At 44.8% G+C, this 121,896-nt stretch overlaps 1 protein-coding gene across 1 annotated transcript; it reads right to left on the bottom strand.

Moving 5' to 3' along the window:
* Positions 1-3,146: 3,146 nt before the first annotated feature.
* On the bottom strand, positions 3,147-79,442 carry ELK3 (ETS transcription factor ELK3). Its single transcript, XM_059082503.2, has 5 exons — positions 79,061-79,442; positions 42,413-42,621; positions 21,907-22,686; positions 11,443-11,565; positions 3,147-5,817 (listed from the first exon to the last, which is right to left on the bottom strand). Exons 2-5 carry the CDS (start codon positions 42,617-42,619, stop codon positions 5,719-5,721), a joined length of 1,209 nt encoding a protein of 402 aa, XP_058938486.1. The 5' UTR covers positions 42,620-42,621; positions 79,061-79,442; the 3' UTR covers positions 3,147-5,718.
* Between the last annotated feature and the right edge of the window lie 42,454 nt (positions 79,443-121,896).

Below are 121,896 nucleotides of genomic sequence, written 5' to 3'. Positions count from 1 at the left end.
CCAGGTAGGTCTGGTTCACTCTCCTATGGGGTCACTGCTTCTTCCCCTGGGTCCCAGTGCACACACTACTTTCTGTGTGCCCTCCAGGAGTGGAGTCTCTGTTTCCCCCAGTCCTGTTGAAGTCCTGCAATCAAATTCTACTAGCCTTCAAAGTCTGATTCTCTGGGAATTCCTCCTCCAGTTGCCAGACCCCCAGGTTGGGAAGCCTGACGTGGGGCTCAGAAACTTCACTCCAGTGGGTGAACTTCTGTGGTGTTCTCCAGTTTGTGAGTTACCCACCCAGCAGTTATGGGACTTGATTTTATTGCACTTGCACCCCTCTACCATCTCACTGCAGCTGCTGATTTGTCTTTGGGTATGGGGTATCTTTTTTGGTGAGTTCCAGTGTCTTCCTGTCTATGATTGTTCAGCAGTTGTGATTCTGACACTCTCACAAGAGGGAGTGAGTGCATGTCCTTCTACTCTGCCATCTTGAACCAATCTCTGGGATCATTTTCTCTTAATGGGTCTCCTTAAGATGATGAAGTCTCACTATGTCAATGGCAATTAATTTATAATTGTGCTGGCCATTCATTTAATAATCTTTAATTTTATAGGATAGCACTTTTAAGTATTGTCAGATTTTTCATTTCATTCGTTATATTTGTTGCGAATTTGACATAGTTATCCATTTGTTTGATTCTTGCATATAAAAGGTGAAGAACTGTATCCAGCAGTTACATAAAATTGTTCTTCCTAGGAAAAGCTAGGGATGTTTCTTCATTTTACTAAGGAATTTGATTTTTTTTGATACTTGAGCACCATTCAGATTCTGAAAACTTTGCAGTGAAGAGAATTGAAACTCAGAAATTTTGAACCTTGAACACGTGATTCATCTTAAACTGACAAGGTTCTTAAAGGTAAGAGAGGATGCCTTTTTGTTTTCCTTCCAAGTGATGTTGTTAACACACTGAATATGTTACTCTCTATATAGAAGTGGCTGCATTCTATTTAGTGCTTTATCAGCTTACATTTGAAAGACTACTTGTTAACATGTTATAACGATCTTTTTGACCTTAGACAGTTCATGTGGTCGTTTTGTGTGTGTGTGTTTTTGTTTTTAGTATTTTTTTAAATTGTGGTAAAATACATATAACATAAAATTTGCTGGTTTTATACTTTGTAAGTATACAGTTCAGTGGCATTAATTATTACATTCACAGTGTTGTAAAGCAATTACCACAATCAAGCTCCAAAATTTTTCATCACTCCAAACAGAAACTTTGTACGCACTAAGATTTAACCCCCACCCTCCCACGTTTTCCCCTTTCCTCAGCTCTTGGGTAACCTCTCATATATCATGGATTGGCCAAAAAGTTCAGTTGGGTTTTTCTGTAAGATGTTATACGGAAAAACCTGAATGAAGTTTTTGGCCAATCCAATACTTTTTGTCTCTATGAATTTGCTTATTCTAGATATTTCATGTAAGTGGAATCATACCACACTTGTTGTTTTGTGTGTGGCTTATTTCACCTGCATAATGTTTTCAAGGTTCATCCATGTTGTAGCATGTGTCAGAACTTCATTTGTTTTCATGCCTGAATAACATTGTTGTATGATTATACATTTGCTTATCCATTCATCTGTTGATAGACACTGGTTTTTTCCATTTTTGGCTGTTGTAAACAATGTCACTATGAACTGGTATACAAGCATCTGTTTGAGCCCTTGTTTTCAGTTCTTTGGGTTTTATATACCTAGGAGTGGAATTGTTGGGTCAGTTAGTAATTTTATGTTTAACTTTTTGAGGAACCGCCGAACTGTTTTCTGCAGTGACCATACCATTTTACATTCTCAGTAGTAATGTATGAGGTCCAATTTCTTCCATTATATTCATTCTAATAGCTGTGAAGTGGTGTCTCATTGTGGTTTTGATTTGCATTTTCCTAATGACTGGGTGTTAAGCAGCTTTTTCATGTGTTTACTGGCCATTTGTATATCTGCTTTAGAGAAATGTCTATTCAAGTCCTTTGCCCTTTTTAAAATTTGGTTGGATGTCTTTTTGTTGTTGAGTTGTAGGAGTTCTTTATATATTCTAGATTGGACCCTTATGAGGTAGGTATATGAGTTGTAATTATTTTCTCCTGTGGGTTGTGTTCACTTTCTTGATGGTGTCCTATTGATATACAGAAGTTTTTAATTTTAATGAAGTCCGGTTTATTTTTTCTTTTGTTGCCTCTGGTGTTAGTGGCATATTTAAGTTGCTATTGCCAAATCCAAGAACATGAATATTTTCCTGTTTTCTTTTAAGAGTTTTATAGTTTTAGTGCTTACATTTAGGGCCTTGATCCATTTTGAATTAATTTTTGTCTGTGGTGTAAAGTGAGTGTCCAACCTTATTCTTTTGCATATGAGTATGTAGTTTTCCTAGCCCTACTTGTTGAAAGAACTGTCTTTTTCCCACTGGATGGTCTTGGCATCCATGTTGAAAATCAGTTGACCACAGGTATGAGGGTTTATTTCAGGGCTCTCAATTCTGTTCTCTCAGTCTACATCTCTGTCCTTCTGCCACTACAATGTTTTAATTAATTGTAGCTTTATAAGTTTTAAAATCAAGAAGTGTAAGTCCTCCTTCTTTGTTTTTCTTTTTCAAGATTGTTTTGTATATTCAAGGTTCCTTGAAATTCCATGTAAATTTTAGGATGGGATTTTCTATTTCTGGGGAAAATAAGTTTCTTTGGGATTGTGATAGGAATTGCATTGAATTGGTAGATCACTCTCGGTAGTATTGTGATCTTAACAATATTAAGTGCTCTAATCCATGAATGTGGGATGGCTTTAATTTCTTGATATTATTTGTAGCAAAAAGAATAAATGGTAATTTAGTTTTTCCCATTCTCCTTACCTCCCTATCTCAGTACAGAATGACAGATAGAACTTCAGATTTATGAGATCACAGGACCACTTTTCAAATCCATTCCCTTCCACCCACCTCAACCTCAATAAGTATATTTGTTTCCTTAAATATCTGTTTAAATAAGATTTATATATACATAGTGTGTTTTGATGTGCAATATTTAAGCTAAATAATTCATTTTCCAACTTACACCCCATAGAATGGTGGAATTTGGATCATCCCAAGTAAATGGAAGTAAACCAACCCACTTGCCTCTTCACACCTTTTATCACAAAGTATTTATTGAACAAAAATAACAGTAAAAATGATACGTATATGAAAGTTGAATGAAGATTTGCAGTCTTAGAAAAGATGTGTACAAAGAGACCAACATATAGGTTATAGTTCTATAAAACTTTACCATAGCGTTTTAACACTGATCAAGCAAACATATAAAAAGGGGAAAACAAAGTTATATCTTATGTTTTTTTTGAAACCTATTTTCTGACTAAAATAACTGTTTAAAAAAACAAACAAACCAACCCAACACACAGAATGAGTCAGAGCTATAAGTGTTATACTTCAATACCTCCAGTTCTCTATTTGTGTTACAATGAGTTTTTTGATCCATCAAAAATTATTGTATTTTTCTGTTTCTAATAAGTGGAGCTAGTATGTTAATCATAGTATTTGGAGGAAGGGAGTACAAGAATCAGATTTACATTCAACATTTACATTTAAAATTATATTTTTGGTTGAGGTTTTTGCACATTGACTTAGTTTCTCTGTAAGAATCTTGAATTTGAGGTGTGCTCTTATCTGACAGAACAGGGGTTTTTTTAATGCTCTTTTTTTGGTTTTTTTCTACCTAACATACAGTTTTGGACCAGTAGTTAATTATAGCTAGGCATGGGGAACTAGAACTGGACTGAGCACCAATCATTGTGCTACCTTTAATGAACTATGTAGCCTTAGGCAACTCCCACTTCTCCTGTGCAGTTGTCCTTACCTGGAAATGGTGGTTGGATGCATTCTCAAAGGCATCTTCTAACATTTTATGTTTGGTGAATACCAGTCCCCTGGACCAGCTCTTTTATTTTAAATGTACAGAATTATCCTTAGCCTATAAGGGAGTGACAGTAGTGTTCTATTTGGAGATTTTGGAACCAGGCCCATTATTTTATATTCAAAGATGCATATTGGAGGGTTTGGATTTTTTTCCCCAGATAAGGGCATACATCCCCAAACACAGAGATGCTCAATTCCAATTGAAAATCTCAAGCTTTGTAAGTGTCAAAATAAAATTTTAGATTTCCTGAAAATTCAAGAAATATTTGTTTTGGCAACCTTTATTTTTTACCCTTTCTCATAATCCCTGCCATTTAATGCCTCATTTGTTATCAGTGACCTCATTTGGATCAATGAATTATTTAGCCACATTTCAAATTGGTTTCTATTATAGTTAAGGATGATAATTAACTTAATCTTGAATTGAAAGCACTGGGCACTTTCCAGTTCTTTTATCTTACATTAGAACTTTACTACTTCATATACATACAGAATGGCACTGTAGACGGGTGCCTGCTGATTTTTTGAAGGAACAGAAAATATGTTTCTATTATCACTGCTCTAAACTACACTGCACAAAAGAATTTACTGCTGAGTATTCCAAATTGTTATGTAATCAGCTCAGTTCCACAATGATGAGGTTCCTGAAGAATTTTATATTTCTTTTATCAGTTTTCCTTCATTCTCACCATAAACAGTAATACATAAAGCAGTGTATCCTACACCTCTCAATTTCCACAAGCAAGGCTATACCTATACGGTGTTACAAAATTGTTTGTTATTTGTATTCATCACCAGTCTGTGAACCTCTTCCAAAGCATAGGATTTTTAAATGTTAATTTTAGTTCCTGGGGTTTAGAGAAACCCTAACATAATGATACAGTAAATGCATCAGAGAGGTATGATTCTCTATGGAAAACTGGGAGAACCAGGTTAATTTTTTTAAACAAGAATGTGCTAAACTAGGAAATATTCCAGGGGCATGGATAGAGTGAACTTTACATAGCTTTTCCATCTCAGGTTTTTGTTTGGAAGGAGTCTAAAAGATTGTAAACAGGAAGCTAGCCTTTCAACGTTCATTTCTCAAAAAATGCACTTTAGAATATTTTCTTTTATGAAAGTTTGTCTAAGTATGGCTTAGTTTTTTCTTATAAAAACATTACTTGGACATTATATTCACTGAATTTCAGTTCAAAAGAGGTTCTAAGGCAATTCTCATACAGTTGAAAGCAAAAAAGAAAAATATGAATCTGCTTTCATATTGCCAACTTGTGAAAAATAATGAAATTCTACTAGAGAGCTGTTTGATACTAATTTTTGTCTTTCAAACAATTTCTCTTAATACTAAAAAATATATAAATCATTTACATTAAACTAAATGCAAAGGAAGGCACAGCTGGTTATAGTGTATATAAGCACAGTTCAGCATATGCAGAATTAAAGAGGAAAAAAGCTTCACATCCTTATTAGTTACATTGAAAACCATTAAGAAAAGTTCTTCACTGTCAACAGTGTTCAACACTTAAGAACTAAGAAGATATAAAAACAAAAACATTAAAATTCACTTAATGCAAAACAGATTTTCATATATACTTGAATATAAAAAAGTTTTTTAAATGCTAACATAAATCTAGACCATCCATCCATGTTATGAAAAGTGCAAACCAAATTAACAGACGGGTTTCACAACGTCCTTCTCACGACACAGGTAAACTAGCCCATGGGGACAAATTTGTTTCATCAGTTAATGAGTCTTTAATTGTGGCCAGATGTCATCAGGATTTCTGAGAGTTCGAAGAAAGCAGTACTGGAGAAGCAGCTCTGTCCAGACTGGGGATTGGCACTGGCATGTGGCCATTAAGCAGTGTAGGGAACTGTAGTGGACAAAAGATTTTTTAAAATAGTTATTGCAAATCCATCGGGAAGACCTGAGTTCTTTACATTCCTAGACAGACCATAATGGATCAGTTCTGTCATCACCCCTGTGATTGATAGAGGTCAGTTGCCAATAATTTTACAGAATGTGATTGGAAGATGACAATGAAATCAAGGTTACATACAGCAAACAAGAGGCTAAGGCTTAGAAAATGTCCCTAATTATTTTATGTGCCTAGGCTACTAGAAAAAAATATGTACTTTATATGTTGCTAAAGTATATTCTAATACTATTTCTAAAAGATTCCAATCTACTCAGAATGATCATTTGCTTTAAATATTAAGAAAAATTAATTTTGAAAACCAGGAAATTGACTCCTTGCATGTAAACCAGTAACTTCTCATACTGTATTTTGAAATTGGCTATCAGTTTTCCAGAGTACTACAATGATGCTTCTCGGTAACTGTTAAAAACGAGGAAGGTTCTTATCCTTAAAGATATTCTTATTTTCTAAATCTTTTAAGTATTCTTTCTAATTAAAATGATAAACAATATCAAACTGAGTAGAGAGATCACCCGTAAGTGCCGAAACTTAAAGACTAAAAAGTTAATTTCTGTCTTGTTGGTAACTAGGATGATAAATAGGACAAAGGTATATGATTTGATACCTTTCAGGTCTAAAATACAGCAGCCATACTCCCATTTAATTTTAATGAAATAATTAAAGACCTCCTTTGAAAACTGTTGGAAACTAGGTTTTCATTGTCCAGGATGATATGTGTCACAATGCTCCTCTCCTGGGCTTTCTAGTTTAATTCGTATTTAGTCTAGATAAGCTAAATGTTAAACTTCACTTCATCAGTATCAAACTACAGATCCAGGCATGTGTTAGAAGTACAATATTTGTAGAAGTAAATATATTTTTGCAATTTTCAGACTATTTCAGTAACTGTTATGTGTCCAGTCCCTTACAGTTTATCAGTGGTTGTCATTTCATCTGATATGTAGAGCCTGTAAAAGTTCGGTTATTCCCATTTTATGGATGAGAAAACAGATTTCAGTTGAGTTCTGATTGGCTAAAGGTCGCAGCTTATAAGCAGTAAAGCCAAGTTTAAACTGATTGAAAGATACTGTGCTTTCTGTACCAAACTGCCCAACTTATTTTTGTCAGGGGTTGGGGGATGGTGCTCTTTAATTACTATTTCAGTTTCTTTAATGGTTATATTCAAGGTTTTTGTTTCTTTCCTGACACTTGGAATTTTAATGTTACATAGAATTTTATCCATTTCAGCTGGGTTATCAAATCTATTTGCATTTAGCTTATACTCTTTTTATTTAAGGCGTGCTCCTAACCACTATTCCCATCGATTAAGAGTGAACATTAGAAGAAGAGCAGATTTTGAATGTTCATTCTTTGAGTTTATTTTACATCTTCTCTGTTTTTGTCCATCTTATTGGTGTTTTTAAAAGAATCAGCTTTTGGTTTTGTTACTGATTTCTGTACTGTGCTCTTTATTTCTATATACTCAGTTGTCACAGTTTCTCTTGGTTAGCCTGGCTTTTCTGACATATTTCTTATTCCTTTTTATTGCCCCCCCCCCCCCGCCCAAATCATGCACACACAGTCCCTTTTCTTAAATTACAGCATTCCCCAACTTTTGTCCTCAGCCTTCCTTTCTCCTATACTGGACTCAACAAACATTTCCTGGTGTCAGTTAGATATCCCCACCAATGCCTCTTCCCCACTCACTCTTAAGTCAATAAGAGTGGTGGTAGGAGCTCGACCCTAAGCATGAATCAGGGCTCTGCCACTTAGTAAACATGTGATCTCGGGTAAGCTGAGCAACATCTCTGGGCCTTAGTTATCTTTTCTTTTTCTCGTGAAATTGGTTATCTTTTCAAATAGAACTATTGGGACTATTAAATAAGAAGCCGTGAAAAAGTGTGCTTAGAGCAATGTCTGGTAGTAACTACTGTTATCAGTAGCATTCCCAGTCTTTTAATCACTTAGTAATCCTTGCCTCTTCCTAATTTTCACTACCTACTTACTCCTTACACTCAACTAAGTCATCCTCTCAATTTTACCTCTGGAATGTCTTCTAAATATATTCCTGTTTTCACTGTTCTTGTCTAAAAGATGATTCTTCCCTCAGAATTTGGAATAGTATAAATTTCCTCATGTTTTCCTGCCCCCGACGCTTTCTGCTTTCTCTTCTGTCCTCTCTCCACACTGTGATATCAGCGCTGTCTTTCTAAAATAGAGATGTTATGCTATTTCCAGCTTTAAAAGCCTTCCGGTTATCACTTAACAACTCCTTGGAATACTATTCAAATCCCCTAGCTCCTTTTCCAACCAGTCTCCTATCACCCAGTTCTTTCCAGAACAGACTATGTACTTTCATATCCAAATGATGCAGATCTATTCATTTAGAATATACTTTGCCAAAATCCTGTCCCTTCTTCCTAGCTCAGGTGACACTTCTGCCTTGGAGCCTCTGTCCAGTCCCCAGCTGGAAAGAGCTACTCCTATTGGGTTCCTGTAGCACTGTGTTTTACACATCTATTATTCACGTATTGTATATCCCCCACAGTCCCTGCCTCAGGGCACTGCAAATATTTGCTGGGTTAGATTTGTTGAATTAAAAATTACAGAAAACATTCTCAATTGAAAATCACCTTGTTTCAAGATACAGCTGTACCGACTAGGTGTATTCCAAATCTGATCAAAATCTGTTTCAAAAGTGGAACAGACATCCTAAAGACAAGCTTAAAATGCTAAACGGTCCAATTGTAACCCATCTCTATTTATAAATCAAGGTTGTATATTTAGATTTAGCACAATGTCTTTGGCATCTCTCTCTTCACTAAAACGTGTCTAGATTCCAAAGCATACCTCTTCTAGAAAGGGTAACATAGTATCTTCACTCTCCTTCCCTTAAAATTTTCAGTATCTGCTCTCACTTACTATAGTGATATCAAGGAACCTTCTGTGCCAAAACCCCTCAGCTCTGTCTACTGTTACCCTAAAGGATTCTGATCTTTTCTAATCATCATAGCAGGAAATCTGCCAGCATCATTTAAAACTTACTATAGGCCAAGTCTAATTTGTTTCCTCCTGTAACACATTCACATAGCAAGCCTCTATCACATATGCTATTTTTAAAGAAACTTATTTTCATTAGTTTAAAAAGGGGTACTGTTGATAGTAGTCTGAATTTTGAAACCCATCATTTGAAATGTCTAATTATTAAAAATCAAATTCTTCTTCTTACCATGTTGTTTACCATTTTCAAAACGGCTAATTTCAGCTTTCACCAGCTCAATGCTATTATCATAGGAAGAGTAATAATACTTTAAAAGGTACATAATTGTTTTTCCTTAGTCTCATGGATCCCAATCCCCAAAAGAGGGCCCGAGGCCATGCGACCTGTCAGCCATCCAAACCTGGTTGCACTTTCCTTTTCAGGAATTGTGTTTTGCATGGTTCCAGGAGAGAGGACAGGTCCAGTTTGTGAAATCAAAATTCTGAGCAGGTAGCCTTTAAATGCAGCATTTCTTCTGCAGAATTCTAAATGTCAACTAGGAACCACTGGTCTGCAGTGGTTCTCAAAGTGTGGTTCCTGGAGCAGCAGCATCACTAGGAACCTGAAAGAATGTTTTTATCAGGCATCCCATCCTAGACCTGAATCAGAAACTCTGGGCGTGGGGCTCAGCAACCTGCATTCTAACACACCCTCCTGCTGATTCTGCTGCACGTTAACTTTGAGAACCACTGGTCTACAGCAGTGACTTAAGGGGAGGGATATGCCTACTAATGTGTAGAATCACTATGGACATGAACCACTGCTCCTGTTGGGAGTAACGGGCTAGAAAAGGTTTAGTGTCTAAGGCAAGAGATCTCAAAGAACTCGCAACCAATAGTTCTCCATGGCTTCCTTTGGAGGTCACCAAGCCCTGCACCAATCAGGTGGCAGAATTCCCAGTAAGGAGGGAAGTAAGAGTCGGTTCATTATTCACAAGTATCTAGGGAAGCCTAGAGAGGCCCTGTGTTAGGTTCTAGGATTAGAGTAGTATTACAGTCCCTACCGCCATGGAGCTGACTGTACGTATGCACCATACAACTAACTCCTTTCCGCTCTACTCGGGAAGGGAACTCTCTGCTGCTCCCATCTGGAGACTTCCAGGAAAAGATTACTAATCTAAAACTGGCCTAATACTGTACTTGCTCACTGGTTTTTGCTCACTATTTCTAGTTTTCGTTTCCTTGCCTGAGTTAAAATGGCTAAGAATCACCACATGGGCTGTGCATGACCATATCCTCAATTTCTTGTGCTGAGAAGGGCCAGGAAGAGAAACCTGATTACTCCAGGGATATAGTCACATCATGACACCCTACCTCAACCCTATTAGGAAACCAGAGAAGCAAGATAGTAATCAAAACCTCTTGAGCTCCACCCTTCTCCCAATGAGACTTTAAATATCCAGCATGTACAGCCCATGGCACAGAGGTAGATATTAAACTTGACGAGCAAAATGAACAACTCAGAAAAGCACTGGAGGCCTGATCTTTTTAACACTTAACTTTCTTAGACATCTCTTAATGAATTCTGAGGCATCCATTCCTTAGTCAGCCAGTGATACTTACTGAACATCGTTCTGTGTACCAAGAAATAGGCTAGATGCCAGGCGCACACCACAGCAAACAAGATGGCCTCTTGAGGGCCCACAGTTTAGTGGGGAGACTGCCAGATGAATACAAAGTGGCAAGCACTAGATGCAACGAGAGCAAAAGAACTACAACTAACTTGGGGTAAGCCATGTTGGGGGGCGGGGGCAGATGTGGGATGCAGGGTGAATGAGACAGACCAGGCTAGAATCAGGTCAAGAGGGGGTTTGTACTTTTATCCAGTTTTGCTTCATTCCTGTCCCTAGGATCCCTTCTATGCTACACTCACATATTCAAACAGTAACATCTTGGTCAGTGAGTAATCTTTGGGTCTCCAAGAGGAAATACTGATTTCCACATGATAGCAAGTGATGCTACTGCAGGATTCCAGTGTGGGAATGATTAATGAATGTGCTTACCTAGTACAGGGAGTTTTACAGGATAAAACAGCAGAGGCTTAATTCATTTTTAACCAAATGACCTGGAAGCTTTTTTTTTTTTTTTTGGAACAAGAACTTGATTCTGATTCATAGAATTATGCAGGTAACTTTTCTATTACAGTTTGGAGAAGCTGTTCACTATATTTCAATTTAGTTTGTGATGTCACTACATTGACTAATAGATTAGTATTTTAAAGTCTTTTATGAGATTTTATAAAATACAATTAAAAAATTTTTTTTCCTTAATAAGTTTCCAGTTTTCATAGTCAGTGAAATATCCAAAACACTTCAAGAACTGACTGTTCTATTTATGGGTGTCTGATATGAGAACTCCACCTCAGTGAAAATACGTGCCTCTGAAGACAGCCTTCGGCAGCCATGTGAACATGACTTCCTTTTGGAAGCTTAAACAGTGAGTTCTGCCCTACATTTAGTGAAAATATTACCTTGCAGGATTTACTGGGGAAACACATCCCTTAGAAATTCCACATTTAAAAGTTCGTTTCCAAATGCTCACCTGGAACAGCGTGTTTGGCCCTTGCAGCCGGGCAGGACTCAGTGGAGCAACTGGACTAAGGCTGCTCCAGAAGTGTATGCTGGAGAGCAGTGGGCTCGGGGTCAGAAGCAGTCCATTTGGTGTCTGGGAAAGAAGCACATACACAGTTTGTGATACAGGTATCACAGGACACCAGCTGTGGTCAGTAGTCTGGCCAGGGGCATTAGCCACAAACCAAGAAACAAGCTTCACCATTTTAGGAAAATCTGACAACTCTGTTATTTCTGCAGGGCTGTGCAGCTTAATTTCCTTCAATGCTAACTGTATGAGCAATTTTATAAAGGAAGAAAGTAGGGAAACATTACCTTCCTTAAGCATTCTAGTAGAAAACTCAGGTTCCTAGCAACTTCTGTCCAGGTGCTCTTCAATTTGCTCCTCCTCACGCATTAAACAAGATTTGTTGTACAAGTAAATGAGATCCCATGAAAGGGCTTTATTTTTTCTTATCTATATTTTCTTATTTTTCTCCAGTGGACATCCATTCCTTTGGCTACACACACACACATTTTTTAAAGGGCCTCCCAAGCTTCACTTTCCATTCCTTTGGCTACACACACACACACACATTTTTTAGAGGGCCTCCCAATCTTCACTTTCCCTATCAACAGCCCTTTAATATTTCAGGATCTGCTGCTAAAATACCCTGTAGCAGCTTCATCAAAAGCTCTGAACTGGGTTTTCCAGATTTCACTCTGGATATGGGGTTCATCAGAATTCATCTCCCTGGCAATGGTTTGGAGGGGGGGAAAAAAAATCCTTTCTTGTCAGATTGGGTATAAAGCCAGAACTCTGGGTTTCCTGGGCGAGTGCCAAGGATTGCATTTGCTTGCATACACGCAGCAGGAGTCCTGGCCTGCAAGCCAGCCAGAGTGCAGAAGAAACAACACTTACCGCCCCAGCTGGCAAGTCTGCATGGCTTTTATTCTCAGCGGAGCCAAACGCCCTGGCCAGGGTGGCTTTGTACCTTTGCTGACTAGGAGGAGCCCCTCGGTGGTTTTGTGATGTCAGTAAGGTGCTCTGTGTAAGAAGAACGACAGCAAGGGCGCCAGCATTTCAGATTGCATCATGCTAGATGCTAAAGTGTTCTTTTTTCCCCTAGAATTGGCCTTAGCAGCTTTGTTAATTATCCAGAACATTTAGCTTAAACCTATGTTGAAAGGTCTGCTCTGTTCAGTGGAAAGGAGACAAACATCCAAAGGTTCTCAAACAAGCTGCTGAAAAGACTCAAATTATTTGAGTCTCTGGTTCTACAGCATTTCCTACATATTGAATGACCTATGAGGTTACTAGGATAAATACTTGTTTTGGATGAGTTTCCCATTTGTTCTAATTCAAGGCAATTTCACAAACTTGCCAGGCCATCTGGCCTAACGGTTCAGGCTTAGCGGTCCCGCATGGGCTCTGCCAGGGTTCCAATCTCAGAACCACTACTTACTAGGTAGGTAACCTTTCTATGCCTCAGTTTCCTCATCTGCGACACAGGGAGAAAAATGCCTACGTTTTTCACATTACAGGATTGTTAGGAAGAATAAATGATCTATGTAAAGCTCTTAATATGTGCCTAGAGCAAATGCTCAGTAAGTGTTCAGGACTGTTATCATTAGTAATTAATTTAAAGTGTACTTGACGAACTGTATTTCACCTATTCATGGGAGAAATCCTCAACTGTATGTGGAAAAGTACTTAATGTTCTGAAACAGACAAACCAACCTAGTCAGCTAGTGCTTTAAGTTTCCTCAGTCATGTTAGGGTCAAGTCCACAGCTCAGGTGATCTGAGAACTAGTATTTGCATGTTACTCTGAAGCCAGGTCCCAGCCACAATATGGCACGTTAACATTTACTAACCAGCGTGTTCAGGGCCTCCTAGTTTACCTACCAATGAAAGTCTCACAGCTCTAAAGAGACAGTGAATCTGCTAAACTACAAAACATAGCTAGCTACCTTTCTCTCATCCGTGGCCATAAATATATATCCATTTATTTTTAATCCTCTGAGCAACATATGAGGCGTAGAATGTATTTTCATAGTCTAAAATTCATACCCATGTCTGAATTTGAGATGTTTTGCATATTTGTTTCTAAGGGATACAGGATATACTCAGAATACAGTAGCCTTCTGTTTCTCATGTTAAATACATTCGAAATGTCTTCTATAATACATGCAAATAAATACTATAAAATGACTTCATTGACTCCTCTCCCTCCCATCCCTGTTCTGCCTGAAGATCCTGTGGCCGTAGAGAAAAAAACTGGTTGGTTGCTCTTTTAGGGAAAATTCCTATAAAGCCTGGCCTGGGTTATCTCTGGTATCATGTGAGCTTTCACAGCCCCTCTCCACAAGCACCTTGAGTCATGGAGGGTAAGCTGAGCCCGAGGTAGAGGCTAACGAAAGAAGCCACCAGCAAAACGCACGCTTCCTCTTCCTTCACTGAAGAATGTCTTAGCAAATGAGCTCTTCTGAATGGCAGACAGGGACTTACTGATTCTGGCACCTGCCAAGGAAGGGGATGCCCTAGGGCCCAAAGGCAATGGGTGTTCATTTTCAAGGGTCTTGAAAGATCCTCCTCTCAGTACCTCGTTTTCATCCTCCCCAGTCAGTTCTTCTTAAACTTCATACGGAGTCTTCTAGAAAGCCCTCATATTTGAGCTAAACCTGGTGAGTGAACATTGTCCAGACACACCCCTCCTGAGTGCCCTCCTCCTGGATCATGCCCTCTGACCATCAAAATGCCCTCCACCTCCTCAAAGGAGATTGCTGATTTCCCCTCAACCAGACGGCACAAACTCACCACCTTCTTTCCAAATCCAGTGTTTATGATGCATCCATTTCTATCAACAGGAGCACCATTTATTCTACCCACTCGACAAACACTGACTGAGTACATAGTATGTATCAGGCGCCAGAGAAACAATGGTAAAACAAGACACTATCCCTGTACTCAGAGCCCGGTCTACAACCCCGCATCCAGTCACTGAGATGCAAAATGCCTTCCCCTCACCCCCTGCCACACCCTCTGAGCATGGCCTGTGGACCCCTCCTGGAACTGACTCTCCTATTTACCCCCTCATTTCCAGTCTTGCTGCATCCAAGCCCCTATCAACTTAGGTGGCACTCAGCAACTGCCACCTAAAGCAGCCCAGCTGCCTCTGGTCTCTCCCTTCCAATCTGTTCTGAGCACTGCCACTGAATCAATCCCCTTAAGACACTGTGTTTAGTTTCAGGGAAAAAAAGAGTACAACCTCCCTGGCCACAATTCTAGGTTCCCCCATAGCCTAGTTTCATGTGAAAGCCCCCCCCCACCGCACGCCCCCCTCCCCAGCTTTGGTTGAAGTGTCCTGAGCGCCACATAATTCCAACCTACTTGTTCTTCAGCACTCATTCCAGAACTGTCCTGACCACTCAGCCCATGCTCCCCTGGGCTAGAGCCGTTCCACAAGTGATCGCATCTGCTTCTGCAGTTACTAACCAACCATCCCTTGACCATCCCCAAACTCTCTCCTTAGCTCCAACTGCAGCTGGGTGTTACCTCCTGAATGTCCTTCAGGCTCCTCAAACTCAACACAGCCAAACCAGACCTGTAACCTTTCCCCATGAGTTTCTTTCCTTCCGTGAAACTCATACTCAACTTCTGGCTCTCCCCTAGCACCTCCACACCCATCACCAAGTCCTGTTGGTGGCAGTCCCTGTGTCCCTCAGAGCCATCGCCTTTTGCCTCATGCCACTGTCACAGCCTTAGGTCCTCATTGTCTTTCACCTGGAATTTTTTTTTTTTTTTTTTTTTTTAGGCGGTACGCAGGCCTCTCACTGCTGTGGCCTCTCCCGTTGCGGAGCGCAGGCTCAGCGGCCATGGCTCACGGGCCCAGCCACTCTGCGGCATGTGGGATCCTCCCGGACTGGGGCACGAACCCGCGTCCCCTGCATCGGCAGGCGGACTCTCAACCACTGTGCCACCAGGGAAGCCCTCACCTGGAATTTTACAGTCATATCCTAACTGCTTCCAGCCTCCCCCCCCACCCCCAATCAACGTCATCAGGATGGTTTCTAAAACACAATTCTCACTATGTCACTCAGGCACCATCTTCCACCACTTCCTTTACCTTTGGAATGTATCCTCCCCTCTTACTGAACTACTTGTTCTGCCCTAATGCACAAGGCTATTGCACATCTTTATGCTTTGGCTCAAGGTGTTCCTCTGCCTACAATGCCCTCTTCACCCCATGTGCCAGATAAATTGCTGCTGATCCTTTAACACCCTGCCCAAGTGTGATCACCCCTTCCACGAACACCTTTTCAGCACCCTTCCCCATCCCCAAGAAAGTTAATACCTTCCTCTTTAGTATTCCTTTTATACCTAAGAATTCCACTTGTACTGTGTCCGGGATACTATATTAACCAACTTAAGGTAAGTTACGAGTTCCCTCCCAACTAATAGGGACTATCTAATTCACGTTTGCACCCCCAGCTCCAAGCAAAGCCCGTGACACATGATAGGTGCTCAATCTGGGTTTGTTGAATTGAACTACATGTTCTTTCCCCATTCTGTTCCTAAGGTACTTCTCTGCACTGTGTATTTGGCTCTTGCCGTGTGCATGTCTTGTCATGGCTAGGTCCAAAGGTCATAAAAATAGGCACTTGTACTTTTGGTGTCCTTCCTGTGATTTGCAAATAATGCTAAATAATTACTTGTTGATAGATTCTAAGAGGAATTTTTGTTTCCCTTGACTTAACACCTTCAGCAGCTATTAATTTCCCATCGAAACAAGTCTAAATTCCTCAGTGAGTTCCCAGGGCCCTCTATAATTTCACACCACCCCACATTATATATTGCCCTTGTTCTTTACCTACTGGACAGCAAGCTTGTAAGCTCATGAGAACAGGAACTGTGTCTGTCTTGCTCACCTCTATATCTCCAGATGCCTAGCCGATGGTTGGGCAGGTTGTAGCAACAAACATCTCTAATCTTAATCTCCCATGGATGCCAACAGAATCCATGACAGTGCCATTCTGTGGTTAAAAAAATCCTCAAAAGGTTGACTGTGAACCTCTGGAAACTCCTAGAGTTGTCTGAATTCAAATAAAAGCATGGTTTTAAGAACTTCCAAAAAGAAGTCGAGTCACACAGAAGTTTGTATAGCACTGAATGTGCTGATCTGAAGGAAGAGGACAAAGAGGAGAATTCCCTATTGGTCCAGGGTAGCTATGGTAAGAGTTAGGGGGGAAAATAGAATAAGGGTAGAACTGGGGAGAAGTCGGCAGATCCACAAAGGATCTACAGGAAAGACGGGTCCCAGGGTGGAAAGAGGGAGGGCGCAATCACACTTTATTCATCTTAGGCAATCCAGAGCTGGGAGAAGCAAGAACCTTCAGCTGGAGTGTCAAGTCACCCAAAAGTCTACCCAATGACATCCTCCACTGAACAGGCCTCCTAAAAGGACATCCTTCTTCTGTAGGGCCAGTATGGAGAAAGCTGCAGGCTGAGCTAGGGCAGTGTTATGGAGTGGGATGAAGGGAAAAAAAAAAAAAAAACTTCCTTTTGTGATCATGGCAAAAGAGACAATAAGATTGGAAACCACTCCAGAGCTGAGCCGGGATGCAGTCTACCCAATGGCTCCTCACCACACGCATCCATTTTACTCCCAATTCTCACCTTATGATCTGGGCTCAAGTGTGTCACATCCATCAGTAAATGCAGGAAGGGGGTTTTAGCATTTCAGTCCTCAGCAAGCTGTCTCTACTCAGTTAGTGTTAACCCAAAGCCGCTACTAATAAAACAGCCCGGGGCGTGCTTCCCTGGTGGCACAGTGGTTGAGAGTCCTCCTGCCAATGCAGGGGACATGGGTTCGTGCCCCGGTCCGGGAAGATCCCACATGCCGCAGAGCGGCTGGGCCCGTGAGCCATGGCCGCTGAGCCTGCGCGTCCGGAGCCTGTGCTCCGCAACGGGAGAGGCCACAACAGTGAGAGGCCCACGTACCACAAAAAAAAAACTAAACAGCCTGGGGAATGCATGCTCAGACTCTCATGTGAGTTCACGCCCTGGTGCCCGCACATATCTGAGTTCAACATCTTAGACATCATGTGTGAGATGAACAGAGGTCTTCGCATAAATGGAGGGATGTGCAATTAGCCAACCTCCGATTCTGAACTAACTTTACATTGGTAAGACAGGAGGAGGGAGAGACTAAACAGAAGAAGCAAATGGAAGGAAAAGGGACAGGTGACACCCAGATGCAGAAGATACAGAGAATCAGAAGTTCCAGCTGGCACCATTTGGGCTTCCATGGTGCCTGGCTAGAAACCAGGAGGGTTTCACATCCTGGCTCCTCCCCCCACCCCCATCTCAATTTCTGTAGCTCATGCCATCAGAGATAACATTCTTGTTTTTCTAGCAACAGTCCAATATGACCTCGGTGGCTGAGCTCCAGCTACCTCACTCCTTGGTACCAGCTGGCTTTTTATTCTCATTTTTTCAGTTCCTCACGTCCACACTGGGGGTGCCTCGTGGTGATCATCATGTCTGTCTACATTTGTAATCGTTTCTCAAAGACTCATGAGAGTAATCTCAACTGCATTTTGTACGGGTACCAGATGTGCCACAAGTATTCTTTTTTTTTTTTTTTTTTTTTTTTTTTTTTTTTTGCGGTACGCGGGCCTCTCACCGCTGCAGCCTCTCCCGTTGCGGAGCCCAGGCTCCGGACGCGCAGGCCCAGCGGCCGTGGCTCACGGGCCCAGCCGCTCCGCGGCACGTGGGATCTTCCCGGACCGGGGCACGAACCCGTGTCCCCCGCATCGGCAGGCGGACTCTCAACCACTGCGCCATCAGGGAAGGCCGCCACAAGTATCCTTGGTGGGAGTGGCGGTTATGATGTTGGGCGAGTGGCAGAATGCCGATGCCTTTTCATGCCCATCGTGCTGTAGCTTGAAATTTCGAATCTGAATTTGGGCCTACACGAGGTACGTGGTTGAATATAGTCCTTGGAGGGCATTGTAACCACATGACCCTAAGCAGGCCGAGACATGCTTAATCCTACCCTTCTTCCTGCCATGCTTCTAGCTGAAACTAACTAGGAATTATTCTTGGAATAAATAAATCAAGGGCTTCCCTGGTGGCGCAGTGGTTGAGAATCCGCCTGCCGATGCAGGGGAACCGGGAAGATCCCACATGCCGCGGAGCGGCTTGGGCCCGTGAGCCGTGGCCGCTGAGCCTGCGCGTCCGGAGCCTGTGCTCTGCAACGGGAACGGCCACAACAGTGAGAGGCCTGCACACCGCAAAAAAAAAAAAAAAAATCAATAAAATAGAAATCATTCTTGGAATAAATACAAGTTCTTGGGAACTTCATTTTCAGGGTATCAAATTATTACAGCACACTTTTATCTCTTTTAAAGCTAGCCACGAAGAAAGTTGCTGGGCGGTCCCCACAGGTAACCAAATGTTTCTGCGTACACACTGCACACCCCACAGAAAGTGGAGTTTCTGCGACAGAAAGTGCTAAGGGGGGAGAGAAGCCAGTGAGCCGCGGGAGTGAGGCGCCATTGCTGCCTGTGAGAGAAACGCCCCACGCTCCCTTGGGTGGAGAGGAACCCCCCAGAGTTGACCTGGGGGCAAACAGGAGTCTTTCGCTCCCGTCCCTGGGGGCGCTTTCAGGGAGATGGGCTCACCCCTCGGTTTGAGGCCCAGTGGACTTCAGGAGAACTGCAGAGGGAGCTGATGCTGTGTCTGGCTGTGCACTGGAGGGAGAACCAGGGGCTGGTGGGTTCGTTTCTGGGGCACCTGAAACAGCTCCCGTTCTCTGAGAATCCAAATCCTACACTGACGCGAGGCCTCCCCGGAATCCTAAAAGACTCAAGGCTTGTCAAGTCGAGATAAAACCACTTGACTCTCCTGTCTGCTCTCAGAGAACCCAACTGGGGGAACACCCAACCCCTGAGTCCTGCCCTTCCTCTGCGCTCTCTGGTTTCTCCCTCCTGGCCTCTCCCCTCCCTCCCCGTCAGCCACAGGCACTCCAGGTGCAGAGCTGAGCTCGCTAGAAGGTGAGGGGATCTCAAGTCCTGAGACTCCACCATCTCCCAAGGGCAGCCGTTGACTCCTTTAGCTCTGAATGGCTTCAGACACTACCTAGCCCCCAACGCCACCCCCTCACACCTGATCCAAAGCCCCTCCCTTGGCCCAGGCCGCCAATTCCCCTCTCCTGTCCTAGTCCAGACCCTGCCCTGTGCCTCTCTCCCCTCGGGAAGCGCCCTCCCATGTCTTGGACTTCGTGGTGCCCTCGCTCACAGGTCGAGGCCGCGCCCTCACAGCCTGGGAGGACCAGCCCGCGCATCTCCCTAAGGTACAGGTCCTCTCTTAAACATCTGGCTTTCCCATGCTTCTCCCTCCCTGCTGGTAGACCATTCTCATAGATGCCATCTCCCAGTCCTGAGCTCTGCATCCATTCCTCCACATCCACCCTCTGTCCCTAACTCGTGTCACCGTCCGCCCTCCCCTCGGCCCAGCCATACATCCTCAGTCCCGCTGCCGGAGCCTCCCTAAATTCACTATGTCCAGGCCCAGAACCACAGGGCTAGCCCGAGCCACTGTCCTCCGACGCAACTACAGGGCTGGCACATGTCCAGAGACGGTGATACACAGAGAAAGCAGAGACCGAAATCAGAGTTGGCCTGGGCCTGGCTCTAGGCCTCTCTACACCTCACAGCTGGAAACACAGAGGAGGCCGGGGAGGAGATCCTCAGATTGCCCCCCGGCCCGCTTCTCTCGTTACTTCTCTGAGCGACATCGGAAGCCGCTATGCCTGAGCCATTTACTCAGTGGTCCTTGGTCACTGGACAGTTTTGCTTGGTCAGGAAATGCCCCACTTAAGAGCACACACGCTCATTCTGCCTGTAACGGAGCCCTCAGCCCTCCCCTCCGCGGCAGCCTGCCGTCACCACCAGCTCACAAGCTGAGCCAACACGATATCCCTGGGCCACAATCATCCGGGAGAAGCCGTGGAGAGGAAAATGCCCAACAGCTGCTTTCAGCTTCCTGCAGACTCCACGGACGTCTCATGATCAGTGACAAGTGGGCATTTTCCCAGTGCACATGCCGAGAGCATTTCACTTAAAGAGCATGGCTTCTGGAGCGGACTAAGTGGGTTTAAGTTCACCTCTGTGGCCTATCGGCTGTGTGACCTTGGATGAGTTACTTTACCTCCGTGCCTCATTTACCTCTGTTGGAAAAATGGGACAATAATAGTATCTCCTTCACGGGCCTGTGATGACAAATAACTGAGACGGTGGGTGCATGGATGGTGTTTAGAACAAACAGTACCTGGCACACATGAGCAGCTCAATTATGCTGCCACTAATGATGGTGACAGCAAGGACACCTAAAGCGATGGGTACAGAGGCAAGGGACAGAGAGCTCCTACCCACCTCAAGCATGACCCCACCCTGGTGCCACAAAGTCACATGATACTAAAACCTGCCGGCTGCAGCCAGCTCTCTCCCCACGACCATTATCCCCTTTAATCCTCACAACAATCCATTGCACAGATGTGGAAACTGGCTCAGAGAGCAAGTACCCGCAGTCACGTTTCTACCCTGCGGCGCAGCCAGGGACTGAATCCAGGTCTGTGACCCCAAAGCCAAGGCACTTAACCTCTGCCACTGAAATGCGTCCAGTTTTTCAGAGGAAGCAGAAGTAGGTTTACCAGTACCTGCTCTGCCTTTGCCCTGCAGCTGCCAGCTGGACAAGAGTGAGCATCTGAATGCCGTATTTAGAGGAAAAGGACGCCTTCACGTTGGAGTTAATAGCACCGAAGACTTTTCTTGCTCCACGAGTTTGCTTTCCTCTCCCCTATGCTGTGGACCTGGGCTTTCTCAGACTGGCACTGTTTTTTACTGAAGCATCTCTTTCTCACCATTTGATGTGGCCCCTGCATTTCTTATTAGAGACTACAGGACAACCCAGCTCCCCACTGACGATTGCAATGGCCGTATTCGTTAGCATCTATTTTCTTATTAACAGAAAACAAATGGCTACTTATCAAGCCCCCCCCCAAGAGAGGATTCTCCCATAGAATTTTCATAAAGCCCAAGCACCTTCTGAAACGTCACCGGCCTGCTCAGCTTTCCCTAGGAAATCACTGTTTGGATCTGCTTTGACAGCCAGTGTGTATATTCCATGTTACGATCACTTTAGGCCCCTAAAAGCTAGAAACCAATCAAGCATCCCACTGTAGCCAATATCCTAAGCCTTTGCTCTTGTGTGTATGCTCCCACCTGGGCATGCAAAAGTAATTTCCCTGCACAATGACACAGTGACTCTGCCACAGGGACCCTCGGATTATCCTTTGAAGGGCACAAGGCAGTTGCTTCGGTTGCTCTTTCCTCCCTTCCGCTAAGCCACTGAGTCTGGGGGTGGCCAGGACGACGGGGACGGCTCTTACCTGGGCGGTGAAGAAGGCTGGGGTGAGGGATCCCGAGGGAAGGGCCGGGCTGTTGAGGGCGATGGAGCCGATATCGGTGCCGGAGAGCACCAGCGGGGGCGCGGAGATTTCCAAGCCTTTGGGTTTTTTGGCCTTTGGGGGAAGAGATGGAGACCTGGTCTTGGAGCCCGATGACAGGTTCAAGGGCTCTAGGGAATCCGAGTCATGGCAGGCGGCCTCCAGGAAGAGGCTTCTGTGTTCGGAGGGGAGGGGCGAGTTCGGGGACAGGGACGGGGACCGAGAGGAGGAGGGTGAGGCAGACGAGATGCTGGCGGCATTTGGCAACATTAACGAGGAGATCTTGGCCGAGACGGACGAGGCCAGGAAGGCCTCCGACGTGGAGGGCAGGGACACCACGGGCCTGCTCATGTGCTTGTCGGTTTTGTTGGTCACAAACCTGATGACAGTCCTGACTTCTTCCACGGGAGGGCTGTCCTCCGGCTGCTCCTCCAGTTTCTCCGTCTTGATGGCCTTGAGGGACTCGGGTGGATTCTGCAGGGAGTTGATGGTGAAGGACGAGTACAGGCCCGAGTGGATGTACTCATTGCGGCTGGCGCTCTTGAGGGCGGACAGGCCGTGTCTGTGGGCCTCACGGCTCTCGGGGGGCGCCTTGCACTCGCTGTCCTGCAGCAAAAGGCTCTCCCGGCTGATCTCCACTGCGTGAGGGTCCATTTTCAGTATCTCCGGGAAAGAGACGAATTTATACACAAACTTCTGCCCGATCACCTTCTTGATGATGTTCTGTGAACACAAAAGCAGACGTGGAAAAGATGAGTGCATCAGAGAAATTGGTAAGAGGCTCATTCTTGTGGGGGACCTTGCTGGCAGAAGCACTGAAACGGTCCTGATGGTACATCTCAGCTACGGTGTAATGGAAAGAGGACTAGAGCTGAGGGCAGAAGAATTCGATTTGCATTCCAGTTCTGCTAATTACAAATGGCGTGATCTTCGGCAAATTGGTGGTCATTTTTAGTTTCCTCATCTGTGAAGTGAGGATTATTATACCTAAGAACATAGTAACAGCTGCCAATTATTAAGCACTGACTATGTCGCTGGTATTGTTTATGCATTAGCTCATAGAATCTGTACAGCGATCCTAAAAGAAAGGGATGATTCAACTCCCATTTTAGACCTTAGGAAAATAAGCTTAGAGCATTTAAATAACCCACAGAGCCACATGGTAGGTAAGCGGTAGAGGCAGCATTTCCTTTACCATAATATAGTATTGTCTTACCTACCGCTGGGACTTGTGAGAATTCAGTGAAATAATAATGGGAAAGCGTTCTGTAAGCTGGAAAGCATTATAGAAATGTAAGTTATTATCACCAAAACACCGGTGTTTTCTTAAATCATGCAGCCATTTTTTTTTTTTCCTTTTTAATTCTCTGCCAAGAAAGCCGCTGGAGGAAAAAACGAAGTGTCTACTTGGATGTTCACGACATTCATACAGTATTTTAAGTTGCTGGTGTCTACTTCTGGCTCTTCAGTTTATGGCTCCCATCCTCAAACATGAGGATGTAAATGAAAACCAATAATGACTGTGAAAGTTTCCACCCCCCTTTGGGAGAACGGACTTCATTTTAAACGCTGTACTGTTCTTGAGATTTATTAAATCCGAACATTAGCGAAGTCTATATCAAATGTTTGCCGGGTCCGAGGTACTCAAGGCAGACAAAGATTGTCTCCCTCAAGCACAGAGAGGTAGCAGCCCCATCCTGTGGGAAGAGGACTTCCTTACAAACTGTTCCTCTTCAAACCTGGGTATGAATGAGGGTAAAAAAAAAAAAAAAAAAATCCTTTGGGGGAGAAGAGCTTGAAAAGTAGCTCCTGTTGAGCATCTACTCTGTCCTGGGTGTTATGCACAAGTGATCCCATTTGACCTCGCATGAACCCACTTGTAGGCTGGAAGGTATCATCCTTATGACATAAGCTCAGAGATGGGAAGTGATGTGCCCAAGAGCCACAAGATCTACTAATTCTAAAGCCTGAGGTTTTTCCCATTTCCACACAAAGTTGGAGGGAAAGAATCAAAGAGCCCCCTTAGTAGAGATGACATTTTAAAATTAGTTCATCTCAAATTTTAAAAAATTGAGATACAACTGACATATACCATTAGTTTCAGGTGCATAGCATAATGATTGACATCTGTGTATACTGCAAAATGACCACCACAATAAGTCTGGTTCACATCCATCAACACACACAAATTTTTTTTTCCCTTGTGATGAGAACTTTTAAGATCTACCCTCTTAGCAACTTTCAGATATCTGAGAGGAAATTTAATTAAATTTTGATGTTCATCTGTGATCCTTTTGGTATATAAATATTTTATGCTTTTGCCTTCCCTCTTGTTACAGTACGGCCTGCTAACTTGCCTTTGTCCTCCTTAAATGCATCCTCAAATCCCAGAAGTGAATTTATCTAGCAGTCAGGAGGGATGGGCATAATTACCAAGCCACTGAGATTTTCAAGGAAGAATTCTTCAGGGCAGGCATCTAAGGGAGGGACACACAAGGTCCCCGGGCGGCACCAGAAAACCCAGTAACGCAAATCCTGGTGACACTTTGCTCAGCACCAGCACACAGGAGGTTCAAACCTGAGTACGTGAGATTCAAAGCTGAACAGTTCCAGTGCATGGCATCCTGGCCTGCAATTTAACCCACCACATCCCATTTACTCCACCTGACTTCATTTTCACACTCCGATACTAGCAAAACTGAAAACCACTTAGAGAAACTTCAGAGAGATCTAGTAAACTTAAGAGTTCCACCTGGGCCTCACTGGCACCATCCCTGCACGTGACACACCAGGCCTGGGTAGACGACGCGCCTGGGAGAAATCAGCTCCCAAAAGGAAAGGGTTAAATAAGGGATGTTATTGGTGCCACCTGACCCATAAAAAGAAAGCATGCTTGCCTGGTGTGTTCCTCTGCTAAAATTCTAAGGTATTTTTGTTTCACGCATAATATTCTTCTCCCTGGAGAAAAACTTCCTTTTATTCTCAGCCAGTCTGAACCCTCATCTAAACTGAGTGAATCATTAAAGCCTAAATAATTACACAGAAGAAAAGAGAAACTGTATGGGCTGAATCCTTCTGCCAGGTCTTGGAAATTTTTTTTTTTTTTTTTTAACAGAACCAACCTTTAATTTTATTATGGGTATTCAGGACATAATGTCTGAGCAGGGATTATGTTCACAAGCAAACCGAGAAGTCGTTTGGGGCTGTGATAAAAATGATGAAAGTGGTTGGAAATTGAAAGGCAATCTCAAATAGAGAGCTGCGCCTCAATGTGTTTAAAGGAACATAAGGAACCACCCACACGACTATCAACTGAGAAATAAACAAAACAGGGGACAGTCATACGATAGACTATCATCCAACCATAGAAGGGAATGAAGCACTAGCACAGCTACAACATGGACACACCTTGAATGTGTTCTGCCAAGTGAAAGAAACCAGACACAAAAGGCCACATATTGCATGATGGACTCTATTTATATAAAATATCCAGAAGACACAAATCTACAGAGACAGAAAGTAGACGAGTCATCTCCTAGGGGATGAGTAGGTGGGATGGGGGAATTGAGGGGTGACAGAAGAAAGGCAAAGACATTTGGGGGGTGGTAGTGAAAATGCTCTAAAATTGATTGTGACGATGGATGTACAACTCTATAAAAACACTCAGAGCCATTGACTTGTATGTCTTAAATGGGTGAAATTAGCTGGTATGTGAATTATACTTCAGTAAAGCTGTTATTTAGACAGAGAACGTGAGGAATCCTTTTTCCCCCAGCTTTACTGAGATGTAACTGACGTATAACATTGTGTAAGTTTAAGGTGTACAGTGTGATGATCTGATGCGCGTACAGATCACAAAACATTTACCACGATAAGGTTACCACATCCTTCACCCACGTAATTACTATTTTGTTGTTGTTGTGAGATTTAAGGTCTACTCTCTGCAACTTTCCTGTATATATTACAGTATTAGTAACTCTAGTCACCACGCTGTACATTAGAGCCCCCAAATTTACTCATCTCACTGCTAGCAATTGGTACCCTATGACCAACATCTCCCTGGTTCCCCCACCTCAGCCCCTGGTAACCATCAATCTACTCTGTGAGTTTCTACGAGTTCAGCTTTTGTGGATTCCACATGAGTGAGATCATACAGTATTTGTCTTTCTCTGACTGACTTATTTCACTTAGCATAATGCCCTCAAGGTCCATCCAGAACATAAGGAATTTTAAGAATTTTGGCAAGCTTAAAGGGAAGATGGTGGGAACTTTTGATGGCTGGATGGCAACTGACATAACACGCTAACCCCCACTCTGAACAGAAAACAGAAGACACTGCACAGGGCCCTGAACTCCGCTGAAGCAGTAAGGGCCCTTCAGTAACTGCTGCCTTCGTGAGGAGAGCTGCTTGGACACCGAGAGAGTTTTTTTAGGGAAAGGCTACACGGTGAAAGGGATGGAGACAACGGAAGGAGCTAAAGGAGAAAGGAGAAACAAACAGCTTTTGGAAAGAACCAGGGCGGGTCTTGCTTCTCTAGAAACCAACAGTAAAGATGGATTAGATGTGGCTACCTGGACAATCTGAAACCTCTGGGAAGGGCTGGGAGAAGAGGGGAGGGTGGGGTGCAGGAAGGAGGTCAGAGTGTGCAGGCCAGCTGTTTGGGAGCCCACCTCCACACTGGGCATATCTGCTCACATGAGGGGAGCCAGTGAGGAAAGCCCCCCACCAGGATGCCCAAGGCCAGAGACCTAGGTGGGTAGGGGGACTCAGAGGAGGTGGGTGCCTGGCAGCTGAACTGACAGCCCCTTCGTACCCGACTTCCAGGGCAGACCCCAGGAGTGTATTGGGGGCATGTGTGTTTGAAGATCTCTCTGTAGCCTCCAAAGGGAGGTTTCCTTGCAAGAGTTTCCTTGCAAGCCCCTATGAGGGGCTTGCTGAGAAAACGCAGAGTACAGGGGAATAACATCAGGTAGTATTTGCTGACTATTATCTATCACGCTGTGTACTAAGAACTTGACCACCTTCAAGTCATTTAATCCTCTGAAAGATTGGTACTGTTGTTACCCCCATTTTAGAGATGGGCAAACTGAGGCTCAGAGAGTATAAATCACCCCCAATCGCGAGTGTGTACTTGGGCAGTCTGACTCCAGAGCACTTGGCCACAACGGAAGGTGACACAAGACTCGGGCTGACACAGCCCAGGACACGAGAGCACTTGGGGATGGGCTCTTATTATGAAAAGTGACAAGGATATTTAGAAGCAGCCTGGTTTTTCCACCCCTTCCTCCCAGACTCACACGTATTTGTTGTTTACGGTTGCCTGGTAACCTGACAAACGCTGTCTGTGTCCAGTTGGGCTGAGTGACTCTCAAGCAAGGTTTCAGGGCAACAGTTGCACACATCTTCCCTCCACATGTGGAGGACCAGCCTCTGTTCGTAATTTCCCATCAAATGTGTATTCACAACCAGGGTGGACTTCTGACCCAGCATTCCGTGTGAGGTCACAGGCAGCAAGGACGGGACAAACTTCAGCGAGGGGGAAAGCAACATCCACCCAACGCACCCCAAGCGGCAGTTCCAGCAGAAGTGGAAGCTCGGGTCCCCAAACCACTCCCCCCTCCATTACCACTGCCCAGTGGGTGTTTTAAGACTGCTAGAGCCTACAGGGCAAGCAGTCCATCTGGGGCAGCACTGTGGCCGCCTTGTGCAAAGGAACCCTTCCTGACGCACCAGCTACCTCTGGTCCCATGAGAGTCTCCCTAGGTTATTTCACCCTAACAAGACAGACAGTGCCGAGAGAGTGGGTCCTGTTTCCACTTCCCTCAGTGTCGCCTGCTGCCCTGACGGGCTCCAGGCTTACTTACAAAAATAGGTGTTGTCCATGGGTGTGTTCAAATATGTATACATTTCACCCAACTCTGCCTTCTCCTCCCACTGAAGAAGGAGGAGCTTATGTAAATAATCCCATACGGTGGAGAACTCAGACATACGTCTATTAAGTATTATGGTTTTAAAAAAATTACATACAGTGCAGGGTAATGAAGAGATGCTTGTGGAATTGAATTTACCGTCTTAATTTTGATGTTATGAAGGATACTATTAAGTTCGCTACATGTTTATTGAATGAATGACTCTCATTGTGCAGAGAACCGACTGAGGCAGGAAGCCAGAGGCTTCACCCCATGACAGACAATTTTCCACGGCTAATCCCCAGGCTAAAGCCCCATGTGACGCATCCAATACGTATACTTTCACATATGCTTTTTTGCTGGCATTTTTAAGTGGAAAACTCCCACACAGACACTGGGGGCTAATGCAAACCTCCACAACCTCACACCTTCTGTGAGAGCTGAATAAACTATAATTCCACGTATCCCGGCAAATATCTGTTGCCTCTGTCGGCTCTGGCCTGGCACCCCAATTTTGATGTAAGGTCATGCTTGGGGCTGTCCTGTGCTCGGACTTCTTTCCCCAGCTCTCATTCCTTCCCAGTGCTGCCTTTCCCTCGGGGGCTGCTCCTGACCCCAGGAGGAGCCGGACCAGCTGTGGGTTCCTCATCAGTAGGGCTGCGGCTCCCTTCGTCCTCCACCATTTCAGGGCTCCCAGAAACTGCAGGACCCCTGCCCCCACCACCCCCAATTTCACAACTTTCCTATCTTGTTCTCAAAACTGAGAGATGTCTGCGGCTCACGACAGACAGCCCATCCTTTTCTGAACCCAACGCTGGCAGCAGGGCTGGGTACAGAGGACAGAGTGGTGGATCTTTCCATAAATTCCCACTTGACCTGGCCACCAGGGCTGCCACTGGGATGATAAGGAGAGGTTCCAGAGTCACGGCCTGAGGTCAAATGCCACCCCTGTCTCTTATCAGTCGTCTCCTCATCTATAAAATGAGGGGACCGACCTCCCACCCACCTTGAGGGACTGACTGTGTAATCCACATAACGCTTAGCAGAATGCCTGAGACAGCCACATGTGATTAGCCCACAGTATATATCAGCTCTTTGATATGCATTATTATTTTTATACTCCCATTGAAGCAAAACCAAAACAAAACGTAAAAACCACCCTCTATCAGCTGTAATGACAACTGAAGAGTCCAAATTAAACCTCTTAGAAGGCTGTACTTATTCCCACGGGTCTGGGTGACCAGTTGGGTCGTCCAGCAGACAGAAACACACCTGGTTTACATATCTCGACCAAGGAGGGGAAACGTGATGTTCTATTTAGTTAAGACAAGAAGTAGACGCGAGGCTTCAGTCCGTCAGGCCTCGTGTGGGCAGCACTTGACATCCACTGTGAAGAAAACCTCACACACGCCAATTGATTCAGGACGGCGGTGGGGGGGGGGGGGGCGGGGAAGAGAGGCCCTCCTGCAGAGAGCAGCAGACGCGAGCAGCTGGGGAATCCAAGCGTCCTGCTCAGAATGCCCCAGCAGCTTCGGCCGAGATGCCGCATGTCCAGCCTGACAACTGGTGCAAACACTAACCAGACACCCCAGCCAATCTCACTGTTCTCTGATGCCTCTCAGAGCAGGAAACGCACTGCCCAGGCTGGAGGGAGCAGCCCAGATCCATGGCGTCTGCTGTGGCTGCAGCCCTCGGGGAGGGTGATGCAGGCAGCTGGCCCTGAGCACCTGTCACTGAGATCCTGGGGCGGGAAAGTGGGAAGGACTTACTTGGGGGACTTTCGTCTGGTCGGGGTAGATAGCCTACATGAAAGGAACCCGTGGCCAGAAAGGGCAAAAGAAAGAAGCAAGCATTTGCAAGGGCCTGTCACGTGGTGTATGTACATGCACTGCCTCGTAAGATGGACACTGTGATCCCCCTTTTTTTAAAAAAAAAAAAAAATTTTATTTTATTTTTAGGCTGCGTTGGGTCTTTGTTGCCGTGTACGGGCGGGGGCTACTCTTTGTTGCAGTGTGTGGGCTTCTCATTGTGGTGGCTTCTCTTTGTTGCGGAGCATAGGCTCTAGGCACGCAGGCTTAGTAGTTGTGGCTCGTGGGCTCTAGAGCACAGGCTCAGTAGTTGTGGCGCACGGGCTTAGTTGCTCTGCAGCACATGGTATCTTCCTGGACCAAGGCTCGAACCCGTGTCCCCTGCATTGGCAGGCGGATTCTTAACCACTGCTCCACCAGGGAAGTGTCCCTGTGATCCACCCCCCCTTTTTTTTTTTTTGGTTCACGGGCCTCTCACTGTTGTGGCCTCTCCCACTGTGGAGCCCAGGCTCCAGACGCGCAGGCTCAGCGGCCATGGCTCACGGGCCCAGCCGCTCCGCGGCATGTGGGATCCTCCCAGACCGGGGCACGAACCCGTGTCCCCTGCATCGGCACGCGGACTCCCAACCACTGCACCACCAGGGAAGCCCTGTGATCCCATTTTTAAGATGAAAAAGTCAAGGCTCTTGGTTGCAAGTGAGGTTATACCCAATTTCTCACCCCACAGGGGTGGGTTCAATACTGGGTGAGCCTTACGACAGAATTCCACAGAGGTCTTTTAGAGGACGATACATCGTTAACATTTCCCCATGTCTTTAAATTAAAATTAGGGGAAAAAGCAGCATGCCTGGGATGCTTCCATTATTTTAATGAAATCATTTTTACATGTATCAAATGAAAGGAGAAAAATTAATCTTGAAAGGTGTGTAATAAAATTTGACAGAGGTAGGATTACCATTGATTTGCAAATCTGTTTTTGCTTATCTGCATTTTCACATTAAAAAAAATTATGTTTCATATGTTTTGCTTGTCAAATTAAGAGAAGGAAGCAGGGTGCTTAGGCACCCAAGATCACGTAGCTTGTAGCTGGAGGAGCTGAAGTTTGAACCCAATTCTATCCAGAGCCAAGACCAAAGCCTTCTCTGTTCCACCACCACACCCTCTCCCAGAAAGCAGCTGAGTTGGCTGAGAGGCTGTTGCTTAAGCCAGGCTGCCAGGACCACGGGCTCTGCATTCCAGAGGAATCTTGGGGTAACTGCAGTGAGCCTGGGAAATCCAGCTGCACGCTCAGGAAGCTAGGGCACTTCTAGCTCCTCCTGAGGAAGGCCGGCCTTCCTGAGGCTGTTCTTTAACCCCACTAGAGCTGCCCCTGCCCATCTTCAGGGCAGAGGAGGTGCCTGCTTTGATGGGACACCCTACTTGACGCACCGGGGACCCAGGGGTCCCACCAGAGCAGGATAGACATCAGAAGCCCACCTCTAAGTGGGTGACACCCAAGGGTGACAGGAAAATAACAGGACGCTGATGTCCACATACAGAAGGGCTCGGAGGGAGCGTGGAGAGCAATGGGCAACTCCTCCCAGTATATCCACAGGCCTGAGCAGGGCTGCTCACACAAAGCGACAGGCCCAGGGCCTTGATGGGCCAGAGGTGAAGTGCGGCCAGCACTGGGCTGAACGGACCCAGGTTTGAATCTCAGCTTCATTATTTACTATGACCTTGAAAAGGTACTGAACTTCTGCAGGCTTCGGTCTACTCACCTCAATTCAACGAGTTGGAAACACATTTAATATAAAATGTTGATATTCTCAAAGCAACATTTTTACAAGAATTTAGGAAAATGAATTTTAAACAATCTTCAAAACATGATAAAGGATGGTGGTATCTTTGAAAAACATACAAACCAAGTTATGAAGGGACAGGAGATGTATTAGATAGTTGCTTTCCCAAAATTAGATATTTAGTTTATTCCTAAAAGGGAAATAAAAATATCTCATAGGGCAGTTTTTTCTAAAAGGCCAGTGTATGTCAGTGCCTCACTCAGAGAAGTCCTCAAAACATGAGCTCTCACCCAGTGGAATTTCACCTAGCAAGCAATGATCTAATTGAATAGCATCCTCATTATATCACACTGTCTTCTCATTTTATTCTGCCTTCAAGGAATCAAAATTCCTTATATGGGCACTTTGGTTTACAGTTACAGAAGGCTGGCTTACGCAGCATCTCATGGGAGCCTCACAACACTTTGAAACCCATTTCACAGATAAGGGATCCGGGGCTCCAAGCTGGGTTCACAACCTAGTAAGTAGCAAAGCTGACCCTCCACGCCCCCGGCTTCTCAGCCAACACCCTGTCTTCAGCTCCTTGTTTTGGGTTCCCATCCAGACCATGATCTGACTCATTCTTTCCTGACACAGAACCCAACTGTCCTCTCTCCAAAGTCAGAACAAGGACTCACTGTAGGAGTCATGCTCAAAGTTCCTCCTCCATAACACACAAACATTCTTGCAACAAACACTGAAGATGCGTTTGTATGGAAAGCTCCTTGCTGGGCTCCGAGGAACATCAAGGGAAGAGAATCTGGCCTCTGTCCTCATCCTCTAAGTGTCTGATGGCTGCTTGAATGGCAGTGGCAGACCCTGCCTCTTCTCGTCCCTGCCACCTGAACCCGAGGGGACGCAGAGGTTGGCTGGCTGTACTGGGCTCTGCTAGGAATCTGCTGGGGGCAGGCTCACCTCCCAACGGCGGCCCTAGAGCAGCTACGAAAGGGCTCCTGCGACCCACCCATGAGCCTGAGCTCCCTCCCCCGGGGACAGTCCTTTCTCCTCGGTCCTGAGTTGAATGGCACTCCCCCCCCACCCCAAATCCACACCCACCCTCAAATGAGACCTTATCTGGAAATAGGGTCTTTGCACATGTAGTCAGCTAAGGATGTCAGGATGGAATCATCCTGGAGTTGGGGTGGGCACTAAATTAAATGACTGATGTCCCTACAAGAAAAGGAAAAATCCAGAGAGACACACAGGAAGAAGGCCATGGGAAGACTGGGGCAGAGATTGGCAGGTGCAGCTATAGGTCAAGGAACCAAGGATTTCCGGGAGCCACCAGAAGCTGGAAAAGGCAACGAAGGATGTTCCCCTAAAGCCTTCAGAGGGAGCACGGCCCTGCTGAAACCTCGATTTCAGACTTCTGGCCTTCAGATCTTGTGGAGAATCAACGTCTATTGTTTTGAGCCACCAACGTGTGTGCTAATTTGTTACAACAGCCCTAGGAAACTCCCTCCTCTTTCTTAACGTCTCTGTCCATCGGGGCAGGGAGGCCTGGCCTTTCCTTTCCGAGAGCTCGGCTCGCCTTCACGCCGTCACATTGCTGAGGGCACCGGGTCCAGCGCAGCCTGGGCCGTCCTGGGTCTAAAGCTGAAGCTTGGAGTGTGCACACATTCGCACACACGCGCGATCACACCCAACCCCACTTCCAGCTTCTAAGAATAACGCGCTGCCAATAAAGGGCTCCAACTCTGTCTCGGAATTGGCCGACTCCCGGGGGAGGCTTCCTTGTGGTTTGGGTTGAGATCTCTATTCTCTGGCACTGTAAAGCTGCAGGGCCAACCATCCTTCCAAATTCTCTCCTGGCCTGGAGTGAAGGGCTCCTCTCCCTGCCGCCCAGGGGGTGCCCACCCCACCCGAGAGGCCCAGACTGCACGATGTTACGGGTATTTTCCCAGCCCCTCTGGGCCCGCGGCTGCTTCTCACCGGATGGGGAGTCTTGTCTCGCCCTGGCTCCCTTTCAACACTCAAGGGTATTTTTATTAAAGGCCTCTGGAATGTTAATAAAATAAAATGTAAAACTGCTCCCCTACTTCCCCTGCGGGTGGGGCAGTTGCAGGGGAAGCAGTCGGGATGGGGCCAGATGGCGAAGGGACTTTGGAGCCTTTCCTGGAGGCTGCAGGGAGCCGGGCAGGTGCACAGGCAGAGGGGTGCCGTGCTCCAATCTGGCTCTCTTTAGAAAGTGTCATCTGGATGCAAAGGAAGTGCCGGGTGTTCTGGGGCATCCAGAACTACCACCTCACAATTTCAGCAGTTTTTCCCATCATCATTTCCAACAACAAACATTGGAAGCTGGACCCCTCTGCCTGCCTGCCCTGGGGCAGTAATCAGCAATATTAGGAATATGGGATTCAAGCCTGAGTTCCTGGCTCTGCAACTGTGCGACCCTCCAGCTTCGTAGTCCTGAGCGTGGGCCTTGGGGTCAAGACTCCGAGGCAGGAAGCTCTGCTGCTCACCGGCCGCTTCATCTTGAACCTGTTAGTTAACCTCTCTGAGACTCAGTATCCCCACCTCTAAAATGGGCCCACTGCCAACAGAGATGACAGGCATGTCACGTGTTAGGGAACGAGTCTCTAAATGTAAAAATATCTACCACAGGGCCTGGCTCAAGACAGATGCTCCATACATGTGAGCTTCCCCTCCTTCTGTCACAAATTTGGGGTAGGAACTGAGATCAACTGTTGCTGGAGCCCAGGCAGGAGATGGGGAGGAGGCCGCTCAGAGGAGCAGCTGGGCCTGGTGGGTGGATGGTGGGTGGCGGGCAGTATGCTGTGAACGTTAAGGATTTTGTCAGTTTGTCTACACGGCCACTAAATTTTCCTGTAGCTAGAAGCCCAGAAGCGGGAAGGCTCATGTGGCAAACTGGTGTGGGCTTGGGTAACGGCCTGACGTAAGGGGATTCAGCCGGGCTGCCAAGCACAGCAGCCTCATCAACACAGCGCTGAAGTTATTCCCAAGACTCTGGGTGTTTCTTAGCAACGGCCCTATTTGGGGGAACACTGAGTGCCACAAGGAAGCTGGCTTGGAAGCTTGTGCAAGACAGGCGACACCCCCAATCAACACGCAGGGTCCCCCCTGCAGCCTGGCTCCCTCATGCCAGCTGCTCTCTCCCGGGGCAATGTGGCCAGGCTGGAAGCCCTCCACGAGGCCAGCAGCTACCCTACAGGTCTACCCCACAGGTCTCCAGGCTGCATCCAGGACCAAAAGCTTGCAGAGAGGCCCTGGTTAACCCCTCGGGCCCCAGGCAAAGCCCAGTTGCCATCTGTTGTACTTCAAACCATCCAAGCGGCTGACAGGACACAAAAGAAAAAAAGACACCCAACAAAACACGCCAGGCCCTCAACACTCAGACCCAGGGCTGAGCACAGAGGGTGCCTTTGAGAAACAAAAGACCCCCGAATGGAGTCCAGGATAGATGGGTCTCCTGTGGCATTTTGCAACCAACCAAGGTGTTCTAGAAAGTTCCAGGATATAAATGCTCGCTGGACTTCTGTTCTTTCTCCACTCTGACAGACAATACATCATATTATCTTCACAAAATTTATTTGGGGGAATTAAAGAATTCTGCCAGGGCCAGGCTTCTTGGTGCAGGCAGTTGAGCTCAGATATGTATTAACACAAACATTTTCCTGTCGTGACTGCACACCCAATTTAAAATGAATTATCCAATTAAGTTAAGAAGGTGATGCGTTTCGCTTCCAGGAATATGTTGCCAATGACTCTGTCTTGACTATTCTCCCCTAAAACCCTTCCAATTAAGTAAAGACCGCTCGGCACATCGTGAGGATAAGCCGGGAGGTTGCTGTGGAGACAGGAGGATTTTTCATCGGATCACCATTTCAATCTCCTGATGAGAAGGGAGCTGGCAAAGTTTTCAGCCTCCCCCTGGGATGAATGTTCACCGCCAACAATAATAAGGACAAAAGCTCTGTTGGACAGAAAAGGATGAAGGATTGTGTAAGCTTCCAGGTCTCCTTCGGCAGCAACACAGAGAGTCACGGCTTGGGCTCCCTTGAGCAGAAGTCAGTTGGCCGGTGTTCGCAAGAGGTAGACGCCACCATTTCCCTTCTCTCCCCCCTCCCTCTCGGGCAGTTCTAAAGTGGGGCGTGCAGGCCTGGTGCTGAAGGTGTGACAGCACCAGCTCAGCCCGCAGAGAGCAATCGATTTGTGCTAACCAGCCAAAAAGATCAGGGCTGTGGGGTCGGACTGTGGCACCAACAATGTCACGAAGAGATAGAGGAGACAAAGGTCTGTATTTCTAAAATGCAAACCTGACCACGGCACTCTCTCGCTGCCAGCCCTGTAATGGCTTCCATTGCCCTCGACATCAAGTTCCAACTCTTTAGCACGATACTCTCCACCCTCCGCTCACTCTTCCAACCTCATCCCTCCCTCATTCCCGAAATAAACACTCAAACTCTTTCACACCTCCTGGCCTTTGCACATGCTGTTCCCTTTCTCAGTAAATCCGTTCCCAACTTTTGTCAGCCTGGTAAATGCATTCTTATTCCTCAAGACCCGGGTCAGATGTCTTGACCTCTGGTAATTTTGTCTCTGCCTTTACTTCTCTCCCCGTCTCTCCTGGAAGATAGATGCTGGAATCACGGCCAAGCCAGCGCTTTACAAGATGTCGCTATTATAATCGGTTTGCACGTTTGTCTCCCCAGCCAGCTGCTAAGCCACTCACAGGGAGGTGGTATGCTTTCAAAGGAATGACTGAACCACAGAAGAATAGGCAGAGGTGAGAGAAAGGGGCCATGTCACCTGGAGACGGATGTACAGGAGTATCTCAGAGATACTGCAGGTTCGGTTCCAGATCACTGCAATAAAGCGACTATCCAATTAAGCAACTATTGCAGTAAAGTGAGACACAAAGTTTTTGGTTCCACAGTACATATAAACGTTATGTTTACACTGTACTGTAGTCTATTAAGTGTGCAAGAGCATTATATCTAAAAAAGGAGTATATACATTAATTAAAAAATACTTTATTGATAAAAAATGCTAACCACCATCTGAGCCTTCAGCAAGTCCATCTTTTTGAAATAGTAACATCAAAGATCACTGATCACAGATCACTGTAACAAACATAATACTAATGAAAAAGTCTGAAATACTGTGAGAATGACAACTTGCTCCACACACGGTTGCCACAAACTTTCAATTTGTAAAAAATGCAGTATCTGCAAAGCGCAATAAAACAAGGTATGCCTGCATAATTAAAAACCACCCGGAAGTTGTTCAAGAAGAGAATAAATGCTGTGAATCCCAGCCGTCCCCCACGCTGGTCACACTTGGGCCGATGGGTGTGGGCAGGCGTCAGGGCCAGTGATGGCTGTGTGCTGGGTACAGAGCCCTCTCTTCCCCACCCCAAGACAAGAGATTTAAAAACCAAGTCTACCTGAGGTTATTAAGAGTTGTTAAACTTTTTAATAAATAAAATCTCTGTAAGAGATCCTTATTATTACATCAGGCTGTAAAAGTACCTTCTGGAAGACTCAGTTTAAAACTAAGAAGAGGGGCTTCCCTGGTGGTGCAGTGGTTGAGAATCCGCCTGCCGATGCAGGGGACGCGGGTTCGTACCCCGGTCCGGGAGGATCCCACGTGCCGCGGAGCGGCTGGGCCCATGAGCCATGGCCGCTGAGCCTGCGCGTCTGGAGCCTGTGCTCCGCAACAGGAGAGGCCACAACGGTGAGAGGCCCAAGTACCAAAAAAAAAAAAAAAACAAAAAAACTAAGAAGAGGAAAAAAGCCCTACCCCATGTGAGCTGCCAGAACTACCATGAACCAATCCATCTCTGAAGGCTTACAGCAAGACTGAGGGAAACAAGCTGGCAGAGGGTGGCAGTGAAATACCCAGGCACGAAATAAATGTTCCCTTTAGGTCTCTGTCAGCTCTGGTTTCTGCCCTTCGTGGGCTCAGACACAGGCATCCTCCCATTACCTGCATGTTTCCAAGCTGAATAGGGGCCTCCAGTCCATGTCTGAGGAATAAAATATGCTGCGTCCTGGTCTGGGCATCACTCCTTTCTTGGAGTTCAAGTTGGGTCTGCCCAGCCGCCTCTTCAAAGCTCTGAGAGGGGCAGCAGGTCCTTGGCAGTGCCTGATTGCAAAACCCTACCTCCCCAGCCTTCCCTCACGCATGAGAAATGGGCAATCCACAGAGACGCAGGTGGGCTAAGGAGCCTCAGCGACCAACACCAGACTTTAGCCCTTGCTAATCCAGGGTTGGAGCCAACGGGGTCGGTCGGCTTTTCTCCCGGTCTATGTCATGTATTAAATTCATTTGCTGGGCAAGGAACCACTGAATTTCTAGACTCTGAAACCCTCTAAGGCAGGACTCATCTTCTTGACTCTTGCTTCCACCCCAGGGGACCCAGCACGGAGCCTGGCCCACGGTGGGTACACTGTGACGTGCTTGTCACAGAGTCTAATTTCACACCTGCAGTGGAATCTAGCTGCTGTCCGTGTCACGGGAAGCAGTTTTCCTTTAGGATTCGTTGAAACCAAAGCTCTCCCTTGGTGTGCAATTTTGAAAATCGAAATGTAAGTCCAGGAGTGTCAGAAATATATATACGTTTTATGGGTTGAAGTGTGTTCCCCAAAAACGCAGGGTGAAACCCTAGTCCCAGTACCTGTGAACGTGACCTTGGATATGTAAGTGAGTTAAGATGAGGTCATGAGCATGGACTGCAATTCAATAGACCTAGCGTCCTTTTAAGAGGGAAATTTGGACACAAAGACACACAGGGACCACCATGGGATATGGCAGAGGCAGAGATCAGAGCTACAAGCCACCGAACACCAAGGATTGCTGACAACCACCAGAAGCTGGGAAGAGGCAAGGAAGGATTCTACCCAGAGTCTCAGAAAGAATGTGGCCCTGCGGACACCCTGATTTCAACTTCTAGCCTCCAGAACTGTGAGAGAAGAAACTTCTGTCGTTATAAGCCTTCCACTTTGTGGTACTTTGTTACAGCAGCCCTAGATAATTAATACAGTACAATAACCCAGAGGCAGTAAGTTTTTGTTGTTTAACACCTATTTAGCGTCAGCTTTCACGATAGAAGTGAAGGGAATTTGGGTGGCGGCCACTTCATTATGCTATCCGTTTGCACATTCATTTGCTTCCAGTATTTACTGCGCCCCTAACGTGTGCCAGACCCTGTGCACAGTACCAGAGTGACGAAAGTGGCTAAGCCAGGAGCCCATGGTGAAGGCGGCTTTGTAAGGATGACGGCCGTACCGTCAGGCAGTTAAGTCTTGCAAACGCGTATATCAGAATCGACCGGCATTTACTGCGTGTCCTTACCAGGTGCCGAGTGCCTCATGCCCATGGTCACACGTACTCCTCACACAATCCCACGGAGGAAGGTGCTATTCGGTGCCCACTCCCCCATCGGGGATCTGAGACTCAGGGAAGGAGGCACAGCAGGACTTTACCCTGGACGCTACTGACCGCAAAGGGAGCACGGGGGAATCAAACAGGGAGGTGTTTGACTCAGAGGGGTAGGAAGTGTCATTTAAATATGAAAGCATCTTTGAAAGTTGAATTTTCTTTTTCTTTTTTTTTTTTTTTTTTGCGGTACGCTGGCCTCTCACTGTCGTGGCCTCTCCCGCTGCGGAGCACAGGCTCCGGACGCGCAGGCTCAGCGGCCATGGCTCATGGGCCCGGCCACTCCGCAACATGTGGGATCTTCCCGGACCGGGGCACGAACCCGTGTCCCCTGCATCGGCAGGCAGACTCTCAACCACTGCGCCACCAGGGAAGCCCCTCGCTGCCCATTTCTAAATATTCTGGAATGAGCTAAAAATATGACATATAACATACAAAAATAATGATATCCTCATGCCTACCTACTCTGGCAGGAAATGTCCCTATTAGGACAGACCAAGGGATGTGCAATTTCAGCCAACAGTGAAGAGATGATAGCAGGCCGAAAAGAGGAAACACAACAGGGACAAAGACGCAGCTGTCAAGGTAGGGAGTCACTGAATTTATGCCACGTGCAGAGCAGGCTCTGGCTAAGTGTCAAAGGGAGGGGGAGGGGCGGAAGGGGGAAAGAGGGGTGGGGGACAGGAGAGAAGGGGACTGAAGATGACACTGAAAGGCAGACAGGGCCACAGGAGGGCTGGGTGACCGTGAGAAGCACGTGCAGTGCAGGATGGGGCACAGCAAGGGGTGCCCGTGTGGCCAGGGGCTCCACATTCACAAAGACCTTCCTCGAATCTGTGTCTCCAGTGAGAGACCAAACCATTTAAGTCTGCCATTTTTGTGAATCAAAAATGATCAGATATTGGCAATTCCCCACTATTCAACTTACACATACAGTCCCTGAGCAACGCTGGCAAAACTGAGAAAAGTAAGTGTCCATCACAAAATGTCACATACAATTTTTTAACCTTCCTTCACCATTTCTCCTCCTCCCTCTTTCTCCCCACTTTGTCCTCTCCCCTCGCTCTTGCCCGACTCCTCTCTTCTCCTTCATCCTCCTCCCCCTCTCCTCCCTCCTCTTCTTTTCGCGTACAACTGTATTCGGTGTCTAATGACCCCTCTTACTCGTCACTTGACAAGGTTTCATGAGAAAGATTCAAACGGCTGTGTGCACGGGCATGCGTACGGTGTACACGTTTCCAAGGAAAGACGAAGGGTGTCTTCTCCTGGTGGCCAAGCCTGCACGACACCTTGGACAAGAGCCACTCCTGCCCTCACTGTCAGGGCCAGCTGGCTGCACAAAGGTCACGTGGCCGGACCTTAGCTCAGCCCCAGCAGGAGAGGAAAGGGACACCTGGGGTGAGCAGGCCACACTGGCCACTTGGACCTGGGGCTTCACCGTAAATACAAATTTCTAAGGTTGCAATACCCTTTGTGCTGCCTGACTGCCTACCTGGAACTCAGGTATTCAGAGGCAAAGGAAATGAACGGCCCAGAAGGCAGGGCGCAGGCCTTCTGGCCAGGAATGTGGGCATCCTGGCTCTACCACTTCCTGGCTGCAGGAGCTCGCGCAAGGTTTCCATCAAACACCCCTACGCTCTTATCTGTAAAAGGAGGAGATGCCAGCAGGACTGTCTCAGGGGCTGTGATAGTTTAAAGGAGACCAGGGTAGGAAGTGCTCGGCACACAGTCCCTCAGACACAGAAAGTACCAAAACACGGTGGGTGACTGAAGGCTCTGAAACTGCTTTCCCTCGAGATTTTCAAGATCTGCCCAAGAGAGATCAGATATAGTCTGAACAGCACAGCTTTGCCTGCCTTTCTGGGGAGTCCTCTTCAGCCCATGATCCGTCTTTGTGCTGAAGATACACAATCCTCAGCCCCAATGCCTGAGCCACGTGAAACCGAGTCACAGACACCAAATTCCTTTTCTGTGACACCTGGATTCAAAACGATAAAATTCCTTTTTTGGGGGGGTCAGTCTCAAAGCCATGCTCTTAGGCACCCTGCCAGCCAGCAAGATGACTAAGGGCCCCAATTCCCATTGTGAAACTTAGAACCTGGGGGAAAAAATGCAAAGCAATAAACCATCTGCAAGGCTTTCAGACAGTGCAATGTGTGAGAAGTGCTTTTACATCTTGGTAAGACGCTGCATTAAGCCAGCATTAATTAATTGCTACATTAAAGAGAAGCACCTTTAACATTGCAATGACAATCATATGCAGTTGCGATCATACAAAGCAACACTTTATAATTAATGATGCCCCCACTTCCTGCACCGTGCAGTCCTCTGTCTTGAATTCCAAAGAGGTTGGCAGGAGGAAGGCACCAAACAGAGATGAGGAACTAATATTTAAATCTGTTTTTAATTCACCTTTCAACAAGAAGAGTAAAACCGGAACAAAAGCTTATACTTGGGCTTCCCTGGTGGCGCAGTGGTTGAGAGTCCGCCTGCCGATGCAGGAGACACGGGTTCGTGCCCTGGTCCGGGAAGATCCCACATGCCGCGGAGCAACTAAGCCCGTGAGCCATGGCCGCTGAGCCTGTGCGTCCGGAGCCTGTGCTCCGCGACGGGAGAGGCCACAACAGTGAGAGGCCCGCATACCGCAAAAAAAAAAAAAAAGCTTATACTTATTAGGACTCCAAATCTTTATGCCTATGAGGCTAAATATTCAGCAACGACAGATCCACACAGAAATGGTCAACAATTACAGGCCTGAAATGATTACCCCCAAAGAGCAATCATTTTGCCCTACCAGGCACATCAACTGCTTTTCCAGAAACGCATTACTATTCACCCCAACAGTCCTGGCTTTGGAAACTATGCTGTGTTATCATTAACAAAGCACTGTGACTTATCTCTGTGACTTAAAAATGAGAATGGTTTTTCTTGTAATCAGGGAAGTTTCCCACGAAGTCGCGAACCCCAGGTACCAAGCAAGCATTGTTCTAAGTGCTTAACGTGTGTTGGCTTGTTTAGTTCTTCCGGCCAATCCCGAACCCACACTATTATGAGGCCCATTTAATACATGAGGATAGCAGGTGCCCAAACGTTAAATAAACTGCCCCAGGTGCCATCCCCCCGACTCCTGCAAAGCCTGTTTGAGTGAATCATAAACTGGACAGACTTTCTAGATTGTCACATTCATTCTGTCACTCAAGCAACTACCCACGAGGGAGGCCCCAGAACCTTCCCGCATCTAATTTCTGTTGTTATTAGCAAAATCCTGCAGCAACACAGAAGAAAGCGCAGAGGGAACAAAATTTGACCCACGGTAACACCTTACGGGCTTCCAGAAAAAAAAAAAAAATCCCTATGGCATAGTTTTTATTATAAACCAACAGCAACAAAATCCACCTAAATTGCCTCTATTTGCCAACAGCGTTATGGTTCCCTACTTTCCACTTCCATGGATGGATTGTGAAGGTGGCTCCCGCCCCGTGACAGCCTCCCGTAAGGGCAAGGGCTTACCTTGTCATAATAGTATCGCAGGGCTCTGCTCAGCTTGTCGTAGTTCATGTTTGTTTTGTTTTTCCGGAGTCCCCACAGCTTGGCCACTTCTTCTGCTTTGAGGAGCTTGAATTCACCATCGTTGGAGGTCCAGCAGATCAGGTGCTCATGTTTCTGATCCAGCAGCAACTGCAACAGGAACTGCCACAGCGTGATTGCACTCTCCATACCTGAGGAGGGAGGGGCCGCGTCAGTGCACGTGCCAGGTCCGGGGGGATAGGGGGCTCAGGGTGGGCACCTCAGCACCTCCCCCTGCCCCCAGTGAACCTAATCAAAAGTTGCTTTCGAGTTTCCCTGGTGGCGCAGTGGTTGAGAGTCCGCCTGCCGATGCAGGGGACACGGGTTCGTGCCCCGGTCCGGGAGGATCCCACATGCCGCGGAGCGGCTGGGCCCGTGAGCCATGGCCGCTGAGCCTGCGCGTCCGGAGCCTGTGCTCCGCGACGGGAGAGGCCACAACAGTGAGAGGACCGCGCACCGCAAAAAAAAAAAAAAAAAAAAAAAAAAAAAAAGTTGCTTTTTCATTTCCATCCCAACAGGCCACTCTGAATCAGGTGCCTTCTGGCTGCATTTTTGCAAAGAGCCACAATTCAGAAATACAGGGAAGCCCTGTGACCTTCGTATTCGCCACACACATCCCGGCAGGTAACGGGGCTGCGTTGAGAATAATGTGAAAAAATGATTAATGAACTGCCCACTCCTAGAATCAGTCCTCATACAAACTCTCCCCCATGTTAATCATTGTTAATGCCCACGATGATTAACATGTTCCCGCCCATCCTATCAACTCCTTTGCTGCTCAGCCTCTAGGCCATTATTTGTGTGAAACGTTGGATCCCGTGCTAAGTGCATTTACGTGGGGCCTGGGGTATGTCCATCAGTGTGACCACACGGGGAGCTTCGTGAGGAAGGGACTTTGTTGGATTACTCTTTGTATTCCCAGCACTCTGATAACCCAGCCCAATGCCCGAGTGTAGCCTGTGCCTGACTGATACATGTTTATAGACCTGAGGAATGGGTCACCGCCACCTGAAGAGTCGTTCTCCTTCCCAGGCACTTGTCATGTGGCAGATAAAAACCCCATTTGTCACAAGCACAGACATGGGAAAAGCTTTTTTTTTCTCCACTGTGAGAGGAAAGCCTATAAAATCTTATCTTTTCCCCTTGACTCTGGTGTGGACTTTGTAGGTGCTGTTCCTTCTGCCTAAAATGCTGTTCCCTAGCTTTGGAGCCTAGTGAACTCCTACTCATCCATCACGACCCAGTTTATACGGGACCTTCTTGAGGAAATTTTTCCCCACTCTCCCAGGCAGCTACCAACTTCAGACATCTGAGGACTTTCAGGGCAATGGGTACTGATTCTAAAAATAACAACAACAGTAATAACAACCGTTTGTCTTATCAACATTCGTACCTAAGGAAAGAAGAGGCAGTTAGGCTGGCCTCAAAAGCTTCACCGCAGATTGACTGTCATGACTGGACACGTGAAGTACCCTGGGTTTTGATATGTGAAAAATGGGGGTAAGATTCTAGTGCTGGGCTGAGGAAGCCAAGAATGACCAGAGGGTGGAAAAATTGCCTTCTGGCACAGATGGAAGCTTCAAAGGCCAGTTGTGAGGTGGGGACAAAGCCAGAGAGAACTTGGGATCATCCCCTATTATGCAAGGAGGAAACTCTGAAGCCCCAGGAGGTAGCCAGGGTGACCGGAACAAGGGAGCAGGGACCCGGAAGCCAGAATAACAGCCTTAGGGAGCGTTATTTGTACCAGTATTTTCGTCAACTCCACACCTCTCCTGCATTTCTCTTAAAGGCAGCTTTCAGACTGACAAATCATTTTTCTTCCTTTCCACACGGGGATGGATGTGAAAGTACCTAGCCCTCCAATAAGTATTCATTTCCTTATTTCCTTTCACATGTTTCGCCAAAAGAATACATTTTATTGTTTCCCTGAGCAACGTGGGTTTCTCAGTTAAAGAGAAGCAGATTAGGAATGTTCTTCAAACACCCACAGGGTACTTTATTTATGGCTCTTTAAAGGAGATATTCTCTACAGAAATCAACCTTCACCACAATGGCCACTCAGTCTGTAAGACAGTAAGTCATTTCATTGCTAGATCAAAACCGCCTTTGCATCTCATGAGTCTCGTATGCGCAACAGCGGTGTTGCATCCGCAGCAGCCTGCCAGCTCCAACTCCTAATATGAGCTTCCGATTGTTTGGGGACGAGCCACAACTTTCTTCTCATCATTGGCACTAAGAATTGTTAACAGCTGTCTCAAACTCTTTGGTGTGTTCTCGGCCAAACACTTCAGACAGTAAGCTTTCAAATATCTTAAAAATTTTAAAGGGCAGGAGGCTGCCAGTGGGTTTAGAGGTCTGGACAGCAAGGATTTCTGGGTCTGTGGCTCAGATGCCAGGTAGGATAGTGGTCAGCCACCTGCACCTCCCCCACTTTTAACTGACACGAGCTATCCTGTTCCAGATGAGACAGGAAGACAACGTAAACATCTCCATCTGTTTTACACTTAGTGCTTCTACCAACTAGGACTCCTCAGAGCTTCTTGTGCTTCCTGGAATCCCTTTCCTTGGCCTTCCAAGCCCGTGTAGCAGAGCCATGTGCCTCGGGCATAAATGATGAGGACCTGTATGGTAGACTGGATAAAATATTCTCCATCCTTCACCCTTTCTCCCTTTCAAGTGACCATGAAGCAGTGCCCCAGAGCGGGTGGAGTACTTTCTTCCCATCCCACTGAAATTTGGGCTTGGCCACGTGATTTGATTTGGCCAATAGAATGATGAGTAGAAATGACAATGTGCCAATTCTCAGCTGAGGTCTAAGAGGCTTCCCATGTTTGTACTTTTCCTCTCGTGCTCCTGTCACTGCCGTGAAGCTGCTGCCCCAAAATGAAAGGCACGTGGAGCCAACCTGAGCTCAACCCAAAGCCTGGAGCCAAGTCCCACAACCCACAGTCTGACGCAGCATCCCTGAGGCTAACCAATGAGGAAAATAAATACTGCTGTTTGCCAGTGACTCCCGGAGCTGTTTGTTATGCGGCACCATTGTAGCAAGAGTTGACAATTACAGTGCCCGACGTCTTGGTCTAAAATAATTCTCTCTTTGTTGGGGTGCAATATCTTTACACTGTAAACTTACATTCATAATCATGAGGTGTGTCTGGACACGAGAAAGAATGCTATGTAGGAGGATTGCCCGATCACATCTTTACTCAGAGGGTTACGAGTGGGCCACAAAAATGACCATGGGTGCTATGGCCATGGCCTACGGCAAAGGCAGAAGAAGGAAAGAGGGAAAGAAAAGGGAGACATAAAAGAGTAAAAAGTGAAAAGGCAGAGGAGCAAATGGTGGGGATACGGACGCCCTCACTAGGGCCCTCCCAGATTTCTGGAATAAATGAGCTGGGCTGAGGGGAGGCACGAGCTGAGAACTAGGAACCACAGAGCTGCCCCGACAAACTCAGAGCTTTGGTGAGGCCGCGTGGGCTGAGGAACAACCCCTTCACCCCCTTACTCTCCCACACCAAGGTGTCAGAGCCAGGCTACGGCTGCGCGTCGGAGGACCCCTCAGAGGGTAGATGTGAATAACAGGGCTGCACTGGAGGTGACTAAGGCATCAAGCCACCTCTGCCTAAAGCACGTCAAGCCCGGTGCTGAGGGCCTCATTCTCCTTTTCCAGCTCTTTGGCCACTCCTCCACCCTGATGGGTCCACCAGTTTCAATGGGTGTGTGGTCACACAGATCTTTACTGTTAGAAATCCAGCCACACATTACTCAGAGATGAGTCTAGAAAATATTTCCCTGTGAGCGTACGGCATCTACAAACATCTGTCATCCCCTTCTACACTCGGCAGAAGTCATTCTAGGAGACAGTGGGCCCCCAGGGTGGCTCTGGATGCCCCCATCCTCTCTGGCCGTAGTCAGTGGTGTGACGGAAATGGGCGAGTGTACGTGGGGGAGTGGGGACACGGGGAGGGAGGGAAACAGGAGGGCAGAGGGGGGATGGGTCACCAGCTGACGTCACCGTTGTGGTTCCTGCCATCAAGGGTACTCACTGTTTCTTTGATTTTAGTTCCCACCTTAACTTATTTTAACCATGATTAGGTTTCATCATGTACACAGCTGTCTTCACATACAATCATGCTTCACGTTCTGTGACACACCTCTGCCAACTACAAACTTTGCCCCCTCCTGGAAGTTGGCAAAGAAAAAGAGTCTAACATCGTGACTGGGGAATACAGTCTCCCCCGTAAAACCACCAACACATATTAGCAAATTCATCCAAATGAAGATTTCTCTCACCAGAAAGAAAAATTAAGTGTTTTTTTAAAAAAAATTAATTCCTTGATGCCTAGAATCCTTAATAAAGTCCTATATCTTAACATGTGGGTACAATCAAGTCCAATTTATCTGGCTGCCACTATAAGGAATGTGTAATTCAGACAACATCCTGTGGCTCTTATTAAATAAAAAGTTCAAGAATGTGTTGATACTTGAGATTTACATTTGATATATTATTATACAAACCGGGGTCTGCTTTAAGTTAAAATGTTTCATCAGCCTAGCCTCACTGAGCCGATTTCCCACAAATCTCCACTTAAAATACACAGAATACATAAAAGAAATGCTATTAATCAAAAAAAATTTCCCAAATCAAATTTTTGGCTACCTAGAAGATGCATTTTTTTTTTCCCCAGACCTTACTTTGAACAGATGAAATTTTATCAGGTATTGTAATGCCATTCTTTTTCTTTTTCTTTTTTTTTAGAGTTGATAAAATTTAATTTTCAATATGAACACAGGATCCTTTGAAATCTTAAAATCTCATGAAATGATAGCTGTAAAACCATCAACTGATGCTTTTTAAATTATTTTTAATTTCATGGAAAGCACATGATTCTATTCTTTTTCTCATTTTTAATTTTTTTAATTGATCCTTTAAATTCTATAGTGCTTATAATGCCATTCTTAATGCAAAATCAAACTCTGCACTTTTACATTTAGGAGGATCCACTTGTAAAGCATCACTGCTCTTACAGGAAGAGGTGTCCTTCTGCATTACTTTCTGCTCCCGCTGACTGCACCCTCAATCCAGCCGCCTGCCGTGGATGGTCTCTCTGTCACCACTTCTGTTGGAACTAACCCAAGACCGCAGTCACAGAAGCCGGCAAGACCTAATCCAGACCTCTCCAGAGAACAAAGCTACCTGCTATTTGCCCCAACTGTTACTTTTCCTTTGTAATTTATCGCCTAGATCTTGCCGCTGTGGAGCACAGATCATTTTAAGCAGTTTGTCAAATCTGAATAACACGCACACCTCCTTTTAACGGAGCAAGAGGTATGTGTATTATGTTCCCATGTTGACAAATCATTTTCACTAAATTTTTTTATTATAGTCTCCCTTCAATAAAGAAGAAAAATGGATATAAGCACCTCAAGGTTTATAGTTCTTATACAGCCAGATGAAATTCACAAATAGATTGCTCCCACCCTATTCAAATTAACAATTAATTTTGTACGTGACACATAATGTTTTGTTGAAAGGCAACCAACAAAAAGGTTATGGCAATGTAAGTTATTTTGAGTAAGATGTGTTTATATGACTATACCCTACAAAGAGGAAAGAGACCCAATTCTCTCTCCACTTTTTTCCATTTTTTTTAAAGTGTGCATTTTATGCCAAGACACCCTCTGGGTATTTGGGACACATCAGAGAACAAAGGAGATGAAGATCCCTGTCCTCATGGAGCTTATACTCCAAAGGGAGAAGACAGGCCATAAACAACAAACATATGATTATCAAAATACATAGTATGCTGGAAGAATAGTGTTATGGGGAAATGCAACCAGAGCAGGATAAGTGGGTGGGGAACCTGGGGTGTATAAGCAGAAGGTCATGGAAGGCCTCACTGAGAAACTAAGAGTTGAGAAATAACTTTGTTAAAAAATAATTTTCAAAACGGGTGAAATCATGGCTCTCCTACAGATATAAAATGAAGACATGTTAAAGATTTTATTTCACTCATTAGTCAAGCAGGAACTTGGCAGATGTTCTAACGAGTTCAAAAAAGAATCTGAATAATAAAGGCATTTATAAATTAGGTATATTGAAATGAATGCACAAATAGGGGTGAGAGAGGAATCAACTGAACATTATAAGATAGAATAGAATTTGCATATCTATAGACAATAATTATTTTGCTATCAGTTATCTATAATTAACAGGATTGTAAAATAGCTTCCATAAAACCAGAATCACATCATCCAAAGGGGTTTCTCTCTAGAGACTAGATAATGCAGTTTTTCATGGAAGCACAATTATTTTCTACAGCTTGCAGCAGGCGAGAGAGAGGGTGAACCACTTCTGTCTACTTGGAAGGTTACGTAATGGGTAAAGCAGATTCAGAGCCAGACTCTCTGGGTTCAAATGCAAGTACCAGTCCTGTCTGCCTGTGGGACTTTGGGTAAGTTACTTAACCCTTCTGTGCCTCAATATCCCCATAAAGAAAATGGGGATGATGATAATAAAAGTATTTCCTTTACACGGTGGTTGCAAGGATTACATGAGTTACTAAGAATGCACTTGAGGGCTTCCCTGGTGGCGCAGTGGTTGAGAGTCCGCCTGCCGATGCAGGGAGACACGGGTTCGTGACCTGGTCCGGGAAGATCCCACATGCCGTGGAGCAGCTAGGCCCGTGAGCCATGGCTGCTGAGCCTGCGCATCCAGAGCCTGTGCTCTGCAACGGGAGAGGCCACAACAGTGAGAGGCCCACATACCGGAAAAAAAAAAAAAGAATGCACTTGAACTGCACCTGGTGCATAATAAGTGTTATTCAAATGTTTACTATTATTTTTTAAGCAACAGGGAAACCTCTGCATAGAACACGTTGTGAGGACATTTGGCCTTCACCTAGCTCAAAGGCATCATTTAGCTACTGTATCCACCTTGGTTCTTTGTTCATTAGGCAATGACTCCGATACAGGCACTGAAATCCAGGGAGAATCTTCAGCTATTTGGTGACTATTGTTTATAAGGTGACCTGGAATACGTTTATGTGAGTTTTTTTTTTAAGACTATCATCAAAAAATGAAAGAACATTAACAGATACACACTACTATATATTAAATAGATAAATAACAAAGACCTACTATATAGCACAGGGAACTATATTCAATATCTTGTAATATGTAAATTGATACAGCCACTATGGAGAACAGTATGGAGATTCCTTAAAAAACTAAAAACAGAACTACCATACGACCCATTAATCCCACTACTGCATATACACCCTGAGAAAACCATAATTCAAAAAGACACATGCACCCCAATGTTCATTGCAGAACTATTTACAATAGCCAGGTCATGGAAGCAACCTAAATGCCCATTGACAGATGAATGGATAAAGAAGATGTGGTATAGGGCTTCCCTGGTGGCGCAGTGGTTGAGAGTCCGCCTGCCGATGCAGGGGACATGGGTTCGTGCCCCGGTCTGGGAAGATCCCACATGCCATGGAGTGGCTAGGCCTGTGAGCCATGGCCACTGAGCCTGTGTGTCCGAAGCCTGTGCTCTGCAATGGGAGAGGCCACAACAGCGAGAGGCCCACGTACCACACACACCAAAAAAGAAGATGTGGTACATATATACAATGGAATATTACTCAGCCATAAAAAGGAATGAAATTGGGTCATTTGTAGAGCTGGGGATAAATCTAGAGACTGTCATACAGAGTGAAGTTAATGAGAAAGAGAAAAACAAATATCGTATATTAATGCATATATGTGGAAACTAGAAAAATGGTAGAGATGAACCGGTTTGCAGGGCAGAAACTGAGACACAGATGTAGAGAACAAATGTATGGAAACCAAGGGGGAAAGCAGCGGTGGGGTGGTGGTGTGATGAACTGGGTGATTGGGACTGACCATGTATATACACTGATGTGTATAAAATTGATGACTAATAAGAACCTGCTGTATAAAAAAAATAAAAATAAAATTAAAAAATTAAAAAAAAACAAAAAACAAAAAAATGAAAGAACATTAACAGATACACACTACTATATATAAAGCAGATACATAACAAAGACCTACTGTATGGCACAGGGAACTATATTCAATATCCTGTAATATGTAAATTGATACCTCCACTATGAAGAACAGTATGGAAGTTCCTTAAAAAACTAAAGATAGAGCTACCATACAACCCAGCAATCCCACTACTGGGCATATACCCTGAGAAAAGCATAATTCAAAAAGAGTCATCTACCACAATGTTCATTGCAGTTCTATTTACAATAGCCAGGACATGGAAGCAACCTAAGTGTCCATCGACAGATGAATGGATAAAGAAGATGTGGCACATATATACAATGGAATATTACTCAGCCATAAAAAGAAAGGAAATTATTTGTAGTGAGGTGGATGGACCTAGAGTCTGTTATACAGAGTGAAGTAAGTCAGAAAAAGAAAAACAAATACTGTATGCTAACGCATATATATGGAATCTGAAAAAAAGGTTTCTGAAGAACCTAGGGGCAGGACAGGAATAAAGACGCAGACGTAGAGAATGGACTTGAGGACATGGGGCGGGGGTAAGCTGGGAGGAAGTGAGAGAGTGGCGTGGACTTAAATACACTACCAAATGTAAAACAGACAGCTAGTGGGAAGCAGCTGCATTGCACAGGGAGATCAGCTCAGTGCTTTGTGACCACCTAGAGGGGTGGGATAGGGAGGGTGGGAGGGAGACGCAAGAGGGAGGGGATATGGGGATATATGTATAACTGATTCACTTTGTTTTACAGCAGAAACTAACATACCATTGTAAAGCAATTATACTTATATCTTTAATATAAGATATATTAAAAAATATATCTTATAATAACCTACAATGGGAAAGAATCTGAAAAAGAATATATATGTATATATATATATATATATAACTGAATCACTTTGCTGTACACCTGAAACTAACACAACATTATTAATCAACTATACTTCAATTTTTTTTTAATGAAAGAACAGATTTAAAAAAAATTCTGGCAGAAAACTCAGATCCCTGAGTACATATTTGCTGCCTTCAGCTTAAGAAACACTGGTTTAAAATGCTTAGCCTAAGGCCTCCAAGTTGTTGTGACTCCAGCCAAGATGGCCCTTGAGGGCTCACACTTCCCTTGGAGCTAGTTCTGTCCCCATCTATCTTGTGCCCCTGGAGCGGGGAAGGGAGTCAAGTAGATGAGAACTGTTGGGTCAGAAAGAAGAAAGAGAAGTGTTCTAAAATGACAACCCATGGGATAGCCATGACAACATTGCTTATGAAGATGGAGCCCACCTGGGTCCATTCCCTGGGCTGGTCATGGTGGCAGTGGCCCAAGTGTAGAGCTTATCCACTGGCACAGAGCTGGAGGGACACTTAGGCAGACTCTGAGTGGTTACTTTCCACCCTCGTTCTGTTTTCAACTCCCTGTTTTTAAAGAATGCAAATAGTATCACTGATTCATTCTTTAATTTCTGGATGGAGGTTCAAAGAGAAGGATGCTATAGACTGTATATACTGATTGGTCTCATCATCACTGGTGCACCTCTTGGTCCATATAAGAGCCGTCAGGCCCCGTGGCCCTATCACAGCCTTGGCATCTCCCTCAGGTCAAGGGTACCAGCCACCAATCCTCTGGACACACTAACTAGCTAAAGCCAGGCAGACTTCCACTGGGGGTGGTGGGGGGGAGCTGAACACCCTGCACAAAAGTGAAAGCTGTTCCCCCCACTCTTTGGGAGCAGAAACAGGGCCAACACTCACGAAACAGGGTGAGAACAGTAAAATGCAGTCACCATCCTCATGCTAAGTCAGGTTCCTCAGACAATAAGTACACAGGACCAAGAAGCCTGTGTGCGAGCACAGGTCACTCTCCACACCTCCCCTCCCGGGAGCCTGTGCAGCCCGCCACTGCCAGGGTCCCGGGATCCAGGGACAACTTCCCCGGGAGAACGCACGTGCGCCTCGGGCTGGCGCAACGTCACGCTGGGCCTCTGCCATCGCAGGCTCGCCCCGCCTCCGTACCCCTCCCTCCCCCGGGCCTGTGCCAGAGCCCTCGACTCAGCTGCTCCTTTAACCCCGTCCTGTCTGAGCGAAGAGCAGACACCCTCAGGCGACCTGCATGCAGAGGCGGGGCCAAATCCAAAGCTGAACCCCAGGAGCTGTGCGAACAAAGAGGAGACGGGGAGGTCTCTCCCAGCAGCCTCAGAAGCAGCAGATTAAATCTCCACAATCAACTTGATGTACCCTGCATCTGTGGAATACCTGAATAGACAGCGAATCATCCCAAATTGAGAAGGTGGACTTTGGGAGCAAGATATATTATTTTTTTCCCCTTTTTCTCTTTTTGTGAGTGTGTATGTGTGTGCTTCTGTGTGAGATTTTATCTGTATAGCTTTGCTTTCACCATTTGTCCTAGGGTTCTGACCGTCCCGTTTTTTATACTTAAAAAAATTTTTCTTCTTAGTAATTATTTTTTAATAATTTTATTGTATTTTACCCTACTTTATTTTATTCTTTCTTTCTCTTTCTTTCTCTCTCTTTCTCTCTCTCCCTCCCTCTCTCCCTCTCTCTCTATCTCTCTCTCCCCCTCCCTCTCTCTCTCTTTCTTCTCCCATTTATTCTGAGCCATGTGGATTAAAGGCTCTTGGTGCTCCAGTCAGGCATCAGGGCTGTGTCTCTGAGCTGGGAGAGCCAACTTCAAGACACTGGTCCACAAGAGATCTCCTACCTCCACATAATATCAAACAGTGAAAATCTCCCAGAGATATCCATCTCAACACCAAGACCCAGCTTCACTCAATGACCAGCAAGCTACAGTGCTGGACACCCTATGCCAAACAACTAGCAAGACAGGAACACAGCCCCATCCATTAGCAGAGAGGCTGCCGAAAATCATAATAAGGCTACAGACACCCCAAAACACACCACCAGACGTGGACCTGCACACCAGAAAGACAAGATCCAGCCTCACCCACCAGAACACAGGCACTAGTCCCCTCAACCAGGAAACCTACTCAACCCACTGAACCAACCTCAGCCACTGGGGACAGACACCAAAAACAACGGGAACTACGAACCTGCAACATGCGAAAAGGAGATCCCAAACACAGTAAGATAAGCAAAATGAAAAGGCAGAAAAACACACAGCAGATGAAGGAGCAAGGTGGAAACCCACCAGACCTAACAAATGAAGGGGAAATAGGCAGTCTACCTGAAGAAGAATTCAGAATAATGATAGTAAAGATGATCCAAAATCTGGAAATAGAATAGACAAAATGCAAGAAACATTTAACAAGGACCTAGAAGAACTAAAGAGGAAGCAAGCAATGATGAACAACACAATAAATGAAATTAAAAATACAATAGATGGGATCAATAGCAGAATAACTGAGGCAGAAGAACGGATAAGTGACTTGAAAGATAAAATAGTGGAAATAACTACTGCAGAGCAGAAGAAAGAAAAAAGAAAGAAAAGAACTGAGGACAGTCTCAGAGACCTCTGGGACAATATTAAACGCACCAAAATTCTAACTATAGGGGTCCCAGAAGAAAAAGAGAAAAAGAAAAGGACTGAGAAAATATTTGAAGAGATTATAGTTGAAAACTTCCCTAATATGGGAAAGGAAATAGTTAATCAAGTCCAGGAAGCACAGAGAGTCCCATACAGGATAAATGCAAGGAGAAACACGTCAAGACACATATTAATCAAACTATCAGAAATTAAATACAAAGAAAACATATTGAAAGCAGCAAGGGAAAAACAACAAATAACACACAAGGGAATCCCCATAAGGTTAACAGCTGATCTTTCAGCAGAAACTTTGCAAGCCAGAAGGGAGTGGCAGGACATATTTAAAGTGATGAAGGAGAAAAATGTACAGCCAAGATTACTCTCTCCAGCAAGAATCTCATTCAGATTTGATGGAGAAATTAAAACCTTTACAGACAAGCAAAAGCTGAGAGAGTTCAGCACCACCAAACCATCTTTACAATAAATGCTAAAGGAACTTCTCTAGGCAAGAAACACAAGAGAAGGAAAAGACCTACAAGAACAAACCTGAAACAATTAAGTAAATGGTAATAGGAACATACATATGGATAATTACCTTAAATGTAAATGGATTAAATGCTCCCACCAAAAGACACAGACTGGCTGAATGGATACAAAAACAAGACCCACATATATGCTATCTACAAGAGACCCACTTCAGACCTAGGGACACATACAGACTGAAAATGAGGGGATGGAAAAAGATATTCCATGCAAATGGAAATCAGAAGAAAGCTGGATTAGCAATTCTCATATCAGACAAAACAGACTTTAAAATAAAGTCTATTACAGGAGACAAAGAAGGACACTACATAATGATCAAGGGACCGATCCATGAAGAAGATATAACAATTGTAAATATTTATGCACCCAACATAGGAGCACCTCAATACATAAGGCAAATACTAACAGCCATAAAAGGGGAAATCGACAGTAACACAATCATAGTAGGGGACTTTAACACCCCACTGTCACCAATGGACAGATCATCCAAAATGAAAACAAATAAGGAAACATAAGTTTTAAATAATACATTAAACAAGATGGACTTAATTGATATTTATAGGACATTCCATCCAAAAACAACAGAATACACATTTTTCTCAAGTGCTCATGGAACATTCTCCAGGATAGATCGTATCTTGGGTCACAAATCTAACCTTGGTAAATTTAAGAAAATTGAAATCGTATCAAGTATCTTTTCTGACCACAACGCTATGAGACCAGATATCAATTACAGGAAAAGATCTGTAAAAAATACAAACACATGGAGGCTAAACAATACACTACTTAATAACGAAGTGATCACTGAAGAAATTAAAGAGGAAATCAAAAAATACCTAGAAACAAATGACAATGGAGACATGATGACACAAAACCCATGGGATGCAGCAAAAGCAGTTCTAAGAGGGAAGTTTATAGCAATACAATCCTACCTCAAGAAACAAGAAACATCTCACATAAACAAGCTAACCTTACACCTAAAGCAATTAGAGAAAGAAGAACAAAAAAACCCAAATTCAGCAGAAGGAAAGAAATCATAAAGATCAGATCAGAAATAAATGAAAAAGAAATGAAGGAAACGATAGCAAAGATCAATAAAACTAAAAGCTGGTTCTTTGAGAAGATAAACAAGATTGATAAACCATTAGCCAGACTCATCAAGAAAAAAAGGGAGAAGACTCAAATCAAAAGAATTAGAAATGAAAAAGGAGAAGAAACCACTGACACTGCAGAAATACAAAAGATTATGAGAGATTACTATAAGCAACTCTATGCCAATAAAATGGACAACCTGGAAGAAATGGACAAATTCTTAGAAATGCACAACCTGCCGAGACTGAATCAGGAAGAAATAGAAAATATGAACAGACCAATCACAAGCACTGGAATTGAAACTGAGATTAAAAATCTTCCAACAAACAAAAGCCCAAGACCAGATGGCTTCACAGGCGAATTCTATCAAACATTTAGAGAAGAGCTAACACCTATCCTTCTCAAACTCTTCCAAAAGATAGCAGAGGGAGGAACACTCCCAAACTCATTCTATGAGGCCACCATCACCCTGATACCAAAACCAGACAAAGACGTCACAAAGAAAGAAAACTACAGGCCAATATCACTGATGAACATAGATGCAAAAATCCTCAACAAAACACTAGCAAACAAAATCCAACAGCACATTAAAAGGATCATACACCATGATCAAGTGGGGTTTATCCCAGGAATGCAAGGATTCTTCAATATACGCACATCTATCAACGTGATACAACACATCAACAAACTGAAGGAGAAAAACCATATGATCATCTCAATAGATGCAGAGAAAGCTCTTGACAAAATTCAACACCCATTTATGATAAAAACTCTGCAGAAAGTAGGCACAGAGGGAACTCTCCTCAACGTAATAAAGGCCATATATGACAAACCCACAACCAACATCGTCCTCAATGGTGAAAAACTGAAACCATTTCCACTAAGATCAGGAACAAGACAAGGTTGCCCACTCTCACCACTCTTATTCAACATAGTTTTGGAAGTTCTAGCCAAAGCAATCAGAGAAGAAAAAGAAATAAAGGAATCCAAATCAGAAAAGAAGTAAAGCAGTCACTGTTTGCAGATGACATACTACTATACATACAGAATCCTAAAGATGCTACCAGAAAACTACTAGAGCTAATCAATGAATTTGGTAAAGTAGCAAGGATACAAAATTCATGCACAGAAATCTCTGGCATTCTTATACACTAATGATGAAAAATCTGAGAGTGAAATTAAGAAAACACTCCCGGCTTCCCTGGTGGCGCAGTGGTTGGGAGTCCGCCTGCCGATGCAGGGGTCACGGGTTCGTGCCCTGGTCCGGGGGGATCCCACGTGCCGCGGAGCGGCTGAGCCCGTGAGCCGTGGCCGCTGGGCCTGCGCGTCCGGAGCCTGTGCTCCGCAGCGGGAGAGGCCGCAGCAGTGAGAGGCCCGCATACCGAAAAAAAAAAAAAAAAAAAAAAAAAAAAGAAAACACTCCCATTTACCATTGCAACAAAAAGAATAAAATATTTAGGAATAAACCTACCTAAGGAGACAAAAAACCTGTATGCAGAAAACTATAAGACACTGATGAAAGAAATTAAAGATGATACAAACAGATGGAGAGATATACCATGTTCTTGGATTGGAAGAATCAACATTGTGAAAATGACTCTACTACCCAAAGCAATCTACAGATTCAATGCAATCCCTATCAAACGACCACTGGCATTTTTTACAGAACTAGAACAAAAAATTTCACAATTTGTAGGGAAACACAAAAGACCCCGAATACCCAAAGCAATCTTGAGAACGAAAAATGGAGCTGGAGGAATCAGGCTCCCTGACTTCAGACTATACTACAAAGCTGCAGTAATCAAGACAGTATGGTACTAGCACAAAAACAGAAATATAGATCAATGGAACAGGATAGAAAGCCCAGAGATAAACCCACACACATTTAGTCACCTTATCTTTGATAAAGGAGGTAAGAATATACAGTAGAGAAAAGACAGCCTCTTCAATAAGTGGTGCTGGGGAAACTGGACAGGTACATGTAAAAGTATGAAATTAGAACACTCCCTAACACCACACACAAAAATAAACTCAAAATGGGTTAAAGACCTAAATGTAAGGCCAGACACTATCAAACTCTTAGAGGAAACCATAGGCAGAACACTCTATGACATAAATCACAACAAGATCCTTTTTGACCCACCTCCTAGAGAAATGGAAATAAAAACAAAATTAAACAAATAGGACTTAATGAAACTTAAAAGATTTTGCACAGCAACGGATACCATAAACAAGACCAAAAGACAACCCTCAGAATGGGAGAAAATAGTTGCAAATGAAGCAACTGACAAAGGATTAATCTCCACAATTTATAAGCAATTCATGCAGCTCAATAACAAAAAAACAACCCAATCCAAAAATGGGCAGAAGAACTAAACAGACATTTCTCCAAAGAAGATATACAGATTGCCAACAAACACATGAAAGAATGCTCAACATCATTAATCATTAGAGAAATGCAAATCAAAACTACAATGAGATATCATCTCACAACGATCAGAATGGCCATCATCAAAAAACCTAGAAACAATAAATGCTGGAGAGGGTGCCAAAAAAAAAAAAAAAAAAGTACAAAGCGCAGGACAGAGAAGATCAAAAGGTCCTCCCAAATGGACATAATTTACACTCACACACTCATGTGAACATACTCATCCCAGGGATCCTTATAGCACTTTATCATAGTCTGTCCTCCAGTGTTATCATTCATTCATTAATCTGTCTTTTCCGATTATAAGAGCCTTCTCTTGGTTTTCTCTGTACATGTTGGGTATTATCTATTAAGCCTTTACCATATATCAAACACTTTGCATTATCTCACTGAATTCCCACAACAGCCCTCTGAGTTAAATAAAATTAATGTTCCCTCTTTGCAGATGAGGAAATTGAGGCCCAACTGTGGAGGAGCAGAGTCTACTCTCTGTGTGGCCAACGTCAGTGCAAACTGTTGGTCACCAGTCCATGATGAGTTTAAGTATAGGAATTGAGAGTAAATATTTAGAGACTTCACTGCAATCTGTCATTGTCACCACGTCCAAGTATGTGATCAGTAGGCTTTTCTGGTCAGCACAAACTATGGACTAGTCAGAAACATGAAGAAAGACCATGCTAAAATGTGTGATGTTCAAGGTTAGTTTTTCAACTGTAACCCCAAAGTGTATAAAAATCTAGAATTCATTGGTTTCATTAAAAGATGATTTAATTGTAACTGTATTATGTTACAGGATAAATTGTTGGAACTGGCAACTAATGAAGGAATGAAGATGGAGTTTAAAATTCAGCAAACTTGCTGCATTTTAGATGAAAGTTAAAAAATGAATATCCTGAGTTCGCTGAAATGGGTTTAAAAATCTCTTCTTTCTGTCTGGTCAACATACCTCTGTGATATGGGCTTCTCTCGAGCGCAATTAAAACAAAACACAGAAACACTTTATATACCTCGTCTCCTGAAAGTAGCACTGTTGTATCCAACCTAGATTAATTAGTCAACCTAAACACTTTTCTACATGAAAAGCGAAGTACTAATAAATATGGTGTTTGTTTAAAGTGTGCTTATAGGCATTTAATAGAGGGAATCTCTATTTCACTTATGACTTTTTCCTTTGGCTAAAATTACAGAACGACAAAAGTTACCAGTATGAATAGTGATCTCCTATATAACTGCCTTTATATGCATTTTCATTGAATATGTAGCTTTTTGTAATTATTTCCCCCATTATGTTTATTCTTATTTATCGAAATGTAATCTTATGTCTGCCTAATCTATAATAAAAACTAGGGGCTTGTATTTTGGTATCTTTGTTTTTAATTTTATTTTCCTAGTAATTTATTTTTATGGTATTATCCAAAATTATCAGTCCACAATGTACTGGAAATTTAAAACACCGGTCCTTCTCCACAGATGGTTTGAAAAGCACTGCTCGTGAATGTTGACTCCATGAGTCCCAAACTTTGTTTTGCTTGCTGATGCAGCCCTAACTCTTAGATCACTGCCAGGTCATAGTAGGTGCTCAAGAAACATCTGTCAAATAAATGAATGAATAAAACTGAGGTTAGTATAGGCCATAGCCCATGCCCTTAGCCACTCTGTTATACCGCCTCCTAGCAAGGGTATAGAAGTCACATCAGAATCAGGATTAGGATCAGACTAGCTGGAGAAGGCTTTCTAGAAGAGTAAGCTTGAGCACAGCCTTAAACAAAAGGGTGAGGAAAATGTGAAAAGGGTGAGAGGATTTGATCAAACCCCCTCCTTCAAAAGGTGAAAGCTTGAGTTACGGAACTGCTGCTGTCCAGAGAGCAGGCCCAGAATTTCTCCCCTTTCCTTGCTAACATTTAGCTTCTGTTGGGTCCTAAAAACCAGGTTCTGGTACAGATTTATAATTCACTGAGTTGTGTCCTCAGGAGTGAGTCTTGGGTAGGAGAGCATTTGAGGTTCTGGGGGCCAGAAGGCAAGAGAAGAATATTCTCCCACCTTAAAAAAGAAAAGGGTGAGAGGACAGAGGCAGATGTTCCCCACAGTGGGCAGGGCAGGGGTGGGGGGCAGCGATGGCAGAGGTGAAAGCAAGGCTCAGTGTAGGGGCCTGGATGAAACGGCTCTGCGATCTACCCAGAGACAACCTCCAACTTCTGCCTGAAAAACAAAGGCCACCCTCGACACACAGAGAACAAACTAGTAGTTACCAGGAGGGAGGGGGAAGCGGGGAAAGACAAGACAAGGGTACAAACTACTGTGCATAAAATAAATAAGCACGGGGCAGAGACAAGATGGCAAAGTAGAAGGACGTAAGCACACCCCCTCTCACGAAAACACCAAAATCACAACTAACTGCTGAACAACCATAGATAGAACAAATAAGCTACAAGGATATATTGAACAGCACAGGGAATATAGCCAATGTTTTATAATACCTCTAAATGGAGTTTAATCTATAAAATTTGTAATCACTCTGTTGTACACTGGAAACTAATATTGTAAATCAACTCTACCTCAATTAAAACAACAACAACAACTAAGTCCAGAGGTTACTGTGCTCCTTCAAAATCCACCAAGCCTCCAGCAGCGGCCAGGCTGCCAGGAGAGTTAGCCCTGCCCCATGACCGCCAGCATTACCACCTAGTCACTCTGCAGCCAGGAGGGCTCCCAGGGAAGCTGATGGTAGATCCTAATGCCCCAGGGACCACCACCTCGCACAAGTCTAGGGGCCCCAGGGATTTTGTATTTATACCCTGGTGGGGGCCTGTACAAAGAGGATTTCCCCCAAATTGTTTAAGCTTCAGCCCCCCGACACCTAGACCTGCCCCGGCCCCTTCTCAGGCCGCCTCCTCCCCCATAGAAGTTGCTTTCCTCCCCTTGGAGGCAGGCATTCTCTCTATCTGCCACAAGGTGGCGCCAGACATCCTAACGTGAGACGGGACTGCCCAGACCATGTACGCAAAGCGTGAGGTTTTTGCTTCCATTCTTAGAAGCTGAAAAACCCACACTTATTTGCTCTTCTTTATATCCGTGGCAACCTAACACTTCTCTTTGCATGTTTCTGGTTTCATTTTTAAAGTTACACTGAGGTGGGGCCTGAGGGGGGTCAGATTATCTTTATAAATCCTACATATTGTGGGAACTAGAGAAATTAGCCAACTTAACACCACCAATTAGTCAGAAACGAGAGAGCCCAAGGAAAGGAGAAAAACTCCTGTGTAAGAAATAAACAAAGTAGGTGTTGCAAGTTCATGTCTTTTTACTTGTTAAAAACCGCATGGTTACAGAAGTGAGTATGGATTTGAACACTTAGTACTGAAAATTCCCTGAAGTCCAATTCCTGTGTCCAGAGCAACATCTATTAAGAGTTTCTGTATTGTTATGTTATCAGTGTCCAAGAGAAACGTCAGGAACCAATCGCACTCCTGATGCAGGGGGTCCAGGTTCGATCCCTGGTCAGGGAACTAGATGCCCCATGCCTCAATGAAGATGCCGCGTGCCGCAACTAAGACCTGAAGCAGCCAGACAAATAAATAAATAAATATTTTTTTTAAAAAACAACAACAAAAAAACACCTGTACTTAAGGCAAGGAATTGGAAAACAACAATTTGTACTATTTGTGGTCTGCGATAACTCAGCACAGAATAATTTTAGGGCACCAAGTCAATAAGGATTAATATTTGGTAACTAAGCAGCCCAAACTGAAGTCTTTTTCTTGTTATTTTTGAGAAGGTGAAACTAAGATTATTAACATTTATTTTCAGAAGACATTTTAATTATTGTCAAACACTGCATGTAAAAAAAAAAAAAAAAGCTAATCGGTGAGGCCCAGTTCATGTCCCTCAAAGTTCTCTTATCTATTAAAAAATGTTTATATTCTCATTCATTCTGTGAATATCTACAGATTGTCCATGCTTTGAAGAGCGGAGTGAACAGGAAAAGAGGGAAAGCAGCCATCGCTCAGCCTACTTTTTTACCCTTTAGAGTTCACAATGTTTTTCAAATCCGGTTTTTCAAATAACTCCTCTATCTGAGGACAGAGAAAGATTTTTCTGGGGAAATCACTGATAGCCACTGTAATAACAACATCTGCCCTTTACTGTGTGTATGATCCACCCCTCCTTCCTTCTGAAACTCTGTTGTCTGTGGGTAAATGAGAAGCAGTTCAACTGGTTTGTTGGAGACTTTTACATGGGTGAATTTCCTTTGTTAAAGGAACTGGATGGCTACATTAACGCCAGCTGGGAAAGTGCGTTGCAGCCATTCTACTTCCTCCCACATCTGTATATGCAGGCTATTCCCCCCAACCCCATGATTGCATATCCAGCCCTATCTTATCCCACATTTTCAGGCTAGGCCCACATGCAGATGGGAAAGGGCCTCTTCTCACTCTAGGCTGCCTCACATGGATACCCCTTGGGCCCCTAATTTGCCAACATCCCCAAACTTCCTAATGTTCCTGGTACTGAGTTTGCTCTTCCTGGGCCAGAAGAAGAGGTGGGGATCAGTCCACGAGGTTAAAAAAAAAAACATAAATCGTTATCCCAGAAGCACCCACCTATTTCTCTGCTCCTGAAAGAAACAAGTCGATTTGAATGAGATAGTGTATGGGAGAAGCTGGGCACAGTGCCCCGTACATTGTGAGCCTTCAACAAGGCTTAGATGCTGCCTGCATCTGCGCCTTCTACGAAGCTTTCAACAAGGCTCCCACAGATGGAGCTACTTCTTGTTAGCCATCATTCCATCAGCGTCACCCAGCAATTCCAACACAGCACCTGGCAAACCACAGGCATTCAATAAAAAAGTGTGCCGTGGATCTCAAGTTCTTGGGATCTCAATTTCTTTACCTTTAACGTAGGGACTGTAACATCTGACTTCAGAGACTCTTCATCACATGCTGAAGAGCCCAGACACAGTAGAATTTTATTTTTCTCTTTTTTTCCTTGGGAGAAAGATGGACTTATCCACTTCTCCAGCATCTCCCCACGTGGCTCACCATCAGGTAGCCACACAAATAGTGTAGGATCTGTAGTCCTCCACATATGTACACGTCTCCATTTAATCTCTTCCTTGAAAACATCAGACATAATTTTATTAAGCAGTTAAAGGAACACAAGCCTGCTAGATCAAAGCGGCCAACTGGTCACCCAGCTTTCCCAAAGTGAGGCTGTAGTTCATTACAGCCAATCAGTTAATCGCATCCACCTCCCCGGTATGTCAACATGCCCGAGAAACAGACTCAGAAGCCCTGGGCACCGCAGGGAAAATCTTTCCAGATAACCAATGGTATTAAAAAAGCAGACATCTTGAAAGATGATTAGGACTGACTGTAAAAAAAATCAGAGGTTCCTACAACCTGAGACAGTCCCCAGGTGCCCCCATGGAGTCTCACAGAGAAGTATAGGCTCTGCTGACAATGCTTTTTCTTTAAACAGATGGGTTGCTCCTTACCAGACATTTCTGGACTAAACCCGAACCTTCACTTTCTTTGCAATTGTTTTTGTTGTCTGTATTGTTTGTGAGGATCTTAATTCTGGCTTGAAGCACGTCCCCTTTCAGCTCTCATACTTGGTAACGTTTGGCTTCCTCTTCTTCTGCAGGTTGCAGGCAGGAAACTGGAAAATGGGCCACAGGAAACCTGGCCTCCTACATCTGTCCCACTTTGTAATTGCAGCTCTGGTTTCATTTTGCCTTGTGTGTTAGCTCTGTTTTAACCCTCAACACGACGGCCAAAGTCTGCTTTCTGTAAGAACACTGCTACTCTTATTGCCCAAGGAAACTCACTGAGGCTTTTTTTTCTTCCCCAGAGTGATTAACCATATGAATTCAACGTGGAAAAAAATACTGAACGAATTCTCCTAACAGTAGTCATTTGGCTCAAAAGAGTATGGAGCTAGAAAAATGATACACTCAATGTGATAAAACTACTACTAAGTCCCCAGTGAAAATTCAAGACTACTTCATAATACTGCACACAGCAGAAGCTGTATCAGTATAATGATTAGTGGTCCAAGGCTGCCTGACCAATTTTGACTTTTGAGGCTTTCATAAATAATATATAATCATTCTTCATTATAATCTCTCTCATTATGATGCTCTTTCAAATTATGTTTCTTAACCATATCACCAACTATTAGGTTCAACCATATGAAATTGTTTTTATGGGTCAAATACCAGCAGTCTCATACGGTCAACCTAAAGCATATAATTACACCCAGAGAATAGATACACACACACACACACACACACACACACACACACACACACACACACACACACACACACACACTCTCTCTCTCTCTCTCTCTCTCTCTCTCTCTCTCTCTCTCTCTCTCTCTCTCTCTCTCTCTCTCTCTCTCTCTCCCAGGGCAGTATGTTCTTCCTGTGTTTGGTCCTTGGACCATTTCTGAAACTCTAACATTCTCTAGTAGAGAAAAAAAGATATATTTAAATCCTAAAGGTAATTTATAAATCTCAAAGAGTCCCATTCTAAAGGAAATGTTACCTATATCGTCCCCCACCAGCCAATACTGAGTGTCCATGGAATTCTCAAGAATAGGGCTCCTACCAAAAAAAAATCCATTACTTATTTTAATAGGAGCTTTTCTCTTTTAACACTAACATTTGATGAGCATTTACTATGTACCAGGCATTGTGTTGAGCACTTTATACACATTATCTGAATTTGATACTGACTGCATGACTTAACAATGTAGAATAAGACGTTCCAGCCACGGGAGTATTTTGGGAAAACAGAGACTTGTATACAGGGCACGTGGCTCCAAAGTCCAGCTTCTTAATCACCACACATAGTTCCCCCAGCAGAGGCTTCATTTCTTATATGCACATCTCACTGTTACTAAGAGAAAAGTCCCATTTTAACACAGACGGCGATACAACATTCCTATGAGAAATCAAATCAGGAAGTTTTCTTGTTCATCTCTGGCTTGCCTCATCTGTGACTCCAGTTGTTCCAACTGGTTCTGTTTTTAAGAAAACTTGAACCCATCCCACCATCCCTTTTTTAAAAAACCCAGTTTCCCTTTAAAAAGATCTGCTATTGGTTTAAATCCATAGCTGTTTCATCCAATGCTAAAAAATCGAGGTTGCCTCTTGATGAAGACAGGATGTGGGAAGCTGTGCCTTCGGTAACCTAGCTCCTTCTCAACAGGAAAGACTCATCCTCTTGTTTGGTGTGTGCACACTGTATGGTGGAACAAGAGGAGGAAAGTGAAAAGGAAAATGAAAGGTAGGTGATCTCGCCTGGCCCGGAAGCAGGGCCCCAAACCTGTGTGCACTTCACGTAACAACAACATGTACCATGAGAAACACTGCACTGTGAATAGGGACAGGATGGGGATCCCACTGAAACGACAAGACTGACAGGACTTGGTGAGCACACAGCAGGGGCTAAAAATTTTTCCTTTAAAAACAGACACCTTTGGGGAAGCCCTCTTTCAGGTTCTAAGCCATATTTGGGATTTCATGGCATCTCATGACACACACATAAAATTTAAACAGGGGTTTTGCATTCAGTAAAACTTACTTAAGATCTTGCTAAGTGTTCTTGGATTTGAGCTTCAATTTAATGAGCTCCCTAATTTCCAGTGGGTTATTTTCCCCCCCCACACTACCCCTGATTCTTATATTTCATAGGCCTTTGAATGGAAAATCTTTTACCTAAATTTTTGTACTGTTAATATTAATAAAATTCGATCCTGTATGCAAGGGGAAACATTGGAAGTCAGAACATATAAATTCTCATCGTAGCCATGACCTTAAAGAGTTGCGTGACCTCAGGCAGGGATGTTAACTTCTTTTTTTTTTTTTTTTTTTTGTGGTATGCGGGCCTCACTGTTGTGGCCTCTCCCGTTGCGGAGCACAGGCTCCGGACGCGCAGGCGCAGCGGCCATGGCTCACGGGCCCAGCCGCTCCGCGGCATGTGGGATCCTCCCAGACCGGGGCACGAACCCGTGTCCCCTGCATCGGCAGGCGGACTCCCAACCACTGCGCCACCAGGGAAGCCCAGGGATGTTAGCTTCTGTTTCAACTTCTTAAGCAAGGCCAACCGTATCCCCCTCCATACATGAAGGTCAGCAAACTCAAAGACTTTTTACAATTAAGAGTATTTCGAAAGTAAAAATCTAGAATATCCTTTTGATCATGTAAGTGATCTTTAACATAAAAATGGAATAATGCCTTCAGCTTCAAATAAAGCCTTCACAGGGAGATTTTTTAAATCTGTGGTTGCCTTCACATCAGAAAATGTTTACTTGCTTACTTTGTTTAGTTTTGCAAAAATCAAAAATAAAGGAAATCTTCCACGCCACTTCTGCTAGAATGAAACTATAACCTTTCAGATAAACTTGAAACCTTTTCTGAGCTAAATAATAAGCTGGTGAAGGCCACAAGTATATACCCAGTGCGGTAAGAACACTTTTGTATGACACAAAATGATGGTAGTTTTTCCACATCCAGAAACTGAAGCATTTCCTGCCAGAGCATCCTCCAAACTCCTCTATTGTGTTGAAACTGTAAAATCTTTCTAAATCAGGACTTCCTCCTATTATGCTTTAGAGGCGTCTTTCTGGGAAGGGTAGATCCAAGGCAAAAGGTAGGAATTCCTGCAGCACCACCCAGTGGAAACATTAGAAAAAAAAAAAGCAAGATAAAACATGTTTAATAAAAGAAAATTCATGTCCTAAGCTCTGCTAATTAAAAATCTGGACAGTGCACTTTTAAAACATCCATGGCAACCAGCAATATGTTTTGCTTAACAATAGTGCCCTGCTGCGTCGGTGCCGTTCCTTAAATGCCAACCACACAAATGATCGTCAACATCACATCTGCCTTGTCTCTCTCACACATGCGCACACACACTGGGCCAGGGAGGAAGGAGTCCTGGGTGGAGTCAGGTGTGGCCCGAGACACCATCCCTTCCTCTCAGAAGGATCCCCAAGGGACCGTGGGGACCGGGAAATCTGCACAGCTGTGCTCGGCGTGCCAGTTCAGCTGCAGCGTCAGGCATTTCCTGGCAGAAAGGTAAGATCTGTGCATCTTTCCCTTTCCCTGGTCTGCACACACCTGGTCTGAGCCACCTCCAACATCTGCAGGCACTTCTACCTCCCTCAGTCCCCCCGAGGGAGAGGCTCAGGGCCTTTCCTTCCCCCTGTGGCCCTCATCTCTGCAACCCCCCCCACAAAGCTGTCTCCCGGGTGACCATTGCTTCTGCTGCCCTGGCCGACCAAAGCCTCCCACAGGTCGTCTCAGTCTCTCTCTACTTCACTTATGCCCTCATCAGAACATGTCTCTTCACCAGCAGCTGTTTCTCACACACGCATGACACATCAAGCTACTGATCTTGGGAACGGTCGGAGCAATAGGAACCCCCGACCCTCTCCTTCCAGCTTCCCTCCCCAGAGAGCCCTGGCAGCGGCCAGGAGAGGGAGAGAGCTGTCGTCTCTTCCCCGAGCAACGGAGAACTCCCTCGTCTTCTCTACAGAATTTAAAATAATAAAGTATCATTTCTTCAATCACGTCTGGATGCTTAAGTCACTAAAGAAAATGGTCCCTAACATCAGCACTCCTGGAAAAGTTATCTTTCCCTCTTCCTGGAATAAGTCCACCGAAACCATTTTACATGTCTTTCAAAAATAGAAAATGATAACTAGTTAGCCGATCTTGATATTGTTTAGAAATATATGATCTGTGTTAAAACGTTACAATATAGCATAGTTGAACTGATAGTTTGCAAATGGCTAATAGTATTATAAACCCTTTTTTCCCCTTTTTCTGAAGTGTAACATTTCACAAAATGTGCTGCTTTCTGGAAATGTCAAGATTTGGAAAATATTGACATTAGCTAGTGTTCGGGCCCCACTATATACAGTACTGTTGCAAAAATGTTACAAGTTACTGGTATTTGTGTGACATCTTCTTTAGGGATTTTGGAGAAACACTAAGAGCTGCCTTCCAGGGGCGGTTACCTAAGCAAAGAACTGCACTCTTCCAGATCCTGAGGTCACTTTAGCATCCCTGCTTTTCTTCAGCGCTCTTCTCGGCAAAACTCTTGCATGGTTTAGAAAATGCAAATTCTAGGCCTCAACATGTATACATAAATCTGGTATGATAATATATTCACGTTGGAAGGGATCTATAAAAAACAGTGACTCTGCAGCCTTCAAAATATCATCACCTGCTCATGTGGTGGACATCTGTGGGGGATTTTAGCTGCATCTAAAGTCATGAAGGTAGACTCTCCCTTTTATAGCTTTACTGTCTCCATATACATATTTCTCTCCCACGTTTTTGTACAGTCATCAAGTTTAGCTACATGTAACAAGTACGGTGCCAAAATGCAGTTTCTTCTAAATTTAAATAACTGCTAATAAAGTTCTTCTTAACATGAAGCAAAACTACAACGGCGTTAAGTTAAAATAGCAAGCAAAAGGCATCTTGTTTTTCACAGAATGTCATTTAAAATCTAGCCTGACTTGTAGACAAACTACAGTAAGTGGAACACATTTAAAATATCTTGGTGTTTCTGTTGAGTACAATTATTTGTAAAAAAAAAAAAAAAAAAAAAAAAAAACTGTTGCAAAAATAGACAGTGAGTGATTTCAAAACTAAATAATCTCCTCCAATACACTGCACTTAAAACCTGTTGATTGGGCTTCCCTGGTGGCGCAGTGGTTGAGAATCCGCCTGCCGATGCAGGGGACACGGGTTCGTGGCCCGGTCTGGGAAGATCCCACATGCCGCAGAGCGGCTGGGCCCGTGAGCCATGGCCACTGAGCCTGCGCATCCGGAGCCTGTGCTCCGCAATGGGAGAGGCCACAACAGTGAGAGGCCCGCGTATCACACACACACAAAAAAAAACCTGTTGATTAACCCCCAAACTGCAATGAATACGTGAACAAAACAACATTGAAACTGTCATCAAGTGGAAGACCGAGAGTTCATTCTTTCGTGTCAGGTTGATGTTGTACACACACATTTCCTTCAAGAAGTCAACAAAAGCATCCCACACAAAAGAATGGCTGTTGGTGACATCAGCATCCAATATCAGATATGTACCTAAGGCCCCCTCACAGACCTTAATTCCCATTCGGGAAATCTGCCATCCACTAAGTCGGCTTTAGCCCTTTTTAAAATGTCACATACGACTTGTTCCTCTGCTTACTCTTCCAGTAATTGTTCCACGTGAAAATATTAACTGTACAAAACAAATGCCAGTTTCCGTTTTAGATGCTCTTTCCCCTTTGCTAAAGAAAGTCACCCTTTCTGTATTTTAATCATCTGGTACATGTACGATCTTCTACATCAAGGTCTTAAAGTTTCTACTTTCCTAAAGACAAATTGGTAGGTCTTAATATTTAGGTTAAAAACAAAACAAAACAAAAACAAAGGATGTGGCAAAGCCTACAGCAAGATGCCGTTCTTGTGGTTCAGCTCTGATTTAAATCAAAGCTGGGCAATGCTCTTGAGAGTGAGCCACGGAGCTTTTGAGAGCCCAAGTACTCTTGGGTCATTTTGTTTGATTCAAGACATCTTTTAACAGCATATACTTTGGTGATGAAAGTAATTCACTTTAAGAAATGGTTGGGGACTTCCCTGGTGGTCCAGTGGTTAAGACTCCACGCTCCCAATGTAGCAGGGCATGGGTTCAATCCCTGGTCGGGGAACTAAGTTCCCACATGCTGCACGGTGTGGCCAAAAAATAAATAAATAAAATAAACAGTGAAACCGGAGAAGGGTTCATTTTTTAAAAATGTACATTGAAAAATTGCTCTCTTCAAAAGTACTCAACGTCATAAGTGCAGAATTGAGAATTAGGGCTAAAGAACGTAAAGAAGTGAATGAAGCTAAGTTAGGGACGCTGAGTGTCTCGCCGAGCGATGCTTCTGGTTTTGCTTCGACCATCAGAGGTGAAGTGGGTCCATCACCAGGCATTCTTCCCTCCTCTATAGGCTCAGCACGGATGTGACAGCATCTCTCTCTCTCTCTGCCTGGGGTTTAACCAGTTCCAACCCTGTCTCAGACTGTCACTTGGAGAATTTGGGGATGTTTATTCTAAAATGTTTTTTGAAAGAAAAAAAAAAAAAAAAACCCCAGCCACGCTCTACTACCCAACACCCTCTGGTCTAAATGATCAGTATCTGGAGCTTGAAAAACAGGCAGGAACAGCAGCAAAAATAACTTCCCACAACACTCATCAATTCTAGATTCCAGAGGATTTCAGAACACAAGACCATACACGAGGATGAAGGAGCCGCCTCCACATACAGTCTTCAAATAATACTAAATGGTTTGGTCCCTTCCTATATATGTTCTGTGTGGGGTTTGCTGAAATTATGAGGCATCTGACCTTTCTCCTCTCCTGAAAACGGTAACAAAAATCCAAGTTCTGTCTTGAGTTCTCACAATGAAATAATGATTCTTTGGGATGGAGCACTTTAGCGAACATTCCCTTATGCTCTAATCCTCTGTACAGAAGTGGGGCTTGAATCCTACATGAGAAGGCTGACTCTACAGAGAAGGAGCAAAAACTGAGATCACATACTGTCCCATTCTCTTAGACTCATGCATTCCCCTTGTAGCTACATCTATGGAGGCAATACATACACACACACACACACACACACACACACACACACACACACACACTCCTCATCTGCCAATGCTTATCTCCAACAACCAATGGCTTATATTTTAGCCTCTAAATACAAACCTTCCAAACTCCAGTAAGGGGAATAGAGGGGAAGTTACATTTCCAGTTCACTGAGTATTAACCAGAGATGTATTCTTCTTAACTACTCGTGTTAGGAAGTTGTTCTCACATCTACAGCCCTCCCCCTTGCCTAATAGAGCTCACAGAGCATTCTGATCATTCTGCGCCCAGTATCACCATTCTGAAAATGATGAGGACTTACATCACCGTAAGAATCCCTGCAGTTAATTCCTACAGACAGACCCTGCAGTTACCCAGGAGCACATCCTGGAATAAATTCTGGGGCTTATTCTGTTGTGGTGGTGGTGGTTGTCTTAACCTCTCTTCTGACAATTAAGTGCAGGGAGAAAAAAATAATCTGCTTAATTACACATTATGGTTAATCAAGGTTTGACTATCAACAAACCACTCCTTGGCAAAACCCAGCTGAAAGTAACAGCAGATCTAGCCCTCGACCAAAAACGATGTAGGTATTTAATCATTCATCCTTTCATCATCACACAGGCAGTGTCATTATTTTAAAACTCGATCAGAAATGTCATTTATTAATTATAAAAGGCTATGGACAAAAGCTACACACACAGGTTTTAGTATAAGTGAGGAAGCAATTTCAACAGTGAATATTACAGAACTCAGTCCAAGGGATCTATGAAAATTTGGTCAACTGAAGTCTTGATAAAGGACTATGATACTTGCTGTAGAACGATTAATTTTAACATGGAAAGAACTTTACACTGAGATTCTTTCAAGCTGTACTATCCTATAAATTACCTGTTAACCAACCATTCTGAGTATAACACTGATATCAACAACAGGGCTAAAGTTGGTCCTCTCAGATGTTAACACACCTGATCTCTGTATATTCACTTTTCCTACAAATCTGGACAAAAATTCTGGAAAATGATATATCCTCTATACAGGATCTTCTCGGCTGTCTCTTTGGTTTAACCAACAAATATGCCTCTTATTAATTCAAATAATTGACTGTCTAGGAAAGAGTTGGATTTAGGCATAGCAATAAAGTGCTTTATCAAGTCCACTGGCAAAATGCAAGGAGAGGAGCTATGGTGACAGAAGTTTTCCCCCTTCAGATTGCTTTTAACTCAACGAATGCCAGATATTGTACAAAGGGCTGGGATAAACACCAGGATGAGAATAGCAGATGAAGAGGGAGCTTACAGGCTGATGGGCAAGACAGATGTGAAACACATCTTGATACATACACGCACAGATACCCCTCAGTTTCCGAACCTAATGAATTCCAGGCTTTGGAGAGTGACTTCAGATAGCAAAGGGTAGCCGGCCTGCTATCAAATCTACTTGGTTCCTGAGTTCTGGATAAGGAATATTAATGAATAATGAGAAACACCCGCCCTATCTCCAGAAATATATATCTGAAACTGGTACCTGTGCTTCGATAGTAAGAATCTGCAGAGGGAGAATTCAGGTAACAAGGAAACCTGTAAATGAAGCCTGTGGCAAGGGCTCCGAAGGCCAGGGATGGGTGACTGGGGAGATCTAGTCTGGAGGCCCAGCAAAGGCTTCCCCAGGATAGAGATGGTTGAGCTGAGACCTGACAGATGACTACACACTGGGTCGAAAGTGGGGTGAGAGAAATCGATGGGAGCGGAGGACCAGGAGGGAGTTTCCAGAAGACAGAGCAACATTTAGAAGGGCCCGGTGGCCAGGGGGCACGTTACACATTTGAGGAATTGAGGAAAGGCCAGTGTAGTGGGCCTAAATCACAGCATGCTGCTTACATTAAAGATTTTTGGTCTCTATCCCAGCTGAAGCCACTGGGAGATTGTAAGCAGAGGAGCGAAAAGGTCGGATCTGTGTTGGAAGGACTGCTCTAGCTTGTGGGCGGAGAAGGGACCAGAGGGAGGGGGGTGAAGGGAAATGTGGACCCCTCAGATCCAGCGGTGGAAGATGGACAGCATTTTCAAAGACCATGAGGAGGAAAGAGCAGGGACCTGACCTGGTGATCAAAATCTTGGGGCCTACTCAGCACCCAGCCTGGAGACAGTCATTGGTGTCCTCAAGAACGAGGCAGTCGTCTTTAGAAATGAGTGGTACCTGTCACAGACCTCAAAAAGAGGAGGAAAGGAAGCACAGCAGCTAATACTGACCTTCCCACAGGTGTTCCTTATTCAATAAGGGGCCGACATGGGCTTGAAGGGGAAACTTAAGGGGAATCCCTTTTTCCACCACAAAACAGTTTTTAAAAATTGCTGTATATGTCTCAAAGTCACTTTACACGTTCACAACTCCTAGAAAAATCCAAGTTCTTTATTCTAAAAAAGAGCAGAGACGAATAGGACTTCCGGATGCAAGGGATCGTCTCTACCTCTCTACTCCAGCCACTTTGCCCTCCGGCCAGGGAAACTGAGGTCCAGGGAGATTTAAGTGATATCCTCTAAACACAATGGGTTTTAAGGGAATCTACGTTTTCCCCGCAGCATACATATTACTTTTGGTTAGTGTAAGTGATATTAAATAGTGTGGAAAGGATTTTTTCCTCTTATTGGATGATGAGGAAATCCACACTTTCTGATGATTTATTTTTAACCAAGTAGATTAAATAAAAATACTGCAGTGTCTTATCCAGGTGCTCTGGGGTGTAATAACATGGTAGAGTCATGAAATTGCCATAATACAATTAAAAATAGCCAGAGAATGTTTTGGGGTGATGGAAGTATTCTCTACTTAGAGGTAGGGGTGGGGATTACATAGGTGTATACAATAACATTTAAGATCTATGCAGTTTCACGTACATAAGTTATACAACAGTAAAAGAAAGTAAAAGACACCTAGAGTCTCAGATTCATTCTACTGTTTGGAGTAAATGACCCCTAACCTCACCAAACAGTGTAAGAGAAGGTATCAGATACATGTGTTTTATACCTACCCCATCACTCCCATATTTATACCTGGAACATTAGGAATTGTTCTTAGATACGGTAGCTTTCAAAAGACTTAGGATACTGTGTGCTTTAGAACTTCTCTTTAAAGCATGTATGTGAGTAAATTCATTTTAGTCCAATTCAAATCAGAATATATTAGTATAACCATCATCTTAATTTCTTTAAAAATATGCAAATAACTCTCATGGCCAATTATAAAATAATCCCATTTAATTCCTAATTGAATAATTACTTTCCAGCAACTGTAAATTAAAACACATAAAGTGGTCAATGAGAAATTCCTAGTGGCAAATCAAATTACAACTTATTGAAATGATCAATTCAAAGTTTACTTTTAAACTGCTGACATATATGTTAAGTTTCCAGTAATGGATGAAAGGCCATTTTCATTTCGGTTGTGGGTAGGGGTAATTGGGAGTCAAATTTCTACTTAAAAGACTGAAGGCCCTTAGGATTTGTTAACAGTGCACCCCAGACATAGAAAACAAACTTATGGTTACCAAAGGGGAAAGGGGGGTGGGAAGGGATAAATTAGGTTGGGAATTAACATATACATGCTACTATATATAAACAAATAACCAACAGGACCTACTGTATAGCACAGGGAACTATACTCAACATTTTGTAATAACCTATAAGGGAAAAGAATCTGAAAAAGAATATATATAGGCATATAAATATGTGTAACTGGATCACTGAGCTGTATACCTGAAATTAGCACGATATTGTAAATCAACTATACTTTAATAAAAAATAAAACAAAAACAGTGTGCGCGCACGCACACTCTGATAATTCAGTTTACTGGGGCTGTACTATAAGTGGCAAAACTGGAGTTTTCATGTTCTCACTGCCATGGTTTCAACCAAAAAGCTACATGATCTCAGTTCAAACTGGCCATGGGCAATACTACTGTTGAACTGAAAATCTACTTAAAATACCAATTTCAAAGTTTGGAAACTTTACTGATATAAAGTGAAACAGTAGTAAGTAAGAGTCACCAAGTGTGCAAGAGAAACCTTCCTCCCTCCTTTATAGTTAGAGAAGTTCAAGGTGTATTTTTGGTCTAACCTAGTTTCTCTGTTTTCATCACTGAACATTCTATTTTGATGTGTTGCACCCTGGACTTCCTTTTACTACATCTTGATATTCTACTGCAAATCATGACTCATCCTTAAATCATAGACAAACTCATCAAAATCCCAAACTGCACAGCACATATGAATTCAGCCTTTCAAGAGGGCAGCATTCTTAGAACATTACTTGGAGCCAGAGACAAAAACACTGAACAAGTTCATGTAGAAATTATGTCAATCCACTGTTGAGTCAACACATTTATTAGATCAATAAATACGAGCTCTATGTGTGGTAATTTTGGTCTTAGTACCAGTTATTAAACTGTGTTACATGATACGTTAACTGAAAATAAGCTACAAAACAGAAAGTATAGTGTGACTCCAATTAAAAATTTTATGTGTGTGCATGTGCAGCTGTGTGTATATGTATTTTAAAAGACCAGAAAAATATACACCAAAATGTTAACAGAGGGATTATGGGAGATTTTTTTTTCTTTGTGGTTTTCTGCATCTTCCTAAGATAATTCATATTAGTATTTTTTATAACAGAAAAAAACAACTAACCTTTAGAAAATATTGCTATACTAATGTAATCTCAAATATGTCATCAATCTACAAAGGCAAAGGGGAATTATGGATAAATAATAAAACATAAAATACTCTTGCCTTAAACATACAGAAAAATTTGCCATGAGTGGAGTCCTTCATATAAACGACCAGGATAGCTCATCTATATGTGCAGGTACCGGCCCTTAGGGGCAGAAGTCAGCTGCCTACAGCCACAATAAAAGAAATGGGTTCTCTGTCCAAAGTTTAATGAGGAACCCCAGGTCTAGGAAACATGAAGATAGCTGAATCATTCCCTGGGACTGGAAGGGAGTAAAAGCCGTTAATTAGTAAGCAGTAATTCACCATCAGCGAACAAAGACTGTACTCCAGGAAGTCACATCCTTAGATAATTTTTTTTAAGTGTTTTAGGTTTGTTTTGTCTTAGGTAATGTTTTGCAACCATATTGGTTTTTTGAATCCTATAGATACATAATTGGGTGGCACAGGACGCACAAAATCCGATACGTGACAGCTAAGAAAGGAATATTTTAATTTATATGCACTGCCTGGAAGCCCTTTAAAACTGATTTCAGGAAAAGTTCTAAAAAGTTATTACAAATATAAATTTCAATATATGATCTCAGAGTTACTGTTACTGTACATTACCAGGTTTGAATTAGTATATATTTTTTTTAAATAAGAAAAAGAGGGGGGCTTTAATAAATGTTTAGCAAACTTCAAAATTCAAATGGAGCTGCTCTCCCTCATCTGGGCTATTGCCATTCTGGTCTAAAAAGCATTAGCACCAACTGAGTGGTGTTCAGAGATGGTCTAATTCAGCTCACAAAGGTACACCATCACACCGTCCTTATTTACCTGTCATTCCACACATATTACTGACTGAAAACAGAGAAAATTCATGCATACTGTGTTATTCACATGGCAGAAAAGTGCCAGTGATTACTTTTAAATGTCCTATTCCTTGAATGAATGCATATAAATGTTATCATCATCATTAATGTGAACAAGCGTTTCTCAATCTGGGTACTCCTGACATTTGGGGCTAGAAAATTCTTTGTGGGCATTGTTGGATCTTTAGCAGCAACCCTGACCTCTACTCACTAGATGCCAGTAGAACCCCCTCTGATTGTAACAACCAAAAGTCCTCTGGGGAGCAAAATAACACTCCCAGTTGAAAACTATTGATATAAATGAACATTATTCATTCCGAATAATAACTTATCGAATGAAGAACTCTAATTATCCCCTTTTTATTTTGAAGGAAATGTAGTCCTGAAAGGAGAATACTTAACAACCTTCATCCCTTAAGGAATGGTCATGCAAAGCGATGTTGGCTTTGGAAAGCTTTTTTTTCCTTATCTATTTAATATAAGTTCTGTTATCCTACTCACAGCTTTCAATGCAACCATTTATTGAGCATCTACTCCGTGCCAGGTGCGGTGTTAGGGACATCCTGTACTCATGTCCACTGACTCACACCCTGCTCGGGTTGTTTGGGTTGTTTTTAGGACATACTTTGCCACCGGAGAAGAAACACGGACACCTTAAAAAACCCTCAAGAGAGCAGCGTGTCCTTGTCAATAAAGGAGCCCCACAGTTCCAATCGGGTTCCTTAACATTCTTTACCCTTTTTAGTAACTCTACACATTTCCAACATTTAAAGGTTTAAAAAAAAAAAAAAAAAAAAAAAAGGCCAGAAGGCCTTTGCTATATTTGGCATAGAATGACCATCAGGGGTTTTTGCAGAAAGGATCATTACTGGAAATTCCAAAAACACTTAGGGACAGTCTTCTTAACTGTCTGACCCACGTGCCCTCCTAACACAATTTGTAATTTTATAATCACCATAAATTGAAACTCATAACTGACCTTTCCCAAATAAGTGTGTGTCACAGAGAGACAGAAGAAAAGGGAGAGAGACCGGAGGGTATTTTGTTTGGCAGTGCGGCTCAGAAATCAATTTGAGCTCGTTAAAAGATGCCCGGAACATGCTTGGTTTCTCGTCACCTCCGCCCTCCCCCGCCAGGAGTGAAGCACAGACGCGAGAGGATGGGTGTGTTTGAGGTGCTTGGGCAATAAATAGAAAACACACACACCTGGGAGAGAAAAACCTGTAAGTTCGAAATCCAAAATGGCCAAAATGACTTCAAAGTTTTCAAGATGCTGCCCTGAAATGTTCGTTGGGCGACTGCCCCTCTAAATAAATAAAGCCGTAACTTGTCTCCCTCTCCAGCGCAGGGCTCCCCCGGCTGACAGTGGCTGCACAAAACCCCTCCTGTGCCGAGCAGCGGAAACTCCTAATGAGATTAGTTGGTGTGTGTGCAGACATTACTTAGCAATGACTACAGGGGCTCTCTCTTCCTGCAGCAGCCAGTGGAAAATTCAGGGAACTTTTTCCCCCGCAGCAGCAGAATCCCTTTAACCCTCTTCCCCAGCCAACTCCAAAAACAACTCAGCCTCCCCCAGCGTCCCGCCTCCCTGCCGGGGTGCTGGGGGGAGTTAAAGACCCGCCAGGGACTTCCAAATGCAGGAGGGTGGGAGGGGGGCGGCGGGGAAGGGGCGGGTGACCCCTCGAACACTACAAAGGAAACTGTAAAAGGCACAAATACATAAACCTGAGAAGAAGCAAACCACAGTTTCTTTGTGAGCTCCTCTAGTGAGTCATTTTCAAGATGCTGTCTGCTGCCAGTTTCAAAGCGGAAGCGCATGGCAATTAGTCTTGCCGTTTCCAGACAAGCCAGAAACTCTCCCGACACTCGTTTTTTTTTTTTTTTCCTTCTAAAAAGCCCCTTTTGCAGTTTCTGAAATAACATTTCTTTCTCCCACCTCCATCCGCCGCCTAACTGCAGCTTGTCCTCCGGACGATTCAGTTCAGAAAACGTAACAAAACCGAGACCTCTAATTTTTTTCTTTTTTTTTTTTTAGCCCTCTAAAATTGTAATTCCTCCCCCCCAAAAGTTACGGAAGCATTACAGGCCAACATTCAGATGCAAGCTGAAGAGCCCCATCCCAAAGTGCTGGGGACTCCAAGACCATGTCCTGTCCGGTCCTCCTCCAAAACCATGACCAGTAATGACTCCACCGGCTTTAAAGGTCCGGCTGGGCGTGCGCCTGGGGCGGGGACCCGGGCGGGGGTCACCTGCCGAGCGAGAGAGGACGCGGCCCCCAGGCCCGCGGCTCGGCTCCCCACGCCCTCCGTTTCCCCCTCCACCCCTGTCCTCTCCCTGAATCCGAGCGTCGGTGCCCACTGCCACCCCAAGGAGAGCCCCAGGCCCGGCTAGGTCAGCGGTGGTCCACCCTCCAGGCACGCAGCCCGCTCCAGTCACCGTTCCTCCCAGGGGGACCCCAAGTCTCACCGCCCCGCGCTCCCCCGCGCGCCCCCTCCTCCGGGTTCGCAGCGCAGCCCAGGGCGGGGTGTGCCATCGCCGGGTGGCCGCAGCCCCCGGGCGGGCGCGTGGACCCGGCGCAGGAGCATCCCAGCTGCGCCCACTCCCCGCGGCCGCCCCCAGCCCCGGGCCTGCAGCCTCCGACGCGGTGCCCACCCGCCCCACCCCCACCCCCACCAAGCCAGAGAGAAGAAAGAAAGAAAAAACCAAGCCCCACGAAACTTTGCAACTGTCCGAGCAACAGGCACGGACCCTACTACATACCCAGATGCGGGGGAGTTTTCAAGATCCTTCTTCGGGGGAATTTCTAGGAGGAACCGGGCGAAAGTCCCCGACTTTCCATGCTGACAGGCGTCTGCAGACGGTCTGTTGCTCTTGTAATGAGATCCTGATTTTTTCCCCCTTTTTTTTTTTCTTTCTCTCGCTCCTCTTTTTTTTTTTTTTTTTTTCCTCTGGTGTGTGTGAGAGCAGGAAGTTGGAGCAGTCAGGCCGAGCCGGCTCACTTCCTTTACTGCATTATTCCCCAGGCGGTGTGCAGTCTGTGTAAACAGGCTTTTCCGCCCCGCGCCGCGCGCCCCGGCCGCGGCTGTGCGCCGGGGCTGGCCGCCGAGGCCCGCGCATACTCCGCCGCCTGGGGCCCCGCACCGCGCCCCCGCCCGCCGCCGCTCCCCGCTTCCTGCTCGGCCACCCCCGGGGAGGAGCCTCCGGACCCCGGGCGACTCCGCGTGGCCGCAGCCCCTCCCCACGGGGGGGCGGGCAGCTCGGCCAGAAACGCAGAGAAGCCGCCCCCGGCGCGCCGAGGGGCTGAGCTTGGGTTGTGGCGAGACGGGGGGTCCCTCTTCTCCCCTCTAGGGGTCCCTGTGCTGGGGACCGCGCTGGGCCCAGCAGTGGGGTCTTGCCCTGCTCGGTCGGTCTGGGCGGGGAGGCCCGAAGTGGGGAGGCCGCTGGACTCGCTGTTTTCTGTCAGCTGGGATGGAAGAGTTGTAGGGCCAGGAGGCATCGGGAGTGGGGTCCGGGTGCTCTGGGCCAAGGGCTGCTTTGCTCGTGGGTGGGGGCGTGATTGCTTAGGATGAGAAGATGTTGCATGTGCAGAAAAGGAGGCACGGGTTTTGTCAGGGGATGGACACAGTTCCTGTCTGGGATTAAAAAAAAAAAAAAAGCCAGCGCTCAGAGTAGGGGGCCCACTTTGGGGAAAAGGATAAGAAGCCGTAAACTGGAAGCCAGGATTCTCCAGGAAGAGCCCTTTCTGGCCGTTCGCTATGGCCCCGCCACAGGCCCAACCTTTCCTGCTAAGGGACTCCGGAACGAAATGAGCAGCGGCCACGGAGCCGAGTGACTGAGGCTTCCGAGGGAGGCTCCGTGGTCTCAAAACTGGACTCCACACTATCCCTCAAGGACCGCCCACCCCGAAGGGCTCAGGCCAGGCTCTGACGGGAGAGCTTGTCCACTGCCCTGAGGCTTAGAGGAGGGAGGAGGGTGCCGGTGGAAGAGTCCCTCGTCCCAGCCCTGTGCGCTAGCCCCAACTGCTCCCCTTTTGGACCCCTCCATTCCCATGCCTCCGCCCCTTAGCAGCGCAGACCAGCGGCTCCCAAACTTGAGCGTGCACCAGCATCACGTGGGGGGCTTGTTAAAACACAGGTTTTAACCTCACCGCCAGCGTTCCTGATTCAATAAGTCTGGGGTGGTTCTCAGCCCTGGCTAAAGTTAGAATCACCTGGGGAGTGTTTTGAAGACTATTGATCTCAATACACAACCCAAACCAATTAAGTCAGCTTCCCTGGGAGCCGGGGGCGTGAGTGCTTTCCAAAGGATGGCATTCTAAGAGCTCCTCCACTTGCTTATTTGTTTCTTATTTCTGCAACCTTTCTGATTATTTGTTTACGAATCTCTCACTATTGCTAACCGTGGGCTTCTAAGGGCAGGGTTGTGTTTTACTCTAGTTAGTACCAGGTCAGGGCACCTGACTCATAGGACGGTCCAGTTGGCAGCATTTGCTTTGGGGCTGGCATGGATAGTTCAGTGAGAAGTGGTAGAAGGCCCACCAGACCTCTGAGAAGGGTGGGAAAACATGAGGTGTGCGGGGCTGGGGGAAAGGTAGGGGAGTAGAGAAGAAGGAGAAGATATGGGGAAGAGGGCTGTTTATCAACCCCTGATTTTCCACAGCTAATTTTACACTTTAGGGATAATTGTTTTAATCCCTAGTGGGCTTCTCCTGTCACTCAGCAGAGCTCACTCTGTGTCCCTGTATGATCCAGCTGTGGACTGGGAGAATGTAAACTTATTTTATTTTCCTTCTCAAGGAGAAAATACCTCACACATACAATTCAGAACACTGTGTTGCTTTATCTAAAAAGTGTATACCAAAGCCAAGCATATCATAAACCAGTGACTTTCATGATTTTTATTGTACATCTTCACAACAAATCTTTGTTGAATCCTAATATGTAAGAGAGAAAACGTGTACATGTCATCATCAGGCTTTAATTGTTTTGAAGAAATGCCTCCTTGTCTAAGGCACCCCTGAAACACTCATGGGCAGCCTTGGCATTTCCCAGACCAAATGAAGACCTCCTTAAGTTTTCCTGGTGTTTTAGGTTGTCCATACCACTATGCCAAGCTCTTTGTTAGAATGAATAACTCAGAGCTGACACTGCTCTTCCCCCAAGGCATGGGGAATAACTTTTACTTGGAGGTGTCCGCAGCTTCTGTACCTTGCATAAGACAGCTTCTGCTGTCTTTGCTCAGGCTGCTATAATAAATGCCTTAGACTGGGTGGCTTAAACAACAGACATTTATTTCTCACAGTTCTGGAGGCTGGGAAGTCTAAGATAAAGGTGCCAGCAGATTTGGTTCTTGGTGAGGGACCTCTTCCTGGCTTGTAAAGGGCCGCCTCTTGCTGTGTCCCCACATGGCCTTTCCTCCATACACACATGTGGAAGGAGAAAGAGAGAGAGGAAGCAAACTCTTTGGTGTCTCTTTTCATAAAGGACACTAATCCCATCATGGGAGCTCCACCCTCAGGACCTCAGCTAAACCTAATTATCTCCCAAAGGCCCAGCTTCTTAATACCATCACATTGGGGGTTAGGGTTTTAACATGAATTTAGTGGAGACGTTAACATTCAGTTCATAACATCTGTTATTTGTTTTTTGTGCTTTCCTTCTCACTATCAAAAAGTAGCCAAGAAATGTGGCATTTAGTATTGTATGATCCACACTATTTTTATGCTTCTGTTATAAAACAAATAGGAGTTAGGATTATATGGGTTATGAGTAAAATTTCTTCAGGAATCCTTTATAGCAGGTGACGGGGTCATTCATTTCTGCTAGCCAAGAGAGAATGAGGCTCTCTCAGCTTTGATAAGAACAGCAGACATCTTACCAGAGATTGGAGTTAGTCAGTGTGATGTGTTGGAGGGTGCTTGGGGCAGGATGGAGGAGGATCAGCTCAAATAAACCCTACAGATGAAGAGTGGAGGTGGGGGCTGAGTCTCCTGAAGAAAATCAAAACCCTGGTTCCAAAAGAAGGGGTGCATTAGTCAGCTTTTGCTAGTATAATACTTTGTAACAAACAACCCCAACACTCACTGGCTTGCTTAAACAACAAATGGGTCTTGGTTGGCTGGGTTCATGTTTGCTTCACATGTTTTTCTCATTCTGGGACCCAAGCTGAAGGAACGGGCTCAATTTGGGACACGTGGCTTTCTGGAAGGGCAGGAGCTCCAGAGAAGAGAGTGGAGACACATGGAAGCTCTCAAAACCTCTGCTTAGGACTAGCATACCCTCATGTCAACTCACAGCCCAGTGGGGAAAGCAAGTCATATAGCCAAGTCTAAAGTCAATGGGACAGGGAGAAGGAAAAGGAGGGAAAAAGGGAGAATTCTGAACAAATAATATAATCTACCACAAGAGAAAATGAATGTTGGGTATACAAAAACAACAAATCTCTTTGTTCCCTCATAATTTAACATTCCATAATGTATAACAGAATGGGATGCTGTGAATGGTTTAAAAAAATACAGATGGATGAGGAAGTATAATTAGATAGGACAGGAAAAAAAATGAGTTTTAGAATATATCAAACTAAAATATTTTAGAACATAGCAGAACAAATAATATATGAAATGTATGAATTGATAGTATTAAACTTATGAATTGATGAATTTTGGTAGAAACTCAAAAGCGGTTTGCCTCAGTACTTTGGAGACTGCCTCGGTGTTGAGGGGGATGTGGGTAGGATTTGGGAATAGACAGCCGAAGTCTGATGGGAAGACAGCCCACTCAGGTGGCAAGTATACATTTGGAATCAGGAATTTTGGGATCCAGTCCCATACTGACTTGTTCTAGCTCTGTGACCTTGACTAAGTCACTCACCCTCTCTGAGCCTGCATGAACATCAGTTTTTACTGATTTTTACAGTGAATGCCAGTTTTACATTAAAACAACATGTGTTATGGACTAGGATTCAAAAAATTTCATGAACCTCATTTGAAAGAGTATTTAAAATAATTTTATAGACTTGCAGGAAGACCCCACTGGGAGTCTGCATTCTCCCTTTTGCATCTTTCAGTGGGGACATTTGAGAAGCATGGATTTGGACCATCTTTTTTGCCCTCAGACTGGCCATCGATAGGCCAGAGGTTGGCAAACTGCAGGCCCACCGCCCATTTCTATGACTTTCAAGGTAAGAATTAACTTTTTTCTTTTTAAAAAAATGTTTAATTGTGGTAAAAATCATAACATAAAATTTACCATCTTAGTTGTTTTTAAGTGTTCAGTACAGTAGGGTGTTAAGTATATTCACATTGTGGTGCTACTGATCTGTAGAATCGTTTCAAAAGTTTCAGAACTGAAATTCTCTACCCATTAAACACAGTGCTCCCTTCTCTCTTACCCCAGCCCATGGCAACCACCATTCTACTTTCTGTTTCTATGAATTTGACTACTTTAGGTACCTCATATAAGTGGGATTATATACAGTATTTATCTATTTTGTGACTGGTTTATTTCACTTAGCATAATGTCAGAAGTTCATGGTGCATCATGTAACAGGAGTTCTTTCCTTTTCAAGGCTGAATAATATTCCATTGTGTATATACACCACATTTTTTTTTTTAACCATTCATCGGTTGATGGACATTTGGGTATTTCTACCTCCTGGCTCTAGTGGACAATAAGAATTTACATGTTTAAGCAGTTGAAAACAAATCAAATGAAGAATAATATTTTATAACATCTAAAAATTATATGAAATTCAAATTTCAGTGTCCATAAATAAAGCTTTGCTGGAACAGAGCCACGCTCACTCACTTACGTGTTACCTAACACTGCTTTTGCGCTACAGTGGCAGAGTTGAATAGTTGTGACAAAGACTGTTATGGTCTATAAATCCGAAAATATTTACTTTCTGATTCTTTACAGAAAAAGTTTGTCAACCCCTGGCATAGGCCATTTGAGACAAATGAGATTCTGCCCCGTTTTCTGGTTTGGTTTTAACTGCATTTTCTTTCCGATTCCGAAGAAGGCCTTTCCTTGCCATATGGGGTAAAAATCTTAGTGTCTTTAACAAACTTCACATCCAGGAACTTCATCTTCAGAGGAAACCAAGTTGTTGTGCTTCATTTAATTCCTCTTATTCAGTCTTCTTCTGAGGTGGAGAATAGCTGGCTTGGACTCTCCTAGCCCTGGAGACAGCCTTTCAGACTTTTCTCTGGTCTCTGAATAAACCTGAGTTCCCAGCCCTGGTTACACGTCAGAACCATACGTACCAGGACCTCACCCCTGAGATTCTGAGGTTGAGTCCGAGAATCTCTATATCTCCAATGCTCCACCCAGATGACTGCTCTCCTTATGAAACCCTTGTAAATGTCTTACTCACCCTTTAGACTAAGCTCAAACCCTACCTCACCCAAGAAGTCTTCCAAGATCCACCAGATGAAGTCCATGGCCCATTTCTCCTGCATCCCCAACACACAGGTTCTGAACTTTACCACTTAGCATTATCCCAAATGCCTGCAAAAAAAGTGCTAACAATTTTTTTTTAATCAATCAATTCATCAGCAATATTGGCTTGGCCAAAAAGTTTGTTTGGTTTTTTCTGTAAGATGGCTCTAGTAGCACTTAGTTGCCTTTAACTTAATTGGAAAAATTTTGTTAGCTTGTATTGTGACAGCTGTCATATCAGTGTGCATTTTTAAAAAAACTTATCAAAATTGGTGAATTTTTGTGTAGCCATTTTAAGATGGAAGAAAATAAAGCAACATTTTGGCATATTATGCTTTATTATTTCAAGAAAGGTAAAAACGCAACTGAAACGCAAAGAAAGATACGTGCAGCGTGTGGAGAAGGTGTTATGACTGACTGAGCGCCTCAAAAGTGGTCTGTGAAGTTTCGTGCTGGAGATTTCTCACTGGAAGATGCTCCACAGTCAGGTAGACCAGTTGATCAGCGATTGAAGTTGATAGCGATTAAATCAAGACATTAACTGAGAACAGTCAACATTATACCACTTGGGAGATAGCCAACATACTCAAAATATCCAAATCAAGCGCTGAAAATCATTTGCACCAGCTTGGTTACGTGAATTGCTTTGATGTTTGGGTTCCACGTAAGTTAAGCAAAAAAAAAAACTTCTTGAACATATTTCCCCATGCAATTCTCTGCTTAAAAGTAATGAAAATGTTCCATTTTTAAAACAAATTGTGACAGGCAATGAAAAGTGGATACTGTACAATAATGTGGAATGGAAGAGATCACGGGGCAAGCGAAATGAACTGCCACCAACCACACCAAACGCTGCTTTTCATCCAAGAAGGTGATGTTGTGTATATGGTGGGATTGGAAGGGAGTCCTCTATTATGAGCTCCTTCCGGAAAACCAAACGATTAATTCCAACAAGTACTGCTCCTAATTAGACCAACTGAAAGAAGCACTCGACGAAAAACGTCCAGAATTAGTCAACAGAAAATGCATAATCTTCCATCAGGGTAACGCAAGACCACATGTTTCTTTGATGACCAGGGAAAAACTGTTACAGCTTGGCTGGGAAGTTCTGATTCATCAGCCATATTCACTAGACATTGCACCTTCGGATTTCCATTAATTTTGGTCTTTACAAAATTCTCTTAATGGAAAAAATTTCAATTTCCTGGAAGACTGTAAAAGGCACCTGGAACATTTCTGTGCTCAAAAAGATTAAAAGTTTTGGGAAGATGCAATTATGAAGTTCCTGACTAATGGCAGAAGGTAGTGGAACAAAAGGGTGAATATGTTGTTCAATAAAGTTCTTGGTGAAAATGAAAAATGTGTCTTTTATTTTTACTTTAAAACCGAAGGAACTTTTTGGCCAACCTAAAAGGAGTGATATGCCATGAAGTTTTGTAAATGATATTGTACAGTACTGAGGCATGTGAACAATCACTAGGAGGGAGAATAACTGATGACATTTGGAAGGAATTAACACTGATTCCAAGCTTTAGATTCTTTAAATTCACAATTGATTGAACTTTATTAATACTTTGTATTCTCACACTTTGTATCCCCAAATTCACACTGTAGCATTACGAAGGAAAGGAGGTTAAAACACAATGATAGGGTGTCACAACTCCAAAAACTGAGTCACTGCTTTTATTTCCAGGATGAATACAACTGAGAAACTGTCCTGACCAGCTACTGGTCAAAATCATTTCCTACATAATAGAAATCTGACTTGTCCAGAAAGGTACAAATGGTCTTGAGCCTTTTTTTCTTTCAGTGATGCCCAGAGTTCCTGTGTAAACAGCTGCTTTGGATTTTAAATGTGTAGATCAAGAAAACAGGGCACTTCAACTCTTGTTTTGATCCTAGAAGGTGTTGGGCAAGACTTTGAAGGAAACTGCAGTCTTTCTTTTCCCACAGCATCACAGTCACAGAAACCCAGGCAATGCCCCATGGGCAGGAGGTCGTGCTGTGCTTTAATTGCAAAGATGAGCAAGGGGTGGTTCAGGGAGTTTCAAGACCAACTCCTTAATGGTGGAAAAATCTAATGAATTGGAGGCTGATTATCGCCTTTGAAAAATCCTGAAACTGAAATGAGAATAGTGCTTTGAGAGCAGCAAAGGAAGGCCTGGGGCCATGACCAGGCTTGCCAGAGATGATGGTAGCACAGGGGTCTTCAGAGGGAGTAGAAGCTCCCAGGCAGAAGCATAATTTAATTCCTTCTCAAGGGTCTCTTTGCATGGGGGCACAGGCCTTGTTTGGGGAGGCTGGAGCCAAGGGGAGATTTTGATGCAAAATCAAAACAAATGTGGTTGTTTCCTGCGAAATTTAGGGGTATTCTGAACCCAGGCACCCCTTCTGCCTGGGGTCCAGCACCGAGATGAGAGGGCATGCAAACTGACATTCCTTGTAGTCATGAGGAAGCCCCTGAACAAGGAAGCCAGAGAACAAAGAACAGGAGGGAATAAGCCTTCATGTTTCTGTCTGGAAGGATCTCCAGTAGGAAAGGGAGAGGGAAGTTCTCTGACTGGCAAGTTTAGGAATAGAAACTGCAACACGTGGCTCAGATCCCACCTGCCCCCTCTTTTGGAACCCACTTGTCCCAAGAACACACAGTCTCTGTTCTGCATGCTGCGGGTGCCTGCAGTTTTCCAGCTTGGCCCAGGTAGGTAAGTTTAATCCGAGGGCGAAATGACAGCCAGCCCACTGTGCCTGTAGATGGGAGGGTCATCCTCCAATCTAGCTGTTATCAGTAGTAAGACGATTAGTTTGATGTCCACCAGCCTGGCACCTGCTTTCTCTCTCATTTGTTTCTGAAGTTGGACAGAAAAGAGAGGAGTAATTCAGTGGGCTGGGGGTTTACCTAGCCAGCTCGTGTAAGACACCGCAACTGGAGTTCTGAGACATAACCAGAGAAGACTGGGTTTAGGGGCAGTGGAGGTGCAGTACTGAGTACCCCCGTGAGCATGTCGAGGTTCAACAATGTCATTAGCGGGGTGTCCATGGTCATAGGGCCTCATGTGTACCCACAGGCTGATGAGACTACAGATGTAACCCAGGATGGAGGAGAAGAGAAACGCCATCTACAGGCTGCTGTCAGGAACCAGGCACCATGGTTTGGAGGTAAAGGAAGCTGGGGAAGTGGCGTGTTATTGAACTAGCTTTAAATTAACTAGGATTTCTGTAGACTCCTGTGAGGGCTCTGAGGACAGAAGCAGATGCTGGGGTGAAATGAATGGGAGAAGCGTCTTCTCCCCGGAAAGTGTCAGTGGATACTCTTAAGAGGGGGTGAGACTTGGTAATTTTACATTCATTCCCCCCTTCATCTCCACAGCAATACACATTTCTTGAATAAGTATCATAGATACTCAAGGAGAAAAAATAATTATTCGAAAATATGTATAATGCCTCACAGTGTAAAAAGTGTCATTAAATAGATGAATTCAATTGGTCTCTAATAGTATGAATCCTGTTTTACATTTGATACTACGGAGGAGTAGAAATGTTAATGTGTGTGTGCAAGATCACACAGTAAATGATGGGGTTGGGTCTAAAGCCCAGGTTTTCTGACCAAAACCCAAGTCCTTTCTGGTATTCTTTGCTGAGTTATAACAGAGGACCACACAAAGTAAAGAGAAGAAACCCAGGATGGAGAGGCAGGGAAACTCCTGGGGGTACAAGTGCTACCACTGATTTGTCCTATGGCTTTTCTTAGACTCAGCGTCTTCCCTCGTCAAACTGTAAACTTAGGGCGTTGGACCACAGCACGTCTGAGACCCTGACGTGCTATGAAGGTCCTGGATGGTTCTCAGCATTAACTCACCTTCCACGGTACTTATTCACAGCAATTCTGCCTAAGAAGCCCCCGGTCACAGAATCTGCTCAGCGGAAGGCTGGGGTGTTTTCATCTGCCCCCTAGAGCAGCGGATTGAAACCTTCAACTCCTACCCACAGGAGGAAATGCAGTTTACATCTAAGCCCTATACACACATGTAAAGAATTGAAACAGCCTTCACAAAACCATAGTTTTTTTTTTTAATGTTTACTATGTGTGGTGTATTTTAATATTTTCTATCCTGTTTTAGTTGCTTAGAAAATGTCGGTTGCAGCCCACCAATCTGACTTCATGATCCATGAATGGTCTGAGAGGCACAGATTGCTGAAAACTGATGGGTAGTGGTGGGGCAGACCATGTGACAGTGGGATCACAGAAGCCAGATGAGGTCGAGTAGGAGAAGTGGCTTCGTATAAAAGGGAGAGTATTTGTCTGTGTGTGTATGAGTCAGTGTCCTTCTAAACATCCCCCTACACTTTCGCGTTGTCTGCCATCCCACCAAGCACATTCCCACCTCTGTCACGAAGCTATCTTCCCCAAATGCAATATTTTAAAGATACTTTTGAATGTCTTAGCTTTGTTTATCACTGTCTTGATTTATCAGCCCATCAGCCAACGTATTTCTTGAGGAACCTGCACTGTGTCTGTAGCCGGCTGCTGTACAGTTGGCCCTCAGTATCTGTGGGTTCTGCATCTGCAGATTCAACCAAACACAGATTGAAAATATGTGGGGGAAAAAAATTCCAGAAAGTTCAAAAAAGCAAAGCTTGAATTTGCTGTGCACCCAGCAACTATTTACATGGTATTTACAACTACTTACATAGCATTTACACTGTAGTAGTATTATAAGTAATCTAGAGATGATTTAAAATATATGGGAGATACAATGGAATATCATCAGTCAGCCATAAAAAAGAATGAAATAATGCCATTTGCAGTGACATGGATGGATCTAGAGATTATCATACTAAGTGAAGTAAGTCAGACAGAAAAGACAAATATCATATGATATCACTTATATGTGGAATCTAAAAAATGATACAAATGAACTTACAAAACAGAAACAGACTCACAGACATAGAAAACAAACTTTTGGTTACCAAAGGGGAAAGGGAGTGAGGGATAAATTAGGAGTTTAGGATTAACAGATAGACACTACTATATATAAAATAGATAAACAACAAGGGCCTACTGTACAGCACAGGGAACTATATTCAATATCTTGTAATAATCTATAATGGAAAAGAATCTGAAAAAGAATATACATATATATATATATCTGAATCATTTTACTGTACACCTGAAACTAATACCACATTGTAAATCAACTATACTTCAATTAATAAGTAAATCAATCAATAAGTAAATTTCAGAAACTGTTTTAAAAAAACATATGGGATGATGTGCATAGGTTATATGTAAGTACTACACAAATACCAATGGACAACTGTACTTAGCACGGTGGGACGTGTGATATGTTAAAGGGGGGGTGCACAGGACAAGACCCAGATGTCAGCACAGGAAGGCTGGTTTGGCTGGTGGTCCATGGATAGCATCACCTTGGTGATGGTCTCAGTCTGAGCTGACAGGTTCAGAAAGTGGACCTACACCTCTGAGCACGGCCTCACCACACAAGGCCTCATATTTAGCTCTGACATTGTCGCCAAATGATCTTATTCTTGCAGGTACAGAGACAGCCTGATAAAGTTGAAAGTAGAAGGCGTTCATTGCATATCCTTAACCGTACATCCCATCCTCCAACCACTGCTTAAAGTGCACTAAGAATTAATATTTTTGTAGGTCCTTAATTATACTGTCACTAGCACAATAATATACATTGTTTTGTATGTTAACAATTAAAATGTAAAATGTTACAATATACCACAAGTTTTATACCCTTCTTTTAGCATTTGTTCAGTTTTTAATATACCCAGAACCTCAACAGCAGTGGTCTATGCCTTTCCCAACTTTGAGAGGCCCCACCCACCGGGGAGACCAGATTCTTGGTAACACAGCTTTCTTGAAACATCTACAAGTGAATTGGCTTATAATGGAGAACACTCCTTTCTCAAAGTGACTGAAATGCTTGCCTCTACTGCCCAGAGGACCCCCCCCCCCCCCCCCCCCGTACGTAACCAGGAAGCCAAATCAACATTTGAGAATTTGTTTCTCGGTGGTCAACAATGAAAGCACATGAGGTGAATTTCTTTTCATGGAGGGTCATCTCTGGAAATCACAAAGCGCCCACTCCTCACATACATTTCCCCACGCTACATTCTGCTGGACAGTCAAGCCAAAGGTGGCCTTTCTCCCTGTGCTCCATTCCCATCTACACTCTATTCTGTCCACACCTCCTTTCTTTGGACATTAAAGTCCAGCAAAGTAACTCTTCCAGGGGATCTGAAGACGTCTGGTGTTTTCCCCATCACATGCAGATTTAACCTTTTTGGTTTAATTTTCTTTTTTCTTTTTTTTTGCAGTACGCGAGCCTCTCACTGTCAGGGTCTCTCCCGTTGCAGACGGAGCACAGGCTGCAGACGCGCAGGCTCAGCGGCCATGGCTCACGGGCCCAGCCGCTCCGCGGCATGTGGGATCTTCCCAGACCAGGGCACGAACCCGTGTCCCCTGAATCGGCAGGCAAACTCTCAACCACTGTGCCACCAGGGAAGCCCTTGGTTTAATTTTCTGAGAGAAAACTCACTTCCAAGCCCCAGGCTGAACCTCTCTGCAGGCTCCACACACTCCCAATGTGCATGGTACAAAGTAGACACTGTGCCTGACCTTGAGGATTTACCAAACTGAAATGGTAGGTTAAGCCAAGAAACCTGTCCTAAACAGATAAATTGGAAGCAGCATGGTTTGGTGGAGAGAAGCATGATTTAACAGCATAGACTCTCATTCCAAACCTGTCGTGTGATTTTGGAAAAGACACTTACATTCCTGTACTGAAAATGGTAGGCCTGAGGTGGGAGGTGGTTCAGGAAAACTCTCATGACCGAAACCCACTCATTCATTCATTCATTCATTCATTCATTCATCACATAGGAATTAGCGCCTCCTGTGTATCAGAGAATGAGTCACAACCAAATGGCAAGATAAGTAATACGTGATGCCTGCCTTCAAGGAACTTTCAATCTATAACTTACAGCTCTAAAATCTCGCTCTTCAAAATACAATGATAATCAGAAAACTTATTAGCACAGGGTGGTCAACCATCTTAACAAGGCCACGTGCTACATGGGAAGGTCTCCCACAGTGCAGTCAGATGGTCCTAGGTTCAAGTTCAATTCCATGACCTTGGGCAAGTTCCCTTATCCCTTCCAGTCTCCATTTCCTTGTCCCTAGAATGGGCATAATAAGATCTGCTTTGAAGTGTTGGGAGGATTAGAGATAAAATATACAAAGTATCCCACACATAGTTAGCATTTAATAAACCATCCTCCCACTTTCACTCTTAACCCTCAACATCCATTCTCCAAGAAGCTAGATTGTTCTCTTAAAAATGTAAATCACGTCATATCACCTAGTACCCTTCCATGTGCCCCCTCAAATACATAGATTCCTGACTCTGTATTGTGGCCTACGGGCCCTGCATGATCTGGCCTCTGTCTTCTCCCTGCTCTGTCTCCTTCCTATCTCCTCACTGCTCCCTCCAAGAGACCACATACCTCCTCTCTGTTTTCTCAAATAAGATAAGTTTGTCCCCACCTCGGGGCCTTTGCTGTCTGCATTTTCTGAAGAGTTATTAGTTTCTCACCAATCAGGTATCAGCTCAAATGCCACATTGTCAAAGAGGCACTTCCTGGCCAAACATCTCCCAGTTCAGTCCCTATATCACATTTTCTTGTTTACTTTTATACCACCATCCTCTAATTTTCTTTTTTATTTCCTTGTGTATTGTCTGCCCTACCTCCCTCAAGAATGTAACTTCCCCAGAGGTAGATTCCTTGTGTCTCTTATTCACTATATCCCCCAAAACTGAGGCAGTGCCTGGCATGTAACAGGTGCTTGAAAAACATGCTTTGAATTTGTGTTGTAAAAATTACCATTATCATCTCGTGGTTGGAATTTATCTTCCACAGATAATGTCTGAGTCTTGAGCCAAAAGAGGGAACTAGTTTCATGTCTGAAACACAAAGCTGAGAAGAATGTGTGGAAAACTCAGGAATCAGGAGGAAGGAGGGTATGAGCTCTGAGAGGCCTTTTAATGCAATATAAAGAGTTCTGGATTTGGAGTAAGAAGTCTGAATTCTAGGCCTAATTTTACCAGGAGCTACCTCTATTCCTTAACTTCTCAGGCCTTCATTTCTTCATATGAGTAAGAAAGAAAAGGTTGAACTAACTAGGCCTTTCCATGCCTTTAGGACAGGGCCACTTTGGGAAGCCCAGAAGCATATGCGTGAGATGCTAAAGGAAAGCAGCTGAGAAGGGAGTGATGGGTGAGCCCCTCTCCGTGCAGAACCACTCAGATCCTGTGACTGATCCACCCATGGCCAGATTGTCCCTCACCACACTTCTTCCCAGGCAGGGCCTGGTGGATGGCCGCTGCTCACAAGGTATTGGCTAAATGAAGGAATGTCCTCTGGAACCACAGGGAGGAGGAAGTGACAAATCAGTGACTCAGAAGAAAGGACCACTGAGTCAGCAAGCCACTTCCTGTCTTGCTCAGTGTCCTTCCATGGTGGGAAGGTGGCAAAGAGCTTAAACTCTAGTGGGTCCAGATGCAATGACATTGCAAAGCGAAGGCCTTCAGGGTCAGGGGTTGGGGGAGGAGGGGAGGAAATGAAACAGTCACTTAACCTTTGAGTTCTCTGCAGCCAAGCCTAACATACAACTCAATGATCATACAGCCTGATTCCTTTTTCAGAGCAATAAAATCAGTCTCTGGAATGTCATCTATAAAAGGGGCTGCATCAGCTCTGTGGACCATATGCATCTCACGCATATGCTTCTGGGCTTCCCAAAGTGGCCCTGTCCACCCCGACCACTTGGTTGGTTAAAGCAACAACCATTATATTTGCTCACAGGTCAGCAGTTTTGGCTGGGCTCAGCACAGTGGTTCCTCTGCTGGTCTTGTCTGGGGTGGGTCATGTGACTGTTCCTCTGGCAGCTCAGCTGGGCTTGGATGGTCCAAGATGGCCTCTTTTTTTTTTTTTTTTTTTTTTTTTTTTTGCAGTATGCGGGCCTCTTACTGTTGGGGCCTCTCCCGTTGTGGAGCACAGGCTCTGGATGCACAGGCTCAGCGGCCATGGTTCACGGGCCCAGCCGCTCCGTGGCATGTGGGATCTTCCCGGACCAGGGCTCGAACCCATGTCCCCTGCATTGGCAGGCAGATTCGTAACCACTGAGCCACCAGGGAAGCCCTAGATTCCACCTCTTGATAGGAGAAAAAGCGAAGTCATGTTGTGAAGGACGTGAACAGGCAGGGATGGGAGAAATTGTGGCCATCCTTGAAAGCAATCTACTGCAAAGACCCAGAGGCTCATATAGGCCTCTCATTATACAAATGAGAAGACTCCAACACACACAGGCTAAGTGATTTGGTCAAGTTCAGAGAGTCAGGGGCACATTCAGAATGGGAACCCAGGTCTCCTGCGACTCAGTTCAATGTTTTCATACTTCAAAGACCTCTTCCACCTAAAGTGTCTATCTTCTTTATCCAAACCTAGTGACACAGCCAGGCTTTGGAGCTACCCCACTTCTCAGTCTTCCTCCTCTGGATTAGCTGACCGATACAATCACAGATTTAGGTACAGAGCACCAAAGGCTGGCTGCAGCTGCCTTTGTTCTGTGAGTCTCCTTAATAGGAAAGGAGACTCCACTCCATCTTCTGGCCTCTTGAGAGCTTGCCAGGCTCCCAGGCCATAGCTAGATTTGACAGCAAAATCTCATTTCACTGGGTTCTGTTACAGCCATTTAATAAGACAGTTGTAGCTGTGGTAGTTTTTAAAGCAATATGTCTCTAGTATGTCTTGCAAGGGTAGTAAACCAATCTGTTAGACACAATACAATTATCAAGAATTAGTTCAGGACTTCCCTGGTGGTGCAGTGGTTGGGAGTCCACCTGCCGATGCAGGGGACACGGGTTCGTGCCCCGGTCCAGGAAGATCCCGCATGCCGTGGAGCGGCTGGGCCCGTGAGCCATGGCCGCTGAGCCTGCGCGTCCGGAGCCTGTGCTCCGCAACGGGAGAAGCCACAGCAGTGAGAGGCCCGCGTACCGCAAAAAAAAAAAAAAAAAAAAAAAGAATTAGTTTATCAGAATAGCTTCTGAAAGTGAAGACTACAAGGAATAACAATAATCATCTAATATTTATTGAGCTTTAACTACATCCAGGCACGGGGCTCAGCATCTGCACATACTACCTCATTTAATTCTCATGACTACCACGTGACACAGGTCTTATTGCTATCCCCATTCCTAAAACTGGTCTCTCAAATGTCACCTTAGTGTCCAGTTGCCAAATCCAAGGTCTTATTTGCAACCTTTAACCTTTTCAACTCTGCATAATTTGAAAATACTCATTTATTCATTCATCCCTACATTCATTCTATTAGGTGATAAGACCTGGTCCAGGTGTAGGCAATAGAGCAATAAACAAGTCAGAAACATTTCTTGCCCCAACAGACCTTCCTGTCTAGTGGGATGAACAGGCATTGAGTAAGTAGCAGCCCGCAGGATGGGTGTTATGAAGAGAGATTACGAAGAGAGATCTGGGGAAGGACTCTGAAAGGAGAGTCTCTCTCCCCTTGGTTTCTGGTAGTTGCATCTCTCCAGATTCTAGTTCCTATTCCTCTGACCACCCCTTTGCTGATTCCCAGGGTTTGGAGCTTGTCTCCTCCCCTTCTGGCTTCCTATGCTTTCCCTGGGAGCTCTCCTAAAAGCTCGTGGCTCCAATACCTGCTGAGGATTCCCAAACTAGCTCTCCAGTCACATCAGCATTCCAGCTCCCTATGGATGTCGTAATCGACATATCCAGAATCATGCCTTGTCCATTCATAACCGCTTGCTGATATTTTTAGTATCACCCATCCCAGCCTTTTCAGCCAGCTACAATCCCATTCACCTTCAGGGCACAGCTCACAGCCAGCTTCTCCAGACAGTCTACCCCACCCTCTCCAGGTGGAGCCAGTCACTTCTTTCTCTGAACTCACGTATTTCCCCCTGGCTACTCCCATACTTACCTGATAGAATAATTAGCTTTGTCTGTGCCTGTGTCCTCTGCTAGACTGTGTGATCCCTGAAGGCAGGGTCCAGGACTCATTCATCTACATGCCCTATGTTTTGCAGAGCAGTAAAAGCCCAAATACTATTTATTGAACTGTTGAACTCAATTTGGATCTAGGAAACTCTTCCAATTCCCCAGTCGAAGGCAGCGCTCTTTAATGTGACCACACTTCCGTTAGCGATTCTGTTAAGGTCAGCTGAGTGTGCCTGGCTCAATCACGAGATTGCTGGCAATCTCTTTGCACATCAGGCTCAGCGGCCATGGCTCACGGGCCCAGCCGCTCCGCGGCATGTGGGATCCTCCCGGACCGGGACACGAACCCGCATCCCCTGCAACGGCAGGGGGATTCTCAACCACGGCGCCACCAGGGAAGCCCTCTCTTTGCACATTTTATTCGTCTTTTGTCCAACAAGAGCCTCCAGTACCAGTCATATAATGAAAATGTTTGTGGTCCAGAATCATTCCATTGCCTTGGTCCATCCTCGGTCAAAGTTCATTCATTAATTCACCCATGTGTTCATGTACTTATTTAACAAGCACTAACTGAGGGCCTTATTTGAGCCAGGCATTACTCAAGGCAAACCCTGCCCTCAAGAAATTTAAATTTTAGTGGAGGACATGGACAATAAACAAGCAAATAAATAAGTAAACAAGGAAATATCAGTTTGATAAGTGCTACGAAAGGAATAAACAGGGAGATAAGATAGCAGAAGGGGTGGCATTTTGGGTAGAAGGCCCAACGAAGTCCAGAAGAGACTTGAGGAGGGGAACAGGGAGGGCAACAGCCCTGACACAGGCAGAAAAAAAGGGGCGTATTGAGAAATTGAAAGGAGCACATGTGCCTTGGGTGGAATAAACACATGAACATGAGGCAGGTGAGCAGGGGCCAGGGCACCAGGAGGCCTGCAGGCACAGAAGGACTTTCGATTTTATTAAAAGCAAAAGGGGGAACCATTAAGGGATTGTATGCAGAGGAGAGACACAATATGATTTATTTTGTAAAAACAGTTCTCTAAAAAAATGTAGGCAGGGGCCTTCCCTGGTGGCGCAGTGGTTGAGGTTCTACCTGCCGATGCAGGGGACGCAGGTTCGTGCCCCGGTCCGGGAGGATCCCACATGCCGCGGAGCGGCTGGGCCCGTGAGCCATGGCCGCTGAGCCTGCGCGTCCGGAGCCTGTGCTCCGCAATGGGAGAGGCCACAGCAGTGAGAAGCCCGCGTACCGCAAAAAAAAAAAAAAAAATGTAGGCAGGACAGAGTGAGAGCAGAAAAGACCAGTTATAAGATTGTTGCAGTGGTGCAGCTTAAGTTTACTGCTGGTCAGAGCGGGAGCTGGCCTCACAGAGGGAGAGAAGATGACCCTATAGACACCAGGCTTGAGTCTGTCTGCTCTTGCTGCTTCTGTGAACCATCTACCGAGCCAGGAGAGTTCTTAGCGATGCCACTGCATGCTGAGGGCCCAGGAAAACTCCACATGGGGTGGGCGAGAGGTGCCCGGAGCTGGCCGGGAGCCCATGCCCTCTGGTCCCTGTCTCCTTGGCCCCGTTTTTCTGGCTCAGCCCCATCAGAAGGAGAGCCCTGCTTCTGTGCCAGCCCTTCAGAGGTTTGGAGAGATTGGAAGGGCACAGGAATGCCTGAAAGCTGACACTGCTGCAGGATTTGGCAGGTGTGGGCAGCAGTGGTGGTCCTCTGGGCGCCTACCAGCCGCCTTAGCTGTAGATCCCTACTCCATTTTCCTAGGCTGCTGTCCTATCTTGACTTAACTCTCAGACTCTCTCTAAATGCTTCACTGTTGCCCTGACTGCTAAAACACAGTTCGTTAATGTTGTTTTTTTCCCCACAAAACCAAGGAGTGTTTTTAAATCTATTAAACAGAGTTGAAGTGCACCTGCCAACTGTTAAGAGATGCTAAAAGGTGCCCAGTGCCACTGCCCTCACCTCTTCACCTACTCCCACTCGCCTCACCCTCCCTGCTCCTCCAGGGACCAGCCTTCCTCCTGGGGACCTGTTGCTCTCCCCTGCTTACCTAACTCCTCCTTTAAATCTCAGCTGTAATATCACTTCCTTCTCAAGCCGTCCCTGAGGGCTGCCTGCCAGTCTCTGTGCCCTGATTAAATGCACTCTAAGCACTAGGGACTTTTCACAAGACTCATGGTAATTATAATTACATACTTACCCAGCAGGGTGGAAATATACACACTACAGCTCAGGTTTTCTTTTCCTTCTTTTTTTTTCTTAAAGGTCGCTTAAATTTTTAATTTTTATAACTAGTCTCCCATTCCTGCTGACGGTGGGGAGGAAAAAGACCCTTCAACTTGCCAATGGAAGGTAATAGCCTCTTTTGGTTTAAAACCATCTGTTTCCCTCCAATAATCAGTTACTTCAAGGCTGACGCTATCAGGGATTCTCCCTTCCCTCCCAAATGCTTTGCCAGCTGGTCCTCCTTCCCAAGATGGGGCCTGGCTGCAGGGAGGGCTGGGTTAGAGGGCCTCAGGGCGCTGGGCAGGGCCCAGGTGGGCTGCCCTAGGCTGAGGAGGGTCCCTCCCCACCTGGCTGTCAGCCTCCGAGAGCCACACCCCAGGACACACCCAGCCTTGCACACACCCAGCTCCGGGAGACCCCAGGGATCCCCTCCTGCCCACCACACAGCGGCTCAGCTCTTGCTGGCCCCTGGTCTCCCCGGGACACCTTGGACACCATGTACACCCCCCAGTGCCTCCACGCCTGTGATTTGGGGGGTCAGCTCCACCCTCCAGCCTTCGACTGCCGGGCCACGTCTTAGTTTGCTTGAGAGCTCACAGTCTTGGCCTCCTCTTGGGGAACTTCTATTTCCCCTGCATGCCACACACAGGCCAGGAGGAAGTGGGGGGCAATCTAGGGCCCCTTGCCGCAGAAACCCTACCACCACCATTTTGACTCTACTGTGATGAGGAGCCTGGAGAGGGCTTCCTCGAAGTTCCGAGCAGAAAGCAGAGCCCAGTCTCCTGTGATCTGACTCCCTCTCTGTGCCACCTGGACTTTTCTCATGCCTGCCCGGATGTTTGTTCAGGATGAAGGGACCCAAGTCTTTTTCTCCCTCCATCCTCCTCCTCCAGGTGGAATAGAGCTTTTTCCTTATCTTCCAGTCTTGCCGGATCCTGAGACCCTGTGATATGGTCTCCGTAGACTCACAGTGTGACTCCCTGAAGCCCATGATCCAGGTTTGCCTCTCCATGTGTAAAGGCAAGCTTTGGAAATTAACCTTCACCTCCTACCCCCTCACATACACACACCTGCCCCCCAACTTACACTTTTTCTTTCTCCCACAAAGCCTGCCTTTTAGGATTATTGTCTTGTGGATCTAAACATCAAGCATGACCCTCAAGGCTGGGCAGTGACTTCCTTCTCCTAGCTGGCATCCACCCTCTCTGAATTCGTCCATTCATGGACAGGGGCTACATAGTTTTCAGGAAACAAAGAGCACCTCAGCTTAATGTTTTCGTGGGGTTTTTTTTGTGGTACGCGGGCCTCTCACTGTTGTGGCCTCTCCCGTTGCGGAGCACAGGCTCCGGACGCGCAGGCTCAGCGGCCATGGCTCACAGGCCCAGCCGCTCCGCGGCATGTGGGATCTTCCCGGACCGGGGCACGAACCCGTGTCCCCTGCATCGGCAGGCGGACTCTCAACCGCTTCACCACCAGGGAAGCCCCAGCTTAATGTTTTGAAAAATAACTTCCTATTATAGTAGTTTGTGTGATTCTTTGCTGCAGGTCTATCTCTACATCTCTTTGCTCAGCCCTGTTTTCTTTGTGACTAATGCATGTCCATGTGACTAACATATTTTGTCACGTGATTTAAGTGAATGGTTTAGCTTTCTAATAATCATTAAAATGTCAAAATTGCCTGGTACCATACAGATCATTTAGTCCAATGCCTTTATTTTAGGAGAAGGAACTTAAGGCCAGGGTGATTCAATTTATTGTTCAAAGGCACACAAATAATGCCAGGTGTGGATCTTGAATCTCTAATTCTTCTATCCTCAATTTATTCCTTCTCCAATTCACCCAACTGGCTTTGCATCAGATTTCACTTGCCTCTGTCTCCTAAGCCAAATTTATATAATTTCATAGAGAACTAGTTGTCTCAATCGACTAGTTTATGGAGATAAATCCTCTTCCCCCTTCTCATTTTCTTCACCAGGCAGATAGATACATAGATACATCATTTTCAGAATGGAAATAAAGTTTCATGATTACAAAAATCAAACATTCTCATTATAATACAAGGCTGTAAGGATATCTTTACACTGTGTTTCTAGCATTTAATGTAGTGCCAGTAAACACTGAATTCTTGTTGAATGAATATTAATGAAGAAAATTAATTGTGCTACCCAGAAATAATGATTTATTCAGTGTATATGCTTCAGTGCACATACATGTATATGCTTTCTATTTGCACACATATACACATCATAAAAAATAGAATTAGATATTTATTTTTCTCTTATCAGATTCTTTAAACACACTAGAACATATTTTAAAAAGTAATGGCCCATTCAAGGAGGTCACCTTGGGAGACTATGCTCTTATTTTAAAGATGTTATTGTTGCTAATACACTTATGGAACTGCCTTCCAAGATTGTTGCTAATTATCTTATTCCCAGTATGAAAAAATATTCATCCTTTAATGGATTTTACTTTGGAACAGAGATATTATTTGAATAACAGTGAAAAAAGTGGGTGTTACTGTTTTGGATCAAAAACAAGATGTGAAAAAAAATAATGAGATTGACTTTTACTGTGTGACTCATAAATTGCTTTGAAGATTAGCCCCCATAGGGAATCCCAAAATATTTCTAGCGGGGGCATCATGGGAAAAGCGGCCTATCTTCCAAGGGGATCACTCAGTAGGTTTGCATCTGAATGTAAAAATTCCAGTAGATGAGTTTTAAAAGACAACCATATTGGTTTATAGTAATATTTTGTATAATATTGGGCTTTTATAGAAAATTATTTGTAGTTGCAGGGAATTTAGCTTAATAATCAGGTTGTTTTGTTTTTAAATAGAAATTTGAGGTCTTATATGATTTGGACTTGAGGGGATCAAGGATTTTCTTCCCAATTGTTAAAAGCTTTCTCCAGTAGTTGCTTTAAATTTGCCCATGATTGCTTCATTTCTCTCCTCACTGTTATCTTTTAATTTTTTGGTACTTAGTAACAATTCACAAGAGACATAAGCTCCACACATACTTCTGCATCCTAATATATGTGTTATCAGAGCAAAAGTACGTCCTATTTTTAGGAAGAGTCTAGTTGACGGGCCAGGCAGGTCACATAAATGAGTGAAGAGGGCTGAAGAGGGCTGTCTGTAAGAAAACAACAGTGTCAGCCTGATGACAGATGGCAAACGATGGTCAGCCTCAGTGTTGGAAGGCAATAGGGAGTGGTGGGGACTGGGGAAAATCAAAGAACACATCCCCATGGAAAGGGGGCTGATTTTTGCCATGGGGGAATATAAGCTCAGGGTTTTTAGAACTTCTGATTTTTAATTCTGACAAGCTGGGAATCTGGGTTTTTATCTTATCTCTCTTGATTTTTAAATGTCAGCAAATAATTAAAGTACACCATAGAAGCAGAGGAGCATACCAGGTCAAGAACTCTTACTCTGGAGCCAGACAGCTTGGGTTCAAGTTCCACCTCTGCCATTTATTAATTAACTGTGCCACTTTAGGCAAGTTACTCAGCCTCTCTGTGCCTTGGTTTTCTCATCTGTAAAATGGGGCTGGTCATAATAGTTTTGATGTGACGATTAAGTGAGTTAATACATGTAAAGTGTATACTTGCCTGGTGTGTAGTTAGTGCTACAGAAATGTTAGCTTTTGCTATTTAAAATGAGAAATCACTGTATGGGCTTAATAAAACACATCTGCAGGCACCCATAGACTTCCAGTTTGGATGCTCTGGTCTAGAATCAGGAAAGAAAGCTTCTGTATGCTTCCTTTTCTTAGTTTTATGCAAACTAAGACAGTTTGCATAAAATTATACTCACCATCTCAGCACACTCCAAAGCACACTAAGTCTTTGAAATAGACTGTGAAGGTCAACTGACCCTTAGTAACTCTCCAATTTGCTGGTGAACACAGCTGTCCCAGTAGTCACTTAGCTGACCCACAGGAGCGGGAGACCTTTCCATTTTACCTGGGCAGGCTCTATAGGTACGGCTGTTTAAGTGGTTAACATATTAAAACACTTTCATACTGGTCCATAAATGCTGTCCTAGCCAACTGCATCTATGACTTGGCTACAATGAGGTATCACCTCACACTGGTCAGAATGGCCATCATCAAAAAGTCTACAAACAACAAATGCTGGAGAGGGTGTGGAGAAAAGGGAATGCTCTTGCACTGTTGGTGGGAATGTAAATTGATACAGCCACTATGGAGAACAGTATGATAGTTCCTTAAAAAAGTAAAAATAGAACTACCATATGACCCAGCAGTCCCACTACTGGGCCTATACCCTGAGAAAACCATAATTCAAAAAGAGTCATGTACCACAATGTTCAGGACATGGAAGCAACCTAAGTGTCCATCAACAGATGAATAGATAAAGAAGATGTGGCACATATATACAATGGAATATTACTCAGCCATAAAAAGAAATGAAATTGAGTTATCTGTAGTGAGGTGGATGGACCTAGAGTCTGTCTTACAGAGTGAAGTAAGTCAGAAAGAGAAAAACACATACTGTATGCTAACACATATTTATGGACTCTAAAAAAAAAGGTTCTGAAGAACATAGAGGCAGGATAGGAATAAAGACTCAGAGGTAGAGAATGGACTTGAGGACACGGTGGGGGGAAGGGGAAGCTGGGACAAAGTGAGAGAGTGGCATGGACATATATACACTACCAAATGTAAAATAGCTAGCTAGTGGGAAGCAGCCACATAGCACAGGGAGCTCAGCTCTGTGCTTTGTGACCACTTAAAGGGGTGGGATAGGGAGGGTGGGAGGCAGAAGCAAGAGGGAGGGGATATGGGGATATATGTATATGTATAGCTGATTCACTTTGTTGTACAGCAGAAACTAACACAACATTGTAAAGCAATTATACTCCAATAAAGATGTTAAAAAAATAAAAACTGTATGTTAAAAAAATCTTAACACAATTAAATATAAATAATATTAGTAATATTCTATTTTATTTATTATTATAGATTACAGAAGCATATAAACACATGATAAATCATTTGGCCAATAAAGAGGATGGAAAAAAATCAATATCTCAGCAATCTAGAATATCATCTTCTAAACAGCATATTTAAACATGATTAAGAAGAACTTTTCGGGCTTCCCTGGTGGTGCAGTGGTTGAGAATCCGCCTGCCGATGCAGGGGACACGGGTTCGTGCCCCGGTCTGGGAAGATCCCACGTGCCTCAGAGCGGCTGGGCCCGTGAGCCATGGCCGCTGAGCCTGCGCATCCGGAGCCTGTGCTCCGCAACGGGAGAGGCCACAACAGTGAGAGGCCCGCGTACCACAAAAAATAAAAAAACAAACAAACAAAAACTTTTCAAGTGATTCAAGTACAATTACACACCTTTCTGACATTTGGCCGAACTGTTAGCCCCCTGAGGGCAGGGTCATGTCCATCTTGGTCACATCTGTGTCCTCAGCACCTGTAGAGTGCCTGGCCATGATCAGCACTCAATAAAAATGTATTGAATGATGCTTGAACGCTGAGTGAATGAATGAATGAAGAGTGGGGAAAAAGCAGAACAAGAGAGCCCAGGGGAGACCCAGGCTGGGCACCTGCTCGTCGTGGAGTATGGTAGACCTGACCCCACAGGTAGCTGCGCCCCTGCTGGGCCGGGTGGGGAACAGAGCACGGGGCTGTCTCTCTCCGGGTTCATTGTCCTTAACATAACTGTTGCTGCTTCCAGCCCCATTTCACATCCTGTCTCTGATTAGAAGGGCCCTTCCTCCCTCCCACTGCTTCCGTTCAGTGGGAATTAATACCCTCCTTGGGGGCATCCCTGGTGGCGCAGTGGTTGGGAGTCCGCCTGCCGATGCAGGGGACACGGGTTCGTGCCCCGGTCTGGGAAGATCCCACATGCCGTGGAGCGGCTGGGCCCGTGAGCCATGGCCGCTGCGCCTGCGCGTCCGGAGCCTGTGCTCCGCAACGGGAGAGGCCACAACAGTGAGAGGCCCGCGTACCACAAAAAAAACACAAAACCCTCCTGGGACCTATATGAGACTTTAGGCTGAGGTCAGTTGAGACTCAAAGACCCTTACACCATGTCTCTCTCTGAGTAGCTGCTAATTTAGAGCAGCAGGCCCTAGACTGATGGTTTCTAGAGATGGGAGACTGTGCTTTGTACATCATCACATTCAGGGCTGTCATTTAGCTTTCATGCAAGGGCACAGCTGTAGTGGTTACTGAAATATTGAGATGCACTAAGCCACTAAAGGGTTAACACCTGGCACAGGGGTGGGGGACCTCCAGCAGAATGTCCAGCAAGGTCTCCAAGAGCCAATGTCTTGCTGTGAAATGTATTGAAAACCACCCCTGATTGTCCTTAAAATGTAACCCAGTGCCTGGCACCTTATTCTATAAATGAACAAATACATGAATGAATGAGTGAATGAATGCATGGAGGGATGTAGGTAACGGTTGTCCCAGAAATTTGTGTTGCATGAAGGCGTTCTCCATCGACTGTTTTCTGAAAATGCAGGTTGCAGAGCATTCTGAGCACATCTTAACCAACATTTTAAACTGCTTTCAGAAGTCAAGGTCACCTTCATACTTGTACCTGGGCTTTTACATAACACACATCAATCACCTGTCTGGGGCAACTGTCAGAAAAGCTTTCTGTTGTGAGTAACACATCCGGAGCCCAAGCCATATTTTGCTTTACATACTTAAGTGAAGAATTGGCCCCTGGCTGAACGTAATGGGAATCATTTGTTCTGGAAAAAGCAATTCAGAAAAAGATATCACCTAGAAAGCTAGAGCAACCCACTCACAACTCCCTCCTCTGATGGGCTGTGAAAGATACTTGTGCTTAAGAGCTATTGGCGGGTGGGGGAGATCGGGGTGCTTCAATTTCCCATAATGGCATCTTCTAGGAAGTCTATCTATTCACTGTAACCATTTGCTTCTGCAATGTGTGATTGGCCCCATGTGAGAAGTAACAAATGTTTCTTTTAGCGTCTGGCAACCCCCATTAGAGACAGTTTGTAAGTGGCTTCTACATTTCCTAGCCAAGTTGAAGACATTTCAATCAGTGGGAAAAGTAGAGAGAAACTCCCTTACACATCAGACATTGCCCTTGAGAAGACACTTTCCCTCAAGCCCCCAAGCAGGGAAGGGGTAACAGTTTTCCATCATTCTTTGTCACCCATCTCTGTAGCTTGAGGCAAAGGGGAGTCATTTTGGTTTCACACACAGGTACTAGGAATAGGGGGAGTAGCCCCCCCCAAAGCTGCTCTCTCTTTTTATCTTGGCCCTTTTCTTTCACACTTAACCATGGTATCACTGCTCCCTGTTCGAGCTGTGGTTTTCATAACTCAAGCCTAAAGCCAGGAGCCATGTGGCCTCAGGATGGGTTCAGAGATTCTTGTGGTAGCTTCTTCTGAGCCCTGGTAGGTAGAGGACAGCAGGGGGGTGGGGAGGGAAAATTCTAGCCCTCACTACCATGGCGATAGAGCTCTTCTCACATCAGTTAGGAGTGTGTTTCTTGTGGCACGTCTCTGGCCAAAACTGGGGAGGCGAACCCAAGCCCTTGCCCTGTTGTGGGAAGCAGCGATTTGGCCACTTTCAACTTTCGTTCAAAGCTTCCTAAAAGGGAGCCACCCTATCCCACACGGGACTTCAGGGAAGCTGTGCCCTCCCCAGAAATGACAAATGGAAAAGACAGAACAGACTCCAGCCAGGCCAGGATACAGTCTCTGGAAAGAGGTTGTTTTTGTCTCCAGTGCCACAGAAAACACATCCTCTTAACTTATTAAGTAGGGAAACAGCACAATCACACACGCTGGAGGTTACCAAGGTGAACAGAATCCGAGATTAAAATCTGCCAGCCCAGTGGCGCGTGGAAGCATGGAAGGCCCAGAGAGGAAATCTAGTTCACGATTGGTAAATTTTTTTGGATGCTGTTTATGTTTGAATTTTTCTCTGTTTTCCTGTAGAAACTTCCGTACCCTCTTCCTGTGTCCCTGCAAAAGGCCTGGACAATGCAGTCCCAGCACTGCTGTAGGACATGGGCGGGGTCCCACCTTCCTCCTTCCTGCAGGGATATCCTTTCCTATAGAAGAGGTAAGAATGTAAGGTTCATGTGAAAATGTGATTATATTCCTTATCTCAGTCATTTCGTGATTTGCTGTTTGGTGACAATAAGTCAGCCTGGCCACGTTCACAATAGAAGTGGCCCCAGTTCCTAGTTTTGGCTCCTGCTGTTTTCTCAGCTGAAGAGGGCAAACGGCTGTTAAAAATGCGGCTTGTTTTCCAGGATCTTATCAAGAGTTCATGTCTAAGGCCAGAAAGAGAAGGGAGGGCTCCATTTTTTTCCCCTCTCCTCATTGTTTCCAACTGAATTGGCAGGAAATGGGAGTCCTCTACCTGTCCCTCTTGGGAGCAAAACTGATTCGATTCCATTTTTCAGATGTATCCGCTACCACCAGAAGTTGGGGACATTTCCGCTTACCCCGAAACGAATGTGTCCTGCATTTACACAAATGACATCTTTCAAAACTGGAAATGAATCAAACCTCAATGGAGAGCTTTGGGCTTGGTGATTGTCATAAATTGCCTCTCAACATCTCAGATTTTTTTTTTTTCTCATTTACCCCTTGATAAAGTGCCTTTTGGGGCTGTAGACTTTGACTGACTCTAACAAGTGTGCAAGTGTGTGTGTGTGTGTGTGTGTGTGCATGTGTACCATGGATGGCATAGACACTCGGAGAATTGAAGTCCTTCATACCGGGTTTTGCATCGGTTAAAACGGTTCACGTTAATAGCTGCCTGAGAGCATACATGACAGACGAGGCAACATAGAATCCAGACAGAAGAGAATTCAGTTTCTCAAGAATCGTGGTGTGTTTGTAACTGACCCAGTATTTTCTATTTAACCCAGTTCAGCCAATTCAGTCAATTTGGATAAGATTCAAGGTTCATCTAGATGCTTCATTTCATATAAAATCAACCTCAGATGATTATATTTTAAGGGAATTGGTTGTTTTACTGCCTACAGATAGACTTTAAACATAGGAATTATATAAACCACAGTATTCCATAAACAGAAGAATCTTCAATGTCCACCTTTCATCTTGGAGCTTAGACACAGAACCTGGACAGTTCCTAGATGGAATCATGAAACAATCCATTTTTAACTACCCTCAAGAGCATAAGAACTGGAAAAAGCAATCTGAACCCACTCTAGTGGGGTCTTGGTTTTCCCAGGCCTCATCATCCTCAGTCCAGGGCCCTGCTTCTGATCAAAGAGACTCTGCCCCCACCCAGTCTTGTTCTGGAACTTCCAGCTCCTTCAGCTATGTGAGGATATTTGCAGGTAGGGAGAAACTTTCCCGATTCTCTTCCTGTAGGTCCCAGGTGGCCCATAGGGCGGTGCTCATCCGGGGGTACCCGACTGATGTTGCAGATACAGAAGTCCAATTGATCTGCCAAGAGCTACCCCGAAGAGTTTTTCCATCCAAGTGAGGCAAGCAACTTTAGATCAGCCTCCAAGGGATTAGATTTGTGGGAGAAAAATACTTAACATCCTTGTATTGTATTAACCGATGCTTCCCCCCAATTCCCACGTTTCCTTTCTCTCCTTGGTGCTTCCCTCATGTCCCTACTCCCTTTGAAGCAGTTGCGCTCTTCTGTGCTGACCGCCTCAGAGAAAGGATGTTACAGTGGAAAACAGAGCCGGGAAAAGATTCTTCCTGACTTTGGAGTTTCAAAAGCTTAGGTAGGCCATTAGGGAAATGAAAAAGACCCACAGAGAGGACAAAACATTTGGCAGAAATATCATGAGTGAGAACAAAATTCCTCACCAGCCCTACAAAATGAGCTCCAAGAATTGGGGAGAACCAGAGGGGAGAGAAAAACTGCTGGGGTCTGGGAAAAAGAGCGCCCGATCTGAAGGGACTCCAGGGGCACGAGTGGAAACAGCCTCCACAGACCACCCATTATCCACTCACATGACCCTGTGCACCAGCCATGCCCAGGGGCTACACTAGTTACTTTGTCCTCTGGCGTTCAGTGAAGACTCCTCGCTGACTCTTTAGCAGGAATAATAACTGACTGTGCCCCCGAGCTTGGCTGTGTTGTTGTAGTTGGACTTAGGCCATGTGATCAACCCAACATACAATATCTCAAGGCACCTTTTTTTTTTTTTGGCAGTACGCGGGCCTCTCACTGCTGGGGCCCCTCCCGTTGCAGAGCACAGGCTCCGGACGCGCAGGCTCAGCGGCCATGGCTCACGGGCCCAGCCGCCCCGCGGCATGTGGGATCTTCCCGGACCGGGGCAAGAACCCGCGCCCCCTGCATCGGCAGGCAGACTCCCAACCACTGCGCCACCAGGAAAGCCCTCTCAGGGCACTTTTAAGCCCCCAAGGAGGAGGGGGTCCTGGGGCACCTGGCCAGGCAGTGCTATGGTAGGAAAAGTCCCTTGTGTCTACAATTGAAGGCTGAATGAAACCAGCTCAACATTTTCCCTGAACAAAAATAGTGGTTAAGCTCCCCAAGTCCTCTCGGTTATATGACATTCTAGTTCTTTGAAAGGGAACCACACTACTCTTCTATGGTGAAGAACTTTGGACTGTTTCCCACAGAGCTGGTCCAGTGATCTATTTGGGTGATTTCTACCCTGTCTTGCATTCCAAGCCTCTGAACTAACCTTGAACTTGACCTTGATCTTGGATAACTGCCTGGTTTTCCAGGTTCTCATGCCCCTCACCCTAGAACCCTGCCCTCCCCAGTTCCCAGGCAAGGGTTTGTGCAGCTTTCATCTCTTCCACTTCACTGGGGTGTGTCAGTCCCCATGCCCCAGCCACCCTCCTTTCTCATGGGCACATCAATCGCACACCTAGAGCTTCCCTAACTTCTGTGACCCTCAGCTCTACCAAACCTCATCTTCCCTAAGATGGAGTGAGTTACAGACAAAACGGAGTCCTCAGGGCCATACCATAAGTACCAGAAAGTGGAGGTTGTACCTGGAATGAGTCAAGGTATTATACTAACAGAACCAGGTTGGGCCAGCGGCTGGCCTGGATCCCTTCTTATCAACATGGAGTTTCTCTCATGTGACTGGTGTGGTCAGACCATCTTAAGACCAAGCATACTCTCCTCTTCACTAGAGGGGAGGGTAGTAGGGTGGCTTCAGACCCTAAGGAAAGGCTTCTCCTGTAACCTAGAGGTAAGGTCCAGAGGGCCACAGGATGGGCCTGTGGGAAAGTGTCAATAGCTGAGTTTTTAAACTAGAGAAGAAAGGGTGCAGCCAAACCAGATAATTCTTCAATGTGAAAGTTCTCTGATCATGTCTACACTGAAAAGGTGAACATGGAAAACATCAAGTAGAAGGAACACTTCCGGCTTATGTCACCTACTTAGCACATTGTTCAACTTTGCACGTTCTCCTGCCCGTCCCTGCTTCATAGAGACGAAGGCTTAATTAATGTTAATAAAGTGTTCTACAGGTCTCAAATGAACATTCTTATAAAACTGCAAGAATGAGCACCATTACTGACCCCAATTAGCCTGAAGTCAAGTGAGTATTAACTAGTTTTCAAGGTATAGGAATGTTGGTGTGTGTTTCAAAGGCTACCACTACCTGAGGGGAAGACATTAACCATGAAAGGAGATTTTTCATGGTGAAATTATAAAAGTATTCGGAGTAAAAAAAAAAAAAAGGAGCAAACATCAAGGGATTATGAGCGACCATGAAAGCAGACGAGTTAGCAAAAACAAAGCAGGTCCTCCACCAAGGTGACAGTATGACTGATTTTTATGTAAGATTTTTCAGATCAAGTCTATTAAAAGATCTGTCGGCTCTGTGAACTTTCACTGTGGTGCCCTTTCTCTGCATTGACTGCTGGCTGAAATTAATGGGGGTGTGGGTTGTGGGTGAAAAGCTTTTATTAAAATGCAGAAATTTTTGTGGTAAATTTTGGTAGCTACGAGTTTGTGGTTGGGGGAGGGGAATGTTCTAGAACATTTCTTCTAGCAATTGCCCTAGCAATCATATCCATCTTTGGAGGCTCACTGCTTGTCTTCTAATCTTTAGTGACCTTGGGACAAGTTATTTAACCTTTTTGTGCCTCAGTTTCCTCATCTGTAGGAAGGGAATAGTGAAAATGCCTACCTTATAAGGTTGGTATGAGGAAAAATGAGTTAATACATGGAAAGCACTGGTACATGGAAAATAGTAATAAAGGTTTTACTCTCATTATTATGATTATCCTTGTTATAATTGAACTCTGCCCTTGGACAGGGAATCTTTTGGAGACTGAGTAGGCTCTAAATAGGGCCCAAAGACAGTCTAGGACTCAGGGGAGAGACAACGGAGAAGGAAAGATGCCAGGTGGAAGGAGAGTGGATCTGCTGTGAAGATTTTCTTGGACAGGTTTTCACCTATTCCAAAAGATTTTTCATGCTATTCCACCTCATTTGAAGCCATTATCATAATAGTATTTGGCCTATAGAACCAAACTGTTTGCACCCATATTCAAGCCCTGTTTGTAGCCCAATATTTTGAAGCAACATGGGACACAACAGCATTATTTGGCCCTTCTCTCTCAGTTGTCATGGGATTTTCTGAAAAGGGTATTTTAGATAATGGAAAGGAGATGGATAGTAATAACATTTGTCAGCTATTTCTAGCCCTCCTCCTGCTGGGCACATGACGGGATTACACTTGTGGTCCCCTTTGGGGCATTGTACGGGATCAAGTGGCTAGTTCTGGCCCACGAGTTGTGAAAAGCAGGGAGGTGTGTCTCTTCCAGGCTGAAACATTCAATAGCCAATGCAAGACCTACCAATCCTCTCCTTCCCTCTTGCTTGGAAGCCAGCAGCTTTTGGAGGTGTTGACTGTCTTTAGTGTAAAAAGCTACTTGTACACTGAAACAGTGAATTACAATAGTGAAAGGCCATCCCGACTACTGCCCCCAGGTAAATCTTTGTAGAACAAGACACGAGATTCATCTTACAGCCTGGTATGAGATTCCAGCTCCTTGGCTTTGCTTCTCAGTCTCAGATGTGACTTTCCGTCTCACAACTTCAGTAAAGAAACATTCTCAGTTTAGACTGCACTCTTTTTTAAAAAAAATTCATTCATTCATTTTTGGCTGTGTTTGGTCTCCGTTGCTGCATGCGGGCCTTCTCTAGTTGTGGCGAGCGGGAGCTACTCTTCATTGCGGTGCACGGGCTTCTCATCGAGGTGGCTTCTATTGTTGCAGAGCACGGGCTCTAGGCACGCGGGCTTCAGTAGTTGTGGCATGCGAGCTCAGTAGTTGTGGCTCGCAGGCTCTAGAGCATAAGCTCAGTAGTTGTGGCACACGGGCTTAGTTGCTCCGCGGCATGTGGGATCTTCCCAGACCAGGGCTCAAACCCGTGTCCCCTGCACTGGCAGGCAGATTCTTAAACACTGCGTCACCAGGGAAGTCCTAGACTGCACTCTTTGTCATGGAACCTCAACAAACCTTATTTATTCTCACCTCCCAGAGTATTCAAACTGTTTCTCTAACAAGTGCAGCTCTCACTACTGTTCTCTGCCTATTTAAATCCTATCCTTAGAGTATAATTGTTACTATCTTTCCAGAGAGCAACTGGAAAACGACTACAAAACTTTAGAACATGATTATTGTGATATTATCAAACATAGATCCACAAATAAAATACAAGAGGGCCGTGCAAGGACCAAAGGTGACAACCTGAGATGGACCAAGGATTATGATGTACAACTGAGGTCCCTGCACATCAGTATGGATAGTCTTTATTGGCCACAGTGTCACATCCAGGACCTTATCCTGCAGCTGCACTATCACAAGTGTGCAAAACTGAATCTCTGAGAAATTTATGACACAGTGTTCATTGTGGTGAGAAACTGGGAAAGCCTCAGTGGCCATCAATATGGCACTGACTGAATTAATTACCATAGATCCATAAACTGATATGCTGAGCAAGTGTTAAAAGGGATAAAGTGGAGTAATATGTATTGACATAAACAGATAAGCATGACATATGGTTGTGCAAAAAAACTTGAAGAACAGTATTTGTGGTATGATTTCATTTATATTGCTGAATATATTTTACATTCATAAAAGCTTTGGAAGGGTATTTACTAAACCAATAGCAGTGGCTACACCTATGGAGTAACATTGCTGGAGTGGAGTGGGGAACTCTTCCACTTTTTACTGTGTTCCTGGACCTCTTACTTTTATGACAATAGTAATAACGGCTGTTGTTCACTGAGCACTTACTATGTGCCAGGATGCCAGTAAGCTCATACGATAATCATCACAGTGTGATGCCATGAAGAAAGTTTTTTTTCTTTTTAACCAGCCCTATTCAAGTCACTGAACGTTATGCTATTTTTTAAAATTAATTTATTTTTATATTTATTTTTGGCTGTGTTGGGTCTTCGTTTCTGTGCGAGGGCTTTCTCTAGTTGCGGCAAGCGGGGGCCACTCTTCATTGCAGTGCGCGGGGCTCTCACTATAGCAGCCTCTCTTGTTGTGGAGTACAGGCTCCAGATGTGCAGGCTCAGTAGTTGTGGCTCACGGACCTAGTTGCTCCGCGGCACGTGGGATCTTCCCAGACCAGGGCTCGAACCTGTGTCCCCTGCATTGGCAGGCAGATTCTCAACCACTGCACCACCACGGAAGCCCCGAAGAAAGTATTTTTATTCTCCTTATTCAATGGATGAGAAAATTGAAGGACAGAGAAGTGAAGCAATTCACCCAGAGTTAGTAAATGTCAGAGTCAGGATTTGAACCCAGGTAGTTTAGCTCCATGTTGTGTGCTCTTAATCACCGAACTACAATACAAACAAATAATTTTCAAAAGCCTGTTCTCCCTTCAACACACAGTTCAACTCTCACTTCAGTGATGCAACCTCTGACCACATCAGGCCATTCATTCATTCAACAAACATTTACTAAATACTTATTATGGTCAAAGGGTCTGTTTTGGAATACTGAAAAGTATATTCGTCCAATAAACCACAATTCCTGCCGTTTAAGAGCTTACTGTCTAGCAGGGGAAGATAAAGTGATCTCAGAAACTAGAACAGGAAATGCTAAGAGACAGAGACACGATTCTCTAAGAGCTCAGAGAAAAAGAGAAGACACTTCCAACTCTGGAAGCAGAGGCAAGCCTTGAAGGCAAGAAGGACATCAAGAAAAGCAAATCAGGGGCTTCCCTGGTGGTGCAGTGGTTGAGAGTCCGCCTGCCAATGCAGGGGACACGGGTTCGTGCCCCGGTCTGGGAAGATCCCACGTGCCGCGGAGTGGCTGGGCCCGTGAGCCATGGCCGCTGAGCCTGCGCGTCCGGAGCCTGTGCTCCGCAACGGGAGAGGCCACAACAGTGAGAGGCCCGCGTAACACACACACACACAAAAAAAAAAAAGAAAAGAAAAGCAAATCATTCCCTTTGGCTGGAGTGAGGGGGAGTAATAGACAAAGCTGCAGAGATGGGGAGGGGAAGGACTCGACATGCTGCTAAGGGTCATGGCCTTGGTTTGGGAGGAAATAAGACCCCATGAGAAAATTTGGAATAGTGCAGTGATAGAATCAGAACAACTGAATGATAATAGCGAATATTTAAAAAGTGTCAGACAGGATGCTAAATACTTTCACAGAGAGTAACTCATCAAATCCTCAGAACAACCCTAAGAGTAATACTTTCACATTTTTACAGGGAGCTGAAATGACTGGCTAGTTGGGTAGCACAGCTGGGATTTGAACTCAAGGAGTCCGGGTCCAACGTTTGCACCTTTAACCACTTTATTTTACTACCTTTTGCTGGAGAAATCTCTCTGGTACCACTACTTGGGGTAGTAGTGGTACCACTACTTGGAGAGAGTCTTAAGGCACAGGAAAGCTGGTTAGGAGGCTATTACAACCCTCCAGGCCACCACCCCAAACTCGCATAACATTTTGTCCAAAGTATTTATTTAGTCCTTTATTCTATTGTCAGCTTTTTGTATGCGTATTCGTGTTCTCAAGTGGATAAGAAACAATCCATTGCAGCACTATTTACAACAGCCAGGACATGGAAGCAACCTACATGTCCGTCGACAGATGAACGGGTAAAAAAGATAGGTACATATATACAATGGAATATTACTCAGCCATAAAAAGGAACGAAATTGGTTCATTTGTAGAGAAGTGGATGGACCTAGAGAATGTCATACAGAGTGAAGTAAGTCAGAAAGAGAAAAACAAATATCATATATTAATGCATATATGTGGAATCTAGAAAAATGGTGCAGGTGAACCTATTTGAAGGGCAGGAATAGAGACACAGACATAGGGAATGGATGTGTGGACATGGGGGTGGAATGAATTTGGAGGTTAGGATTGACATATATACACTACCACGTGTAAAACAGACAGCTAGTGGGAACCTGCTGTAGAGTGCAGGGAACTCAGCTCAGTGCTCTGAGGTGACCTAGATGGGTGGGATAGGGGTGCGGGGGTGGGAGGGAGGTCCAAGAGGGAGGGGATATGTGTATACATATAGCTGATTCACTTCGTTGTACAGCAGAAACTAACACAACATTGTAAAGCAATTATACCCCAATTTAAAAAAAAAAAGGAACGATCAAAAGCATATTGTTCCTATAACCCATGAAACATTTAATCATACATGCACACATATGTCATGTAAAAGGGCTTGAATTTATAATTTCTAATATTCTGTCATTCTCTGATTCCATAGGGAGTAGATCTTGATAACAGTTAGAGTAACAAACTCCAATGCATGGCACTTTGCAGTTTTACACTTTCCTCCAGAGCACCATTCTAATTCTGATCTTTAGAATGAACTTCTGAGGCGGAAGAGCAAGTATTTCTTTTCACAGAAGAGAAAATCGATTAGGTGAGGTTAAGTGAACTGCTCAAAGTTGCAGAGCTTCCAAGCAATAGAATCTGGACTCAAACCCAGGTATTTGATTCCAAGTCCAGTGCTCTTTCGAAAGCTGGAGAAAATACCATGATTCCCTATGACAGAGCTCTCCTAAAAACACAACCTAATCTTCATATTAAAGCTTGCTTCTGAGAAACTCAGTGTTTCTGAAATTGCATTCATCTTTCCAGCATCTAAAGGGGTAGGCAGGTAGAACTAAACCTGCTTTTAAAGTGGACAGACCTCAGCACACCTTATGGGCGCATCAGACCTGGAGTGACCAGGAGCTGGACTGTAGACCCCAGTGGGGTGCTGTCACCACCCACCACATTACTTAGGTTGCAGCTTCCCACACCTTCAATTTTAAGGTCACATTAATTTTGCTGCCCTGGCATTCATCCATATACACTTTGATGTGGATAGACTTGGATATGAAGTCACCCTCTTTGACTCACTTCTACTTCAAAGAAACGAATTATAAATGAACCCACCCCAGGTATGTCAAAACACTGGAAATCATGGGCCATTCCATGCTAATTTTTGCAAGACACCCTCCTGGGCATGATTACATGAAATACGGTTTGTGGAAGTGTCTAGCACAGCTCCAGGCATGTACTAGTCTTTGGATAGCCAGTCATTTCTGAGCACCTCTTGGGCCAGGCTCTGTTCTAGGTGCTGGGAATAAAGGAGCAAACAAAACAGGTGAGGCTCCCGTCCTCAAGGAGCCCAGCTGGGGAAGACAGAGAATGAATGAGGAAATAAACAAGAAGCTGTATCAGGTTCCAGAAAGAGCTATGAAGAAAACGAAACAGGTGACATGGTGGAAAGTGACTGTGAAATGACTTTAGATATAGTAGCCAGGGGAGGTCTTGTGATAAGAAGTCTTTCATTTAAGGGCCAGTCATCCAGATGGCTGCAGGAATGTCATTTGGGCAGCAGCACTCATGGGCTTAGCCTGTGAGGGATGAAAGAAGGTGACGTGGCTGGAATGTGAACAAGGGAAAGAGGCTAAGACAGCATTCTAGAAAGGAGGTGGCAGCCAGATCATGGAAGGTCTTCATAGGCTGGAGAGTGGCGTGTGAGTTTGGAAGTGAATGGGAAGGTTAAGTCAGAATGACTTGATCTGACCTATGTAGGGAAAAGCTGACTCTAGCTGTTGGGTGGAGAGTAGAGTGCAGGGAAACATGTCTTAGAAAACCTAGGCTGCTACAACAAAATGCCATAGATTGGGTGGCTTAAACAACAGATATTTGTTTCCCAGAGTTCTGGACACTAGGAAGTCCAAGATCAAGGAGACAGCAGATTCGGTTCTTTGTGAGGACTGACTTCCTGGCTTATAGATGGCCATCTTATTGCTGTGTCCTCACATGACAAAGAAAATAAGCTCTGGTCTCTCTTCTTCTTCTTATAAGGGCATTAGTTCCATCATGGGGACTCCACTCTCATGACCTCACCTACATCTAATTACCTCCCCAAGGCCCCACCTAATACTATCACATTGGGGGTTAGAGCTTCAACATGTGGCTTTTGGGGAGACACAAACATTCAGTTCATAACAGGGCAGGTGGAAACAGTGAGAAGAGGCAGCTGCAGAGGTCCAGGTGAGAGACTGTGAGGCCTGGACCAGGGTGGATGTAACCGGATGGAGAGATGCAGACAGATTCCGGTTGTCCTTTGGAGTCGAAGCCCACAGGACAGACCCTGAAGGCATGTTTCCACACGTGTTTACCTTTCTTCCTTTCCTCCCTTGCTATCTCCTTCATTTCATTTGTTGAGCTTTGGCAAAGGGTATTTCCACAGTCATTTACATCTTTTTCTTTAAATGCACAGATGATAATTACATCCAAAGCCAACTCAAATTGATTCAACAAAACTTTGCTGAGAAGAGAATATGTAATGTGGGAAACACAGAACCTTCTCACATCAGATGCTCTTTCTACTCATTTCAGTTCATTTCAACAATGGGTTGAGATTGGCGGTTATGAGCCAGGCACTAGGATTGGTTCTGGCAATTCAGATGAAAAAGACACAGACCTAGCCTTCAACGATCTCACAGCCCAAGAATGGAGACAGATGGGCAAGGAAACAAGGTACTATATAGGGAGACAAGTGAAACACAGATATATGTAAGATATAGGACAGAAACAACGCAGGGGGAGAAAGGAACACTCAGAGAGAGAGGAAGAGGAGAAAGCTTCCCAGAGCAGGTGCCTGCTGGCCCAATTATCAGGGAAGGACAGTTTCCTGGTGGACAAGGAGTGGGTGCAGGGCAAAGGGGAACAGCACAGGCAGATACACAGAGGAGCAAAACAGCAGGGTTTATTTGAAGAAGCCTAGGCTGTTCAGAATTGGTAGAGCCAGTATAACAACAGAGGGAGTGCTTCCCTGGTGGCGCAGTGGTTGAGAGTCTGCCTGTCGATGCGGGGGACGCGGGTTCATGCCCCGGTCCGGGAGGATCCCACGTGCTGCGGAGCGGCTGGGCCCGTGAGCCATGGCCGCTGAGCCTGCGCGTCCGGAGCCTGTGCTCCGCAACGGGAGAGGCCACAACAGTGAGAGGCCTGTGTACCGCAAAAAACAAACAAACAAAACAAAACAAAACAAAAACAGAGGGAGATGAGGCTGTCAACATAAGCAGGACCCGGATCATAAAGGGCCTCATTTACCATAATCAACAAGCTTGTGCTATATTCTGTAAGTGATGGGGAGTCAGAGGAGTGTTTCACACGGGATGACACCTTCAGATTTCATTCAATTCTATGCATTCGCCAAGTGCATACCTTTAAAATGCACACAGACACATGCACATTATTTGAGAATATTTGCAAAGCTGTGTGAATGCGAGACTTTAAAAACATGTGGCTCCAAGGAAAGTATACAATTTGGAAAGGGCAGGGAAGGAAGAGAGGAAAAACTACAGCAGCTCAAGGAGAGATTCTCGGCCCCCTTCCAGCCCCCAGTAGAAGTCCGACACAGGAAAAGCAGCCCGTCTGTTTTGTCTGCAGGCGTCTAAGGCGAGCCCCGCTCCTCCACAGAACAGAGCGATTCATGCAGAATGTCGAGACGAGAGGTGCCCATTTTCCAGGGGCTGCACTGCCAATTCCTGTTGCAGTAAGAAGGTGACAGGAGCCTGGAGGCCCGGCTGTGTCAAGGTACACATTTCCAGTGGGCACACCATTAAGGCCATTAAGGAAAAACCTCTAATTGTGCTCAGAGGATTTTCAGAGAGCTTGGCATCTTGGACCAGCTGTGGAATGTGCAGTTCCCAAGGCCTGGCTGAGTGGAGCTTCCTAGAATCTTGGAGGGTCTCGAGAGGTGGCGTGAAAGTCGGCCCCGATGCATGAAAACAAAATTCATTTGCATTCCACTTTGATTTTATTTTTTCAGATGCCACATAAAACTTGGGAAAGGGGATGTCTTAAACCAGAGTCACAAGAGGATGGCATCACTCTGTGATGTTCCTGCTGTGAAGAATGAACTGGGAAGGTCAAGGTTTCAACATGGAAACATCCCCCCGAGGCTCCCAAATGTTGTTGTTGGCATTCTGGATTGCTTGTAGAAGCTGTAGGGGGGCAGCCCTCATCTTTGTAGTGGGCAGAGAGGCAAAAGCGGGCTCAGGGCATGGCCAGGAAAGGAAATGGAAATTGTTCTGTTATTTGGACTGAAAATGCTCAAACATTCTCTATCGTCAGCTGCTACAAAAATCTTATAAATCTGCAAGGTCCAGCCGGGGAGCAGCCAGCTGCATTGTTAATTGAACTTCAACTTGCGTTAGCCACATTTCAAGTGCTCTGTAGCCACGGCGGCCGACGGCTACTCCATCGGACAGTGCAGATGGAGACCATTTCCATCATGGCAGAAAGTTCTACTGGACAGTGCTGTTCTAGACACTGGCTTCTTGTTGCTTTTTCCTCAGACCATAGACTCTGAGTGCTGCTTCATATAATGTTGTGATAAGAGTAATAATTGCATCATTAATTGCATAATAATGATGATGGGCAGGCTCTGCCAGGCACTGTGCTAAAGTCTTTCTGTATCTGGCAGGTTAATTCATGGAGAAGTTAATTTTTTTCATCATTGCCTTTTCCCTCTCCCCACCCCAAAATCTGAGAGAGAAGGGCCCATCGGCTCCTGTGTTAGGAGAGGTTGGTGCTGCAGAGCCAAAAGTCAAAGTCAACTGAACATTACATATCTCCTTCTCTTTGGCAAAAAAGCTAAGCTCATGGAGAAGAGAAGAATGAGGGGAGAAACAAGCAGGAGAGAAGGAGGACGGAGCACGTCACCCAGACTGAAAAGAGGGCAAAGGTCAGAAAGTCCTTTTGGCAGTGGAACAAAACCCCACTCCCTGGAGAGGAATGGCTGATGGTAAGAATCCCAGAGAGGAATAACTGTCTGTCCCTGGGAAGGCTGCACTCAGGCCCTTGGCTCCCAGCCCTTGCAAAAGCTTCTATGCCCCAAGCATGACATAGAAGTCCTGGAATTACTGAGTTGTAAGGGATCACAAGCTGGGCCACCACTAGTCCACGTGGTGCCTTTGTGCTACTTAGAAAAAGGCAAACTTCTTCCGCATAGAAAATACTTAAAGTCAGTATTTTACTGATATGGGCTGAATTGTGACACCCCCATTCATATGTTGAAGCCGTAACCCCCAGCACCTCAGAGTGTGACTGTATTTGGAGACAGAGTCTTTAAAGAGGTGATTAAATTAAAATGAGGCCATAGGGTGGGACCTAATCCAATCTGACCGATGTCCTTATAGGAAGAGGAAATTTGGACACACAGAGAGACCACAGGAGCCCACCTGCACAGAAAGACCACGGGGAGAAGCGGCAAGCCAAAGAGAGAGACCACAGAGGAAACCAACCCTGCCAGCACTTTGATCTTGGACTTCCAGCCTCCAGAATTGTGAGCAAATAAATTCCTGTTGTTTAAGCCACCCAGCCTGGGATACTTTGTCGTGGCCCCAGGAGACTAATACAGTTACGGTGCAGTCTGACCAGCTCCCACTGGTTAGTCTCTGCAGAGCCTGTCCTGACTCCGTGCTCACTCCTGTTCTCATACACGCTGTACACCTGGACGGGTGCTGAGCTGAAGAGAGCCTGTCAGGTTTAGAGGGAGGGACACATAGGAATGGGGCCTCTGAGGGCTGTGGACGGGGAGATGCGGCAACTGCTGGAATGAGGTGGGGCGCGACATGCTACCATGTGCCAGTGAGTATGCGTGTCTGGGATCTACTGAACATGTGCAGGGCTGAGCGGACTTTGCTGCTCCAGGACTCAGCAGCCCGAGGCCTGGGCTCTCCACGCCCACTCTCTCAGTCCCACAAACCTTAGTATAGGTCTCTGCTGTGAAGGGCACCCCTTTAGAGGAGACACAGGCCAGCAGATGGGCTTGGATGATGAGGCAGTCAGCAGCAGTGAGATGCTGGAGGCCAAAGAGCACAGTTCTTACTCTAGCGAGACCCTGGAGAAGCGAATTGCCACCGTGTTTCCTGCCAACCCGGTGGAACGGGAGACTGGAGGCAAATTTAATTTTATTCAATGAAAATAGATTAGGTGACCCTTCTTGAACATGTAAGTTTGTGAAATAAGATTCGTGCTTGATGTATGATTCAGAAGCAGGAGCTGTGGCCATTGTCTACCAGAAGCCCAGCAGACAAGGAGCCTGGAGAATAAGTACCCGAATGCAATGTTTCCACCCTCTGACCTCTGCTGTGAGAATCCTTCAAGTCAAGCCCAACCAGAAGCGCAGAGCAGGGTGAGAAGGATAAAGAGTGACACTAGGCCAAACAGGGAAATCCAGTACACCTTTTTTTTTTTTTTTTTGCGGTATGCGGGCCTCTCACTGTTGTGGCCTCTCCCGTTGCGGAGCGCAGGCTCCGGACGCGCAGGCCTAGCGGCCGTGGCTCACGGGCTTAGTTGCTCCGCGGCATGTGGGATCTTCCCGGACCAGGGCACGAACCCGTGTCTCCTGCATCGGCAGGCGGATTCTCAACCACTGCGCCACCAGGGAAGCCCCAGCACACCTTTTAAACACGGATCAAGTTATCTAGATCTCCAGAGATTCTCCAGTTAGGCCCAATTATTATCCCCATTTTATAAATACAGAATCTTAGGCTTGGGGAGGAGTTTAAATGATTTGTCTCATTAGATTCTGGAATGTAGGCATAAAGGCAGTGAAGTTGTTTGTCTTGTATCCCATTATATCCCCAGGGCCTAAACATGTACCTGGAGTACAGTAGGTGCTCATTATGTGTTTGCTGACTGACTAAAAGAGTAAACTGCTCCAAGATTCCCCAAGTACCACGTGGTAGTGCAGGATCTGAACCCAGACTGTCTGATGGCAAAGCTCACAGGTCTAAGGATCACATCAGGGACTTCCCTGCTGGTGGTACAGTGGTTAAGAATCTGCCTGCCGATGCAGGGGACACAGGTTCAAGCCCTGGTCCAGAAAGATCCCACATGCCGCGGAGCAACTAAGCCCTTGTGCTACAGCTACTGAGCCTGCGCTCTAGAGCCCGCGAGCCACCACTACTCGGCCCATGTACTGCAACTACTGAAGCCCTTGTGCCTAGAGCCCGTGCTCCACGACAAGAGAAGCCTCCACAATGAGAAGCCCGTGCACCGCGACGAAGAGTAGCCCCCGCTCTCCGTAACTAGAGAAAGGCCGTGCGTGGCAACGAAGACCCAACGCCCCCCCCCCCAAAAAAAAAAGAAAAAGAAAAAGGATCACATCAATGTTCCTAAACCAAGGTCTGTAGATCCTGTAGGTCTAAGAGTTTGCCATTGTAATTGAAAACGTTTGTGATTTTGTGTACTCATTTCAAACATTGTCTTAAAACGTTAATATTAGCATATCCTGGATCACCTATCCCATAAACAGGGACGTTTTTCCCAAGTCTGTGTCTGCATTCACTGTCATAGTGGCACAAAGCACTAGCATTGTCATCATCTCGAGCTAATGAGAA

Source organism: Kogia breviceps, chromosome 12, assembly GCF_026419965.1.
Source record: "Kogia breviceps isolate mKogBre1 chromosome 12, mKogBre1 haplotype 1, whole genome shotgun sequence".
NCBI lineage: Eukaryota > Metazoa > Chordata > Mammalia > Artiodactyla > Physeteridae > Kogia > Kogia breviceps.
Note: the sequence above shows the minus strand (reverse complement) of the source record. Positions and strands in the feature narration are given on the sequence as shown.

What these genes read in the sequence shown, in the direction of transcription:
- ELK3 (XM_059082503.2), bottom strand. Translation starts at nt 42,619, where the DNA reads ATGGAGAGTGCAATCACGCTGTGGCAGTTCCTGTTGCAGTTGCTGCTG. An exon ending in TGCGATACTATTATGACAAG is followed by an intron (nt 22,687 to 42,412) that starts GTAAGCCCTTGC and finishes TTGTGTTCACAG; the next exon opens with AACATCATCAAGAAGGTGAT. An exon ending in CAGCCTTCTTCACCGCCCAG is followed by an intron (nt 11,566 to 21,906) that starts GTAAGAGCCGTC and finishes CTTCTTTCCCAG; the next exon opens with ACACCAAATGGACTGCTTCT.